Source organism: Eumetopias jubatus, unplaced genomic scaffold, assembly GCF_037043125.1.
Source record: "Eumetopias jubatus isolate StellerSeaLion01/CBP00866 unplaced genomic scaffold, mEumJub1_p1.0 scaffold_10, whole genome shotgun sequence".
NCBI classification, from domain to species: Eukaryota; Metazoa; Chordata; class Mammalia; order Carnivora; family Otariidae; genus Eumetopias; species Eumetopias jubatus.
The window spans coordinates 85,397,086-85,518,981 of NW_028274816.1; the positions used below are offsets into that span (position 1 = coordinate 85,397,086).

At 54.1% G+C, this 121,896-nt stretch overlaps 1 protein-coding gene and 1 pseudogene across 1 annotated transcript; both read right to left on the minus strand.

Annotated features, from left to right (window-relative positions):
- Positions 1-9,964: 9,964 nt before the first annotated feature.
- LOC114216249 (small ribosomal subunit protein eS1 pseudogene) lies at positions 9,965-10,804 on the minus strand (annotated as a pseudogene).
- A 22,692-nt stretch (positions 10,805-33,496) lies between these two features.
- Positions 33,497-103,243, minus strand: MGAT5B (alpha-1,6-mannosylglycoprotein 6-beta-N-acetylglucosaminyltransferase B). Its single transcript, XM_028112671.2, has 17 exons — positions 103,173-103,243; positions 99,337-99,449; positions 90,291-90,438; positions 76,474-76,589; positions 75,882-75,955; positions 74,694-74,864; positions 73,780-73,944; positions 72,877-73,046; positions 57,374-57,505; positions 55,927-56,060; positions 51,388-51,518; positions 43,718-43,873; positions 42,580-42,726; positions 42,300-42,416; positions 36,569-36,643; positions 35,131-35,387; positions 33,497-34,632 (listed from the first exon to the last, which is right to left on the minus strand). Exons 1-17 carry the CDS (start codon positions 103,238-103,240, stop codon positions 34,434-34,436), a joined length of 2,373 nt encoding a protein of 790 aa, XP_027968472.1. The 5' UTR covers positions 103,241-103,243; the 3' UTR covers positions 33,497-34,433.
- Between the last annotated feature and the right edge of the window lie 18,653 nt (positions 103,244-121,896).

Here is a 121,896-nt window from a genome sequence, read left to right on the forward strand (position 1 = left end):
GCTGAAGGAAGGGACAGGGGGTGTTACTGGGTAATGGGACAGTCTAGCATAAATTCCTTTGTGTTTTTTACTTCCTCTTCTGGTTATCCATCACTGCATAGCAAATCACCCCAAACCTTAGTGACTCAGAACAACAACCATACTTAGCATTGTCTCTCACAGTCCTGAGGGTTGACTGGGCTCAGCTAAGGGGCTCTTCCTGGGATCTTTCATATGGCTGCTGTCAGGCAGTGGCTGGAGCTGCAAGCAGCAGAAAGCTGTTCGCATGTCATGTTCGCATGTCTAGACTAGCTGCTGGCAGCTGGGGCTCCCGGGTGTCCTTATCTTTTTGTGTCCCTCCACATGGTTTCTTTCTTTCTTTTTTTTTTTCTAAGATTTTGTTTATTTGACAGAGAGCACAAGCAGGCGGAGCAGCAGGCAGAGGGAGAAGCAGGCTCCCCACTGAGCAGGGAGCCCGATGCGGGGCTTGATCCCAGGACCCTGGGATCATGATCTGAGCTGAAGGCAGATGCTTAACTGCCTGAGCCACCCAGGCGCCCCCCCTCCACATGGTTCCCACAGCATGGCACCTCTTTTTTACTTGGCAGCTCAGGGCTCCATAGGCCAATGGAGCAAGAGTGCGAGAAAGCGCCATATGTGGCTATTTCAATGAAATTCAATTAAAATTAAATAAAATTTAAAATTCAGTTGCTGGGGCACCTGGGTGGCTCAGTCGGTTAAGCGTCTGCCTTCGGCTCAGGTCATGATCCCGGGGTCCTGGGATCGAGCCCTGCGTCGGGCTCCCTGCTCATCGGGGAGCCTGCTTCTCCCTCTCCCTCTGCTGATCCCCCTGCTTGTGCTTTCTCTCTCTCTCTTTCAAATGAATAAATAAAATCTTTAAAAAAAATAAATAAAGTTCAGTTGCTGAGTCACATGAAGCCACATTCCAAGTTTTCATGGTGGCTACCATGACTGACAAAGAGTGCACCAAGCCAAGTGGGAGCCACGTAGCCTTGCATGATTTAGTCTCAGAAGTCACACAGCATCATTTTGGACGCATTCTGCCCACAGGCCTGCCCAAGTTCAAGGGGAGGGGAAATAGATCTCGTCTCCTGATGCAGGGTGGCGAGATTCTGGAAGGGCCCATGGGACTGAAAATATTGCTAGGGCCATTTTTAGGGAAAATAGGCCCATGAAGCTGGACATTGTTGGGGCCTAGAGATCACCTCTCAGTAGCTGAGAGCAGAGGCCAGACCCCTCTCTGGGTGAGGTGAACGTTTCTCTACACAGTACCTAATTCTGGGTTGTGAGGACGCAGTGAGTTAATCCTGTAGTGTTTATCATGGTGCCCGACACATGGTGAATGCTCAGTAAATGCAGCCACCATCGTGTCCCAATTTTATATATAGAAAGAATTCTATGTAGGAACTGCTGTAGACGGAATGCTTAGGTCTCTCCAAAACTCATCTGTTGAAGGCCAACCCCAAGGTGATGGCGTTTGAAGATAGGGCCTTTGAGAACTGGGTAGGTCATGAGGGTGGAACCCCCGTGAATGGGATTCGTGCCCTTAGAGAAGAGACCCCAGAGAGGTCCCTTGAACCTTCCACTGTGTGGGCCACCCCACACCCCCATCCCATTGCAGGCCTCTGGCCTGGAGCAGTCTGAGCTGGGGGAGGGGAAAGACAGCCAAGTTCAGTTGGGGGTTGTGATAATAGCATGGGCTGTGTCGGTGACCTAAAGTGGCCATGGAGCTGTCACCTGAGAGAGGTTGCCAAGAAGCCATGGCATTTGCCAGCCTTCTTGTCCCGGGGTGAGGGAAGATGGCTGAGGAGCAGAGGGAGACACAGACAAGATCATGCTGCATTGGCAAGAGTCAATGAGGACATTACGTCTAGGAGCAGGACTGGAGATATTCTCTAAAATGCTAACGGTGGTTATTCAGGTGGGGTAGGTCTGATAATTGGCTTTGCTTTATTCTGTGTGTTTTTCTCTATTTTGCAATTTTTCTCCCGGGGATCTGAATTACTTACATAATTAATGTAAGTAATAAGAAAAAAATACCTTTTCTTTTTTAAATTGTGTAAAAAGTACGCTTGCAGAATAGGGAGGTTTTCTATGCGGCCCAATTCCGGGGGTGTTGTGACCAAACAGGCTAAGCTTCTTTAGCATCCTGCCTGCTTGGAGGAGCCTCCACGGACCCATCAGGCAGCCTCCAGTTTGGGGCTCCTGCATTTTCTCCCTTTGAGCTACATTTGCTCTGACCATGGCGTCCCTCACAGGGACGGGAACCCAGTGGGAGATATTGAAGTCAAGCCCAAGATGGTGGGAGAATAGGAGAAAAAGAAAACTTCGTTGTCTCTGAGATATCTGGAGGACTCTGCGTTAATCCGGTGTCAGGAACTATGTGTGGGATCTACAAAGCTCACTCCTCCGCCATGGCCGGGGCAACTTCTGGAACGCTCCTTAATTAATATCTGCCCTTCCCTGCAGTGGTTTCTGGGTCCCTCATCAGCCAATTGAAATGTTCTCCTGGAAACAAAGACTCGTTCGGAGGTGCTGGGCTTCCAGTAATTTCTTCCCAAGATCTATTTGTCTGGAGAAGAGTTCACGGAATGGTACATCCGTAAATTCCATTTCGTGATCACAAAAACACTGCAGGGGGATGTGGTTGCTACGGTGATAGGGATGGTGCCGCACTATTAATTTGTAGGGAAGGATGGTGGACGTCACTGACCCTCGGCAGGAAGTCTCAGGTTGAAATGACCATGGTCTCTCGCATTCCCCTCCCACCATTTCAGGGTGAGGGGGAGATGGGCATGTGCAGACAGTGCAGAAAATTGCCCAGGACCTCTGGGTTCCCTGCTCGCAGGTCTCTCCAGACGCGTTTGTATGATGCATGCCGTTTCCAGCTCTCCTGGGAGGCTGCGCACATGTGTAGGCTGTGCATTTAAACAAATAAACCTCTGCCAACTCCGAACAAACTGGGGGGAACCAGCTCCCTAAGGCTGGGAGGAGGAGGGGGTGGGAGGCCTCAAAGGGATTTTCTGGCAACTGTGGAGCCTTCACAGTTATGCAAAACTGGTGGTGAATTTCTTTTGATCTGAGGAAGATGCAAAGCAGAAAGGAAAAGCAAAGCCTCAAAGGAAAGGCCAGACAAGCCTGTCTCTGTGGATCCTGAGGCAAGACTGTAGTTACAGAACCCAAAAGGGCCTTCACCTCCCACGTGGCAGTCTCCAGCACCCCCATCTCAGGACCTGGGGCTGGAGGTTCAGTCTTCCAACCTGACTGGGGCGTACAGCCCATGCCCTCCATCCCCAGAGCCCACAGAACTCAAATCACATTCAGTCCTGTTCAGGAAAGGTCTGAAAGCCAGGCTCAGGGTGTCGTCAGTAGAATAATGGCCCCCAAAGATGTCCACATCCTTTTCTTCTTCTTTTTCTTTAAGATTTTTATTTATTTGACAGAGAGAGCACAAGCAGAGGGAGAGGGAGGGGGAGAAGCAGGCTCCCCGCTGAGCAGGGAGCCCGATGCGGGGCTCGATCCCAGGACCCTGGGATCATGACCTGAGCCGAAGGCAGACGCTTAGCTACTGAGCCACCCAGGCGCCCCTCCACATCAATTTCTAACAGCTTCTCCCTCCTGCTCCCCATAAAGCGAACGGCCCGGAGCACCTCCCGACAGCACCCCATGGTTGGGGGGCACACACAGGGCAAGGAGGTGACTCCTGTTCCCCAGGGATGGCTGGTCTGGAAGCTGGTCAGACAGAGGAGCAACGAAGGACGGCCAGAGCCCTGTGGGGGCTGCCTCTATGTGCGGCCAGGGGGTGGCCGGGGGGCTTCCTAGTCAGGGGGCGACCTGAGAGAACTGGGGAGGTTTGATATCTTGGTACTTTGGGGAAGCTGCCAGACAAGGGGTGAGGCCAGACCTAGGGTAGGAGCTGGGGCTGGGAGAGGAGGCAAGAGACAGGAAATAAACACTGGAGCTTGGTACCTTCCCCAGAGCTTAGACTCAATCCCGGGGCAAAGGGAACCACTGAAGGGTTTGCCAGGCCCAGCTCTAACGTTTGGGGGGCCCCAGGACCAGAGTGTAGAGGGAGGTGCACGTACCACATGTCAGGTCTGAGCATTGACAAATTCTAAGTCAAGCTAACAAACCTTTCAATAAAATATGCTCTAGTCTTTCTATTTTCCTACCTTGATGACAGGCCTTTAGAACACCTCAAAGGCCAGATTCAAGTTCAGAATTTTCAGACTGCTGTGCTGGAACATGGTGGTACCAGGAGAGGCAGCTGGGCCTTCCCCCTTTTCTTTCCCACTCCCAGCCTCACATCCCAGCTTGGGCCATGCCGCTTGCAACAAGGGCTGTGGACACCGTAGACCTTTGTGCTGCCCACCTGCACAGGGACAGACCTGGGGGTGGGCAGAGCTTCTGGAGCCCCAAGTTCCAGAGCATGGTCTAGATGGGGGGCAGCGGCATGTCCTCTTGGTTCCATGGACTCTGTATAATCAAGAATTGTCTGGCCTTTGTCCCTGGTTCTTGGGCGGTCACCTATAAAACCTTGGAATTTTCCGAGGGATAGAAGTATCTCTGACTCATGGCTGGTCCCTCCAACTGTCCGGGATCGTCTGTGCCAACAGGATGCCTCAGGATGGAGGCTGGTCATGTCACAAGACCGATCAGAAGATTAGAGCCCAGCTTCTGGGAAGGGGAGGGGCTGGAGATGGAACTCACCCTCTGTAATGGAATTGCAATAAAAATTTTGGACCCTGAGGCACAAGTGAACTTCCCTGGCTGGCAGTGCTCCGCATCACGTCTGTCGTGTATCCCTGTGCGGGGAGGGTAACAGAAGCTTCACATTTGGGACCTCACAGACTTCACCCTAAGTGTCTCTCCCTGTGGCTGGATCCGATCTGCATCCTTTTGCTATAATTCGACAATAAACAGAAGTTCAGCGCTTTCCTGAGTTCTATAAGCCACTCTAGTGAATTATTAAACATTAGGGGGTATTGGAGCCCCTGAGTTGGCAGCCAGCTAATTAGAAGTGAAGGTGGCATGGGGGGGCGCGGGGGGGGCTCCGTCAGTTGAGCGTCTGACTCTTGGTTTGGGCTCAGGTCGTGATCTCAAGGTCATGAGATTGAGCCCCGCGTCTGGCTCCATGCTCAGTGCTCAGCGCAGAGTCTGCTGGAGTCTCTCCCTCTTCCTCTGCCCCTGCCCCCAGCACTCTCTCAGGCACTCTCTTAAATAAATCTTGAAAAAAAAAGGGGGGGGCACCTGGGTGGCTCAGTCGGTTAAGTGTCTGCCTTCAGCTCAGGTCATGATCTCGGGGTCCTGGGATTATAGCCCCGCGTCGGGCTCCCTGCTCAGCGGGGGGTCTGTTTCTCTCTCTCCATCTGCCCCTCCCCCCAAAAATAAATAAAATCTTAAAAAAAGGAAGAAGTGAAGGTGGCCTGTTGACCCCCAAAGCTGCCGCTGGTGTGTGAAGGGAGGGAGTCTTTTGGAGGACGGGTCCCTAACCTGTAAAATTTGGCACAACTCTGGGTAGGCTCCCTGCCCTAGAGGAGGGTTTCCCCAGAAGAGGATCAGAGTGGGGCCTTCTAAAATTGGGGCCCAGGGAAGGGGCCCCTCTTGCCTGGGTCTCAGTATGGTCCCGAGTTGCAAGGGATAGCTTGTTTGGGGTAACACCAGGTGGGACAGTGCCCAGACGGGACTGGGAGCGAGCGAGCTGGTCCCAGAGGCCAGGTGGGCTCTGGACAAGGGCAGTCAGGGTAGACAGGAGGGACGCTCAGGGAAGCACCGAGGCTCTGCTAAACCATCCTTCAGGGGTCACGGGGCAAAGGCCACGTCCTCAGAGTGGCCAGTTGGCTTCCGGATCTCAAAGCCCACAGTATCTTCCCCACAGAAGGTACCGTTACCTGGAGCATTCAGCTGGATCGCGACCCATCCAGGCCCCTGCTTTCCCTCACAGACACTCTTCCCAGCTCTCAACGCAGAGAAAAGCAAAAATTAGATTAAAAAAAAAAAAGAAAGGATAGACTGGAGAGGGCTTATTTGCATTATAATAATTTCTTTTTACCATGCCTAAGTTTTCTCTGTAAATAGCAAGCACCCCTGGGGCATCGAAAATTGAATTCAATTCACAAGATCCTGACTCCCTTCTGCACTGGTGGAGTCGACCTGGACTCGAAATGATTTTGGGGGGAGTGGGAGAGGGAGGTGGAAACTGTTTGTGTCTGACCCACCAGACAGCAGCCCTGACGCACGGTCCCCAGGATGACATTGTTCTGCCTAGGTTTTGTGAAACCCTTGCAATTTCAACTATTATATTAACGGATATATATTTTTGAGCATTTTCTATTTCTGCTCATGAGCTTTTATTCTTTTCAATAAAGGAGAGTTGTTAAATGCATAACAGAATGTGACTTAACGTTTATAGCTGTCTTGGCAAGGCTCCAGAGATGCGCTGTGGTTGCAGCAAGTCACGGGGGCGTGGCTAGGAGAAGGAAGGAGGCAGAGGACCTGGGAAGAGCCGAACCGGTCCCCCTCCCCCCCCCCCCCCCCCCCCGCCCCTGCCCAGGGCTGGGGAGAGAGCTGGCAAGGGGGTGGGCCAGGCGATCCAGGATTCTTTCCTCTTTTTCATTTAAATGCATTCTCAAGTAGAAGGGGGGGTGGAATCCAGGGCCATAATTTTTGGTTCAGAAAGTATAGGGATTGGGGGTTTTGTTTTTCCTGTCTGTTCTCTGCCTTCCCCAAGATGGACTTGTCTTGACTTCTCTTTACAGCCGGGATCAAACTGGTCCCACACATCTGGGATCTGAGCTGCTATTGCCCCCGAGAGCTGAATGTCCCTTAGTGACCTGATCACTGCGGGGGGCCCCATGTCCCTGCACAGTGAGGTGGCCAGTGGACCTCTTTTCCTGCCTTCTCGGGAAGGCTGTTTGCAAAAGCCTGCCTGGTGCTTCTTTACCCTGAACTGTTCCAGAAAATACCTTTTCTGACCACTGGGTTGTGAGCACGTCAGTTTAGCACACGCAAGGGGCATTCCGTCCCCCAACCGGGTTTGAGAATCACTCTCTGAAGGGCATCCAGTCGGTCTCCCAGCCCGCCCTCGGAGCGTGAAGTGCTGAGGGTAGAGCTGTGATTTCTCTCTGAGCTTGGGCTGGGGTCTCCCGAGTGGATGTGGGTGGGGGTTGGCCTCTCCCCACCCGTGCACCCCACCCAGCCCGTGTGCAGGAACACCACGCACACACTCTCCCTGCTCACACGGGCCCTGCTGTGAGCACACACACCAGCGTACACCATGTGACAAGTGTTCTGGGGACCGAGACAGACTGTTTGCAGGAAGCCCCACCTGCTGTGTGCTGTCAGACAGCCCCTGGGTGTGCCATCAGCTGGGATTCGTTGCCAACGATGAAGGCCAAATCCTCCCCCCCAGAGCCCGGTTTCCTTGTGCTGTCCTCCATCCTGAGAGGGGCCCCACACTGATTCCTCTGGGCTGACCCTGTCTGTTATTCTGTTCCAACTGCTATAACAAATTTCCATAGACTGGGTGGCTTATCCACAAAATTTATTCTCAGGGCTCTGGAGGCTGGAGGTCAGAGATCAGGGTGCCTGCTGGGCTGGGTTCTGGTGAGGACCCTCTTGCAGGTGGCAAAAGGCTTCTTTCTTGTGTCCTTGCAATGCAGAAAGAGAGGGAGCTCTTTGGCCTCCTCTTACAAGGGTGTAAATCCCATGTACAAGGCCCCACCTCCATGACCTAATGACTAACCAAAGGCCCCGCCTCCAAATACCATCACATCGGTGAGATCCCAAGAGCACCGCAGATTACCCATGCAATGCTAATCTCTGATTCAAAGTCTGCCTCCTGGGAAACCCAGCCCGTGACAGTGGGTGCCAGGAGTGGTCCAAAAACGCCCATGCTTGGTTGGATTTTGGAGCTTGGTCATCTACCGTCTGGTTGGCAACATGGCCCCCAACAGAGGTAGTAGGTGGAGCACAGACAGATCTTGGCACAGGTAACAAAACTTGTTAAAATTTTACCCATGGTGAACCAGCATAGCTGGGGTGGGGGGGGGGGAGAATGCCGCCATTCGTATACTAGATCTTCCATGTGATAACCATGGAGGAGACACTTATCAAACAGGGACAGGGGTGCTTTGGGAAAAACAGAGAAAAGCTAAGGGTAAACAATGGAGGGCCTTCTTGGGGAGACCTTAAGAGGCGCTCATCTCTTAGATGAAGACCTCAGAAAACCCAAGACTTAACCCTAAGAGTAGCAGAACTCCACAGAAGCCTAACCTCTCAATCCAGAAAGATCTGCCATGCCAAGCTCAGGGCCCTGGTTGGGAAGAATGGGACCCTGACACACAGGAAAGGCACATCTGGATTGATGTTCCCCAAAATCTTGAGTCCAAGGTTTCCTCCAAACTCTCTGAGCCTGCAGAGAGGCCCACACCTCACTGCTAAGGGCCGACACCACCATCCACCTCCACCCCTGGACTTGAAGACCATGGAGAGGCCTCTCCCCCGCAAAACGCAAAACAACACACATCTCTTTCAGCAACTACCCCCACAGCCCCTCCTGGCCACCAACAGGCAGGTCAAGTTGCGGTACAGCTCAGCTGAGGACACAGAGGAAAATGATCCCACCCCAGAGGAAGGGGGGGGTGGGGAGCAGCATGCCTGTCTCTGCAGGAGCCAGACAAGTGCACAGAGAACGGGGTGTCTGATCGAGTGGAGGGAACACACAGCTGGGGAGGGAGCACTCTTCCAGGACTTGGGAATCAGCCCCACGGCAAGGAGCCCAGGAGAGGCAAGCACTAGGGGGCGGCCCTGGAAACACGGGAAGGTGATGCGCACGCCAAGCGAGCTAGAAATGCCAGAATTCAACACAGACAAGGGAAGGAGGGGTCAAAAGGCCAGAGACGTGGGTGTGTTAGAGGAGATAACAGCCAGTGAGGACAGAAACCCAGCCGGTGAGCGTGATCCACATCGGGCCCAGAAGACACAAGGTTTCCGGGAGGAGCCAGAGGAAGGTGCTGGTAAGAGGACGCCCCCGTCCCTAGAAGGCACAGTGGTGTCTCCTCTGTGAGCCAGGGCTGGGGGTGGGAATGTAGCTGCCTCTCGGGCACAGCTGACAGCAGTGGGGTGGGGGAGAGGACCCCACCCTCCGCTCCCCATCCCAGCCCTCCCCAAAACAACAGAGGCCACGTGGCAGCACTTAACCCTCAGCATCCCAATGGATGCAATTATCCCAGGGAGCCACAAGATCACAGCGGCAGCCTGTCCAGTCCGAGCTCCAGGACGCATCTATGGAAATTAGAAACGCGTGCACCCTTGGTCAGAGCAAGGCCACTGGCACTGCCACCCACAGCTGTCCTACGTTACGAAAAATAATGAGCAACTGGGAAATGTCCTTTTGGTTCCAGCTGGGACTTTGTGTGCCACACCTACACGGGGACCAGCTAATTATACAGAATGTTTGCACCTTGATTTGACCTACTTTTTACTACTGATTAGGGTATTTTGCAACTCGGAAGGGCAGATGTCAACTTGTAGAAAACTGTTAGCTATGCAAATGATTCTTGTCTAATAACAATTCAAATGAATTTTGTCTGGGAGAGATGCAAATGATTTCTGTCCTGTAGAAAAGCTAATCCCAAAGTTTATTACCCCGGAGGATGTTAACCAGCTTTGTATCTAACACAGCTGTCTCATTCCAGATTTCTCTCCATGCCTATATGTATCCTTACCAGTCTGCTGGTTCCTTCATTAATGAGTTCAATAAGTCTTAGATACATAATCGCTTTTCTTTGCAAGATTTTATTTATTTATTTGAGAGGGAGAGAGAGAGAGCATGAGCAGGGTGAGGAGCAGAGGGAGAAGCCGACTCCCCGCTGAGCAGAGAGGGCGAAGCGGGACTCCATCCCAGGACTCCGGGATCATGACCTGAGCTGAAGGCAGACTCTTTTTTTTTTTTTTTTAAACATCACAAATATGATTTTTTATTTGTCACCATTAAATGTCTGACTTTTAAACAGATTCCTGGACTGGTGGCTCATATCCATCAGCTCGTTCAACTTTAGCACTGGTCTCATCCCCAGTAGCTTTTCCAGAACTACTACCTTCACCATGAAGCTCCATGAGCTTTCCCAGTTCCAAACTTGGGCTTCTTCAGTATTTTTACTTTTCTAACGAAGACATCATGAAGTGGATAAATAGACTGACAAGCCTTTTCTATATCTTTTCTGCTGCTGTCTGGAATCAATTTATTGACCACTTCTTTCAGGTCATTTGTTTGCACCTCTCGGGTCATGATTTCCATCATCTTTTTCCGAATTTGACGGACCTGTTGGTGCTGAGCAGAAGAGGTCATCCGAATCTGATTATTGCGTTTTTTAGTAAAACCAACACAAAATAGACAAAGCAAATAACCATCGGTAGTCTTGACATCAACATGAGCTTCAATCATGGTCTGCCATTTTTTGACTATGGAGCACATTTTGTCATGGGTAAGATCCATGCCATGGAAATTAGTCAGGCAGTTTTTGCCCTGAACATCCTCGGTAATTAGCTTGAATTTTCTAAACGCAACTTCATCATTCTGCAAAGCAGCAAGGCTCACTTCAAAAACACGACCCTTGAGGCCATCAGATGCGATTTTGGTTCCTTGAGTTCTTGTGACTAATATTTTCCCAATATTTCTTATACTGAACATAGCTGGTGCTTTCACATCATACCAATCTTTCTTAGAAAATGGATCAACCACTTTCTTCTTGGCTCCCTTTTTGCCGCCTTTCATAAGGCGCTTGTTCTTGCTGACCGCCATAGCGCTGCTCAGGGAGCCAAAAGCCTGAAGGCAGACTCTTAACTGACTGAGCCATCCAGGTGCCCCAGTACATAATCACTTTATATTGGTATAAGAATCATGCTTTTCACTTTCCAAAAATTAAACTTTGGGGCACCTGGGTGGCTTAGTCGGTTAAGCGTCTGCCTAAGGCTCAGGTCATGATCCTGGGGTCCTGGACAGAGCCCCATGCTGGACACCCTGCTCAGTGAGGAGCCTGATTCTCCCTCTCCCTTTGCCCCTCCCCCTTGCTCATGCATGTGCTGTCTCTCTCAAATAAATAAATAAAATCTTTAAAAAAAATAGCAAGGTTGCAGGAAAGCAAGTATGATATGAGCTCATTTGGGAAGAAGAAGGAAGGAAGGAAGGAAGGAAGGAAAGAAGAAAGAAAGAAAAAAGAAAGAAAGAAAGAAAAAAATGTCTATTCAGAGTTAGACATCTCTCAATATCCTCTATCTATATCTACACACACACACACACACACACACACACACACACACACACACTCTTCTAAGTGCACCTCTGGAAGCCTATGTAAGATGCTGGTAAGAAAAGAATAATGCTGTTGTTTTCTAACATCCCTCCAGAGAGGATGGGTTATGGGGAAGAAGAGGAACATGAAGACATACTTTTTACTGCACAACCTTTGGATTGTACAGTAAAATCCAACAGTACCTGTTGGATTTTGTATCAATTGCATGTATTATTTATTCCAACAAATTAATAACCCTTTACATGGACAACTAGGGAAAAGGCTGCCCAGAACAGAACACAACAATCTATGTGTCCTGGGACAGGACAAAGGGCTATAGCCCAGAGCCCCTAAGGACTGGATTCATCTAGATGTGGGACTAAATCTGTAACAACTCCTAAGACGGGTTCTTGAAGTGTAACGAAACACAGTAAAATTCACACTTTTTACACATCCTGTTCTATGAGTTTTGACAAGTATATGCAGTCACGTAGCCACTACCACCACCAAGATACAGAGCATAGTGCTTCGGAGACTCATCCACATTATTGAGCAGACAGGTGTTCTTGCTTTTTTTATTGCTGTGTAGGATTCCATTGCGTGACTATACCACGTTTTGTGGCTTCCTTCTCCACTTGATGGGCTTTGGCATTGTTTCCCGTTTTTGGTTATTACGAACAAAAGCTGCTTATAAACATTCTCATACAAGTATCTATGCCAACATAGATTTTCATTTTTCTTTATTTTTTTATTTTTTTAATTATTTTTTTAAAGATTTATTTATTTATTTATTCATGAGAGACAGAGGAGGAGAGAGAGAGAGGGAGAGAGAGAAGCAGAGGGAGAAGCAGGCTCCCAAGGAGCAGGGAGCCCGATGCGGGACTCGATCCCAGGACCCTGGGATCACGACCTGAGCCGAAGGCAGACGCTTAACCATCTGAGCCACCAGGCGCCTGATTTTCATTTTTCTTGAATAGGTACCTGGGAGTAGGATGTCAGGTTTATGCTAAACATGTGCTTAGCTCCATGAGAAATGTCCAGATGGGTGGTTTCCAGAGTAGCGTCACCTTTTTGCCCTCCCGCCACCTATGCATGGGAGTTCCTGTTGCTGCATCCTCACCAAAACCTGGTTTTGTCATTATTGTTCTAATAGGTATGTCAGGGTACCTCACCGTAGTTTTGATCTGAATTTCTGTGATGACTTATGATGTTGAGTGTTTTCATGTGCTTGTTGGCCATCTACATCTCTTCTTTGGTGAAGTGTCTGTTCAAAACTTTTGCCATTTTGTCACTGTCCAATTGATTGCTTTCTTTTTATTATGAGTTATGAGAGTTCTTTGTATATATCCTAGATAGAAGTTCTTTATCAGATATGTGCTTCACATAGATTTTCTGTTTCATGACTTCTTTGAAGACTTCACTGTCTTTCTGCAACGAACATGAGGGATTTGGCCCACCTCCTTCTCTTCCCTGTCTGTCTCTCGAAGTTTGAAAGTGATTGTTGTTGTTGTTTTATTGCTATCATCATCATTATTATTTTGGTTCTGTTGAGCACCTTCTAACTCTAACATGTGGACCTGTTTCATGTTGCATCACGGTCAACAGTATCTCTCGATCCTACTTTGTCACAAGGCTATGTGCACACCCACCCCCCCTTCTCCCCATAATCTTTCCCACTCTTTCTGACAACCACATTTTAATTTTTACAAAGTTCTTAACATCTATAATCTGTCTCTGAACTGCAACCAAGCGTTGTCTGCTTTATCCATAGTTTGACTTTAATCATGTCTGTATCATACTATAAATTCTACAGAACACCACTACCCCCAGGAAACCTCAATCTCAGAATCTATGTTCCTTGAGTGGCAATCTTGACTGACTGTCTCTGGCCTAGGGGGACCAATAATCCTGGTTTCCAGGCTTAAATGTCATAAGCCTTTTAGTGCTGAAAACAAGAAAGCTACCCAGAATGAGTTGGTCACTCTAACCTTGAAACTTCCTTTGACTCCTCTTTCAGATTGGATCCAGTTTTCTGGATCCTGTGTGTTCCTCTTTATTTATTTCCCGATTTCTCTGAATTATATCATCCAGAAACTTTTGAAGAAAGGGTATGTTGAAGATAAACTGTGTCCTTCCATGTATGAAATGTCTTTATTCTGCTCTAAGTTTTATTGACAGTTTAGCTAGGTATAGAATTCTAGGTTGGGAAAAATTTTCCCTTATAACTTAGAAGGAATGTTCCATTTTCTCCAAGTATCTGGTTTCACTGAAAGGTAGTGAGGTGCTAGTCTGACTCACCTTTCTTTACTGAGCCTGTTTCTCTTTGCTTTTATGTTCCCCACCTGTTCTGCTAGTTCTGCATTTTGTGATGATTTATTTTCTAGTGCTTCTATTAGACTTTTAATTTTAGCAAGCATATATATATATTTTTTAATCTCAAGAGCTCTCTAGTTGTTCTCTGGTCTTTTTCTCCCTAACCAATCTGAGTCCTTATTATATATAAGTAGAACATTTTCTCTAATCTCTCTGAATATTCAGCAGAGGTTTTAAATGCTATCTGCCCTCCCATGAATCATCTCTGTTTTCTCTGGCCAGTGTCTTTGTTGTTTTCTTGTGTCTCCCTTCAGGCCGGTGGCCCTCCTCAAATGCCAGATGACCCTCTGTGGCTCATCATATATAACAGAAAATGCCTAGGTGGCAAGTTGGTGTTTCCTCTGCTATTGGGTCACTGTGCCTCTCTATCCCCTCTGGAGTGAGAATTCTGTATAGGCTAGGGTAAAAGCAGGGTTTATTTTTAAAGCCCCACCACCAATTCCCAGGACTGGATGGGAGGGCTTTGCAATCTCCTCCTGGATGCCACCATCCCATTGGTGACCTTGCAGCTCAGTGGCCTTATCTTCTCCAACAGTTGTTTCAACTTCTTTATCAAGGAGGCTTCTAGGTTTGGGTTGGATGAAAGGTAGAGGAGGTGGGAGGGTCAGCTACCACTGGTGTGGTGTCTCTTAAACAGACCTCCTGTGACACCCCTGTCCCAGCAACCGAGTTCTCTTGTGTTTTACAACATCTGTCACCCTGAGCCCAGAGTCTCTGGGGGGCTCTGTCTGTGGCCAGCTGCTCCCCCATTGTTCTGCAGCTCCATCACGGTATAGTCTGGGCTGCAGTGCCTTCCACCAGCGTAGCCCAACTACATTGTCTCTGCCAGGGATTGGTGACCCCCAGCTGCCAAGGCTCTTTGCTGCTGTGGGTGAATTCCTTTAATGCTCATACATTTGCATTTCAGTGAGGACTTGGAAGATGCTCACGTGCACAGTCCTCAAAATGGAAGCCTCATCCCAAGATTGAATGGGGGCTTGACAGGAAATAGAAGCTCTCATAACACAAATGAAATTGAACATTTATTGATGCTTGCAACCCCCCAGGCACAGTTATTCATATGCTTTATGTCATTTATTTTTTGTTATTTCTCGTATCCCCACCTTACAGTTTAAAATTGAGACATAGAAAAATTAAGTAACTTGCTCCCATTCATGTGGCTGGGGAAAGGTGGAATCAGAATTCCAACTTCAGGCCCTTTCGACTTGAAAGTTCAGATGCTAACGGCTCTGCAGCCTCCCCCGGGCCTTGTAGGACCATCATCATTGGGCAACACAGCCCGGCCTTCAGACACCAGTGAAGTCCACACCAGGCTGCAGGGGAGATGGAGCACCCAGGCTCTGTGTCCTCAATCCCCACCCACGTTTGTGTTCCAGGGAAATTGTGAGCCCCGGGCTTACTCCAGGGATGTCAATGCCCTCAAAGAGGGGCTCCCAGGGAACCATCTGACTAATTCTGGGACAGCTGTGGAGAAGCAACCATCTCCTTCTTCTCTTCCTGGTCATTAATACTCCTCAATGAGAGCCTCACTTGGGGCTTTAGGAGGAAGGAGATGAGATCTCCCACAGGGTGGGTGCCTGGCTGGGGCAGGGGGAGGCGGATCCTGGGCCTAAGGCAGAGCTGTCCGCCCCCCCTCCGGCCCCATTCCCCACCCAGTCCTCAGGAAACACCGTCCGATGAGTGTCAGGGTGGTAGCTACTGTGTACTGAAGACCCACGGTGGTCACATACATTAGTTACATCATCTCTACTTTCCCAATAACCCTTTCAGGTAGGGTCAGTCATCCCCAATCTTCTCTTTTTTTTTTTTTAAGATTTTTAAAAAATTTATTTGAGAGAGAGAGAGAGAGAGAGAGAGATAGAGACAGAGCATGAGCAGAGGGAAAGGGCAGAGGGAGAGAGAGAGGCAGACTACCTCCTGAGCAGGGAGCCCGATGCAGGACTCGATCCCAGGACCCTGAGAGCATGACCTGAGCCGAAGGCAGATGCTTCACCAACTGAGCCACCCAGGCATCCCCATCCCCAATCTTCTGATGAGAAAATTGAGTCTCAGAGGTTAAGGAACTTGTCCAAGACCACCAGCTGGTAAGTGGCAGAGCCGGACTTTCACCCAGGTCTAAGAGGTGCACACGGCAGGGTGCCCTACACATGGAGATGGGATTCCCACCTCTGACACAGCCTGACTCATCCCTGAGGGGCAACCAAGCCCCAGAGGCTGAGCTCATGAGACCCCCAGCCTGGGCATTCCCAAGGCCATGGTTGTGACCCTCAGGAATTTTGGAAGGTGAATGCTGGGCACACACCTCCCTCCCCATACCCATTGTCCTGAGACACAGCCACATTGCTGTTGGTCAAGATTCTGGATCCCTCACCTGCCTGGCCCTGCTGGCTGCCTATCCCTGGCCCCAGCCAGGCGTGCAGCCTCCAGCCCCTGCAGCACCAAGCAGGGCTTAGTGCAGCATTTCATCATGTTTGCAGAGCAGGGGGTCTAGCAAATGCAGCCTTACAGTAGGTGGAAAAAACCCAAGGAAGGGAGGAAGGATGTGAAAGAAAAGGACCAAAAAGTAATGTCCAACTTTTAAAGGGACACTGTCCCTCCAAGTAGTCAGAGAGATCACTTTTGACAAGCACCTTGCTCAGTGCCCCCACCTGCCTCACTTTCCCAGCAGAGGTATGTCCCCAGTGCCCAGAAGGGGTGGTCTGGGTCAGAGGTAGCTCAAGGGGGGCCTGGGGGGAGCAGAGGGGCAGTAGGTTTAGAGGGGCTGGAGCTTCCACAGAGTCACTGGGTGGGTGGATGGCACCAGACATTAGCTCCTGCTCCAAGCCAGGCACCTCCACGCTGAGCTCATTAAACTCCCCCCAAGCCTCAGGATGGAGATCTTGTAGCTCCCACTTCACAGACAAGCAGGGAGAAGCCTTGCTCTGGGAAATTTCCATCCTCACCACCAAGGAGGGGCTCCTCTGGGAAACCTCTCGCCCTGACTCCTCCTCTCCTTACCCCACCTGGGAAGAGAGAAGAAACGGGTGGGAGTGGGCCTGGGCGCCCCAGCACAGCTCCTCATGCATAAAACCGGAGGGACCTTTTCCTCAGCTGCTAATCAAAACCTCTGAGCCCAAAGATTGCAAATGAAGGGCCCCTGTCAAGTCATTTCCCTTGCAAACGAAGTGGCTGCTCCCGTGTTTTTTCCTCATTAATATCTCATAACACAGCAGCTGGCCAGGACGCCTGGCTGCTCTGCCCGCCCTGGCCCCCCACCCCTGCAGCTAGGCCCCCCACCCCTGCAGCTATTCGGCTCATTTCAATTAGCTTGAGAGTCCCTAGTAAACAGATGAAGCCGATCCCTGACACTATGCCTCCCCTCACCGGGCCCAGGAGACTGGACTCCTGCCCCCTTGGGATAATTAGCAGCTTTCCAAGGCTGGGGGCCCCCAAGCCCAGCCCGGTTGGGGAGATTAGGCAGGGAGGTCAGTCTGTGCTAGGTCTCCAGCCTCTCCGAAGTCAAGGGACTGAGTCTTTGTGGTGGAGTTAGGGAGGCCGGGGGCTGGAGGGTGGGGTATCAGGGAGCTCAAAAGGGGCACACACACCAGATCTGAAGGCAGATCCCCGTGGGGCCCTCGTGGACGCATCTCAGCTTGCAAAGCTCAGCCCCAAATAAACCCAGAGATGAAGAGAGACCCAATTTACTCCCTCCCTCCAAGTCTCCTGATCTGTAAAATGGGATAATAAAAGTATTGCCTTTGTGACTCTTGATCTTGGGATCGTAGGTTCGAGCCCCACATTGGGTATAGAGATTACTTATAAAATAAAATATGTTTTAAAAACTATCTGCCTTGTAGGGCCGTTGAGAGGGGTAAATGACATGATCTGGGTATAGCTCTTGGCTCAGGATCTGGCACTTAGAAAGTACTCCCTAAATGTTAGCCACCATCTGTATTAATATTCGACCAGTGTTTCCCCTAGTACCCTCACACCAGCACTCCTGGGCACAGCTGTTCTGTTGTAGAATCAGCCATTTAGTAACCACAGGGCCTGGGATGAGTTACTTAACCACCTTGTGCTTCAGTTCTCATCTGTAAATATTGTACCCATTTTGTGGATTTGGCTAATAAATAACAGAGCTCAAGTATTCTTAGAGACACATAGATTGTAAAGCCAGAGTCCTACAGCCAAATCCTGGCCCCAGCTGTGTGCCCTTCTGCAAACTGCTTAACCTCTCTGTTCCTCAGGTTCTTCCCCTATAACATGAGTGATTATAATAGTAGTCATCTCAAAAACCATGAGACATGGCTAAAGGATAATTTTTAGAAAGGCAAAATCACAGCTTCATCAAATAGAAAATGAACATGTGTCAAAGATTTTCTTGAACTCATTAATTCACGAGGGAACCAAGATGTTACAACTGGTTCAAAGGAGAATTTAAAGAACATAGGTATGCAGACGGTCAGGAATATTGCAGTGAACCTTCCAACACAAGCAAAACTGGCCACGGGGCAATAATCCACTGCGTGCCACCAAACTCAGTCATGTGCATTTTTACCGACACGATGATTTGCATTCTTATCTGTTTTCTCCAATACACAGAGTTGTAAAATAGCTCAAAGATAACAAAAAAGCAGAGATGACCCCACAGCCATGCTGGACAGGACACCTCGTTATAGGGTGGGGGTTTTTTGTTGGTTGCCTTTGTTGTTCATTCCAAGATCTTTCTCTGCATGGAGTTAATCTACGCAGAGTGACTGTGTATCCAGTAAATGTTATCTAAGTTTTTCTAGAAAATAATGTGGAAATAAATGGCGACCAACCACACAAGAGCAGACAAATACTAATGATTCAGTCCGCTGGAGCCCCATCGCTTTCGTCTTGGCAAAACTCGAAGGCAGGCAGGGGAGTGGAATGCTTCCTGGTGGAACAGAAGGAAGGTCTCAGGTTTACCTGGCGGAGGCTGGCAGAGGCTGGTGGAGGCTGGTGGAGGCTGGCAGAGGCTGGCGGAGGCTGTTGGAGGCTGGCAGAGGCTGGTGGAGGCTGGTGGAGGCTGGCGGTGGGCAAGCCAGGCGCCAGGCTTCCTCTGAAATGGGTTAGAGGTGCATATTTGGCTTTCTCTGGTTGGTCCTAAGTAGGAAGGGGGCACAAAAATTAGGGAATCTGACGGTTATTAGTGAAGTCCTGGTTGTTTGGGCTGATGGTGAACAAGGGGTTTTGTTTGGCCCCTGGCTTGGTTGCTGGAGAGAGTGGTCGGGGTTCCTCCAAGGCTGACTTGTAGCGGGTAGGCAGGCTTCCTGGGCTGGTGACTGCAGACAGTGGGTTGGTGTCCTGGGCTGGTGACTGCACTTGTGGGTCAGAGTTCTGTTTTTGCATACAGTCTGGCCATGGTACATCTGTGTTTTCAGTCTTTCAATAACCACAGTGCCTGATGCATGGGAACCCTCCCCAGCGGTAATTACTATCAGCTGGTACTCGGTTACACACAATAACCAATTCCATCTGGTTTAGGCAGACTCAGGAGCTTGCTGCATTGATAGCTTGGAGCCTGTGGGGAGGCTGGAGAACCAGATGGGGGAGAAGAGAGGGGCCGGAGTGGCTGCAGGCCTATACCTTAGTTGGAAACTCTGTCTCCTGTCACTCTTGGAGATAAGGTCCTGGGACGGCCAGGGCAGGAACTTCTGATCTGCTTTGGGTCATGTGCCACCAAGAAGGCCCAGCAAGGGAGAGAGATGTCTTCCCAAGGAAAACAGGGATGTTGTTACCGCAAAAACAAAGCTTAGACACCAGGCCATCGGGAAGACGCTGGTGTCCACTCAACGACCCCAGGACGTGAGTGCCATGGAAATGGCCACATTTCCGGCCAGGGCATGGAGGCACACAGAAGGTAGGAGTCCAGCTCAGGTCTGCCCTTCTTCAGAGCCCAGCTTCCTCCCCCCACGGCACTGAGCCCTGGGTGAGCAGTGAGCCTGGTGGTCCCTCCCCTTCGGGCTCGGCAAAAATCCCAGCTGCCCTGCCCAGCACGGCCCACTGAGCTCTCTCCTGCCTCTGGACTCAGGTCTCTCTGCCTCAGTGCCCATCCATGTCCCTCACTGCTTTGTGCGTGGCCTCCTCGAGCCGGGACCAGCTCTTGGAGGTCACCTCCCTGTAAACGCCCCAGAGGCGGTGAGAATGAAGTGATAGCTCTAGACCCTCCCCTCCTGCCACAAGCTGGGGCTTGAGAACTCTTCCTGGGGCTGCAGCCTAGGCTCCATATTTGGAATTTTATCATAACTGACTTCCCTGAAGGATGGAACATTGCACAGCTATTGAAAGTAACATCAACCACTGGGGCGCCTGGGTGGCTCAGTGGGTGAAGTGTCTGACTTCAGCTCAGGTCATGATCTTGGGGTCCTGGGATCGAGTCCCACATTGGGCTCCACACTCAGGAGGGAGTCTGCTTGTCCCTCTCCCCTCCCCCCCCCACTCGTGCTCTCTCTTTCTCTCAAATAAAGAAAAATCTTTACAAAAGAAAATAACATCAACCAAGACTTTCTAAGGCAAAGTAAAATGCTTGTGATAGGCTATTAAGGAACGTATGGAAGAAAAGCCTCCTCCAGCTGGTCTCCAGCTGGGGTCTGTATGTTAGGCTGACAGAAAGCAGATTCACAAGAGGAGAACAAACCGGAGTTTATTAACTTATGGAAGTACCCAGTGAGGAATAGCTCAAAGTGGGTTGGAACTCGGGCTTATACAGCATTTTAACAAAACAACAATGAATCCATAGAGAAGTGACAAGACCAAGGACTCTAAGCGTCCAAGGGCTATAAATTGTGGGAAAGCAAATATCAGGGGGAACCAATGGAAGACAGAGGGCTGGCTTCAGCGAGGTTAGCTAGACTCCTCTGGGCGTCTCTGGACTGGTAAGGGTCTTGAGTGTCTCTGGTGATTAATTTATGTCCTTCCTGGGAGAGGGGAGGGTGGGCACCTTTACACATTCATGTCCTGCTTTTAGGCAAATAGGGAGAGAGCAGAGAGGTTTTCTTGTGTCTGCTCCTTCTCAATCGCCTTCAGTTCAAAATAATCCTTATGCCAAAGTGGCATATTTTGGAATGGCATACTCTGCTACCCTTCAGGAAGAAGGACTAGAAACAAAACCACAGAGATGAGATGTTATCAGCTATGCAAACATATCCATGCAGGCACAGAATATTTGGGAGGATGTATGCTAAAATTAACAGTAGACGGAATGTAGGTGGTTTTTACTTGTCTGTACTGGTCTAGATTTTCCAAAGTTTCTATGTGTAGTGTTGTAGACATTTGTCATTGTTTTCGGCTGCCCAGCATCTGACCCCCTCCTTAGTCTGGGAACATGCCACCGTTGGCAGAAGTGGGCAATGCCCTGGTCGATTTCCCAGACATCCTTGTAGCGGGAACTCAGGCTCCTCCTGCTGTTCCACCAATCAGAGAGGAGACTCCCCTGCAGCTCCACCAATCAGAGAGGAGAGTCCCCTGAGGCTCCACCAATCAGAGAAGGGGTCCCCTTCCTCGGGAAGAAGCAGGACCAGTGATGGGCAACAGTGGTAGTGAGTCCAAAGCAGCATCTGTTATTTGCAACTAAAAACTCTGATTTAAAAAACAAAACAAAAACAAAACTTTAAAAGGAAATCTTGAAATCCAATGGCCTGTGAGCAAGGAACTGCTCCTTACAATCACAGCAGAGAGCAAAGGACAATGAGGAAGGTGTGTGGGAGCCAGTTAGTAGGGTTGTTCATATTCTTATTGTTGAGTTTTAAGAGTTCTTTGTATATTTTGGATCACAGTCTTTTTATCACATGTGCGTTTTGCAAATATTTTCTTCCAGTCTATGACTTGTCTTCTCATACTCTTTGATACAGAAAACATTTCGCTAAATCAAGTTAAACGTTACTCCAAACCCTACTTCTGAGCAAGAAGTTTGGACTTGGTCACTTTTTTGTGCCCCCATCTTCTTAGAGGTCACACAAGAATGGGGAAGCCCCCATCTCTATCCCCACATTGTTCCCATGGAGATGCTCATCATCTAAGATCCTTGTGGTCCATTCAAAGACAGGCAGTGGTATGCCTGGACCTAAGCTTGGGTGTGGGTACTCCTTAGCCAGGGCTCCCAAGGCCAGAGCTCTGGGGATCCATCCTCACATCTGGGTGCCATCCCTTCTGGGAGCCTGTCATATGTCTGGGACCCAGGTTTCTCCACCCTTGGAATCATCCACCCCAAAGCTCTGATCCTCTTCCTTCCTGGGGAAGCCACCTCCCACGGTAGCTACTCTCCCCATTCCCCAAGCCCCGGGGCTGCCCACCCCTCAATAATTCAGTCTTCTGGACTCAACGAATACCCCCTGCTCTGTGTTGTCATCACACCAGGGTTGCATCTCTTATGATGGGACAGGAAAGTCACTCATCCATCCCTCCCTGAGGGCAGAGCTGGGTCTCATCTCCCCAGCTTCTGGCATAGCACCTGGCACAGATGGGGCACAGTGCATTCCCCATCACCCAGCCCCCAAATGAATGAGCAAACTCCAACTCAGGGTTGTTGCAGGAGGGTCCCCGCCCTTGGGAAGCTCATAGGCTGGCTGGGTTGTGGATAGGAGCTGGGGCCCTTGGCCTTTGAGTTCACCCTATTCCCTAGACTCCACTTTGTGCAAATTGCCTCTGCCTCTGTCCACCCCCGCTGGTTGGAGGCTCTTTTGAGATTCCTCTTGCATTTTCGTTAATTTCTATTGAATAATTAAAACCAGGAAATTAATACTTTCAGCCTAAACCTGAATTGCAGTGTGTGCTTTTCAAAACTGTAATTCTGCTGGGGCATTAAACATTCAAGTGAGCCCTCCTTCTCCAGAGACAGAGGGGACAAAGCTGCGTCTTGAGGGCTTAACACACAGTGCTTGGCTCTGGTTGTGCCCTCAATCATTGCTTTTTAAATAATGAAAGGATGGTTGGATGGTTGGATGGATGGTTGGATGGTTGGATGGATGGATGGATGGATGGATGGATGTGTGGTTGGATGGATGGTTGGATGGATGGTTGGGTGGTTGGATGGATGGTTGGATGGGTGGATGGATGGATGTGTGGTTGGATGGATGGATGGATGTGTGGTTGGTTGGATGGATGGTTGGATGGATGGATGGATGGATGGATGGATGGATGGATGGATGTGTGGTTGGATGGATGGTTGGGTGTTTGGATGGATGGTTGGATGGGTGGATGGATGGATGTGTGGTTGGATGGATGGTTGGATGGATGGTTGGGTGGTTGGATGGATGGTTGGATGTGTGGTTGGATGGATGGTTGGATGGGTGGATGGATGGATGTGTGGTTGGATGGATGGATGGATGTGTGGTTGGTTGGATGGATGGATGGATGGATGGATGTGTGGTTGGATGGATGGTTGGATGGATGGTTGGGTGGTTGGATGGATGGTTGGATGGGTGGATGGATGGATGTGTGGTTGGTTGGAGGGATGGTTGGATGGATGGTTGGATGGCTGGATGGATAGTAGGATGAATGGAAACAAGGATCCCAAAGGCCAAGCCAGCTGTTTGGAAGCTTCCAAAATTAGAGATGACACTTACAACTTTCTGAGCTAGAACCAACTTTGTTTCTTTTATAAAATAGTAATTGAAATTGTAGGACACCAAGAGGCTGAGAACCTGGGCAAAAAGGTTTTGCTTTTCCTTTATTTCCTGTCCAATGCCACACCACCACCAAACTGGATGTCACCTGTCCTGCTTCCAGCCTTCTCCCAGAGGTAGGATTCGTTTTTTTTTTAAGATTTTATTTATTTATTTGAGAGAGAGAGTGTGAGAAGTGGGGGGTGGGGGTGGGAGAGCAGAGAGAGAGGGACAAGTAGACTGCACTGAGCAAGGAGCCCAACTCAGGGCTCCTCTCAGGACCCTCAGATCATGACCTGAGCCAAAACCAAGAGTAAAACACTTAACCACTTAACTGACTGAGCCACCCAGGTGCCCCCAGAGGTAGGATTCTTAAAACAACAGCGCTGTCCCGGGCCCAGGAGTGTGCTTACTGATGAGGGGGAAGCAGGGAGGTTGGGTCTGCAGTCCTCAGCACAGCCCCCTTTGCGGACAGCCAAGCGACCATGCTAGCAGATGTGGAGACCTTTCTAATCCCTTTTACTACTTCTCCCACTCCTGGCAAAACTTGGGGGTCCTCAGTGTCATCCCAACAAGCTTTCATTAGCTTTATTTGGGGCTCAGAGGGATAAGCATCTCCTGACTTTAGAGAAAGAGCTACAAGGGAGCAGGGCAGCTGCAGATGGTCCACATTCTCATGGCTGATCTCTGGTGGGGGGGGGCTGGTACCCTCCTATCTCCTGTTAATTCCATCCTTTCCCCCAAGAGAAGGGAAAGGATGCAGTCATTATCCATAGTGACTCACGGCCTCATGTAGTGCGTTTTTCCAAGGGGGCCTCGACAGGAAAAGAGGCTGATGTAGCCAAGGAAACGAGCTGAGGACCGAGTTGGAGAGAGATGGAGGCAATCCCTAGGGGAAGGTCCCTCCCAGACTGACTTTGGGGGCTGCTGGAGAGATGGGAGATGCAGAGGGAAGGGTTCTCTGGGCTCCACCGTCCTTGTTCAAGCCTGGGATGCCCACATTCTTACGGTGCAGTCCCTCACCTGACCGATCATCAGAAGCCCCGGCAAGGGTTCTATTACAACATTTCTCCCTGCCATTCAAATGCCTCTCCTTGTGGTGATCAACCACCGTACCTCAAGGGTCTAGTCCAGGGCCAGCATGGGGCTGGAGTTTCGGGTGGTCTGTGGAGACAACAGTGTCTGATCACCATTCTCCCTCTCTCTGGCTCTGCTGCATCCATGCTAGTCTCTTTCCTCCATCTTGCAACTGCCTCAGAGCCTTTGCACAGGCTGTTCCTTCTACCTGGGATGCTCTTCCTTTTGGCTCACTTCCTCGAGCTTCCTGCTCAAATGTCATCCCATCGAGAGGTCTTCTTATAAACCTATAACCATCCCTCTCTCCTCCTTGCTAGAGATTTTCTCTATAACAGACTTCACTTACTTCTGGAAGGCGTCCTGGCTGCTGAGGAAGGGGAAGAAAGAGGGGAGCATTAAACCCCCCACCGCAGGCAGCATCGAGGGGGTGGGGGCTACCTGGGGGCTAGTGGGCCTGGGACGCCAGGAGCTGGGCCGGGCGTGCCATGGGGCCGAAGCTTCAACAGACAAACTGTGTTCTACCAGATGCAATAGAAGCTCCATGACATCAGGCATCTTCTTTTGTGCACAGCAGCATTCCCAGAACAGTGCTCGACACCTAGTAGGTACTCAATAAACACTTGCTCAATGAATGAATGAATCACCATCACTGGCTAGAGAAGGAACACAGGGCATTGAGTCTAAGACAGGAAAACCTCCCTTTGTCCTTAGCAGGCACACAGGGGCCAAGTGGTTTGAACTTGGCACCAGGGGCTTTGTCCTGCCCCTTCGTGGAGGGTGGCCACCTGCTTCTGGGGCCTCTGGTTCCATCCCCGCTGGTGGCCACAGCCAGCCCTCTCACACCTGAAGACCCCCTCTGATCGTTGGGGCCTCACTCCCCTGGACCCTTCCCATGCTTTCCGGCTACACCCTTACTCACGTGATGAGGACCCTCACTCCCACCTTTCCAGGCCCATCGGCAAAGTTGGGATCAGAGGGACATGTGGGGGCACCCACACTGGGCAACAGAGCCAGCTTTTTTGGTTTCAAATCAATGTTTAAAAGATGCCACTTTTAATTATGTTTAAGTGCAGTGTACCCTGAGGCTTTTTGTGGTGAATGGCTTGCGATAAACATGGTTTATTCATTAATTATTATTAATTATTTTCTTGAGCGTGGCCAGAGGGAGGCAGGGCCCTGCTTGGCCTGCAGTGGCGTATTGCCCGCCAACCCCTCGCCTGGGCCTGTGGTGGGAGAGAGAGCAGGCTGGGTGCTGCCAGGACCTCCAGACCATGGGAGGAAAGAAGGCAGAGTGGGAGTGGGGAAGGCTGGGCTGGCCAAACTGCCCCCCACCACCAGGGCGAGCCCCACTCGCAGAGAGCTGCTTCCCTGGGTAAAGTGAGGATTTCTGGCTTCGGCCAAAGGGAGAAAGAGAAGAGAATCACCACTTGCCAAACAGTGGCTGAGGTGCCTTGCATGTGGGATAAACCCACTCTCAGGAAAACAAAATGCAACTAAGACATAAAAGCTCTAATGTGTAGCACATGCTGATTTCCACACTATAAACACTCTCACCATGGCCGGTTTCAAGGTTCCAACGATTTAGCAACCTGCTTGTAAAAGTCCTGAAAATCTAACAAGCACCTCTGTAAGCCGATGGGAGCTAGCCCCAGCACCCTGGTGTGTGACGGGATTCAAACCTTCCCCACAAAAAGGTATGCTGGTTAATTGCATGTATCAACTTGCCTGGGCCACTGGGTGCCCAGGTTTTTGGCCAAACATTATTCTGGGTGTGCCTGTGAGGGTGTTTGTGGAGGAGACAATTGACATTTGAATTGGTAAATGGAGTAAAGCAAATGGCCCTCCCCCAATGCAGGTGGGCCTCGTCCAATCAGCTGAGGACCTGAACAGAACAGAAAGGCTGAGCCTTCTGTGAGTGACGGAAGAACTCCTCTGATTGACTGCCTTGAGCTGGGACACTGGCCTTTGTCTGCCTTCAGACTTGAACAGAAACATTGCCTCTTCTTGGGTCTTGAGTCTGTTGGCTTTTTTTTTTTTAAAGATTTTATTTGTTTATTTGACAGAGAGAGAGATAGCGAGAGAGGGAACACAAGCAGGCGGAGTGGGAGAGGGAGAAGCAGGCTTCCCACAGAGGAGGGAGCCCGATGCGGGGCTCGATCCCGGGATCCTGGGATCATGACCTGAGCCGAAGGCAGACGCTTAACGACTGAGCCACCCAGGCGCCCCAAGTCTGTTGGCTTTTGGACTGAAACTTACACTCATGTGGTTCTCAGGCCTTTGGACTCAGACAGACGCTACACCCTTGGCCCTCCTGGAGGTCTCCTCAACCACGGGAGCCAATTCCTGACAATATATTCATTCTCCGGCTTTTTGGACCGGAGAATTTCTCTAAAGAACCCTAATACAGAGGTAGTAATGGTCACCAGAATAATGCCCCCCTAAAGATGTCCATATCCTAATCTCTGGAACCTGTGAATATATTATGTTAGATTATATGATGATTAATTTTGTGTGTCAATTTTACTGGGCCACAGTGCCCAGACAGGTGGTCAAACATTATTCTGGATGTTTCTATGAGGCTGTTTTTGGATGAGATTAACATTTCAATACGGAGACTTTGAGGAAAGCAGATTGCCCTCCAGGATGTGGGTGGGCCTCATCCAATCAGTTGAAGGCCTGCGTAGAACAAAAGACTGTCTTCCCTGAGACAAAAAATTCTGCCCGCGGGTGGCCTTCGGGCTTGAACTATAACATCAGCTCTTCCCTGGGTCTCCAGCTGCAGATTTTTGCACAGCCTCTGCAATCATGTGAGCCAATTCTTAAAATAAATCTCTTTCTCTTTACATGTATATGTAGACATCTATATGTCAGAAAAACACACCTGTTTCTCTGGAGAACCCGGACTGATACACATGGCAGGGAAGAATGAAGGTTGCAGAATTTAAATGTTCATCAGCTGACCTGAAAATAGGGAGATCATCTTGGATTATCTGGTGGGTATGATGTAATCCCGGAGGTCCTATATGCAGAAGGAGGAGGCAGGAGGGTCAGCGTCAGAGTGATGAGATGTGAGAAAGTGTCCACTGGCCAGTGCTGGCTTTGAAGATGGAGGAAGGGGCCACAAGCCAAGGGACGCAGGTGGTCCCTAGCTGGTGGAAAAGGCAAGGACATGAACTCTCCCCCAGAGTCTCCAGAGGAGCGTGGCCCTGCTGACACCTTATTTTAGCCGTGAGACCCATTATGGACTTTGACTGAAAAATAATACATAATAATAATAAAATAATACATTAGTGTTGTTTTGTGACGCTGAGTTTGTGGGTTACTGCAATGATAGGAAATTAATACTCAGATGTATTATCTGCACTTCCCTACCTGTTGGGCTGAAGCTCAGACAGCTGACTGCTCAGGGTCACAGCTAGTGACAAGTGCCAAAGACAGGGTTTGACCCCAGGGTTGGCTGATTCCAAGGCCCAAGTTAGTGTGTGTGTGTGTGTGTGTGTGTGTGTGCATGCACGTACATTTCTTCCAGAAGAGAAGCCACTTTTTAAATGTAAGCCCCCCTTTGGAAGGTTGCCAACTTAATCCCATATCAGTCTAGGTAACTGGAAAGCTTTTTTTTTTTTTTTCCCAAAAGATTTTATTTTTAGGTAATCTCTACACCCAACGTGGGGCTTGAACTCACAACCCCAAGATCAAGAGTTGGATGCTCTTCCACTGAGCCAGCCAGGTGCCCCATGGAAAGTTCTTCTTTATAAAACACCAGAAAATAAAAGAAACGCCACAAACAGCAGGGTCCAGGTGAAGGCGGAGCTGGGCTTGCAGGAAGGAGGGGTACGCCCCAGAGGCCCAAAAGAACCCAGAGATTTGAAAGCCAGATGGTGAGTGTGTGAGTGTGGCCATGTAGGCCCCGGGACCAGGGGTTTGAATGCTGCTCCCTCCATGGGGATGAAGGGTGTGGCCTCGAGGTCGGGATGGAGAACCAAGACCCTTGCGGACTACAGCCTCGTGAAAGGAGAAAGCAGAAAACATGCAGAGTTCCTGAACAGCGAGGCAAGTGGGCTGGTCTGTTTTGGTGGAAGAGGCGAAACAGGGAGACGTGCAGGCCGAGGTGTTTCCAGAATTGCTGAACAAGAAGCATCATCAGATTCAGGAAGCCCAGTGAACCCCAGCAGGCCCAGGCTGGACACTGGTGCCCAAGACACAGGCTCTGGATGGGAAGCTTTGCACCCTCTGGGCCAAGTGTCACAGCAAACACTTGTGCTGGGGGGAATGTTTGTTGAATGAATGCGTGATGGGGAGAAGGAACAAGATGAGAAATGAGACACGGATCCAGCTGTAGATAAGGCTAGGAATTCACAACCTCTACCCGCCCCTCCACTCCTACCTTCCGAGGACCCCAGAATGAGGTGGGCACAGGTGAGGGATTCTAAGGGATCGAGGGGCCGTAGGGCAAGGGTAGGGAGCATCTGGGGGCGTCCCGTGGGCTCCCAAGGAGCCCTCACTGCCTTGCCCCAGCCTGAAACTCCAAAAGCCAAACGCCCAAGCCCATGCCAGCCCCGGGGACCCCAACAGAGAGTCTGCAAGGGGGAGGCGGCTGGTGGCCAGGCCTGGGCGGCTGGGGCCAGGGCAGGCAGCTGAGACTTGACCAGGAAACAAATGGCCTCTGTTCTGCTCACTTCACCCTCAATGTGGGAAGAACCAGCCGCACAGTTTCTCCAGCATCACGAGTCTCTTGAGCCCAATATTCAAATATGCGCAGAAGTCAGGGCTGGGCTATTTTTAGCAGAGTCAGAGGGAGATGATCTAAGGCTGAATCAGCACGAGGGTGACAGTCCCAGAATCCCCCTGGGAAGTTGGGCTCTAGGCCCGTCCCCCTCCTGCTCCCAGGGCCTGGGTGCTGTTCCCAGGGGCCCCGGGGCCCGTGTTTGGGTGTTTGTGTGTGTCTGGAGGGGAGGGTGGCATGGTCCGCACTCAGCCTGCAGCCCTGGGCCAGCCTTCTTGGAACTTTTATAGAGTGAGCACCACCATGCTCTTCTGAGAAAAGATGGTCTGGGCTGTGTTCTGGGGACCAATGGCCTGGCCGGGGGGCCATTCAGCTCATGACCCTGAGGACACTCAGCTCAGGCCTCTGGGCTGGTGGTTACCTCCCTCTTCTGTGATGATCCTTAAAGGCAGCAGAAATCTGACCCCTTCCGTATTGGTTCCTGTGGCTGTGGTAATAAATTATCACAAATTTGGGGGCTTAAAACAACAGAAATGTATTCTCTCAGTTCTGGAGGTCTGTGCTCCCTTGGAAGGCTGGGGGGAGGCTCCTTCCCGGCCCCTCCGAGTCTCTGGTCGCCCGTAGCCCGTGGGCATCAGCTGCTGTCTCACTGCATCATGCCTGTCTCTGCCTCTGTCTGCACACGGCCTTCTCCCCGGGGTGTGTCTGGGTCCAAGTGTCCCTCTCGCTCTAAGGACCCCTGTCATTGGACTCAGGGCTTACCCCAATCCAGTAGGACCTCATCTTCATTAATTACATCTGCAAAGATTCTCTTTCCCATGAAGGTCACATTCACAGGTGCTGGAGGTCAGGACTTTGACATATTTTTGGGGGGGACACTACAACCCCCACCACTTGCCATCTCATTCTTCCCAAGAAGGCCCTCCAGGCTTGGGTGTCAGAATATCTGGCGTCCGTTCTGGGCAGCTGCAGGCCTGAAGCCTGACGGTTCTCATCTGCCGGGGAGGGGTGAGGAGCTCCTTGAGCCCCGAGCACCTGGAGGCGGTCCTGAGCCTCACAGCCTAGCCGCCCCCAGCCGCTCACACCTGCTTCATCTCCCTGCTTGCACCTGGACCTGGACCTGCCCAACCTGGTTTCTTCCGCAACCCCACTGGGTCCTAGGATCATTTCCCTCACCTGATGCAGGAAGAACTGAAGTGCAGTCAGGTGGGGTCTCGCAGCAGCAGGTTGGGGTTTTGAGGGGTCTTTGGAGTTAGCCGAAGGGAAGGGGGGCAACCACGGTGCCAGGACGCAGGGAAGGCAAATCCACCAGGTTCAGCTCTGCTTCCAGCCCCGCCCGGCCCAGCCCCCGCTAGGAGGGTACCTTGGTGACCAAGAGAACAAACCAAATTGGCAATGCCTCCCAGGCCTCTGCAGAGACCAGAGGGGACCTTGTGTGGTAGGATGTGTGTCCCTGAGTGCCCACGGTTCTTGGTCGCGCGGCTTCCAAGAACGAAGAGGTAGACCGGACGAGAGTCGTGGGCAGCGAAGCAACGTGTATTGAGCAAGAGTACAAAGCTCTCGGAGAGGGAGGGAGGCCCGAGTGGGTTGCCCCCGGAGTTTCTAAGTTCAGGGGTTTTTATGAGCTCTTTTGTGGAACTTTCTTAAGCAATCAGGGTGTGCTGAGTCCTGCCAATCAGGGCTTTGGTCACGTATCTGTCTACCTATCAGGTTCATGTCCACGTGCTGATGGTCTTTTTTTGCTGACATCTGGTGGCTTAGGTCTTACCTGCTCTTTGCCCGTGACATTGACAAATGCTTTTGGGGTTCATTGTCTTATTTTAGGTCGTTTTGCAGAAGTCATTTCTGCAAAGGCTGCAAAGCAGAATGTCAGTGTAGTCCTGCCTAAGCTGCAAAACAGAATGCCAGTGCCGTTTCATCTCAGCTTTCCTGACTCCATATTTTCTTGTTGGGGACTCTGGCCCTGACTCCCTAACTGTCCAACTCACTCCTAACACCTGCCCCCTCTGCTGCCCTCCAGCCTCCCTGATTCTGGGGAAGGATGCTGGTCAATAGCCTCCCAGGGCTCTCTTCTGCTCTTGAACTTGGGACTGTCTTGGAGTCAGCTGAGGCCCGTGTGCCTTCTTTGCCCCAGGCTGGACCCGGCCTCCTCCCTTCTCACCCTGGGCCATCAAGATCGGAAGGAAGGGCAGGGTTTCAAATGCTACATGCAGGCAGGTCCTCAACCGGACCAGACCTTTTGAGAGCTGAGCTGGGAGGTGGGGGAGCAGAGAGGAGCTACCCTGTCTTAATGTCAGCCCAGTGGTTCACATCAGATGCTCAGCAGAAACACCAGGAGGAGAGCTTGTTAAAACTTCAGATGCCCACTCCTGCTCAGAGTTGTAGGTTTCATGGGATTGCAGGCAGCCTGGATGTGGGGTGGGGAGGTGGCTGACTCTCCCCAGGTGATTCCAGAGGCTGGTGAGGGACTTCATCAGACCTGTTACGTCACCTGTAAGCAGGGAGGGGTGGGGGGAGAGTGACGTCACCTGCAGGATGGTGGAGAGGCCAGCCTGGGCTTGTTATCTCCTCTGCTGTTCGGTGACGGGTGGGGGGCAGCACGCTGAAGAGGGGGGGCCTCGTGCTGGTGCAGGGCGGAGAGGGCAGAGAACCCACAGCCTCCCCCAGGCATCTGGGGTCTGCTTCTCCTTCTCTTCCTACCAGCCAGCGCCCCACACCCTCTGCCCCCACCCCACCTGAGTTCAAAGCTTGCCAGGACTCAGAAGTAGGCTCCTATGCAAGAACTCTTAAAACCCAACAATAACATTTACAACGACGTGACTGGAACTAGAGGGTATTACACTAAGCGAAATAAGTCACTCAGAGAAAGACAAGTATCATATGATCTCACTGATAAGTAGAATTTGAGAAACAAGACAGAGGATCATACGGGAAGGGAGGGGAAAATGAAATGAGATGAAACCAGAGAGGGAGACAAACCGTAAGAGACTCTTAATCTCAGCAAACAAACAGGGTTGCTGGAGTCGGGCGGGGGTAGGGGGGAGGGATGGGGTGGCTGGGTGATGGACACTGGGGAGGGTATGTGTTGCAGTGAGCACTGTGAATTGTGTAAGACTGATGAATCACAGAACTGTACCCCTGAAACAAATAATACATTATAGGTTAATAAAAAGAAAAACAAAAACAAAAAAACCCAACAATAAGAAACAATTGATTAGAACTGGGCAGAAGACCTGAAGAGATCCCTCATAGGTGTCTTGCTGATGGCAAGTAAGCCTATGAAAAGATGCTCTGCATCCGATGCCATCGGGGAATTGCAAATGAAAAATGAATTAAAAATAGATGGAACACCGAATGGTACCCGCGGGGTCGAGACCAATGGTTCACAAGGTGGGCCCTGGGCTGCAGAAGGAGCATCCCCGAGCAGAACCCCTGGCCAGAAGGAAGTCCCGGCTCACAGATCTGCAGATCACAGAACTGCAGGCAGAGCTGCAGGCGGGGCACCAGGCTGGGCTGTCACCCTTTTGGGTCATTTGATCCTCATAGCAACTTTGAAATGATTCCCCCCTTGCCCATCTCACTGCTTTTAAGCTGTGTGCCCTTGGGCAAGTTACTTAAACTCTCTGTGCCTCCGTTTTCTCAACTGTAAAGGGGAATATACGCCCAGTAAGCATTAGCTAGGATTTATCTTGATCTGGCTCAGGCTCTTATCAAAATACATTTGTGCTCTCTGACCTCACAGAGGCCAGCCTGAGGTGAAATGAAGTGGGGACAGCCCAGCTCGTCAAGCAGGGTCCCTGGAGCCATGGTGCAGGGGCTGGGGGGCCCCTGCAGGGACTGCCCTTGGGCAGCCTGACCCAGAGAGCTCCAGCCTTGCAGACCCAGGCACCCTATGTGCGCCGAATGACAATATGCAGCAGGGGCCGGGGCACCAAGATAGACACCGCCCCCCGCCCAGGGCGTCCCAGGAAAAGATGAGAAACAGCACACGCCTCCTCTGCACCTCACATCCCAATAAAATATTTATTATTTCAAGAAATAAATCTTTAAAAAAAGAGAGAGAGAAAAGAGTGTCTCTATTGCTTTCCCCCGACAGGTCAGGTCCTTGGTGACCACTGAGTTTCTGCCGCCGCAGGGGCCACCCAGGCCCGGAGAGGGGTCTTGGATGGGAGGGCCCCTGCTCAGCCCCACAAGGGCTGGCTCCCCTCTGCCAGCTCTCAGGGCCTGGGCTGCCTCCCTGGCAGGGTGGAGGGGCAGGCCTGGGGTCGGGGGGCGGGGAGTTGCCTGGTGGGTGGCGGGTGGGATTATAAAATGGGGTGGGGTGGCAGTGTCTCTGAAGGCCCTACCAGTTTAAACAGGCAGGGCTCTGGGCACGGGGAGGAGGGGAAGGGGCATCCTGGGGCTGGGGCAGGCATACCATACAGAGATGACAGTTGGGTGCAGGGGTGGTTTGAGGCTGGAGGAAGCTGGAGGTGGGGACGGGCAGCATCGAGGGGGTGGGGGCTACCTGGGAGCTAGTGGGCCTGGGACCCAGGAGCTGGGCTGGGCGTGCCATGGGGCCGAAGCTCCACCCCAAGCCTTTGCCGACACGAGATGCTGGGGGGTGGGGTTCCAGAGCCTGCTGGGCTGGGGACTGAGGCTCTGGGGACAAATCCACAGCCTGGAATCGCAGTCATGCCAAGATGAGTTTTGGGAGAAGCCCAAAGTGGAAAGAGCTGGAGCAAGCAGGAGAGGGAAACAGTTCAACCCAGGAGCCAGGTGGCCCCCCACTCCTGCTGCGCCCCCCCAAGTATAGAAGGGAGGGGGAGATGGCGAAGGCAGGAGGGGTGGGGCTGAGAGGAGGCATGAACAGGGTCCCCCAGTCCCTTGTTCCTTTTGTCCACACCCCAAACAACCACAGAGGGACAAGACCGACCCCTCACACATCACTCCCCTCTCCCTGGACCCTTCAGCGGGCCATCGGGCACACCGCCCCTGCTCCCTCCGCGTACATTCTGAGGCCCCATCCTGGGCCTAAGAAGGACCAGGGCCCTTAGTCTGGTCCAGAATTGGCCTTGCCCAAAGCAAGGGGCCTCTGACCACCTGCTCCTGCCACTGGGGCCCCTGACCAATCCCAGAGCTGCTTGGCTACGACGCTGCCATGAGCCCCGGGACGAGGTCGAGGAGCCTGCCTGGGGTGGGCACTCGGCCCGTGGATGAGTGGCCCGCCCCTAATCCTGTGCACAGGTCTGCTCTGCCCACTTCCTGGCCAAAGAAGAAGCTCCAGCGCAGGGGCGTCGAGGGGAGGGCGGGTCGCTGGAGCTCGGAATCTGCTGGTGCTTTCTCCGGCGGCAGGGAGGGCCAGACGGGTGGGCGCCCTCAAAGACAGTCCTGGCACAAGGCCACCTGGCCCTTCCGGAAGTCTCGGCAGGGACAGAGCCGGTGGTACTTGGTGCTGGAGCCTGCACAGCTGAAGAGCAGAGGCTCCTTCTGCAGGAAGCACTCGCGGCCGGGCTGGGCGAAGGCCGGGTACAGGTGGTTCATCTCTGACTCGGTGCTGTCACAGGGCACCTGCAGCCTGGACAGGCACCGCGGGCACTGGTCACGGCCCCAGCCTGGGACCGCCCCCTCCCCTCCCCGGCCCATCCCATCCCCAAGCAGGGAAGATGTCTCTAGGGGGCACCAGGCCGAACCCCGGGCCGCAGCTCCTTCTCCCGGCTGTGAGAGAGGAGGACAGGAGGGGAGCTGGGCTGAGCTGCAAGCTGACCCACTGGGAAGGACCCTAGGCCTAGAAGATGCTGGGACAGGCTCGGCAGAGGCTGAGGGAGGGGTGGGGGTGGGCGGGGATTGGCAGGGCCTGAGGCTTCACCAAGAGGGTGGCAGCCGTGACACGGACACCTGTCCAGAAGGTCCCTTCTGGGATCATCCTGACTCACGGGGGAGCATTAAACCCCCCACCGCGGGCAGGGCTGAGGGCAGGGCAGTTATGGGGTGACGAGCTGCAGGTGAGTGAGGCTGGGCCAGCCCAGGAAGGCGGGCAGGGGGGCAGGGGGGCGGGGGGGGGAGGCTCACTTACTTCTGGAAGGCGTCCTGGCTGTTGAGGAAGGGGAAGAAAGAGGGCTCACAAATCAGCCCGTGGTCCAGGCACGCGTCCGTGCAGGCCCTCCCAGCGGTGGCCAGCCAGGCCCGGAGGGAGTGTGCTGGGGGCCAGGCCCCGGGGGCGAAGCTGGCATTCTGGGTCCACTCCAGGTGGGTGGCATTGGGGGCCAGGACGAAGGGACTCAGTGGGGCCCGGGCCCCTGGTGGGGCAGGGCCTGGGGCTGCACAAAAGTCCTGGCAGGAGGAAAGCCACGTCAGCCGGGAAAGGGGACACAGATGCCACGGGTTGACACCGGGGGGGGGCGTGGCCTTGGGGAAACAGAGGCTCAGAGAGGTCACAGAACCTGCTCAGGGCCTCAAAGCTGGATGGCAGAGGCAGAATTTGAACTCAGGCCAGCCTGAGAGCCACCCGCCCTGCACGGCCTCGCAGCCCATCATACTTCAGTTAGGCGCAGTTTCTACCCTGAAGCCCATGGGCCCTAGCGGCAGAGGGGCAACGGGCCGGGGCTGACCGGCGGGGCTCTCCCTCCCTGACCGGTCAGCTCCAGGAACCACCTGTGGGGCCCAGCAAGTGTTTCTGTGAGCTTCATGATGACATCCCTGTGGCTGGCGGGGGGCTGAGATCCCGGGTTCTGGCCCTGACCCAACCCAGCCCTCCCTGCTGGGGGCCTCAGTGTTCCTGTCCATAAAGCAATGGTCTAGAGCCACTCTCCAGCCCTTAATGTTGGGGGACAAGGTGCAGACACAGGCCACAGGCTATCTGTCTGAATATCAAATGGTTAGAAAGCAACCGACACCTAGAACTGTGGCCCAGTCAGGCCCTGCCCCTCCCAGCCATCAGCCCTAGAAGCCCCGAGCCTAGAAGAGCAGCTCAGATACCCTGGCCGGGAGGGGGAGGCGGGACTCCTCCAGCGGCCCCTTCCCCTGGGTTCTCAGCACAGAGTCCTCATCTCCACCCCAGTCTCACCTGCTCATCCCTGGGGGTGCGGTGGGGAGTGGGGGCTTTCCATACCCACCAGTCACTCAACCAGTTACCAAACTTTTAAGCAACTTTTTTATCAAAATAACAGTCTTTGTGTTTCTGTGTTGTGGTACTGGGCTGGGTTCTAGAGCTGGAGACCCAGAGCCCCCCCCCCCGCCCTGCCCTGCCCCCGCCAACCCACCCAGGCCCTGGTCTCTAAGCAGGAGGAGAGCAGGACGGCCCTGCATCTCCATCCCCACACTCGTGCATCTCCAGGGGAATGGAAACAGACAGGTGCAGGAGGAGCAGGAGTTTAAGGGGCACAGAGCCCTTGCGGAGAGAGCTTCCTCAGGCACTGGAGATGGCTAAGCCCCCTCCTCTGGTCTGATGGGGTTTCGGGTAGCCCCTCCCTCCCCCCCCCGCCCCTGGAGCAGAGAGCGGAGGGCCCACCTACTTGGTGCTGGATGTAGGCATGGATTCGCTCCAGCATCCCCTCACAGGTATACTCGTAGGGCAGGTAGGGGTCTACCTGTGGGAGAGATGGGCAGACACATGGGGCAGGAGGCACCCCAGGCCCCCTTAGACCTGGCTGTTGCGGGGGGTGGAAATCTGGTGTGCCCAGGGAGTCCATCACCCTGTCTCCCCGGCCCCTCCACTCGGACCCCTGGTGCACCCTCCAGTGGCCCTGGGGGTCATCCCACTCCCTCCCGCCCTCTTCCCAGCTGCACTCCCCATCCCCTCCTGGGCTATGCTGCCTGCTCTTCCCACAGCCAACCAGATGGATTCGCCCTCCCTTAGGTGACACCTCCTCCAGGAAGCAGTCCCTGAGCCCCAGGCCACCCATTACAGGACCACTTTCTTTCGTGGCACCCGAGAATTCCTCCAGCACCTGTGTCATCATTTCTGATTTACCCCTCGTGTCTCCCGAGTTACAGGTCCCTTGAGAACTGGACTATGGCTCGTCTCGTCTACCACTGAGCCCACTGCCTGGCATAGTGCCTGGTATACAGTAGGTGCTCAGGAAATAGCATCTCCAGCTCTGCCTGTATTCTGCTCAGAACGAAGAATGTTCACGAACAAGAACACAATGGCATCTCCCTGTCAGATGAAATGAGATGAATCGGTCAGGCTTCCTGCCCAGGCCACGCACCTGGGAAGGACCTAAGACACGCGTCCCCAGCAGAGGCCAGACCGTCCGTCTAAGTAGCTAACGGTTACACGGCAGCCTGCACTGGGGGTGGCTGGGAGCAGCTGGGTGGAGGAGCTGGGGACTGAAGAGCAAGGGGAATAGGGAGAAGCGTGAAAGGGGGTGTCCACCTCCTGTAAGTCGGTACCCCACCACCTCTGCACTCTTCTTAGCTGACCAGCCTCTCCCCGTTTACCCCGCCCAGTACACAGCCACCCTGAAGGAAACCCGTGGCTGGACAGGGACATGGGGATGACCCATCCCAGACTCAGACTGGGCCTTCGCCCTCCCTTCTCCCCAGTGTGTGTGTGTGTGTACATGTGCGCACGGGTGTTGTGCGTGCGTACATGTGCGCACATGTATGTGTTGGGTGTGCAGTGTGTACATGTGTGCGCGTATGTGTGTTGGGTGTGTTGTGTGTGCGTACATGTGTGCACGTGTGTGTTGTGTGCACGTGTATGTGTTATGTGCACTGTGTACATGTGTGCGTGTGTGTTGTGTGCAGTGTGTACATGCATGTGCATGTGTTGTGTGTGCGCATATGCGCGCATGTGTGTACATGTGTGCGCTGTGTTGTGTGTGCACGTGGTACAGTGTGCGTGTGTGTACATGTGCACGTGTATGTGTTGTGTGTGCACGTGTGTGTACATGTGCTTGTGTTTGTGTGCGTGTGTACATGTGTGCACGTGTATGTGTTGTGTGTGCATGTGTACGTGGGTGCACGTGCATGTTTTGGTGCATGTGTGCACGTGTATGTGTTGTGTATGCACGTGTGTGTACATGTGTGCACGAATATGCATTGTGTGTACGTGTGTGTTGTGTGCGCACTGTGTACATGTGTGCACGTGCGTTGTGTGTACATGTGTGCACATGTATGTGTTGTGTGTGCACGTGTGTGTAGCATATTGTTTGTATGTGTGCGTGTCTGTGTGTATGTACGTGTATCTGTGTATTGTGTATGTGTGTGTGCAGACATATCTGTGTGTGTTGTATGTGCGGGGATGGGCACCCACCTGGCCCAGCCCAATTCCGACTTATGCCCTTTTCCAGCCAGCAGCCCAGGTTGTGTGATCTAACCCTCGTTCCCAGGTGGGAGTGGCCTCCCGTCCCCTCGTCAGAGCTGAGCAGCATCAGAGGCCCCCTCAGCTGTGCCGGGCGGGTCCTGCTTCCTGCAGACCCCACCTCGAAGGGCTGGAGGCCCATCCCGGGCCCTCTGCCTAGAGGCATCCCTGACCCTCAGGCTGCTGCTCCCCTTGAAATCGGTTGAGGCCACCAGAAATTTCTCGGGACGAGAGCGCACCCGGTGGCCTTTCCCCAGTTCCCACTGTGAGCGGCCATTCTTAATCTGGGGGCAGTTCCAGATCCCCAGAGAAGCCCACGTCCTGCACCGGCCACCACCACACAGCCCAGCCACCGGGCAGCCTTCCCAGCCCTGCGCTGTGCACCTCTGGGTCCTGACCTCGGCCGACAGCCACAGCGACACCGGCAACCAGCTGCTGCCCCGCGGTGCCCTGGACACCCCTGGGGTACACGACTTCCAGCCCTGGTTATAGATAACCCCCCAGAGGAGAGAGTTCCCCTCCAAACGCCACTCTGCCTGCTCCACGGTCACTCCCCCCCACGCTTTGAAGCCCATGTCACACGGTAACTTGCATCAGCCAGCCACGTCCCCCTGCCATGAGTCTCCGCCCGAGGAGCCAGCCTGCCTGGAAACGGCCCTCATTAGGCCTAGCCACAGGTGCGCACAGTAACCAGTCTTGACCGGCCGGCAGGTGCTGGTCCTGCACGGTCATGAGCGCGGGAGGGAGGGGGTGGGCAGGGGCTGGCCTGGCCTCCCCCACCCCACAGAGAGGTGCCAATGGCAAACCCACCCACCCCTGAGTGGGGCACAGCGGGTCTCTCTCAGCTCCTCCCTGTGCCTCGTCTTTCTTCTTCCCTCTCCCCGTGAAAGGCCCCAGGACTTGCAGAACAAGCTGTGTTCTCTGACGGTGGCCCTCAATCGGTTCTCTAAAATAGGATTATGAGAGCGGCCCAGGCTGCTTGCTGAAAATGCAGATGCCAAGGCCACACCTGGGCCTTTAGAATCAGAAGACAGGAAGGGGGACGCCTGGGGGGCTCAGTCGGTTGGGCGACTGCCTTCGGCTCAGGTCATGATCCCGGAGTCCTGGGATCAAGACCCACATCGGGCTCCCTGCTCAGCGGGGAGTCTGCTTCTCCCTCTGCCCCTCCCCTTCACTCATGCTCGCTCTCTCTCGGAAAAAAATCTTTAAAATCAGAAGACGGGGGGCGCCTGGGTGGCTCAGTTGGTTAAGCGACTGCCTTCGGCTCAGGTCATGATCCTGGAGTCCCGGGATCGAGTCCCGCGTCGGGCTCCCTGCTCGGCGGGGAGTCTGCTTCTCCCTCCGACCCTCTTCCCTCTCGTGCTCCCTGTCTCTCATTCTCTCTCTCTCAAATAAATAAATAAAATCTTAAAAAAAAAAATCAGAAGACGGGCCCAGGACCCACATTTTAACCACCTCCCAGGTGATTCTTGGTAAGCGGGTGAACTGCCCGGGGGGAGGGGTGGGACCCCTGAAGGGGCTGAAGGCAGCAGGGTGGTCAGGTTTGGGGCCCACCTGCAAGCCTCAGCTTGGCAGACTTGCAAAACTTTGGTTCCTTGACCCTTTTGTTATTGCCATTTTTTAATTAACTAATTAACAAAATTAAACAGATGTGCATGTAACAAATAAATCAAAAGGAAAACCAATGTAAAGTAAATTTCCTCCCACCCCAGACACCCAGGCCCGTCCCCAGGGCGGCAATTTCTCCCGTGTCCGACCAGAAAGAGCACACAAATGCATGGGCACGCTCACTTGCAGGCCCCTCGGCACCCCCGTTGTGTTCTGCAGCTGGAACGTGCTCCCCACAGGACTGGGTATCTTGCTCCTTTAGCTCAGCAACAGATCTTGCTAACATCTATTGGGCCAGACCTGAGCCCTCGGGGTGGGCAAAAGCCTTGCTGGTCTCCCTTCCACCCCCTGTCTTTGTCCCCTCTTCAGGGGGAGGGGAGAAGGAGCAGGAGGAGGGTGTGGGGTGGGGGTCGCCTCCAGGGTAGCCATCTGCCTTGCTGGGGGGCCTTCCAATGCAGCGTCCACCTGGGATGTAGAGTGCTGTGCCACCGCTTGGGGCTGGGGTTGGTCAGTTGTCGGCATTGGCTTCTTTCTTCTATACCGAGGCCACCTGGAGAGGCCCTCACCCAAGGACTGTCTTGTTCAGCCCAGCGAGGGTCCCCAGTTGCAGCCCTCAGTCAGCAATGGACGGAGCTGGGGATAAACACCCTGGGTTTACTTGATTCTCAGGTAGGACAATCTGGGGTGTGACCTACCCCATCAGTCAGAGGTCCCCGCCAGCACTGAACGCCAGGTGCCGCCGGCCGGGGTGACCTACTCCAAAACACAGCATCCTACTTTGTCACTCCAGGACCCTCCTTCCTCAGATCACGTCCCAAATAAATGGCTTGTGCCTCGGGGTCACCCTCTGGAGGAACCCAGTCTAAGCCCGTGACCTGGAGCAACTCACAGAGATTTGCTCAAGCTGATGCTTAAGGAATGGAGGGCGCCCCCCACTGCTCAGGGAGGGTCCAGGGGCTCAGCCCCTCTGCAGGTCAACATGGCCACATCCATGTCCGTCACAACTAAAGATGGGTGGAAGCTATGCCACACAACATTCTTCTGGGCACTTCACTAGACAAACACTCCCCCCAGACAGAAGGACGGAAGGCTGAGAGTATGGTCAGTGAAGGAAGGGAGGAGAGGTAAGTAGGGATTTTCTGGGGGCATCTGCAGGGGCGGGGGCCAAGGCTGGGGGTCCTGAGTGGGAGTGAGTGATAGTGAATACAGGGGGGTATTAAAAAAAAAAATGCCAGACTGCCTCAGGGTCAGGACAACCAGGCCAGAGCTCTGGGTTCAAAGCTAAGCCGGTAAGTCCCCCTGTGGGGTGTCTATCCCTGCTTGTCTCTGCCCTTGAGCCTGGCAGTGCCCCCAGATCCCCTGGGGCAGCAGACATGCCGGCCAGCTGTGGCCTCCCGGGGCGTGGCTCTCCCTCGCAGAAGGAGCCTGTCTATCACGTCACTCACTTGTGGTGGCCCCGCCGAGACCAAGGCTCTCCAGGTCTGCCCCAGACACCGATGTTCACCCTGAGTGGTACATACTCTGCCCCCAGGAGGACACATTCCGTGAACATGAGGTTGGGCAAGGAAGGGGACACCCGCAGGGCTGGTTATCTTTGTTCAGCCTCGTGTCCAAGCTACAGCAAGAGGCGGGTCCAGAGGGAACATGGCGAGCAGAGCGCCATTTGCATGGTCTGACCCCTTTCCAAAATGAAGGAACCAGAAGAGCTCGGGGGGCCATCAGAAGCCACAAAGGGGCCTGCCGAGGAGATAAGTTGCACAAGCCCCTCCTCACTCTCTCCCCACTTGCACGTGAGCGCCTGCACACGCCAATGCTCACATACCTGCTGAAGGAAACCCAGAAAGTTCTTTCCCCTTGCTACTCAAAGGGTGGCCCTAGGCCTGGCACTACCCCAGACCTGCTGAATCCAAACCTGCATTTTAACAAGATCCCCAGATGACGTGTATGCCATGTATAGTTTGAGATATGCTGTCAAAAGGCCACAGACACACACCAACAGCAGAGTTCCAAGAGCCTCCATGCACTAATCCTGGAAACAATTACTCAGCACCTAACTTGTGCTAAGAGTGCTCATGGGGCTCAGCCTCCAAAGGTGCTTAATAAATGATTCTGGATCCAGGGCTGCCATGTAAGGTTGTACAGGTGGTTCATAGCACAAAGGTATTTCCCTGCCTCTCCTTCCCCCCATCCCTATACTCAAGTTGGTAAGTGGGGTCAAGCACAACACAGGCCTGCGAGTCTGAATTCACCAAGAAGGGCATCTTTTTCCAATTAGAGCTAAGACTCCCCAGTAGTGGCTAATGAGAGTCCTGACTGGATCTGAACCTCACCTGGGTTCTCATGATGGCCTTGATGGCTGCTTCAAACTCCTCCGAGTTGTTGTAGTCGACGGTCCACACGTGGGGCTTGCCAATGAAGTTCTCTGCATAGGGATGCTGGGAGAACACCTGGCCGGGCGGAGAGAGCAGCAGCTTCTCCCTGTGCCTGCCAGGCCGGCCCGCGCTCAGGGGAGGCGCCCCCGCCCACTTGTCCTGTCCGACCCTTCACCCCCTGCCTGTCTCCCTCTTCCAGGGACTGCAGGGGCCCCCATCTCAGACCCTCCCCACTCACCTCTCTGGAGGTGGGCTTGCCTCGGAAGAACTCGTGGTTGAGTGAGCTGTGGGGCGGGCTGAAGCGGGACTGGAGGAAGACGCAGCCGTTGGCGATGGCCTCCAGGGGCGCGGGGCCCTCGTAAGGGAAGCCAAAGCCTATGAAGAGCTGAGGAAGCGAGTGGCACAACAGTCAGGGAAGGCTGGGCACTGGAGCCCCGGGAAGCCAGGGCTGGGACATTCACGGGGGTGGGGCGGCCGGGGCAGGAAAGAGCACCCAGACCGGCACGGTGCCATGGCATGCACCGCCCCTCTCTGGGCCTCAGGTTCCTGGTTGTGAAATGAGGAGGTCTGATTAGGTAATATCAGGGGTCTCTTCCTGCTCTAGCGGGCTATGATCCTGGAGGGGAAAAGAGAAGAGGATCTCAAGCTTAGAAGGCTGAACTTAAAGGACCTTTACTCATCCTAAAAACAGTTAATCGGCACCTAACTCGTGCCAGGAGTGCTCACAGGGCTGGCCCCTGGAAGGCAATCAAGAAATGATTCTGAACCCAGGGCTGCCATGTAAGGTTGCTCAGATTGCTCACTGCACAAAGCCTCTTCCCCTGCCCCAACGCACAAGGCTAGATCAGGAGAGGACCTGAACGCTGGCTGGAGGCCCTCCAGCCTCAGCTGAGCCCTCGGGGCCCAGCAGCAGAGTCATGCCCACCGTGCCAGGTGCTGCTCCAGGAATACAGCATAGGACTTCCAGAAGCAGTCCATCAGAACTAGTAGGCCCATGGAACTCCAGCCGGGACATGCCCTCAGCCTGCCCTACCATCCTTTCAGCAGCTCCGAAAGCTAGGCCTGGCCCAGGAGTCCGTGGGGCTGCCCTGGTACTGAGGGGTGAGAAGGGAAGCCCGCTTCCTCTTCCCCACTGCTGAGCCTCTCTGCTGGCCCTGCGCAGGTCCCTCCTGGGTAAGCACCCCCAGCTCTGCCACCAGCTCTGCCCCGGCCCCAGGAGGCCTGGACGTGAGGTTCAGGGTAGCAGAGCGTGCTGGGGCAGGTCTACACGTGGAAGGGGCCACCAGCCACGGTGGCAGGCCTGGGGGGCACGTAGAGTGACATCCTCGGCATCTGTGGCCAGGCTGGGGTGAGGACGGTGAGGGCGTGGGGCTCACTTTGGCCTTGCGTAGCAGCTGCTGGAACTCGGGCTGTGGCAAGAGGCCGTGGTTCTTCACGAAGGCCGGGACCTCAGGGGGCCGCTGGCTCTCATAGTACACGGTGCCATGGATCTCCATGTACTTGTTCAGGATGCCCAGGAACTTCTCCTTCCCCTGGAAGAGGAGGGGGTGCAGATGGGAGCCTCGCCCCAACTGTGGAAGGCAGAGCTGTCCGTGGAAACACCCCTGGTCTGGAAGTCAGAAAATGTGGGGCCAGTCTTAGGTTGGCCTTCAACCAGCTGTGTGACCCTGGGCAAGGCCCCTCCCCTCTCTGGTCCTCATTTTCTTCATCTGTGACTTGCAGAAGTTGGACTAGACTATTTTTAGCCATGGAACTGTTTTCTTTGCAAAGAATCCCTAACCCCTTTCCCACATTCAAACGCATCCAAATGAAGTTGCTCCGCGTCCCTGAACTGCTGGCGATCTCCAAGGCCACCTGAGGAGCTGTGGGGCCGAGATCATCTCATCCACCCATCCCTCCATCCTTCCATACATACGTCCATCCCTCCACCCCTCCATCCATCTGTCCACTCATCCCTTCTCTCTCTCCCTCCCCTTTCCTCCATCCATGTAGCACATTTTTATGAGCACTTGCTATATGCTGGCACTGAGCTCACTGCTGGGAGCACAGCTGCGACAAGACAGAGCCCTTGTCGGGGCGCCTGGGGGGCTCAGTCGTTAAGCGTCTGCCTTCGGCTCAGGTCATGATCCCGGGGTCCTGGGATTGAGCCCCGCCTCGGGCTCCCTGCTTCTCCCTCTCCCACTCCCCCTGCTGCGTTCCCTCTCTCGCTGTGTCTCTCTCTGTCAAATAAATAAATAAAATCTTAAAAAAAAAAAAAAGACAGAGCCCTTGCCTTTAAGGAGGACACCTGTGAGTGAAAACCCCCCAAACTAGCAAAGGCTCAGCCCCTCCAGACTCCAGTCCCACATCCAGGCTCTGCTTTCTGCCCAGCCCAAGGGAGCTGGAAACAGGCCCAACCTCAGGGGAAGGGGACGATGGGAGGCAGAGCACAGATGAACCGATAACAGTTCTGTCCCTGGGCACCCGTCTGACCCCACGGCCAGAGCCCTGAGCCAGGAGCTGTGGTCAGTGTAGGACCTCATTAGGGGTAAGCATGGGGTCTGCCACTGGGTTCTACTTCTTGCGGGCTTTTGAGACTCACAGAAGAGAGGAAGGGATACGCTGACAAGAAAGGAACTTCAAGATCACAGAGAAGGCTGGGGCGGGGAGCAGTTTTTTCAGGGAGGGCTAGTCCCCAGCAGGCTAACAGGTCAGAAAAAAAGAAGCCAGGTTCTCCACGTCCTGCTGGCTAGCCATGAGGTCGGACAATAAGGAGCTTTGGCCCAGGTTCAGTGTGTAAACCACAGCTCTTGAAGAATATTGTCAATGGACATCAAAATAATTAACAATTCACATTTTGAAACTCCAACGGTATACACTTTTCATAAGGAGGCCTTCTTCTTTGGGTAACGGTGTCCTGGGTAATGCACATCAGCCCTGCCTCTGAGAACAACCAGGAAAGACAGGGAAATATAAAAATTTCTGTGAAGGTAGTGAAATCTAACAGAGCATGCAGAATTAGAAGGCCAAGATCTGGAAGAAGAAGGGAAGGAGATCGTGGAGGCCAGTGCTGGGGTCAGCGTCCCCCCGCCCCGCCCGGGGGCACCGGCCGATTCCAGGGTCAGCATCAAGGAGACTGAGCAGAGCTTCTGGTCGCCTTGTACAGCCAGAGGACAAGTCAGAGTTCAGGGTCTGCCAAGGGAGGACCCTGATGGAAACTCCACACTGGGGGTTGGAACTCTGAGGAATTGCACGCTGGAAGAAAAAGGGTGGGCCAGACCTAGAGAAGCCCCTACAGAGGCTGAGTCTGTGTTTTTGTGTGTGTGTGGGAGGGGGTGTCTTTTTTTTAAATTTTATCTATTTATTTGAGAGAGAGAGTGAGTGAGAGCACAAGCAGGAGGGGCAGAGGGAGAGAGAATCTCAAGCAGACTCCGCACTGAGCACAGAGCCCGACACGGAGCTGGATCTCAGGACTCTGAGAACAGGACCTGAGCCAAAACCAAGAGACAGATGCTTGACTGATGGAGCCACCCAGTCGCCCCAGGGGCTGAATCCATTTTAAATGGTCTCAAATCCTATCATTGATTAAGGTGATCCAAGATTGCTGAAGCTCCAATCACAAGCTAAGAGTAAAAGTAAAATCCTCTCTAGAAGAAGAGGGCATCATCCCCAAACTATTTTTACAATTTTTTATATTCATTTTCCAGGACTCCAAAACAAAACAAAAAACAATGAAATCCCAATCAAAACCCCAGCAGGCTTAGAAGAAACAACTTTGAAAAAGAAGAAAGCAGACAGATTTATATTACCTGATTTCAAGACTTATGGTAAAACTACAGTAATCAAGGCGGTGTGCTATTGGCATCAAGACAGATCAATGCAATAAAACAAAGTCCAGAAATCGACCCACACACGCATGGTCAATTGATTTTTGACAAAGGTGCAAAGACATTTCGGTGGAGAAAGGATAGTTTTTTCAACAGACAGCCACGGAACATTGCATATCCACATGCGAGAAAGGGAAAGAATTAGAACTTCCATCTGTACTTCATATCATATACAAAAGTTAATTCAAAATGGACCATAGATTTAAATGTAATACTATAAAACTTACAGAAGAAAGCACAGGAGAAAAATCCTTAGTGACCTTGGGTCAGGCAAAGATTTCTTAGATACGACACCAGAAGCATAATCCATAAAACACCGGACTTCATTAAAATGAAGCACTTTGCCCTTTGAACAATGCTACTAAGAGAAAGACAAGCCACAGACAGAAAATATTTGCCAACCATGTATTTGATAATAGACTGATATTCAGAATGTGTACAAAACTCTAACAACTCAATAATAAGAAAACAACCCAATTTAAATGGGCAAACATTTTGAAAAGACACTTTACCCAATAGGGAAGACAAATAAGCACACAAAAATATCTTCGCCATCATTAGTCATAGGGAACTACAAGTTGAAACCCTTGCACATCTGTAGAATGGCTCAAATCGAAAAGATGGACCATGCAAGTATTGATGACTTTGTAATGGAACCGGAACTCTCATACACTGTTGGTAGAATCGTAAAATAGTACGACCACTTTTACTAAAATGTTAAACCTAGTTCCACCTTATGATCCAGCCATTCCATGCCTAGATATTTACCCAAGAGAAACGAAAGCATATGTCTGTACAAATGTTTGTACATGAATGTTCATAACAGCTTTATTTGTAACGGCCAAATACTGGTAACAACCCCAATGTCCACTAAGAGGTGAACAGATAAAAAAGGTGTGGTGGAATACAATGGAATTCCATGCAATGGAATAACTATTCAGCCATAAAAAGGAATCAACAATTGATACGTGCAACGACATGGATGAATCTTGAAATAATTATACTCTGAGAAAATCCAGACCAAAAAAAATGAGTATATACCATGAGTTCATTTATATAAAATTATAGAAAATGAAGACTAATCTGTGGTGACAGAAAGCAGACCATGGGCTGTCTGGCAGGGAGGAGGGGAGAGGAGGGGAAAAGGGAACCTGGGCATGGTGGATGTATCATCCTGACTGTGGAGATGGTTTCACAAGTAAATATGTACGTCAGAACTTATAAATTATATATTTGAAACATGTGTAGTATACTGCATGTCAATTATACTGCAGTAAAGCCTGTTAAAAATAGATTTTTAAAGAAAAAATTTAAACACCTTGATTTTTAGAAAAATCAGGTACATGATAATATGATTAAAACCCAAGAGACAAAGGGGTGCCTGGATGGCTCAGTTGGTTGAGTACCCGACTCTTAGTTTCTGCTCAGGTAATGATCTTGGGGTCGGGAGATTGAGCCCTACGTCAGGCTCCGCACTCAGCAGGGACTCTGCTTGTGGATTCTCTCTTCCTCTCTCTCTGCTCTTCACCCAGCTTGCTTGCACACTCTCTCAAATAAATAAATAAATCTTAAAAAAAAAAAAACACCCAAGAGACACAGACAATAAAAACAGACCCGTAGGAGATCTAGAAGATGGAATTACCAGATACAGACTTCAAGATAAATCTGCTGAATGTAGTCAAGGAAATAGAAGATAAGGGTTTGAAACCAAATGGAAGTGCTCGAAGTAAGAAATCTAGTGGCTGAAATTAAGAACTGAATGGACAGGTTTCACAGCAGATTGGACCCAGATGAAGAGAGAATTCATTTAGTGAAAGAACAAAAGAAAACATCCAGACTGAAGCACAGAGGAAGGGTGGAAATCACAGAAAAGAATGTAAGAGACAAGGGGATATGTTGGAGTCTAATGTATGCAGAAATAGAGTCCGAGAAGCACAGGAGAGAGACTGGAGCAGAAGCAATACTTAGATATTAACTGAAAATTTTCTAAGACTAATGTCAGATCAAACCACAGATTCAAAAAGATCTACAAACACCATGCAAGGTAAGTCCAGAGAAAACCACTTGGAGGCACATCATAGTAAGTCTACTGAAAACTAAACACACAGAGGTCTTTTTTTTTTTTAAGATTTTATTTATTTATTTGGCAGAGAGATACAGAGAGAGAACAAGTAGGCAGAGAGGCAGGCAGAGGGAGAGGCAGAAGCAGACTCCCCGCTGAGCAGGGAGCCCGATGCGGGGCTCGATCCCAGGACTCTGGGATTATGACCTGAGCCGAAGGCAGCCGCTTAACTGACTGAGCCACCCAGGCGCCCCTAAACACACAGAGGTCTTAAAAGTGAGCAGAGAAAGAAGACAAATTACCTTTAAAGGAACAAGGCTCCCAGAAACCAGAAGACAATAGAGTCTTTTCATAACACTGAAAGAAAGTAACAGCCAAGCTAGAATTCTGTACACAGCAAAAGTATCCACTAAGAATAAGGGTGAAGTAAGGGCATTCTCAGGAAATCAAAATAAAATGAGAGTACACGGACGCCTGGGTGGCTCAGTTGGTTAGGCGACTGCCTTCGGCTCAGGTCATGATCCTGGAGTCCCAGGATCGAGTCCCGCGTCGGGCTCCCTGCTTCTCCCTCTGACCTTCCCCCCCTCCTGCTCTCTCTCTCTTTCTCATTCTCTCTCACAAATAAATAAATAAAATCTTTTAAAAAAATGAGAGTACACAAGCTGGGGGGAGGTAATTAAAGCATTTCAGGGTTCTTTTATTGTCCAGTAAAAGGGAAAGGTATTGATTTATACGAGCCTTTGATAAGTCAAGGATGCACGGTGTCATCTTCATTGCAGCCACTACAAGACTAGGAGACAGTATAATGAGTCAGCTAACAGGGGGTGAATTTCAAAGTACACATCAGTGTGAAAGAAGGCATAAGAGGGAAAAGAACATGGAACAGGCAAGAAAAAGAGATCAGCTAGTGAAATGGTAGATTCCAAGCCAAATACATCAGAAATCACACTAAATGTAAAAGGACTACATAGCATAAAACTAAATAGGCTCACAGAAGAAAAATCAAACCGAGAAAGTAAAGTGTGGAAAGAATGCCTCCACACCCCCATCAACATCAGCTTCCTTATCCCATCAATGGAGGCAGCTGTTCAGCACCCTTTTTTTTTACCCATACACACGTACATATACATGCATGTACGTATGTGTGTAGGCATGTGTATGCATGTACATATGCACATAGGCCTGTGTCTGTGCGTACATGCATATATGTAAACTTTAAGTTTCATAAAACAATATTTACTCTCGGGGCTCCTGGCTGGCTTAGTCAGTGGAGTGTGCAACTCTCAGTCTCAGGGTTGTGAGTTCGAGCCTCATGTTGGGTACAGAGATTATGTAAGAAAAATAAAACCTTAAAACAATATTTACTCTTAATACATATAAGGTCTTCTGATATTCCTTCTGATATTCTATTTCATTTTAAAAGGCTAACTGAGACGAAGTTAGAAAAAGACAAATACGACACGATCCCACTTATGTGTGTAATCTAAAAGAGTGGGACTCACAGAAACAGAGTATAATGGTGCTCGCCAGGGGCTCGGGGTGCGAAAATGGGGAGAGGTTGGTCAAAGGGACAAACTTTCAGTTGTATGAAGAGTAAGTTCAGGGATCTAACGAGCAGCACAGTGATTGTGATTAACGGTACTGTACTGTACACTTGTAATTTGCCGAGAGAATAACAGATCTTCAGTGTTCTCACCACACACAAGTGCATGCACGCGCACACACGCAGATGATGATGTGAGGTGATGCTGTGTTAAGCAGCTTGATCATGGTGCTCAGTTCACAATATATATGTATATTGAGCCATCATGCTGTCCACCTTAAGAATATATCATTTTCCCCTGTCAACTATACCTCAGTAAAGCTGAGGAGAAAAAACCCAGAGCTCTGAGCTAGTTTCACCTGCCAAACAAAAAGCCCCCCATGTCCCCCCCAGACGGCCCTTCTGATGTCTGGCCTGTTTCCTCCAGTGGCAAGGATGGGTCTGCCTCTCTCCCATCCCCCACTCCTGCCCCCTGGGCCACACGCTCTCATAAAATAGCACCCAGTTCTGAGCCTCAAGGCCTGCTTTCTGGGGACCCAGAACAAGACAGGCCTCCTTGGCGCAAAATTCACCCAAACGCTCGCCCTGATCCCAGCTGCTGCCCCCATGAGGACCTCCGCCATCCAGCCCCTTCCCCTTCTCTGCCACCTGGTCCCCTGAACTCTGGGCTGCATCCGTCCCAGGATGCGCCCCTCAGCCTCTTCATCCGGCCACCTCCGACTTCCTCCAGTCACAAAGACCAGAGCGAAGATGTCTTTTTTTGGAAGCACTTTCTCTGAGGTCTCTTGCAGAACAGCGTTGCTTCTGGCTATCACAGAGGTGCCTGAGCTAGAGAGAAAGTCTTTCTCTTCCCAGACTTCATAACCTCTCATTCTTTCGGGGCAGTTCTTTAGCAGTGTTTTCTGGTAAAAGCAGACGCACTCCGTGCCACCCCCTTCCCCAGCGCCCTGGGCTCCCGTGGCAGCCTGCTCCTTTCGCATCACATGAGAATGACCTCCCATCCCTCCCCCTGCACCCTGCAGCCTGCGGGGTCAAGGGACCCACGAGCATCCCCGGGGACACCCTACTGAGAGCAGAGGGGAGCAGGAGGAGCGATGGTGAGCAGGCACCCTACCTGGAGCTGCCTCATTGCCAGGAGGGCACAGAGAAAAGAGGAGAAAGAACAGGTCAGTGAGCAGTGAGCACACAACCTCCCGCACGGGGACCGCTTCTCCGGGGACCCTGCCCTGAGGATGGGGTTCTAATCCTTAGCCTCTCTTGCCTTCTGCACTGCCTCCCGTGACTCAGAGGCCCCAAGTCTAGCCTAAGCCCCCTTGCCACGCTCACAGTGTTTATCGATGCGGTCCTAGGGAGGGTGGTGGGTTAGGTCACAGCCCTTGATAAAGGACATCTGGGTTTGTTGCAGAGTGGGGGGCTGCGGGGGCAGGTGAGCAGCCCCCAGGCTGGGTATTTTCAGTGGCAGTTAGGGACCTCTCTTTTCTGACCCATCATTGGGGGACATTTCAGCATCCGGAGCCAGGGGTGGTGGACAGAGCCAAATCCTGGAGGTGGGAGTCCCCAGGAGGCCGTGCTTACCTTCCAGATACTCGCTTCCTTGCCGTACACCACGGCCATGTTATTGGCCTTGCTGCCTTTGATGAGCTGCTTCTCCGTCTCGTTGAGCTCCTCGGACACGAAACCCATGAAGGAGTTGTCCGGGGTGTGAGCTACAGCCAGACCACAGGGTCAGGAAGGGGGCTGCTACCCAGCCGAGACCGCGCCCTGGGTCTACCTGGACTGGCCCCCTCAGAGGGGGCCCTGTTTGACAGGGATGGGGAAAGGGGGCTGGGAGGCACTGGGGCTGGTGGACGAGGGGGAAGAGAACCCATCAGTGTCCCGGCCCCGGGCGTCTCCTTCTCCCAAAGACTGTCACAAAGCCTGGAGCAGAGGGAAAGCCTGGAGCAGAGGGAAAGCCTGGCCCCCCTGCTTGTTTGCAAACAGGCACAGTCAGGACCCTGCTCCGGTCAGAGTCCTCCCTCCCTGGTCAGAGTCCTCCCTCCCCAGTTGGCTCCGGCCCAAGGCTTTGGCTCCTCCCCTTTTCTCTCACTGCCGACACCCAACAGCAGAGCCTGTTACCCTGGTGGGATTTCCTCCATCACGGCCGCCCCAGCCCGGGGACCACCCTCTCTGTCCTGGGCCCCTGTGACTTGCTGCCTGCCCCCATTTCTGCCATTCTCTTGGCCTTGCCTTTTCTCCAGAGCAATCCTTTAAAATTAGGTCAGACCAGATTCCTCTGCACAAAAGCCTGCAGTGGCCCCAGAAGCCAACAGTCTACAGGATCTGCCCCCACTGCCCCTTTGACAGCTTCTCTTACTCCCTCCTGAGACCGCGCTGGGTACAACCCCTCTGCGGACAAGCGTTGCTTCCAGGGTCCTGCCAAGAGGTCCTCCCTGGCCCTGGTCACTCTCTGTCCCTTACCTGCACTCACTGACCAGACACGATATTACATATCTAATTGATCGTTTATTGGTGTCAGAATATAAGCCCCATGAGGGCAGGGCCTCTGATTCGCTCACTTCTGTCTCCCCAGCACCTGGGAGAGCCGGGCGCACTGGCTCATGAATGCGTGGACACATCCTTCCTTTCCCGCCTCCAAGTTTTTGCCCCTGCTGTTCCCTCTGCCTGGAGTGCTCTCCTCCCTTTCCTTGGATGAGAAAATTCTCTGCGTGGGGTCCGGTGCCCTCCCTCTGTGGTTCCACCCCTGTGGTTCTGTCTCTGCTACAGTGCAGCCCACACTGGCTAGATGGGGAAGCAGGTCTGCTCATGAATTCCTTCCTGGACTTGGTCTATCGTTAAAACTGGCAAGACCTACTCAATTGTCCCCAGAACCCAGCGCACGGGGAGCAGGGAATGTGTCTTAGCTCGTCCTCCTATTCCTCGGCCATGCTAAGTAGCTCTGTCTGCCACCATGCACCTGCTGTAGGTTTGCAAGGCACAGGGTCCCTCCCATCTGTGTACAGGACCTTGAATAGAATGTTTGTTGAACCCAGTGAAATCTACTCTGCCCTCCTCAGCCGTGGAGGCTGTGCTGAGTAGGCTGGCAGAGGCCACATGTCCTTGATTTCCCAGAAGAACCCTGATGCCAAATACCCAATTCCTTATTTCAGACTCATGTTTTCACATTTTAGCATTTCTGAACTTGAGATGTATATACCTCGATCAAATGCATAGATTTAACATAGTATTTCCACCCACAAAAAGTCATCATCAATGTCTGGAACATCGTAGGAGAAATGAAGGTTTCCTGCCTAAGTACCCCAGGAAGCGCACGGATTCTTGGGTCTGAAAGTCCAACTGTCAGGATGGGCCTTTGCTGACCGCACAACAAAATGATCTTTCTTCTAGAGCTTCAAGAGCATAAGGAAGGCCTGGAGACCTGGAGTTACTTCTGATTGTCAGAGTGTGGGCAGCTCTCCTGCTTCAGGAGGCTCTGCCCAGGCTGGGGAGTGGCCCCGGGGGGGGGCAGACCAGACCCTCCCTCACCTGTTTGCCTGCCCAGCCCCCTTCTCTCCTTCCCTGCTGGCTCCGGCTAGGGCTGCCACCCAGGCTTCTCTCCTGCTTGCCAAGGCCTCCCTGTTCACCAAGCTAAAGAATCCCTCATTCTACCAACTCTGCCCAGTTAACTAAACTAGTGGGCATGGAACAGGGAAATATCCAATCAATTAAAATAACAGGGACCATCAAGGAAAGAGCTCCCAACTCTCTGGGCAAAGGTGAGGCTGGAAGAGGCAGCCATCCTACCACTTAGCTCACTGGGGAAACCACCCGGCTAGATGGGGAAACAGGTCTGCTCGTAAATTCCTTCCTGGACTTGATACATCATTAAAACTGGCAAGCCTCTCTCTTCCTTTTTTGTTTTCAGTTTCTTTAATTTATTCAATCAATTAACATTTTCTGAGGACCTTGACAGGCTCCAGGGAGATAAGGATAAATCAATCAGTGGCCCCCCTTTTGAGTGGTTCATAATCTATCAGGGAGGAATAAATGTATAAGCGAATAACTCTAATATACTTCAACATACACTTTTATAGAATTGGATTTAAAAGGTATAAAAATAGCGGTGAAGGAGCAACAGCAGATGAGGGAATTGGTGAAAGTGGCAGTAAATAAAAGAGATATTTGGGTTGGGGTTTTAGAGGATGAGCAGGGGTTTGCCAGGTTTGGAACTCCACATCCAGTGGGCCCTACCCCATGGGAGGCTCATTTCCTCAGTGCAGATTATTGCGGAAGCCTCTTACCCCCTCTCTTGCTTCTCCCTCCTCTACCGCTGCCCCTTTGGCCATCTGCAATCTCCCAGAATAATGTGCTTCAGAAACCTTTCTCTTGGGGTGCCTGGGTGGCTCAGTTGGTTGGGCATCCGACTCTTGATTTCGGCTCGGGTTGTGATCTTGGGGTCGTGAGATCGAGTCCCACGTCGGGTTCCACGCTCAGCATGGAGTCTCTTTGTCCCTCTCCCTCTGCTCACCCCCGCCCGCCTCTCAAATAGATACATAAAATCTTAAAAAACAAACAAATGAAAAAAAACCTTTTTCTCCATGACGTTCCCAGGCTCAGGAATCTACAGCGATTCTTGAATTACGGTATGTGGCATAAATTCAGCAACAGGTGCTAGAAGACGCCCCCACTGCCCCCAGATCCTCCATGTCCCTCCTGCCAGCCTCAGAGCTTTGATGCTTCCCTTGCAAGTGAGCTAACTGCCCAAGCTCTGTGCCCACCCCTGCTCCCTGCTATCACGTAGGCTGCTTCCGCAGCCTGGAGCATCCCCACCACGACCCCCACCTCCTTCCCTCCGCAGTCTGGTTCCCAGAGAGCCATGTGACCTCAGTCCTCTGGGCCTCAGTTCCCTCCTCTGGGCTCCGAAGAACCTGCCCACCTCCCCAACCTTCTGGAATCCAATCAAGCCATTACTTATGTGTCTAGAAATTGCATCTGCCTCTAATACTTCCTAGAACCTGGAGAGTAAGACAAAAAAGGACCCTAAGCGTCCCAAAGAGGTGCATTAATTTGACAGGCTAAATAAAGACCAGATACTTTACTTCTGAGCAAGTTCCTCGGGACCCTGCTCAGTTGGCTCTTAGTTTAGATACATCCTAACAAAAGGTGTTTATCTGGCTTTCTGACCCAGAGCCTTCAAAGAGCTACAAATTCGATGGGCAAGACGCTGCTGGAGGCAGATATACTGACGACAATTAGATGTGACAGCTGATAGCCTCCCAACGAGGAGAAAAAGCACCACATCAAACAGTGACAGGAGAAGGGGCCATTTAGCAAGGGCACCTGGCTTCGCACACCTCTGCTGTCCCCAAAGGGCAGGCTCGTGCACCACAGAGAGAGTGAGAATTGACCCTCAGTTGTCAAGAAAGGATTAAATTATTTTCAGCACACTGCATGTAAGGGGGCAAGTCAGTGAATGTATATATTTTAGATTCTCATTAAAAATAGCTAAAGCTCCGCTCTGAATGGCATTCCTTGCCTGACGCCCATCGTCAGAAGGTTTCCACAGGGGCTCTGGCCCCCAGCCTCATTTCCCATTATCCCCAATGTTGGAGCCTACTGGACCTCATGCATTTCCAGAACCTTCCAGTTTTCTTCCCGCACCTGTCTTCACTTCATCTGTTCCCTCCACTGAGAAGAGGCTGCCCGTCCTGCCCCTTTGTCAACCCCTAAAGTTCTCCAGTGTACTTCTGGCCTCTCTTTCTACAAGGTCACCGAACCCTCTGTGTTCTGGAATGTGCGCGCAGCAGCTCTCTGAGAGCGGCGTGTGATGCTGGAGGCAAAGGCCACGTCCTCCGTGTTGGAAAGGTCGCCACATTTCTCCTAAGCCAGGCTGGAAGCCCCACCCAGTCTGCTCCCCAGACACCACAAGAGACTTCCTCTCTGGCTCATACATTCGCGAAGGGCAAACCAGGTTTTCCTGGAGCGGGCAGGTGCCTGGGCCTGCCCCACTGCCACACCAGCCCGGAAAGGAAAGCCCCGGAGGGACGAGACCCTGCCTCCTCGCATGCACCCCTGCGAACCATGAGGAGGCCCCATCTGCCCCTGACCCCACCCATGCCCTGCAGCTGGGACACTCACGGAACATGGTCATGAACTGCTTGGGGTTGAGGTTCCAGTAGCCCCAGTTGGTCCGGTAGCCGTGCAGCGTGGCGTACTCCTCATGGTTGTATGCGGGTTCTGTCCCGAAGGTGTCAATGACCCGGATTCGGCACCTGCTCCCCGCCCCGGAGGTGGGGGTACAAGGAACCAGGGTCAGCAACCTCTCGTGTCTCCCTGGGCTGGGTTGCCCCAGCGTGGGTGCTGGCACCAACCACTGGCCAGGTACTGCAATGTGTGGTCAGAGCTGGGGCCCAGACATTACCTAGCTGTGTGACCACAGGCAAGTGCCTTAACCTCTCTGGGTCAGCTTCACCATCTGTTGACAACAGCCCAGGTGTCTCCGGGTTGTGTGGCTATGCCTGAACCATGGGCCACTTGCTCAGAAACTTAGTTATTATGGGGGCCCCAAGGGAGCCTAGGAGGGGGGCACTGCCTGGAGTGGGGGTCCCTCTCCCTGTAGGATTTGCACTTTCCTGAGCAGGCAACAGCAGTAATTTGTGTTCACAGCCCCCCGGACACCCCCAGGATGCCGCTGGCCTATCTGGGCTTCCTTTGGGAAGGCAGTGCTTTGAAGTGTCCTCTGCAAAGCAAGCTTGGCCACCTTAGATGCACCTCCCAGCTGGGCAGAGGCTCTGTCGCTGCCCCAAAACCTCCCCCTCCATCCGTCCCACCCCCCGGGGTGTGGGCACCTGAAGGAAACGGTGGAGACCCAGACAGCGCCCCCCCAAGGAGCTCCCTCCTCACCCCACATCCTTCCCGGGGACCCAGAATTATCCACAGACTGCTGAGGTCACCACTATTCCCCCAGAGAAGGGGCAGGGGGCGGGAGGTGGAGGCACCGAGTGCGTGAAGAACCCGCATTAATAATAAAAGCAATAACGCCGCCTGTCACTTTTTTTTTCCTAATAAAATTATGTGGGATATTCAACGGGACTGGAGCAAATGTAATAAATAGCAGGGCTCTCTGTGCTAAATTAAACCCCGTATCCTGCTGGCTGCAGAGGCTGGGAGAGATGGCACTGGCCTTCCTTCGGACTCAGGGGGTGGAGCGGAGGGAGGGAGGGGGCAGGGTGCTGAGCCCCCCCACGCTGAGGTCACACCCCAGGTGAGTTTCCCATTCCTTTCCCCTCTGTCATTCCCCTGCACCCCCCCCCCACCGCATCCAGATGACCTCTGAGCCCCACCCCGGGCTGCCCCGCAGCAGAGAGGCACTGAAGTGACTCCCACTCTGAGCTGGGAGGCAGAGCTCCTTGGGGCAGGACAGTAATGGGGGAGGGGGAAAGAGAGGAAGAGCGAGCCTCCCCCTCCCCCCTCCACAGGACCCGGGACAAGGCGGTTCCCCCACCCTGGGGACTAGCCGGCAGGGGGCGAGGGGAAGGCTCCTCCGGGGCCTGGGGTGGGGCACCGCCCGCCTCTACCCTTGTACCGGTATTTCTTGAAGGACAGTCCCATGTGCTGCTTCATCTGCTGCAGGCCGTGGTAGTCAGTGTAGATGAGGTCGAAAGGCAGGGGCATGGTGAGCGGACAGTTCCCCCGGCCTGGCGGCACCCCTAAGTTACTGAGAGAAGAGTCCTTCAGAGTCTGAGCCCCAAGAGGGACCCACAGGCACCAGAAACCCACCTTCCCAACCAGCCTTGCATCTGGGGCACCTGGAGCCACCTCAGTTCTTATAGCCCAGGATAAACATGGGGGAGGGGCCCTGTAAAGGAACGCGAGGTTGGCACATGAGCGCTGGCAGACTTGGAAAGCAAGTGAACGGGGTGGCCATGTCCGGTTGTGTAGGATTTTCACTGCACAAGAGACTCCAATGAGAGGAAGTACAACTGAGATCCAGCCTGGGCTAGCTTGCCAAGCTGTGCCCCTGGCCTGGGCTACCCGCCAGGTAGAAGGAACACCTTTTGTTAATTTGCACAAATGTGCTCCCTGCAGGGCTGTGTCCACCCAGAGGGGGCATCTTTATCTAGCGTTCACAAATTGCCATAAATGCTCGCTATTGTCCTTAGTGCAGCTTCAGTGTTTGGAGCAGAAAGCCCTGCCTCAGAAGACATAATTCTGCTCTGCTGACCGGCTCGTGGCCCACGGAGATGCCCAGCCCTGCCCCACAAGGTCAGCCTACCTGCCAGATCATGTACACACGGTTTTCCTCTGGTGACCCAGTGCCAGAGACTTTGGGTCATGTCTCTGGAGCCTAGCGGACCTGGTCTCAGCTGCCAGGGTAAATTCCTTTGCCTGGGACGCCCCTGCCCACCATCCAGGAGCCCCGGCTTGGCCTGACAACCCACCCCTCTGAGGGGATGAGGAGGCATTTAGCTTGCCCATTCGGTAAGTCTGTCCTGAGCCCCTGAGCCAGGCAGGGAGTAGAAAAGCGCCCCTTTCTTTGGGAGCCACCCACCTCCCCTGAATTCCCATCTCCCTGGGATTCGTGGTCCAGACGGCTGCACTGGAAGGGGTCCAGGAGACCTCCAAGTGAGCCCCTTCAGGATCCATGTGAAGAGCAGACTCAGACAGGGCAGGTGAGGAGCTCTGACAAGGTCACTGGCTCATCAACGGCAAAGGGCCATGATGGATGAGCTCCCTGGGTCACATCTCGGGCTCCTAGAGCCCGCTCAAGCAGGTGGAAAAGTACCAGCCTGGACGTCTTTGCACGCTGTTTGCTCATGTTCTGCACGTCACCATCAGAAGCTGGGGAGGAGGGCGCTGCGTGCACTGTCCCCTGAGCACACGGCCAGAAGTTTATGGTAACCAGATGACAAGGCCATGATGGAAAGATGTCAGGGGAGGCCGCGGGTGACGTGTGATGGGGATGGAGGCATCAGGGGTCGGCCGTGCCCTGCAGAGAAGGGCCGCAGGAGGGGAGGGGCTGTCCCTGTGCCTGCTCCCCACTCGCCAGTGCACCCCAGCTTCACCCAGCTCCCCCCGCCAGGTTAGAACCTTGGCTGCTAAGTGCTAAGAGGAGAATGCAAAAACCTAATAACCAGTGTCTCGTATGTCTAATCTACATAGGGGACAGTGGCCAAGGGCTGCCTCCCCCACTCGCCCAGCTCCCACACGTCCCCTCTGTCCAACCAGACGACCACACGGGATGCTCAAAAACAGGACATTGAAGGCAGGGGAGGCTTCGTGAGCCTTTTTCTGTGGAAATACCCAGAAAGCAAACGAGAATGAGCACAGACCGCAGGGGTCTGGAGCCATCACAGGAAACGGCTCCCACAGCCTGGAGACCTCATGAAATATTTGGTGGTATTTTTAAGCGTGGAGCAGATTTTGCCTTCTACTCTGTAGGACGTCCCCACATCCCTCTTCAAGCCTGGGCTTTCTCTCACCCCCACAGACTCCTCCGGTAAGACAGATGCCCCCCCAAAGAAGCAACATTTTTGCTCCGGGCCACAGAAGCTCCAGGGACAGACAGACACAACCCTCCTCCCCCACCTTCCTCGCTCAGTGCAGAGCCACGGGAAGAAGGACAAAATGATGATCCCGACGTCACTTCCTTGCAGAAACCAGGAAGGCGGTGGCTGCCCCTCCCACAGGGAACTGGGGTCTGGGAAAATTAACTGACAATCCTGAAAGCATCAACTGTAGGTGGGTCCCCTTGCTGCCACCTGTACAGCAACAGGACTACTTTCCCACGTTACATTTCTGGTTGGTTTCCAGGCAACGTGTCCCTCTGTGGCCAGGCGTGGTGCCAACAAAGTCATGCAGGCTTCCTTCCATTGCCCCATTACGGCCCACAGCCCTGGCCTCTGCCCCAAACCCCAGGACCACCGAGAGGCCAGATGAGCAGCTCTCCCTGGGAGGAAGACTCCGCCCTGCCATCATCTGTGTCATCCCAGGGGCTAAAATGTTGAACACAGGAACCATTCTACAGGCTTTTGGTTTATTAATTCACTCAATGCTTTCATCTGGGCAACCACCCTACGAGAGCAGACCCATTCTTCTCCTGCTCTCCTCTTTAGAGATGAGGAAGCAGGGAGGGTTGGTAATTGACCCAGGATTGCACAGCCAGGAAGCCGTGGAGCTGGGACTGGAACCTGGGCAGTCGGACTCCGGAGCCCACATTGCCACCCGCTAAGCTCTCCTGGCCTCCCCGGGCCGGCCAGGTGGCAGACAGTAGGACGGTGGATGGTGGGACCTCAGGGCCATCCCCGAAATCCGAGCCCCCGCTGCCAGCAGCGATTGGGCTCCGGTCCCAGTTCCCCGGGGTTAGGAGGACTCATAAACCTCCTGGAGTTTCATCTTTCTTCTCAGCAACAAATAAAAACGGCTCTGTCACAGAGCTCCCAGTAGGATTGACTGAGGCGAGGCGAGTGAAAGTCCCCCTAATTATCATTTCCTCTCGTCATCCGTTCTGCCTTCTGAACTTCTGGGCCCAGCCACTCCTTCCTGACCCCCAGATGCCACCTGCGCACACCCCGCCCCACTTAAGGCCCTGTCATTTCTCACCTTGAATCTTGAGATAATATCCTCTCTGCCCTGTGCCCCTCCAGTCTTGTCTCTTTTCCAGAGAGATCTTTCCACAATGTAAACCTGATTCTAATCCCTCCCAGAAGACTTCTCACCTCCTGGTCCTTGCCTCCTCCTCCTCCTCCAGGAAGCCCTCCTCGGACCCCTGGACGGAGAGATGCGCAGCCCCTGTGCTCCCCCACCGCTTGCTACAAACCCCTCTCCTGCACCATCCACAGTCACCTCCTCACCACCGGGGTCCATGCAGACAGGGGCCAGGGCATCTTTGAACACCCAGAGCCGGGACGGGACCTGGGCCAACAAGCACCTGCTGTGTTCAGGAACAAATGAGCAAACCAGGGAGTCAGGTGAACCCCCTTAGGAAGAACTGGTTTAAAGGTTGAAGATGTGGCCAAGGAAAGCATATCCGGAGAGAGACGGTGGGTGGGGGATGCTCAAGGCTGATGGGCGTCTTGGCTCTTGGCTCTTCGCGGGGGTGGGGGGGGATCTCCTGGACACCTCGGGACACGGACACCAGTGGCCCCATGTGCCCTACAAAGCCATCCCGCAGGAAGGAGAGGAGGAGACAGAAACTGGCCCAAAGACTGCGGTACCTCTCCCAGGGGGAGCTAACGAGGGGCCGTCCGGGGTTCCCAGCCCTAGAAAACAAGGGTTTTCCATTTAAAGCAACTTCAGTGGAGAGAAGTGTCTGCAGCTGCCTCATCCCTCCGGTCACAGGGCCTCGGAGCCCACCCGGAGGACAGCGGAGAGGGGCGGCCACGGGGAAGGGGCTGTGCTTCCATCGCCTGTAATTTCAGGTCGCTTTTACGGGCAATTTTACGCTAAGTGGTTGGTCGGAGCAGCGACAGGAGCTGAAAAACGCCGTCTCCAGACGACCTTCAGCCAAAGGTGCCCACAGAGCTTCCGCTGTACACACCCACCTTCCGTGCTCACACCTCAAAGGCCCCTGTCTAGACGGTTTCTTCTTTCCACTGCCAAGTTCCTCGTTCCCCTTCAGACTCTTCGCCCAGGGCTGTGTCAGGGGAAGAGGGGACATCGCGGAGCCTCTGCGGCCCCAGCGCACCGTGGGGCCACAGGATGGGTGAGTCTGGTCGGGAGAGACAGCAGCTCCCGGGGCAGGGGCCTCCCACGCATCCACCCAGCGCCGCCGGCTACCCTACACCACGCTTGGGAAGGACGGGGGAGTCTACATGGCATTGCCAAGCTGGGTGGCTGGAATGTATCTCTCAACGTCCCCAGGCCCCCTACATGGGAGCCTGAATTCAGGACGAAAGGGGTGGGGGAAGGGGGTGACCTCAGGAAGCCGTGCTTCTCTACAGCTCGCCTGGCTATCATGGGGCCCCCACACTCAACCCAAATTAATCCACCTGTAAGAGCCACCCTGTGGCGGGGGGCAATGGGGAGTTAGTGTTTAATGGGGGCAGAGTTCCAGTTTGGGAGGATGAGAATGTCCTGGAGAGGGATGGCAGAGCGATGGCTGTATAACCTCGTGAATGTCCTTAACACCACTGAACCGTACACTTAAAAAGGGTCAGGGGAGTAAATCTTGTTATGTGTATTTGACTATAAATGTTTTAAAAAGCCAAACTGTTCACACGCAGGGGCCTGTGCCCAGCCCCACAAGGATATGCCGTGTCGCCGTCTTCTCTAGCACCCCTGGACTCCCAGCGGGCCATAATGTAGGGGCACAGCACGTATCCAGAGAAGGGGAGACTCAGTTACTCTTTGCTAAAAGATCACAAGGTAGGATGTGGAGATGGGACAAGGAGGCAGGGAGAACAAGTCTACGATCAATTAAAAAAAAAAAATCCTCAGGGCGCCTGGGTGGCTCAGTGGTTGAACGTCCGACTCTTGATTTCGGCTCAGGTCATGATCTCAGGGTCATGGGATGGAGCCCTGCAATGGGCTCTGCACTCAGTGGGGGAGTCTGCTGGAGATTCTCTCCTTCTGCCCCTCCCCCTGCTCTCTCTCTCTCTCTCTAAGATAAATCTTTAAAAAAAAAAAAAATCCTCAGCTGGGAATCAAAATGCTGAGTTCTGGCACAATGAAAATCACTCCTGGGCTCCAGCACGAACTTGCTGGGTGGCCTTGCCCAGACGTCAGATTGTTCTGGTGTCCGCCTCCACTCCCATAATATGACGCTCGGACGGATCTCCATGGTCCCTTCCGGGCTAAAAATTCTCTGGTTTTATTTCTCCCTGTGCCTTTGGTCTGTGGCTGGAAATAATCTCTCCAGGTAGTGCTCAAATTCTGGAACAAATTATTCTCTCTCTCTCCCTCCCTCTCTTCTCTGTGTGGGAAGGACCTAATTAAACAGGATTCTCACAAAGGGCTCAGAGATGCTTGGCTCCAGGTGCTAAGTGCACGCAGGGAACTTCTGCTTTTCTAGACCCATCTCATTGCTGGGAGCACACTGGCTGGGGCAGCCCAGGACTTTTTGGCCTGATATCCCTCTGACCCCATCCAGTACCCGTCTCCTGAGCACTGTGAAATTGCCCCTGTCTCTCTCCCGTGGCCTATTTCTGGAGCAGGCCACTGCCTCTGCCCAAGGTCAAAGGGGGCAGAAAGAAAGGGCCCCAGAGACTTAACCAGGCATCTAAGGAACCGCTCTGGAAGGGAAGCCAGGATCACCAAAGAGAAAGGAGTTCTATTGTCCTGCAGTATTTTCTTCTCTTGCCCAGGATGCACCCTCACTCTCGAGCAGCCAGGCAGCCAGACTGTGCGCCTTAGTCCAAGGGCAAAAAGAAGCAGGGCCGGAGGCTTCGAAAAGAGAAACGCAGGGAGCAGCATCCCTCCCACCCTGCGCAGCCTGCCCTGGGACCAGTGTCCAAAGCTGACACTTTCTTCCCCAGCATTCCTTCCTACGATGCAAACTCGGGGCTAAGAATAGGGCCAGGGCTCCTGGGAGAGCTAGGTGAAAGCACAGACTCCCTCCAGCTCCCAGCGCCACGAGGATGTGGTCAGAGGAATAGGAACACATCCCTTTGGCTGTTCCCTGCCTCCTTCCTTGCAGACAGGCCCCGATTTACATAACGAATGTCCAGTGAAGGCTGAGCACAAAGCAAGCTTTTCTCATCTAAGCTATGCCTCAAAGGTTATATAAACCGTACAGGTGATAATCGAGATAGCTGATGGCTCCCGATGCCCAGGCCGGCCCGGAGGTGCTGCCTCGTCCCTCCCCGCTGTGGGAGACGTGGGTTGAAGGAGAGACGCAGCCCTGGGGTGCTGGACGCGTACTTCGGGGGACCTGGGGTCCACAGGGGGAAAGCTGAGGAAAGATAGGTCTGGCTCCCAGGAAAAGGCCTCCTTTTCACCAAAGCCCCTTTAGGAGTTCAGAGAAGGCCAGAAGGAGGCCTGGGGGTCGTGTGCACCACCCTGTGCTTCTGCCAGCTTCCCCGGGAATAAACAAACCTCAGGCCAGCTCATCTGGGGCTGAGCAGCAGGGCTTTGCCCATTCGGGGGGGGCTTCGGGCTCCAGGAAGCCCGTCCCACTGTCCACCTACCTGTTCTCCAGCCGCTGCCTGACAAGATCTCCCCTTTCTCTGTCCTTGGTGGGAAGAGAACACTGGACCCCACTTCCCTTTGTGAGAACCCATAGCCCCCAGGCCTTGAAGAGAGGCTCATGCTTCTTCCCGTAAACAAATCCTGCCTCGTTACCCTTCCCTCAAGAGCCTCAGAAGGCAGCCTGCACCTCATTTCTTACCTCATTCCCCGTGGCCCTCCCCTCCCCCCCCCGGGGTCTCCTTTAAATGTCTCTCCCTCTGCAGCCCTCCGGCCCCGGTGCGGACCAGGTCAGAGCTGGGCAAGGTGACTCGGCCACTGCATCGGTGCGGTCATGTTTGTTGGCCAATGTCAAGGCTTGGTCAGACTTGTAAGAAACAGATTCCCACTCCCTGTGGCTCAGCACCACAAGGAGTGCGAGGCGAGGGGGGCCCTGGCAAGGACACATCTCTCCTGGACTCTGAGGGGGGATGAAGGGCCGGGGCCGCCACGGCTCAGGGCCCCACAGCAGAGGTTCCCCACCTTCCATGGTGTTCAGCCACGCAGACCCCAATCCCACTACACAGGAGATTAAAATGCCTCCTTGGAATCCAAGGAAGGAGAAGGACAAAGGAGGGGGGACAGAGGTTTTTTCAGCATAAATTAAGCATTTGCTTCTCATGCCGCTGCTTGGAATGTGTGGCCGGAATGTGGAGAAATAGCCGATATTTACGGGAGGCCTGCTAAGTGCCAAAAATGCTAGATGGGCTGGTCCTCCCTTTTTCTCATCTATGTATTTTATATGTTATAAAATGTTTCAAGCATCCAGCAAATTTTAGAGAGTAATATAATGATACAATGAATACCCTGCATTCCCACTTCCCAGCCTTGTCAAGTCTTAACATTTTGCCGTATTTGCTTCAAATCTGTTTTTTCCCCCCAAGGGATAACACACTACAGATCTGGGTGGAGCCCTGGGGTGTGTCTGTCTTGTCCACTGTTCTGTTCCCCACCCTCCACCTCACTCCCTGCAGATGCTGGGCACCCCCGCCCCATGGGGCTCTCTCCCCCATCCTCCTGGGGCTGCCTTCTGGGGCCGCCATCCCCCTCCCGTATCTTCAGCTGCTCTCTCCTCGGGCTCCTTGGCACGAGCACGTAAACATGCCTGCACTCTCCCACCTTGAAAGGTAAACAAGCATACCTTCTGCTACGGGGTGAACTGTGTTCCCCCAAAGGTGTTGAAGTCCTAACCCCAGTACCTGGGAGTGTGACCTCCTTTGGAAAGAAGGTCTTTGCAGATGGTGCGGTTAGGATGAGGTCATTTAGGGTGGGTCCTGATCCAGTATGGGGGTGTCCCTATGAGAGGGGAATTGGACACAGAGACAGACACACACGGGGGGCAGGCGGCGTGAAGGCACAGGAGAAGGTAGCCACCTACGGCCACCAGAAGCTAGGAGAGGCGTGGTGCTCGCAGGTTCCCCTCACAGCCACTGGAGCAGCCAGCCCACCCACGCAGCAAGGCGGGCGTCTGGCATCCACAGCCCTGAGGCAATAAACCACCTGACTTTTCGCACTTTGTTTGGCAGCCCCAGGAAACTCACGCCCCTCCCTGCGCTTCTGCTGTCGCCTGCCTCCGGGGCTCTGCGCCCCTCACAGCCGGGCTCCCCAAAGAGGCCAAGGCCTCTCATCGCCCTTGCTGCTAACTCACCAGCCTTCCCCTCAGCCTACAACCCACCCATCTCTGGCGTGTGTCCCCACAACTCAACCAAGATGGGTCTTTCTAGGGTCAACAATGACTTCCACGTGGCCAAATTCGTTGGGCAATTTTCAGTCCCCTTCTTACTTCTGGTGAGCAATTGACATCACTGGCCACACCCTCCTTCTAGAAGCATCTTCTCCATTGATGCCCATGGCTCCAAGCCCTCCTGGCCACTCCTGAGTCTCCTCTGCTGGCACCCCTTTCTCCAAGAGGCCTTTCGCTGTTGCCCTTCCTTAAGGCTTTGCTCTCAGGCCTTCCCATCGCTTGGCAAATTAATGATACTCGTGTTCAGTGACGCCACCTGCCAACGCGCTGTCTCCATTCTGAGCAGCGGGCCCCTCGCCAGCTAATTCGGCGGCTGCCTGAACACACGAATTCCAGGTCTCCCCTGGGTGCTGTTCTCAGAATGGCACCGCTGTCCGCCATCCGCTGGTGACTGCTTTGAGCCAGCTAGCTTGACCTGGTTCAGGCCAGTCCGAGCCAGTCCAAGCCAGTGGCACCGTGAGGCCTGCCCGCCTGGCTCTCAGAGGGTTGGGCTGCGCACAGGGACAGGGACGTGGTCCCTGCCTCCCTCCCTCGTTCTCCCGGGACCCTCCCCAGTATTTCCCTGGGACAAACAACAACATTGATCAAATCAAAAGGCCAGAAGACTGATTTCTACCGGGTCGCCCGTGTTGACGGCCAAGAGTCTTCCCTCCTCGTCCTCCTATTTAAACATTCTCCTCTCAAGCTTTCATTTGCCAGTTAAGTCAACTAATTTTCTACTAAACCCAATTTCACTCATGGATGGAGGAAGAGCTCAGTAATTTTTCCTCATGCCATGTACTACTAATGGTGCTTGAAATTATGCAAATAAAATTAATGAGCACCACAGATTCTGGCCAGGCAGGAAGGGAAAGGCTTAATTTAAAATGCCCACTGTGGATGGGGCATTCACCAGGACGGAGTAGGGGTGCAGCCCACAGGGGTTCTGGCCCCGCCTCCCCTTCCCACGCCCCCTGCAGCCCCGCCCCCTTGCAGTCCTGTCGCGGAGCACACTGTTCTCGCCCCGGAAACATCCTGCCACAAAGCCAGATGTGGACTCTGTGCATTGCCCAAACATCACTCCAGTGAGCTTGTTAATTAAAACACCAAAACACGAGGAACAGAGAAAAGTGGCTCATCTGTCTGGACTTGTTGCTTAGTCAGTGGCCAAGACATCTGCCGTGAACATCTGTGACAAATCACAGCACACATCCGAGCGGCAGCATCTCTGTCCCGCTGCCTTCCCCTGAACAGGTCATTTAGCCAGACCAGTGTCACAGAAGCCACGCTGTGCCTCCGAATTGGGCTCGCCTTCACATCTCATTGACCTACCTTCCAGTTAACCTGGTGCTGCCCGCATGGAACAGCTCCCTAAGGCTGGGAGGTGAGGCTCCCGGATGATTCTCTTCCTCCTGCAGAGCCCACAGCAACGCCATGAGTGTGTTCAATGGGATCTCTGCCCGTGACCCCTTTGCAGGTTCAGAAGGTCACCATCTTCTGTGAGTTGCATCGTGTCCCCCCAGAATTCATGTTGGAGTCCTAAACCCTAGTATCTCAGAATGTGGCTTTATCTAGAGACAGAGCTGTTAAAGGGGTAATCAAACTGAAATAAGGTCATTAGGATGTGTCCCGATCCAATATGACCGGCATTCTTATAGGAGGGGGAGAGTCGGATATGCTCATACACAGAAAGAAGGCCCTGTGAAGACAAAGGCAGAGATCGGGACGATGCTTCACAAGCCAGCGAACGCCAAAGATCACCAGCAAACCACCAGAAGCCGGGGAAGAGTCCCTGACAGATTCTCCCTCACGGCCTCCGGAGGCACAACCCTGCTGACACCTTGCTCTTGGACCTCTGGCCCTCAGATTGTGAGACAACACATTTCTGTTGTCTAAGCACCCAGTGTGTGGGTGCTGTTAGAGCAGCCCTAGTTAACTGATACACATCCGTGTTGAAATCTCCACTGGAAGGAAAGGCCTGCTTTTTTTAGGTAGCGTTGGGGTGGTCCGAGCAGAAGGAGCTTGAGGAGCTCACAGCCCTGGCCTACATCTGTCCCAGGGGAGAAGGAAAGCCAAGAAAGGGCAGGGAACAAAGCACATTCCAGGTCAGCAAGTTCCCACCTGATGCCCGGGGTGAGGCGTGAGAGGCCCCACTATCTGGGCCACTTCCAAGGGTGCCTCCTCAGCCCACCCCCTGCAACCGAGGGTATCGTGGGGGCTTTCAGGTATGCACATGTGGGCTTGGGAGGAATCCACATATGCTTTCTACCAGTCTTCTAGGGACCTGAGCCTGAACTCCAGGCCCTAATCCTGCCCTCAGGACCAGTACTGGGAACACAGAGGACAACTCTTGTGAACAAGCCATGAAGGCCAGTGTCCCAATCCCACAGCAGCCCAGACGCTCGGGTGGGGGATCCCAGGGGAGGCTTAGAAAAACCACAGCCCCAAATTTTCCACTTGTCAACCTTCACTGCTCATTAGAGCACCTGGGGATCTTTGAGAACTTGATACTGGGGCCCCCACTCCAGACCAATGAAATAGAGACACCAAGAGTGGGGCCCAAATGTCGGTATATTTTCTAAGGCTGCTCTGCAGCTGGAGGGGTGGGGGCAGGGGTAAGAATCCCCACCTGAAATGTATTCCAACCACAGCTGATGCTGTTAATTTTGTAGACATAACTGTATTACAACTCCGGGGGAAGGTGGCTTTCTTTTTTTCTGTTTTTATTCTTTTAGTTGTCTTGAAATTGTTTCTGAGAACAGATTTAGAAAGCCCCTTCATGAGGCTGTTCCCTGAGGTGTCTGGGCTGTTTACAACAACTCTGCCCTGTCTGAGCAAGAGCATTCACCCACACCTACACCCCACTGGGGACCAAGGACAGAGCTGTCCGGGCACAGCGCCGGGCCTGCCTATGTAACAAACTGCAAATCAGAGATGAGGTAACCTCTCCCTGGAGCCCCTGCTTCTGGGAATTTCAGATCCACATGAGCTTGGCATGAAGTGATGGGTTGGCAGGAAGACATGGAGTCTCTGTGGGCTGTGTGACTGTGTGTGTGTGTGTGTGTGCGCGCGCAGCACGCTGCATGTTGTGCACGGGGGTGTGTGTTGGCCTATGCGTGGTGATGTGGGCCTATACAAAGGGATGCACGTCTGTGTGATGGGTATGCATATGTGGTTGTACACTGGGGCATGCACGTGTGTGCACATGTGTGTATATGTGGGTACATGTGTGTAGTTAAAGAAAAGCAGCAGGAGGTATTTCAGATCTTGGCACTTTACACTAGGGCCTCACCTTCAAGACCTCGTGGGTGCAGTGACCCCCATCTTCACTGCTCTGGCCCCCTTATGAGCAATGGCAGCCTCAGTAAACGCAGGCTCAGTGCCACGCCCCAGAAGTGGCCAGAGGAGGAAGTGAAGTTCCCATCGTTTAAGGAGACTTGTCGAATATCTGCTCTCTCACAGAGGGATGGTTCCCTCAGTGTGGTTGTTGGGCTGTCACAAATGGGTGAAGCCTTCCCTCAGGCAGCAGTAAAGGAAGGAAGTTCTCCCCTCTCTGGCCCCAGAAGATACACGGCCAGAAGGGAAGAATCAAGCTGAATGCCACTTGATAAACATGAATTCATCTAGCAAGTCAAGGGATCAGCAATGCTGACAGGATGCTCCACACTCACAGGGGACTTTGTGTGTGGCAGAGCCTGGGATGAGTAGTCCAGACAGCCCTCACCCCCAGGGGTCTTCCTACTGCATCTTGGGGGCTCTGGTGACCTAGGGGACAAGGGCCCTCAGACCCTTGCTTGCTGCTCTGCCCTAGACAGGTCTGGCTCGTGGCTACCCACAGCCCCTGACCACGCCATCCACAAACTGCCCAAGACTTCTTTGACTTCCCAGACACTGGGTCCCTTTTCTCTTTCCTCCTCCTCACCCCCACCCTATTTGACTTTCCTGTAGGAAGCTTCAAGGCCAGGCAAAGATGCTTCTTTTCATTATTTGCAAACATTAGCAGCATTCTGTTTCACAGTGTTGATGCATCTGTGTCCTCTGTTCAGAGGGAGCAGGGGGTGAGCAGCAGTGTGTGCTGGTGGGCGGCGGGCGGTGAGTGGGCACACTCAGCTCTGAAGTGGCCTGCACAATGTGAACAGCTTGGTCTGACGACAAAATGCCACCAGGGTGAAAGCCAGAATGAGGGACCATGCTGGTTCCCTCTCCCAGCTCTGAGTAGCTCATCGACAAGTTCAGCACCAGCACACGGGGACAGCTCCCTGCCCAGTTCCTTCCCACTCAGGATATTCAGCCAGATTGGGGGGGGGGGGGAAGGGGGAATACTATTCCAAGATATCACCTCTTCCCCAGAACCTGCTGCCCCCAACCTGGGATTGTGCTTCCCAACACTGCCACAATCATGCAGCCCCCTCATTAGTCCTTGTCACCTTCTCCCCCTTCAAAGTGGATTCTCTACATATACTGTTCCTCTCTGAAGACACTTTTCAACTTTCCTAGGCCTACTGGAGAAGTGCGTCGGCCTAAAAGAATTACTCCAGTGGTGTGAACTGCAAGCCATGGGAATAAAAACCTTCAAACCACTAGGTCATTTAGTGGCCTCCCCCTATGCAATACAGCCGGTCCTAGTACTGCCCTCCGATTGAGCTCATGAGAAGCGCTACTGAAGTTACTGGCAGACTCCAAGTTGCAGGTGAAAAACTGCAGAGGCTGAGTAGCTGCCCAAGACCATGCTGACCTAAGACTGTCAATGGCTTTGTGCCCATCAGCATCCTCCTCTCTCCAACACTCCTGTGCTAAAGAACATCAGCATTCATGGCCAGGACAAAATGCTGATCAGAGAGAGACATCTAGAACAAATAGACCATCAAGATGATGGGCAGGTTCTGGACAAGAATCATTTTAGCTTGAAAACCATCCTCAGAATAAGTTAATGGACTGATGAAGAAAAGTCGATTTGTAGGCAACACCTCTGGGGCCTTCTTTAGTCATGCCCTATAAGAAAGAAGAATAGGAAACCACAAAGCACAAACCCCTAACCATAAAGAAAAAGAAAAAGATCGATGACTTTGATTACATTAAATTAAGGCCTTCTGTTCCTTGGGAGAAAGGGAAGGAGAGGGAGAGGGAGAGAGGGAGAGAGGGAGAGAGAGAGAGAAAGAAAGAAAGAAAAAGAAAGAAAGAAAGAAAAAGAAAGAAAAAGAAAGAAAGAAAGAAAGAAAGAAAGAAAGAAAGAAAGAAAGAAAGAAAGAAAAAGAAAGAAAGAAAGAAAGAAAGAAAGAAAGAAAGAAAGAAAGAAAGAAAGAAAGAAAGAAAAATTACAAAGACAAGCCACAAATTAGGAGATTTTTCAACAGATATAATAAGTTGAATGGGATTTATACCCATCGTATATAAAGAACACCTACAACTCAATAAGGAAAACATAAACAACCCAGCAGAAAGGTGGGCAAATGACATGAATGGGCATTTCATCAAGAGGAAAGAAGGACAAGCATATGACAGAATGCTCAGCCTCGTTAGCTGTCAGGGAAATGCAAGTTAAGAACATAACAAGATATCATGACACCACTAGACATCCTCAATTAGGAAGTGTAATAACCCTACATGTGGGTGACAACATGACCACTGGGAACCTCCAAGTGGTGGGGCTGAATTGGTGCCATCACTTAGGAAAACAATTAGCATTATCTTATAAAGCTGAATTTTCACACACCATTAGTCCCAGCAATTGTGCACCTGAGTCTATACTGAAGAAAAACTCAGTCTCTACCCAAGAGAAACTGTGACACAGGTACCTCAGGTACAGGCATGTCTACCACAGCATCACTCAGAATAACTTACAAAAGCAGGGGGAAAATGTCCACAGTCAGGAAAAACTGCAAAATAATGATGGACCATCCACATAATGAAATCTCATACAGCAGTGAAAATGAATAAAACAGAGTTACATGGAACAACATGAATGAATCTTTGAAACATAATAATGGGTGAAGAAAGCATGTCTCCAACATTACATACAGCAGATGCCATTTATACAAAGCTCAAAGCAAACAAAAATAAAACTAAACCATATACTGTTTATGGATACCTGAGTATGTAAAACACACACACACACACACACACACCCCAATTTCTTATTTAAAAGCAAAGAAATGGGGGCGCCTGGGTGGCTCAGTCGTTAAGCGTCTGCCTTGGGCTCAGGTCATGATCCCAGGGTGCTGGGATCGAGCCCTGCCTTGGGCTCCCGGCTCGGCGGGAAGCCTGCTTCTCCCTCTCCCACTCCCCCTGCTTGTGCGCACTCTCTTGCTGTCTCTCTCTCTCTCTCTCTCTCTCTGTCAAATAAATAAATAAAATCTTTCAAAATAAATAAATAAATAAAAGCAAAGAAATGATAAACACAAAATCCAAGTTGCAAGTTTCCTCTAGGGGGAGGCAGAGGGATTGACGAGAGGACACCAGGTGGGCACAGGAGTCCTGGGAATATTCTTTCTTTAAATTGGACGACAGAATCGTGGGAGAACACCCTATTCTTGCACTTCCTAATAACATGTTACAGACATTCTTGTATGTATTGAATATCATACAATAAACATCAATAAATAAACGAAGGAAAACCGTCTGTACTTCTACAACCCGCAAATGCAGCAGTTAAAACTAACCAGACTTGAATACAGGTGCGCACAAACACAAACACACATAATCCTCCCCCTTCTCATCACCACCTCCCACCTCCAAGAACATCGGGGGGACTCTGGAAAGGCAAGCACTGGGGAAGGGACAGGCATCACAGGCTCACCTCACCACCCTCCAGGTCTTACCAGCTCCCAGAATAGGTCTAGGAAGGAGCCCAATTCCAGAAGAAAAATCCCAAGGCCGCACCACGCCCACCAAAGACAAGCAGAGAGGACGCCGTCAGAGAGGACCTGGCTCAATTCCACAGGCCAGTATTTGTCAGCCCCTGAGTGCGAACACTGGGGCACCTATTAGCCCAAGATGGAGAAAAGGACCTTTGAACAACACTATGCAAATATGCTTCCTTGGTGCATCCCAAACGTGACCAGGCATCAACATGGAGGAAGAGGAGGCAATGAGGAATGTCACTATCCACAGTATACCAGGAAGCCTCCCAGGGACCAGCAGCTAGAGCAGGGGCTCCTGGGGGACAGGTTCCCCTTCCTCTCCTCCCCTCCCCCGGCACTCACCTCTGCAGCTCCTTCAGGGACACTGTGATCCGCAGGCCATGGCCCAGGATGTAGAGAGTGGCCAAGATGTCTGCCCACTGCACCATCTCACCCAGAGGCCCGCCCTTTAGCACTCTCGGGCTGAACACGTCACCAGACTCCTCCGTCAGGAAGCCGATGTGAACAAGAATCTGGGGAGGACACAGAGTCAGCGTGGAGGAGGAGCAGCATTGCCCTGCCACCCCCAGGGGGACCCAACCAGCAGCAGCCACTGTCCCCAGGCTGTGCCTGGGCAGGTGCTCTCTGGCACCAGCAAGGGAACCAAGAGGCAGAGTGACCACACTGGGCACTGAGGATCAAAGTGAACAAGATGGTCACATCCCGCCCTCAAGGCGTTTACGTTCCAGATGGAAGAGGTAGACAACAGTAAACACAGACAAGAGATAATTTCATGAAATGATAGGGACTCTGAAAGAAATAAACAGGGTGATGTGAGAGTCAGGTAAATATTTATTGGATGGATAAACGTGGATGGATAGATGGATGGATGGATGGATGGGTGGACGAATGGGTGGATGGATGGGTGGATGGACCTACAAACCTCCCCAAAACAGGCTATATTATTCCCAATACTCCAGGCAAATGCCATGACCTTTCTGCCTGAAAAGAACGAGATGTCTACAGAATGCAGAACCCCTACATGGTGGAGGGGAGGGTCTGTCAGTCTACTCCAAGCGTAAAAAGGGCCAGGGGCCACCACATGCATCTGTTCTGACTCTGCCTCCCTCACCCCAACTGAAATTCAAATAAACTCAATAAAACCTTTTCAAGGGCAGACCTGGTGCCCTGTTGAAGGCCTGGGGCCCTGAGCTCGTTTCCTAAGCTCTCTGAGCGCAGCGCCCTGAATGCACAGAGAAGCAGTACCTGCTTCTGGTCCCTCCGGACGCTTCCCAGCTTCCGTGCCAGCCGCTGGGCAGCCAGCGTCCACTGGGCCGTGAGCCGCTTGGTCCGTTTCTTCATGAAGATTAGAGACTCCTTCCCACTGCCCATCAGCTCCAGGAGGTGGGACAGGTTGCTCCGGAAAACTGCCTGGAGGGGGGCCCAGACCTGGGTTCTCTGGCCCTCAGCCCCACAGCCGTGCCACCACGATCACCTGCTGCCCTGGGAACAGGGCCTGGCACCCTCCCTGGGAGGCGGGGGCCTGCTCTAACTTCTCTTGCCATTTATAAAGGCCCACCGGCCCCCGCCGTCGGGGAGCCCTGCTCTCACCCACCAACACTAACCCCCAGCCAAGCTGGTCTGTCCCAGCCCAGCTCCAGTCATCCTTCTGTCCCGAGCCCTTTGGGGGTGGTCAGCGATGACAGTCCCCAGGAGTCTGGCAGCTACACCGAGGCAGGGAGGGCGGCGGTCAGAGCTGGTGCTCGGATGGCAGGGAGGCCAGGCCCCCTTTCAGTGGAGCTGGAGTAACTGGACACCTTGAACAAATTAACCGCACTCCCTAGACCTCAGACTTGCCATCTGTTCAGTGTGGTCGCATAAGGGACTGCTGGGAGGTTTAAGTACAAATAAAGTATCTGGAAGCCTTCCAGGAGCGACAGCTATGGTTACTATTATTCTAGTCCATTTAGGGGGTGCCTCCAGGGCCCCAGCTTGCCCCTCAACTAGGCCAAGCTTTGCAGCATCCCCAGAAGGCTGGCAGGCTGGGACGCGCCCCCCGCCAGGCACAGCGGGCTGGCCTCAAAGGGCTCCTCCTGCTGTCCCTTAAGGACGCCCCACCCGAGGAGGCCAGCTGACCTGTCCACCAGCCCCTCACGGACCCACCCACTTCCCAGGCCTACCTGGACTTTGGGGAGGGGCTTGGGGGCCATGTGGGCGGCCGTCTGGTTCCTCCAGGGCAGTGGGGGACAGAACCACTCAACCTCACTGAGGTAGATGAGGAAGGAACACTCGGTGCCGTCCACTCCGAAGAAGGCGTAGCAGGGGTCCGAGGTCCAGCGGGCACGCATCCACTGTGGAGAGGGCCAGCCTAGGCCAGGGTGCTGGCACCAGCCCCACCCATACCCTTGGCAGGCTCTCTGCAGGCATGTCCTTGGGGACCCGAGGTCCCTCAGGCCAGGACCTCTGGGGCACACACTTAGAGATGCAGCAAGGGCCAGGAGCAGAGAAGAGAGAGGCTAGACCAGAGCCCCATGACCCAGCCTTCTGTCCTGGACACTGAGAACCTCGGGAAGGGCTGAGCAGGACCACTGTGCCCCAGGTCCAGAAGGAGGAGGACCCCGGCAGAACAAGGCCAGGTCACAGCACACTCAGGGAAAGCTCTGGGGCAGACAGCGGGAAATGCAGCAGCTTGGGGCCTGGCTGGTCTCCCCCAGGAGCAGGATCCGGTTGAGGCCAAGGTCAGGAGCAGGCTCCAAGAACACAAGGGCTGGAGCCAGAGTGGGCCCCACCCACAGTGATCCCCACATGTCACCGAGGAAGGGGCCCACAGGGCCACTGCTCCACCCTCTTAGGGAGTTAAGAACCAGACAGGAGCCAGCTTTTATGCCGTAGCCTGCATTCCCAGAGGGACAGACTTCATGAAGCCATGGGCCCCGGGAAGTGAGCCCCCAGAGCAGGGGCCGGGGGGCTTTTAGTCCAGCTGGTTGCAAGGGTGGGGAGGGATGAGGAGACAGGCCCACTCAAGAGATCCAGCGTGGGTCTGAATTTTTGGGGATGCAGGCTGCTGGAGGTGTTATTAACAGTTTGTCTGCTGTAAGAAAGTACTGAAAACCCTGAAACGTGATCATCTCAGGCAATGTGGGCTGGTGGGCCAGGCAGACGGCCCAAGCAGAGGGGCCGTCTCCCTGAGGCTGGCCTCTGCCAGCGGGTACCAGGGTCAGGGGCTGGGGGCTGGGCGGAGAAGTCCTCACCAGCAGACATCCCTGCCAGGAGCAGAATCTCAGAGCTAGTGTGGGGGCAGAGTCCCCAAAGAGGAGCCTGCCCCTCCCCCGGTCACCTCTACCCCCATCCTCAGCCCCGGGCCTCACCTCCACCTTCCCTGAGCAATCAGGGAACTTGGGGTCACTGGGCGCCTCACACTGGTCCCGCCGGCCTTCAGACACTGCAGGGGGAGAAGGTCAGCTTGCTGAGGGCCGGGGTCTAGGGAGGAGCCCCGTGAAGTGTGAGGAAGGCCTGGTCTGTGGGGGAGGGGTTAGCTCGGGAGCACACCCTGCCCTCCCTCCCCTGAGTTTTCTCACCTAAAAAGCCACCCGCCAGGGGGTCCCCAAGCCTGGGTTTCCCCCTCTGCCACAGGCCCTCACCCACTATATGGGCTTTGGAACCAGTGAGGAGCCAGCTTGAATGGCTATGGACCAGTGTCTGGATAGGCAGACCTCATGCACCCACCCAAATGTAACCCTCTTAGGGGGGCCCCCAGCCTGCTGCTCCCCACATCAAGAAAAATGAAGGCGGCCCCCCGGGGACTCCAGGACCTCTGTTCTCACACCAGGTCACAGTGGGGCGAACCCCAAGTCACCCCACTCAGAGCCTGAGGCCGGAGCCGGGAGCGCTGCCGTGGGGACTGGTCAGGGCCACCCAGTACACTGGCCTCCTGGGGGCAGAGGGTGCCCTGGGCCCCACCCTTGCTGTGCAGGAGCAGGCTGTGGCGCAGGATCTGGTCCACCTTCACGGCGATGTCGGACACGTTCTGGGCGATGGCCTGGATCCGCTCCATGAGGCCGGCCCCAGGGGGAAACCTAGTGAGAGAAGCCAGGGGTGAACCCGCACAGCCCACCTCGGGGGTCTTCCTGGGAGGGACGAGCGAGGGCAGCCGGTGTGAGTGCTCCAGGCGCCCGGACACCACCCTGCCCCGAATCGAGACCCAGCGATGCACAGCGCTGGGCCTGGAGGTGGAGGCGTGTGCCCCCGCTCCCTGCTGGAAGGGCTCTCTGACCACCCACTGCACACGCACATGTGCGTGTCCCAGGCACGTCTGCACATTCATCCGCACGTGCATGCGCTCCGCGTGCTGAGGGGCAGCGACTGAAGCTAAAGCAGGGCGAGGGATTCTACTGGAGAGCCGGGGCAGGATTGGGCCCAGGACCCCCCGCGACGGAGGCCTTTCCTGGGCATGGCCGGCTGCCCTGAGCCTGTTTCTCCGTTTCCTCTCAGAGGGGCTACATCGTGCCAAAATAAATTCCACCCAAAGCAGCCTGGGGACTTGCCAACTATTAAGCCTCTAGTAAATTATTGCTGAGCTCCTGAGCCTGAATTCTTCCCAGGATCTTAAACGCATTTACTGCCACAAACATCACAGCCCTCCACCCACCACCAATACTCGCATTGCCTTTATTTTTGGAGAAATTATTTCCCGGTGTTGATTACTACTCAACTCCCAGAGAAGTTTATAAGACATCATATGCAGGATTTATCTCATTGCGAAGGCCTGTGTCGAGATGGACCCCACTCTGCCGGTGCGTGGGCTTTCTCCAGAAGTTGCCTACTCGCTCCCACACGTTAATTCTGTTCCTTTGATTCACACTTCACCCTCTGGCTCTGCGCCCCTTGTTTAAGCTCCATCTATCCCTTTATAAGGACGGGGGCTCTTCTGCCGCACAAAATGGGAATTACAGGAGGGAGGACTCCTCTCAGGTGATCTGTCCTCCAGAGGACAATGGTGACGGCTGCCTGCCCCCTCGGGCCGCCCTCCCCTCCCACCGCTGCCTTCCTCGAGGAGAGGACGAGCAGTGGCCCCATCCACAGCGGGTGCGGGAGACGGGGGCAAGGCAGACATGGCGTGGGGTGGCCACAGAAGGAAGAAGGTGGCAGGAAGGGGCACACGAGCCCTCGACGACACACACACACATGCGTGTCCATGCACACATACACACACACACACACACACACACACACACACACACACACAATCCCATCAACCCTCTCAAAATCAAACAAAAACCTAATGGAAGGCGGCATGCCTTGGCCACGGTAACACACTACCACACATTTGTTCCCTCGCAGTCCTGGAGGCCAGGAGTCCGAAATCAAGATGTCAGCAGGGTGGTTTCCTTCTGGGACGAAGGGAGGGAGGGAGACTCTCCCCAGCTTCAGGTGGGGCTAGCCGTGGCTAGTGGGGCACATCACCCAGCCTCTGCCTCTGCCATCACTTGGCCTTCTGTGTGTGTCCAAACTCCCTCGTTTTACAGGAACCCCGTCACTGGATGAAGGCCCCCCGATCCAGTGTGACCTCATTCTAATTTGATCACATCGGCCAAGGCCCACTTCCAAGTAAGATCAGGTTCATAGACACCGGGGATCCAGATGTCGACGTATCTTTTTGGAGGGCACAATTCAGCCACAGCAGCGTTCTATGAGACTACAAATAAGAAGACGACTCAAGATGATGCTTCTTTTGCCCAGAAAGTCCTCAGACAGGAGGAAGTAGGGAGAGTTCCCCTTGGCCTTCAGATGGCCGAGGAAGGCCGTGGGGAAGAGAGAGGTCAGCATCTCTCCAGTTTACGGTAAAACAGAAGAGCTGAAGATCTGCCTCTTAGGAGCAGTGTGACCCCAGGCAAGTCACTTAGCCTCTCTGTGCCTCAGCGTCCTCCTCTTTAAAAATGAAGGCCCGCACTGGCAGGCCACCACCGTCAGCCTTGTGGTGAGGCTGAAGCTGCAGCCCAAGGGGTTTGGGCCAGCCCGGAGCTGCTTCTCTACCTCTCCTCATTACCGCCCCCGGAGGAGCCTTTGTAGACACATTCGCCCCCACTTACCTCCTCCACAAAAAGTTAGAACCAGGGACGTGCCGCTGCTCTGTTTATTTTTTTTTTTTTAAGATTTTATTTATTTATTTGAGAGATAGAGAGCACAAGAGGGAGGAGGGTCAGAGGGAGAAGCAGACTCCCCGCTGAGCAGGGAGCCCGATGTGGGACTCGATCCCGGGACTCCAGGATCGTGACCTGAGCCGAAGGCAGTCGCTTAACCAACTGAGCCACCCAGGCGCCCTGCCGCTGCTCTGTTTACACACCGTGGTCTGTGAGGGCCACAGGCTGCTGTGACGTCGCAGATAACTTCCTCCTCAAGAACGAGACTTCACCCTTGGGGGTGATATGTACCCGTGGAGGATGCTCCTGACGTCTGTGGGGCTCTGCAGTCAGTTCCGAGCGAGTGTTCTGGAGCTGGATGGATACTCCTCTGCCTGGAAGAAACATTCCGCTGACCACAGGAGGTGGGCACCGCGCGGAAGGCCAGAAGCTCGCGGCTGCTAGGTCAGGGTTGGTGCTGAGCACAGGCGGCCGAGGAGCACAGGGGGTGCTCCCGGGCAGGGAAGGACCTGGTACCCCTCCCAACTTCTAACCAGAGACCCCAGAGCACAAACAACCCTTGTCAGGGATGAGTGGGGGTCCTGCCAGGTCCCTGGAGACTTTGGAAGGGACCCCACTTCAAGCCTTCCTGAAGGTGCCTCTCCCTCGAGGCTCTGCTCCATCCACCGTTCAGGAGCAAGATCACTTCTCCGAGTCCCCCGACAATGCTGGGATGTGCTTGTGAGTGGCCAGCTTGAAACCCCCAGTGGAGTCCTGGGGCACCTGGCTGGCTCAGTCTGTGAAGCATGTGACTCTTGATCTTGGGGTTGTAGGTGTGAGCCTTATGTTGGGTGTAGAGATTACTTTTAAAAAATCTTTTTTTTTTTAAGATTTTATTTATTTGAGAGGGTGCGAGAGAGAGAGAGAGAGAAAGAGAGAGAATACGCGAGCAGGGGCAGCGGGAGACGGAGAAGCAGGCTCCCTGCTGAGCAAGGAGTCCGATGCAGGGCTTGATCCCAGGACCCCAGGATCACGACCCAAGCCAAAGACAGACACTTAACTGAGACACCCAGGCATCCCAAAAATAAAATCTTTAAAAAAAAAAAAAAGGAAAGGAAAGAAACCCCCAGTGGAGTCCTGAGTCCTCAAGGACAGGAACATGCTTTCGGATGGAGCCTGGCACCGCCTGGCATGGGCCACGTGCCCAGAGCTCCATCCCTGTGCAGGGCTGAGTAGAGTTCCCCTCCCCCCAGATTCACATCTACCCAGAACCACAAAAAAATGTGACCTTATTTGGAAATAGGGTCTTTGCAAATGTAATTAGTTGAGATGAGGTCACGCTTGAATCAGGTTGGGCCTCAGGTCCCTTCCCGGTGTCCTTATGAGAAGGCCACGTGAAGACGCGCTGGGGACAGCCGCCACGGGACAGCAGAGACAGACTGCAGGGACGTGTCCACAAGCCAGGGGCCACCTCAGCCACCAGAAACCGGAAGAGGCAGGGAAGGATCCTCCCCTGGAGGCTTCGGAAGGAACAAGGCCTTGCTGATACCTGGCTTTCAGACTTCAGCCCCCAGAACCAAGAAAGGAAATCATTTTTATTGTTTTAAACCATCCAGTTTGTGGTCCTTCTTTATGGCAGCCCAAGGAAAGTAATGCACCACCGAGGGAAAACAGTTTTTAGTCCATCACAAAAGGAGAGTCCGTGCCTGGGTGGCTCAGTGGGTTAAGCGTCTGCCTTCAGCTCAGGTCATGATCCCAGGGTCCTGGGATCGAGTCCCACATCGGGCTCCTTGCTCCGCGGGAAGTCTGCTTCTCCCTCTCCCTCTGTGCTCTCTCTCTCTCTCAAGTAAATAAATCAAATCTTAAAAAAAAAAAAAAAAAGAAAGGAGAGTCCAGGTTCTCCTGGACCCCTGCTGTCTGAAACTTCTCTCCAACCCATGCTCCGCTTGCTGAAGCCCAAGCATCACCTGCAGCTACTTTCTCCGGAGACAAAGAACAGCTGAAGATGCCCTTGACGTCTCAAGTCCCAGGCGGGTGACTCTCCACATTACTCAGAGATTGGGAAGAGCGAGGATCTCAGAGTCAGAGGTCCTGGATTCAAATCCAGCCTCCACCAGACAGCTGTGTGACCTTGAGCAGGTTACCTAACCTCTCTGAACTCAGGGGTCAGCTCCTGTAACAGCTGAATGATCTCAACTCCCTCACAGAGTGACTCCAAGGATTAGACCCAAGGCCGAGTATCACGTGCTCAGCGTCTAGTAGACGCTCCATAAACGCTCGAGATGCGTTCATTCCCTATCTACAGCAGTCACCCCATCCCCAAAAGGAAGTTTTGTGTGTCTAACTACAGAACAAAGCACTTCCCTTTTTGAGGATTTTCATACGATAAGCGTTTCCCGGGGAACATCACTAAGAGGGACTCTAAATAGTGCAGGTGGCATCTGTCTGATTTCACAAGCTCAGCTTGTTCAAAACGGAATGACTTGGCCTCGCTGTTATTAAACTGGACTTAGCATTTGGGCAGTGCTTTCTATTGTCAAATAATCTATGATTAGTCCTCTCTCCCTGGGATGCTCTTCAAAAACTGACAGTGAAAGCAGATGCCTCGAGACCGCAGACCACAGCAGGGCCGTGGCCTGGGAAGCACGAAGAAGGGGAACAGACTAGGAAGTCGGGGCACAGCTGTCTCCAGCCAATGGGGCCCCAGGCAATTCTCTCGACAACATCCTGGTTCTTTCTAATGGCCCCACTGTACAGACGGGAAACCAAGGCACAGCAAGGCTGAATTACTTGCTCAGGGCCGTACAGCCATTACGTGGAAAAATCATCAGGGTACCAGTTCGCCTGCAAAGGGTCTGTGCCTAAGGGTGAGCACAGGGGCAGGACAGCAGGACCAAGGCCTTGATCTAGGGGGCAACATCATGGGGGTGGGGCCCTCAGTAACCCCGACGGGTGGCGAAGGCTGAAAGGGCTCCAGCAGAAGGCACCTCCCTGTCAGCAACACTCCAAACCCTGTAGGGCCTGCTACCAGGGTACATACCTGGAATCGTCATCTGCTAGGCAAGGGGGCCGCGGGGACGACGCATCCAGTGTTCCCCCTGCTGGTGCAGTGACCAAGGTCATCCGTTCTACTTGTTGCTTATTTTTATTCCTTTCCTGTTTTATCGCTGGTGCGTGCATTTGGTGGGTAAGCCAGATGAGCCTGAACGCGTGGGCTCGAGAGGGGGCGGCCTGAGTGTGAGTAGCTGAGAACCAGGGCCATGTCAGGGAGGGGTGGGAAGAGGGCCAGCTGGAGATTTCAGAGAGGCCCCAGAAGGAGGCGCCTTGGCCAAGTCACCCCGTAACCGGCCTGGCAGCTCCCCACAGCGTGGTCAGCAAGAGGAGAGTGAGGTTCTCGGCCCCAACCTGTAAGCTGTGGGTGCTAGGCAGGGGCAGAAAAGATGGGGGCCTTCTGCATTCTCGAAGCTCTTAGGGCCTGTGGGGCGTTGGGTCAAATGGGTCCCACCATCCCCGCCCCCCAGCTGGGCAGACACTCCACGAAGAATCCCGGGACCTTTTCACACTCCACTCCCAACAAACATGGTCACCCTGTGGTTGCTGAGGTTCTTGAGACCACAGGGCTGTGCAGCCCCTGCGGGCCGGGCACCAACCCCTCCAGGTCTACGATCTGGGCCAGGCCTTTCTTTGTCTGAGCCTCGTTCCCTCATCTGTGCATCACAGGCCTGGCTAGGACCTTCCTCACTGGGCCACTGGTCAAGGTCAAAGTACATAATCAGTCCCCAATAGACAGGGGCTGCTTTTATTATTTATGATCGTCATGAATTATTAGTACTGCTGCTTCAGCCAGCCCTGCAACACAGTCCCCTGGAAGCCAGGACCCAGCCCTCAGGGCTGGGGGCCACCCAAGGCGTGGTGCTGGCTGGAAGAGGCCCTGCCCTCTCTCTCCCAGCAAACGTGCCCGAGCCGAAATGAGACACAAAGTCTGCAAAGAGCAGATAGGACAGAGGTGGGAAGAGGGAGAGCCAAGTCCCGGGATCCACTGGCACCTCCTAAGGACACCACCACTGCCCTTGCCCCACGGGAAAAGGGCTAACAGGTGCCCCCCACACCAGGGGCTCTTATGTGCCCTGCCTGGAGGGAGCCACCCCCTCAGTGTGCCCAAACCCATCACGTCGCCTTACGGGGGCATGGTGGCCCTGAAAACGGCCTGGGTTTGGGGATTGGCACACCTCGGAGCCCTGCCAGGCCCTCCTCTTACCATATGGAGAGGAAAAGACCAAATGACGTCAGTGACATCCTTGAGGTCACGTGTGGGCTAGGGACAGGGCAGGGACTCAGACCCTGATCCCCTGCGCCGGGCCTTGCTCCTTCCTGCGGCATTTGCCAAGTAGGGAGGCACACCAGAGCTCGAGACATGGGCCTGTGATTTCTGCACACCTGTTAAGCACCAGGCACCCCACCAAGCCAGGCCTCTGGGCACCCCTCGGGAGCTACCCGGAGAGTACTCTAGTATCCATGGCATTCAAAGTTCTCCTGCCCAAGCGTCCCTTACCTTGCGCCCACAGACGGACCACCAGCCCCTCCTGCCTGAGCACAGGTGGCCTCCTGGAGCCGGCTGCCCCCCAAGGCCGTGCCTGCTGCAGCCAGCCTCGGGCCATTGCCCCAGGGCCCCCCAAAGAGGCAGCCAACACCACAGTCAGTCACAAGACGCTCCGCAACCCAGGGCCGGGGCCCAGCGGCTCCTTCCCTTTGGGCCCAGCTCCAGTCACCCCCTCGTGTCAGGCCAGGCCCCCAAGAGGCCCCTGGAGGCCCCAGCCCCTCCTCTCAGCCCGTGAGGCAACCACCCCCTTGGCCCTCATTCCCGGGCCCCCTGAACAAGCTCCCCTGGATGCCTGGGGAAGGAGGTTGAATTTCGTGTTCCTCCCATGATTTATGAGGGTTGCATTCAATTAACAGAGTATCGATTTCCAGCAGCTGGCCAGCTCGCTGGCTGGGAGTTGTTATTTTATTATGAAACCGGTCACTTTCCTTTTAAAACATGGAGCCTCCGCACACAGGTGCCCACAGACACGCTTACCGGAGACACGGACACGAGCACCGTGGACAGGAGACGTGTTCTCTCCGTGACCGTCTCTCCGTCCGTCCCCCTCTCTCTTCCACACCACACAGGACGTAAGAAACCCCAGCCCCAGTGTCCAGGCTTCCCTGCAACTTCGGGCTCTCCTCCTCGCCTCTTCGGCCCCCTCCACCCCCAGCCGGAGCCCCGGATGCTGTGGGGGGTCTCCAAACGCGACTGAGGATCTGCCAGCCCCTCCCCACCTCTCTCCAAGCAAGAGCAGAGAGCACTTCTTTCTCGTGCACCGAGAAATGCATATACACATCCATACGTACACATTTATATTAGACAAACAGGCAGGCAGACGGATGGATAATCTCCTCTCTACCTCACCCCACGGGGCGAAGCCGGGCTGTTGAAGCTAGGCTGGGGGACACAGGAGCCAGACACCAGCCCCCACATCCCAGGGCTGGGCTTTCCCCGGAGGATTTTTTTTTTTTAAATACCTCATATGTATATTTTATTTGAGACACGTTGAGATCCTACCGTATATATGTACCCCGCCTGCCTTACAAACGGCAAATAGCTGGATGTTGAGAATCTTTGCCTTTGTTAGGACGTTTAACCCATTCAAACTTGCCCTCATGTTTGCTAGGTTTCCACCCTGGAGGACTGACTGACCTTGTCACCCAGCTACCCCCTTCCCTCCCCACCAGTCTGGCCTTTCTCCAGTGCTGGGGCCAGGCTAGCGCCCCGACCTCCACCTGGAGGCTGTCCTGTTAGGAAGGGACCCCCACACAGGGTGTGACATAATTGAGGCAAGCCTTTGAAAGCAGCCCCCAAAGCTGCCTTCCCAGGTTACGTGTCCCCTGCCCCGCCCCCCACACTCACACGCAGACCCCAGAGGCTCTTCGCTCAGGCCACAGGTGGCCAAGAATGTCTAGAAGCATTTTTGAGTTTTTGGTTAAAAATTGGAAAAACCCTCATCTCATTCCCCACAGACAAGAATCTTGATCTGCTGCACTGTTGTTACTTTATTACTGAGTTCTGCGCACTTGTAATCCAACTCTGTTCATAATTACATAACTGCTCTTTACATCGTCACTTATCACTAAAATCCCCGAGTGTCCCTGTCAACATCCTATTCGATGGCGGCATAAGCCGCGTCCAGCAGAGGAGCCACGGTCTGCATGCTGTTTCCTTGCTGGTGGACATTTAAATTGTTGCTCCAACTTTGTGGGGTTTTTTAAGATTTTATTTTAAGTCATTTCTACACCCAACACGGGGCTTGAACTTACAGCCCCGAGATCAAGAGTTGCACGCTCCACCAACAGAGCCAGCCTGGTGCCCTGTGGCTCAAATTTGTTGACACTATAAAAAAGGCATCCATGACCAAGATGTTCATAAACCTGTTTCTAAGTTAAGATTCTTTTCCTAAGACAGATGCCCAGCATGAAACGACCAGGTCATTACAAGCCATGCGGCAGAAACCGGGACTCGCAGATGGGCCGACCTCCTCAGCTTCCACAACAGGAACTCGTCCGGGACGGTGGTGGCCAGAACACACCTGGCTTCTGTCTCGCTGTCCTGCCGTGCATGGGGGCACAGGCACAACCCCCCAAGAGCACCCAAGGGCATGCACAGCGCCTCTCTTCCCTTCCTTCCTCCAACAAGCCCTTATTGAACTCTGGGATCCAGAAGTGAGGCAGGCCAAAATCTCCGCCGCCCTCACAGAACATCCGGTCCGGCTCGGGAGACAGTGAACAAGCAAATCGTGAAAATACACAGGGTGAGGTGGTGATGAACGAAAGGGATGGGGAATCTGGGAGAGGGGGTACAAATTGAAATAGGTCCTCTGGGAAGGACTTGTTGGTGACATTTGAGAAAAACGGGAGGAAGGGGAGGGAGAAAACCATGGGAGGAAGAAAAAGGATTCTTTCACCTGGCCAGATCTGAGGAAAGAGCTTTCCAGGCAGAGGCCACAGCCTGTGCAAAGGCCCTGTGGCCAGAGGGAGACCACTGTGCTGCAGGAACAGGGGGGCTGGTGGGCTGAAGCCCAGGGAGCAAGTGGGAGGATAGCAGGGGAGGAGCCAGACAGACAACAGGGCTGGGTGCATTTGGGGAGCTATGGGAGAGGCTGGGGCTTGATGGGGAGCTATGGGGGAGGTGGGGGACACAGGAGGCTCCTGACCAAACTTGTATTCTAAAACAATCTCTCCGGCTGCTGAGTTGGGAATCAGTGGGAGGAGGGCAGTGAGGGAGGGTGGGATTCCGGGCACATTCTGCAGACGGGGACAATTTGCTGCTGAACGAGATACAAGCGAGAGACAGAAGGGTCGAGGCTGACTCCAAGGTTGGGGGTCCAGGCAATGGAAGTGGTAAGACTGGCATGGCCTGGGGCGGGAGGGCTGGGGAGGAATGGGGCTCGGGCATGTCCAGAGGACACTGCATCTGGGTTGTTCCCGGGACACCCAGCTGGGTGGGCATGCGGACATTTGGGACTGAAGACACAAACGGAGGAGCCTAGAGTCTGTGGATGGTTTTCACAGCCCTCGAGTTTGGGGCTCGCTCCCCCTCACTCACCAGGTCCTCCAGCCCCTCGTCCCACATCTGAGCTTTACGGGTGGTTTTGCTCACTGCCTCTGTCTGGAACACCTGGCTCGTTCTACTTTGTTAAAATGCCCCCTCCCCCACTTCCAGCAGGCTCACCCCAAACTCCCTCTCCTCCCCGGGGGTTCTAGGCCCTCCCAAACGCGGTCAGCTCGCCCCTTCTCTCTCAGCTCACCCAGCGGAGAAGGAAGTGAAACCACAGGGCTGGGGCAGAGCGGGCGGCTGGCGGGGGCGGCAGGGTCTCCCCTCTCCTCCGTGCTATCTCTCACCGGCAGGTGAGGACAGTGGGGCTCAGAGAAGTCACATGACCTGCTGCCGGCCACCCGAGTCTGCCCCTCGCTGCGGTGAGCGACGGACACTCCAACACAGCCCTGCTGTCCCGACTCTCTCTCTGTGCACACAGCCGGGTGCCAGCTGCCCCTCCCCAGCAGGGTCCCCCTGAAAACAGGGCTCCAGAAACCCCGGCCCGGACTCCACACACAGAAGCGTCCAGCAGTTACGGACTCATATTTGACTCCGATGAAAACAGCCTGAAATGTTGGTTGTTTTTGCTACTGCAGAGAAGCCTTATGGGAAATTCAGAGATCATTACTGTTTGGCTTTAGGATACATAATATGATGCCATTTGCAGCAAATCTGCAAATAACCCCTAATTAGGTTTTCCTAGGCTAAAAAAGCAAATTTGCTTTCCCCGAGGGCATACCAACCAGGGGTAGGAGGCAATAGTCCAGAAGCTTCCAGCAAGGCAGGGGAAGGACTGTGGGGGTTGCTTAGGCCACGGATCACTGCGAAGTGAGGAATCCAAGTGCAGGTGAAAAGAGTTTGCTGGAAACACAGCAGCACGCGCGTCTGCAGGACTCCCGCCTGACTAGCCCAGGTAGGTCATTCCAGGGGGTTAAAATGGGGCAGGGGCTGGAGTGTCTGCACACAGGTGAGATGTGAGCGAGCAGCACCCCCCCCCAACGTGCCCTGGACACACCCACCATTTCTCTCCCTGAAACCAGAAGCAACAATGTCCCTGAAATTTATGGCTTTGCCTATGGGGTTTGATGGGCTCTGCTGGTCTTGATGGATTGTTGCTATTTCCCGGGATGGAGCTAGGAGGTGGCACGGACTCCCCTCCGAAGGAGATGAAGGGCAGGGCAGGGGAGGGAGGGAGAGGCCAGGACTGGAAGAAACCAGAGAGGCAGTTGAACGAGCTAACAGTAGGTCCCCCCGCCCAAAAAGGCAGGCCACCTGACCCTCAGCTCTGCCGCCCACAGCAGGATGCTCCGCGGAGGGAGAGCGGGCCGGTGTTCTGCCCTCACCCTGGTGAGCAGCCCTGTGGACAGAGGCTGGGTCAGCAGCCCAGAGAGGTGGCAGCCAGCTGGGGGCAGGCAGGAGAGGGCAAAGGATGCTATGAGGGTGAGGGGCTGGATTAGAGGGACACGGGCAGCAGAGAGGATGATGGACTCTGCACACAGAGGAGAAAATGACCTCATGCCCCAGAGGGAACCCCAGGGGAGCCCAATCCTTCTACCTCCCTCTCCCCATTTCTGCCACCAGCCCCCCTGCTTCCCTTCTTCACAGAGCAGTTGGAGCGATCTTTTAAAAAAAGAAGCCAGGTCCTATCGCTCCCTGGTCGTAAGCCCCCTGGCAAACCCCCACACCTCTCCGAAGAGTGTCCCAAGTCCTCGCCACAGCCGACAAAGCCTATGTCACCTGCCCTGTTGGCCTCTCCTGTCCCTCACCGCACTCTGCCATGTCGGCTTTCACAGTGGCTCTTTTCCTCCAACATACCAAGCTTACTCCTACCCCAGGGCCTTTGCACCTGTTGCTCGCTCTACTTCAAATTCTCTACTCCTAGCTCCTCGTGTGGCTGACTCCCTCTCGTGATTCAGAATGGAGCTTAAGTATCACCAGCTCAGAAAGGGCTTCCTGGAGTGCCCCGCGTGACTAGTTCCTTCCTCGGCACCCGCCCCTAACCCTCCAGAGCAGGCATCAGTATCTGATCTTGTCTCACTTATTTCTGTTTCTCGGTGACTGCCCGTCTTCTCCACAGGAGTGAGGACAAGGATCATCGCTGGGCCCCTAATACCACTGGCCGTGCCTGGCACTAAGTAGGTCCAAGACATATTTCACGAGTGGATCGGTTTAGTTTGCTCTGTCAGATACTCATCCTGGGATGGTGAGAGAGCATCCAGCCAGCGCACGGCCCCGCAGCCCACTCAGGAGCCAAGCACTGGGAGAGGCTCCTGACACTAGCATCACGTGTCACCCCAGGCTCCACGACTACCATTTCAGTGCCTACGTTTTCCAAACCAAGAAAATCAAGGTAAGGAGCTAATGAAGGGTATTTTCGCCCTGAGCTGTGAATTCACTGATCTGAGAAGTCTTGCGAAGGAATAAAAACTAACGCGCACATAACCGCATGTTTAGTGAATGGCTACCAAGAGCACAGTGGTTAGAAACATGGGCTCTGGAGTTGCTGGCCTAGGCACGGAGCCAGGCCCAGCCCCTTAGCAGCTGTGCAACTTTGGGTGAGTTCCCAAACTTCTCTGGGCCTCAGTTCCCTCCTTGATGTGGCAGAGATGGAAGCACCCATAAAGCGGGTGTGGGACTGACGACACCATTGAGGTAACGCAGTCAGGATGATGCTGGGCCCTCGGTGAGCTTCTGGTAAGTGCCACCTAGTATGACGGTAGTCACGCCGACATCCGGTGACCCAGCTGGGCCTCCAGGACATTCGATCAGCAGGGCCAATGTGAGATGGGTGCCACGGCCAGCAGCCCAGCCTAGACAGGCTCCGGGGCAAAGGACCACCCCCCGCCAGTCCAAAGGAGGGGTCCGTCACACACACACACCCTTCCTCAGGCCAGCAGAGTCCCACCATGACCAGGACTGGCCGCCAACACTTTAACCTTGATTCTGCCAAACTCCAAACAGGAAATGCCTGGAGACTTGGCTTTTCCATCACACATATTGGCTGAGCTACAGCTTTCCTACAAATTGTCTGGAAGTGTGGATTTCAACTATATTTTTCAGCAGCAGAACACTTTTAGCAAGTCACACCGGCCAAGGTATAGCTTTTCCTAAATCGTGTGAAGTGTGGGTTTCAAACTTACTTTTTAGCAGTTAGAACACATGGAGCAAACCCACCTCACAAAGATCCCTGATACTGAAAAGAGGCCATGTGGAGCCCACCTCCCTGGGGTGGGTGGGCAGCAAGCCCCTCCCTCCGCAGCTGAGCCTAGGGCCAAGACTCCCCATTGGGATGGCCCTGACTTCACAGGTCCTCCTTCCCCGGGGTTCCAGATCACTCACACACCCAAGACACACGATTTGGTTTCACACCGTGGACTCCAGGTCCACTCTAGGAGATTTTTGGACATTCGAGACTCGGTGGGGGAATATTTAGAATGAATAAACCAAGAAACTCTTTTTGGCAAAAATGGCCTGGGCCCACCGGCATCGGACAGACAACCGCTGGGCCATCGCATCCATATGCACATCCCACATGTGACTGTCAAAGTGGACAGAGCTCAAAACTGTCGTGTCGAGTGGAAAACGCAGGTGCAGGAAATGCACTGTGGGATACCACTCACATGCAGCCCATGAACACCCCACACTGTGTTTATGGTGTGTGTGCACGCCAACGGTTACTGCCGACTGGAAGAATGGACACCTAACTCAGGAAGGCACTTATCTCCCCGGGGAAGCAGGGAAAGGGCCCTCCAGCTTTTGTCTGTGATTTTTATTAAAAAGGAAAAAAGGACGTCGGGCCACCAACATGGACAAAATGTTAAGAGCTGTTAAGTATGGCGGTGGAAAAGTGCTCTGGGTTGTATCACTGTGTGGCTTCTGTATTCTTAAAAGTGTTTGCCGGGTTAGCAAAAAGGGGGCTGACCGATAGTGCCACCCCCCCAGCTCTGGAGTGCATTTTGAGGCTGCCCAGCACACGGCGTGGTGCCCCCTCCCCCCCGAATCCCCCTCCCCCTCCCTGTACCCCTTACCTGTCCACAGCAAAGTGCTGGTCCCCAGCAGCCCGGTGCAGCTCACTGCCGTTCTCCAGCCGGGCCAGCGTGTCCATGCGCTTCACCATCAGCTCCAGCAGATCGCTCATCTTGCGCAGGACGCCGCGGGACTCCGGCCCTCCCAGCACTGCGGACAGAGCGTGGGCAGTCAGCCTCGGCCGCAGCCACCCGGTGGCTCTCAGACTCCAGCCCCACTGCCACTTTCCCAGGCAAAGGAGGGGTCAGGAGAATGAGCCCACCCCACCCCTCACCCCTGCAGCACAGGGAATCCCCCACTTTGCTGTGTTGGGGTACAGAGCCCCGGGCCAACCCTGCTCCCTACCAGCTGGGTGACACTGAGGTCATCTTAACGTCTCTGCGCCTCTGTTTTGTCGCCTGCAAAATGGAGCTTTAGACCTGATCTCAAGTCTGCGAGAAGACAGGGAAGGGCGGGGGTGGGGGACAGGAACCCCAGGGCCCCCAGCACCGAGGTCCAGACAGGACTTCTGGATCAGGGCTTCCAAAAGTGCACTCACCCATCCACTCTGCACCTGAGTCTCCTGGCCAGGCTGTTAAAATCCAGATTCTCAGGCCCTAGACTCGATCTGCAGATTCCCATCTCTAGGGCCCGGGGCCCAGGACCCTGCACTCTGCTTGCCAACCCCCCCCCCCCCCGCCATGGTGTGCATGCACAGAAGAGGCTGTGAGCCCATGTTCACGGGGCTCAGGGCCCTGTTATTCTCCTGCCAGCCTCTGGGCCCACCAGACCCCTTCCCCACTCCACTCTCCCAGACCCCCCCAATAGAAAACCATTGTGAATTTGTCCAGACTTTCAGCTGGCCTTCAGGTTCCCAAAGATCAACTCCTGGGCTGAGGGGCAAGGGAGACCTTGTGAAGAATAAAATTAAATGAAAACAAGGGCTTCAACAAAGATCCCATTAACCAGCCGAGATTCCCTATGATTTCCTTTCTAGTCGTTCCTGATCATTGGAGCCACACACACCAGGGTGGGGGAGCGGTCCCTGCCTTTCTTTTCAATCAAATCATGTGAAGGGTTTTTTTTTTCCCCTTTTTTTAAAAGATTTTATTTATTTATTTTTGCGAGAGAGAGAGCATGAGCGGGGGGGAGGGAAGAGGGAGAAGCAGACTCTCCGCTGAGTAGGGAGCCCCACATGGGGCTCGATCCCAGCACCCTGGGATCATGACCTGAGCTGAAGGCAGACACTTAACCGACTGAGCCACCCGGGCGCCCTCATGTGAAGGTTTTAACAGTCCCTCCAAACAGCCCACAGATGCTCAGGTCCGGGCACCGCAATCCCCATCTCGGCTCCCCGCAACCCCCAAGGGCCAGCTCTGAACCTCTCACGGCAAAGGAACCAAGTCATGGAGACCTGAATGCTTCCAGGGGCTCCCGGGGGCAGGAGGGCCTGAGGTTGGGTTCCCCAGAAGCAAACCCCCAGACAAGGGTTTGAGGGCAAGTCATGAATTTGAGAGGTAAAGGAAACCCCGGTGAGGGGGTGAGGAGGTGACACAGGGAGGGGGCGGCAGCCCAGAGAGGGCGAGTCACCAAACTGGGGCAACCAGCAGGTGCGGAGTCTGCCCCGCAGTTCTCCGCCTGGGGGCGAGAGGGCCATGTGCACACCGTCTCCTGACGGTCACTGCTTGGGGGCGGCTCCGGAGACAGCCAACGCCTGCTACTTCCCACCAGCCGTGGGGTGGCCAGCCAGCTGCAGTGGCTAAGAAGCCCTCGGCAAGGAACCACCATCACCAGCAGCCGCAAGTTGGCCGTGTGCGTGGGAAGCGCGGGGGCCAAGGGCTCGGGCACCAGCAGCATACGCTTCTCTGGAAAGAAAGGGCCAGGGCCCAGTGAGCTAAGAGAGGCTCTCGCCTGCCTCTGTCACCCCCCCTCAGTGGGACTCTGTGGCCCAGGGACAATCATGGCAACACTATCAGCCTCTGGGTCCCCAACTCAAGTCAACAATACCAGGTCCTGTCTGCCTACCATTGTCACCATGCCAGGAGAGGGCAGAAGGGAGCATGGCAGGTCCCAAGGACCCAGGGGCAGAGGTGGGGAGAAGAGAGGAGTCCGAGGGGCTGGTCTCCCCTGCTCCACGCTTAGGACTGAGCTGAAGAGGGGGGCCAAGACAGGCTTCATGTCACCAAGGCTGCTTGTGACATTTCTGCCTCGCTTGTCTCCCAGACCGCCTGGCTCTGGGCCTGAGCTGGCCCAGTGGCTACTGCCACTTTCTCTCATTGACTAAGTCACCTCCTGGCTCAGTTCCCCTGCTGACTCAGTCCACCTGAGGTCAGAAGGGAGGCCACCAGGAGCCGGGGAGGGTTCCTGCACATGCCATGGAATCCGGAGCATTGGGGAGCTGCAGTTTCCTTACAAAAGCTAGGATCCCTGGCTCCAAAACACACACACACACACACACACACACACACACACACACACACACAGTTGTCCAAGAATGAGAAAGGGTGGGGTCAGGTGTTGGTGAAAAATGCACATCTAGAGGAAGGAAGGAAACACCATCTCTACCCCATCTCCACACCAGTAGCTGAAATAACTAGCAGTCTTCCCACTTTCCCTTCTCAGAAAACTGGGTGGATTTTTAACAAACCAGTTGAGATTGGAAAATTTCACCACCGTGTTAAGTGAAGCAAGTTTCTCCCACTGTTCTGCCCCACCCCACTCGCTCAGGACTCAACCAGTTAGTCAATCAATCCAAGAAGATATGAATAGCTCCCTCTCTTTCAACTCCACAGAGTTGGGGGTGAAGGTTAGTCTTTCAAATCATTCTCATCCCTGAGACCCCCACCCAAGCCCATCATCCATCCAAACGTAATACCTGGCTTTCAACTAGTGCTTGGAGCATAGAGTAAAACAAAGGTGGGGGGGTGCATCATCTCAGCTAGAAAAATAGGGGAACATCAGATGATCTGACCTGGCCGCTACTGGGTACCACTCCTGGAGTTGCACAGTGCACAGCCTGGCCGGCCTCCCTGGGCAACCCTGGTGAGCCAGTGCTCACAGCTCAGGCTGGGGTGGTCCCTTCCCCAAAGGCATGGCATGAAAAAAGGAGAGTGAGACCAGAACTGGAGACATCCTAAGTCAGAGGCTGTTAACCAAGGCCCCCCAACCATGACCTGGCCAGAGTACCCAGGCCCAGCTGGACCACAGAGCCTGGGCAGCAGCTCACTCCTGCAGATGTGGCACCCCGGGGATGCTGAGCCCACATCACTGCTTCTAGAGCAGCGCTATGCTCTCCAGGATGTCTCAAGCCTGGCACCCTACCCTGTCTCACTGCTGTCCCTCTGTCCAAGCTCATCTTGAGCTTCCTTGGTTCCTCCTCACTGTCTGAGCCCCTCCCTGGAACCTCACTGACACAGCCCCCCCACACACAGGCTGCAAAATAGCTGCTGGGGCAAATGACTGCCCCACCTGGCCAAGAGCTGCAGGACCCCAGAAGCCAGGCAAAGCCGGGGCAGCACCGTGGCGGGGGACAGGCTGGGGTGGGAGTGACAAAGCCTGCACTCCACCTGCTGTCACCGGTCGCATGGGTGCGGGATGGATGGACATGCCACTTCCCTTCTCTGGGCCTCAGTTTCTCCTCCTGCAAAATGAGGGCGTTGGATTTACTGAACCCTGAGGTTCTATGGGCCGGGACTCCTGTTTCGGCTCTCGCCCCAGTTGCCTCTCTCGAGATTAGGGTAACAGGAGATGAAAGAACTTTTCCTATAAAAGCTGGCAGAATCCCCTTAGGGAGAGAGCTCAGTTGTGTTTTACTAAACCCTGGGTGGGCCAGAGCAGAGTCTAGGAGTCTAGATGCCCAGAGCAGTGAGACAAAGAGAAAGCGAAATGACTCTGCATATTCAAGTCGGAAGACTGGAGATTCCTGGTTCAGTCTGGGAGAGGAGGAGAGAGAACAAGGCACAGGGGCTCAGGGCCAGGGCGGCGGGGCAGCCAAAGAGGCCATGCGGGATGGGAGTGGGGGTCTCCAGCTGCAGGGATGCAAGAGGGAACGGTCATCTGCTTGCTGTGCTGAGCAGTGGTCCCAGCCCCCATGCCATCATCCCCACTCCGTGCCAGGAATTGGGGGAAAGGGTACCCTTCCCGCTAGCTCAGTGTCAGGGACAAAAGGGGACACAAGAGGGGAGAAACTCGGCAGGATAATTCACAGAAGCAGGAGCTCAGAGCAAGAGGTGGCCAGGGGCACATAAGCCCCCCAGAGAATCCTTGAAGATATGTGGGGCTCTGGATCGCCCCTCCTAGGAGGGATTAAGCCAATTCCCTGAAAATGTCAACAGAAAGAATGACCCCAGAAGACCCAAGGGCTTAGGGATGCGGCTAAGAAGACACACTGTCCCTCTCAGATGGGTCTGTAAGGACACCTGCATCAGACTGGACCAAGACCACGAGACCCTCCCCAGCCCCCGGGGCGCAGGGCAGCCCCTGCCATCTGCAGATGGCACAGACTGGAAGCTGCCCACCCGGGGGGCTTCCCACAGGACACGCAGGACACGCTCCCTGCGGCCACCGCCCACCCCCGACTGTCAGCGGAGCAAGCTCGCCACGGCTTGCCCTGAGTCACCTCAGGGCTCCCACTGCTCCTGGCTAAATTGAAATGTATTTAATGTGAAGCCCCAGCGACACATCTCAAGACTCACAAGCATTCCCTCCATATTTCCATATAAATAAGGAAAGCCGGGGTGCGAGGAGATGGAGATGGCTCCTCACCGGTTACAGACAAAGGTGCTTTATTACCCCCCCAGGCCCTCCCCTCCCCCCTCCCCCCTCCCCTCGGCTCCCCTCCCCCCTCCCCTCCCCTCCCCTCCCCTCCAGACAGGGACAGGCTTGTCTGTGTCTCTCCAATCTTCCCTTGTCCCCTGCCTTGTCCTCCTTTCTTGTCCCCACCCCAACCCTTTCTTGCTGGTTCCTAGAAACTGAAGGAGACCCCACCTCGCCTGATAAAAGAGACCTCCCTGGCCCTTGAGACAGGGGCTGTGACTTGGTGTTTGCCCAGCTGGAGAAATGAGCACATCTGTCCGTCCGCACACAGCCACAACAGAAGCCAGCTGAGGCCACTGGGGTTCGGGGCTCGGGGCCCGGGGCAGCGGAGGAGACAAGGACAGGCCCTGGATCCACCACCAGCCTCTGAGGGGAAGAGCTCCCTAGCACGGAGGCCCAAGGCCAGAGCCAGCCACGGAGCAAGGAAATATTTTTCTGATATTCCCCAGGCTCGAATCCCAGCTGGGGGGCTGGAAGGTCTGGCAGGGCCAGGCCCCAGGGTAACCTCAGGGCAGCCACGTGCGGCTGAACCCAGGCCCTCCCGCCTGCGGTCCTCTCCCCCAGAGACAGCCTCTGACCTCTACTCCTTCCAGATAAGATAGAGAGCCCATAACAGCCGGGCGCACAGGCTCGGGGAACCTGCAGCAACAGCCGGAGAGAGGCCTCACACACAACTTCACATCCCACCCCTGTCCCTAAGAGGGAAGCAAGTTCCTCCTTAGGACAAGAGAGGGGACGTGGAGCCGGGAGGCAGGGAGGAGGGACTGGGGTCTGGTGAGGGGGCAAGCAAAAAAACCCCTCCCCATCTGGGAGAGGAAACCCTCCCCCAAGGCCCAAGTCAGGCCCACCTGCAGCAAGAGGGAATGAGGTTAGACTTCTCCGAGTCATGCTTCCTGTCAGCCTCCTTCCCCCCTGAATCTTAAGATGAGTGTGCAGAATATAGAAGGAGATGTCTATCACATTTTTATCCCCAAACTAGAGAACTTTATCACAAAACATAAACTGGCCTCGAGGGGAATCCAGAGCCGCCTCCGGGAGACCACAGTCCACAGAGGCTCTAGTAGGGCCCTCCTCCTTTTAGAGAACACCCTTCTTCTCCCCACACAGCCTCGTCCGGGGGGGAACCCCTTCCCTCACAGGCTTGATAGGCCAGGACACGACAGACTGTTTCCCCCATTTGTGCTCAGATGGTTTTGTTGACCAATGCAAGGATCTTGTTCTGTTTTGGTTTCCTAAATGGCAGTGCCTTCCTGAGTTTCCTTCTCCTGATTCTGCCCTGTGGCTGCACAGACGCCGGGGAACTAAAGCAATGCAACAACCCAGCCCTCACCCATGACCTCCAGGCTCCCTCCCTAAGCCCCTTCCACCTGCCCCCCTTCCAGCCCCAGTCCTTCGCTCAGGTGGCTCCCAGGCAGAAATGCTGGCCCCTCCCAGGTCTCCTGCAGGGCTGCTCCAGGCACAGTGTGGGGGTGTCTTTGAGGAGGCCTGTTTTGCAGGATCAGGATGTTAAACCCACAATGTAAACTTGGGGCTCTTCCAAGTCCCTGCTTTGGGCCTCTCCAAAAAAACCCGACTTAATCCAAGAGCATGAAAAAAACCAGGGGAACAAAGACAACCGGATGTGGACCGAGTCCGGGCCAGTTCTCTGGAAGTCTCAGGCCTCCCTCCCTGTCCGTCTCCCCCTCCCCACCTTCAGTTCCACATTCTAGGCACTTAGCTTCCAGCCCAGGGACTGGGAAATGCGAAAAGGCTTTGGGTGGCTGAACCGGCTCCGAGAACGGATGTCACAACAGACCGGAGACCCAGCCACTTCACTCTTCTGCGCACGCAACAGAAATGCCTGTGTGTGTCCGCCAGAAGACAGGTACCAGAATGTTCCCAGCAGCACTAGCCACACAGCCCCAGACTGGAAACACCAAATGTCCACCACCAGCCGAGTGGGTAAACATCACTCGGTGCATTCACACAATGGAATTCACACAACAGCAGTGAAGACAAATGTCTACAACCACACAGCACAACTCAGATGACTCTCACAAATGTAATAACGAGAGGGGGAAAAACGGCACACACAAAAGAAAGGCCACTATGTGATTCCATTCTCATAAAATCTGAAAAACAGGCAAAGCTCTGGGCTGTGAGAAGTCAGGGTCCTGACATCCCTGGGGAAGTAATGAGTGGGAGGAGCCATGAGGGCACCTCTGGGGGCTGATCACGCTCTGTTTCTCGGTCTAGGTTGCTGGTTGCATGATGCGTTCAGTTTGTGGATATTCTGCAAAATAGCGTAAGCTCCAATGGAAAGCTGGAGCATGTACACGGGAGCGTGTGAGCACACGTGCACACACACACACACGCCTCTAATCTAATTGCGTGACCCTGGGGAAGTCCTCTCCCCTCCAGGGCTCTGCCCACCCTAAGACATAGATCTGGTTGGAGTTGGGACTCCTACCTCCTCTACCAGGCAAAACTGCACAGTGCACGGCTCGGCAGGGCTCCCACAAGCCCCTTGTACTTTGGGGCACTGGCCCCATCCCCTGCCAGGGAGATGAGCAGAAGAACCAGAGCCCAGCCATACACCTCTCCTCCCCCAGCCCCCAATTCCCATCTCTTGGATCCTTGACATTTCTGGAGGTCCAGGTTCCTCAAGCCCCCTGTAGCAGCCACCCAGGCAGACACGCCCCCTCTCCAGAAGTGACTTGAGCATCACTCCTTACGCCCCATCTCCTCACAGTCCATGTCCCCCATCATCCACCCCCACGCCCATGACCTCCAGTACCCCTCCCCAAGCTGCCCCTCAAGTGTGCTTTCACAACCGCCCCCCGCCCTTCAGCCTCAATTCACGCCTATCTCCTATGCAGAAATCCCAGCATCTCCTCGGCCCTTTTCCCTAAACAACCTTTTCTGCAGTGTCCCCATCTCAGATTGAACACATCCAATAAATATCGATGGAGCTTGTACTATTTGCCAGATGCTGCTCAAGCCCCTTCCTATGTGTTATCTTAACATGACTCATGACAATCCTGGGCACACAGGTATCGTCCCCATTTATCAGAGGAGAAAACTGGAGCTCAGAGAGACTGACGCATCTCTGAGAGTCAGAGGTGGGATACGTTAATTTATATTCAGGCCTGAATGACTAATAAATGTGAAATTCCTGCCAGGAGCTTTGCAAGTTTAAAGAAGTACATGGTAAACCAAAGGAATGGATCTAATGATGAGACGCCAGATGGCATAACAAGTGCCCCTCGGAGCACCCACCCTAGACAACAGCCCATGCTCCTTGAGGGTATATTTGCCACTGGGAACAGGGAAGCCACACAGCTGGGCCTTAAGGGTTTGAGAAAGTGGACTTCAACCAGAGACGTCCCCAGAGTAGCAGGGGAGAGCCCACCGAGCCAGCCCACTGAAGAGTTCCAGAAACCCTATTTGCCCCAGCTGCCCCATCACCCTGTGTCCCTCCTTCCCATGGTGACAAGAAGAGCCCCCGTGACCCACTAAGCAGGACTCTGCACTGCTTGCCGTTCTTCACTGAGTAGAAAGAGAAGGGAGGAGGGCCCATCTTCAGGAGGTCCCCCAGGTCCGGACCCCATCACACCCCCATGACGTGAGCTCATTCAATCCCACCACTTTCCTTCCCTGTAGGTGAGTTAAGTGACTTGGCCAATGACACACAGCTGGTACATAATGAAACAGGGTACAAACCAGGTCCATCGGGTCCCCAAAGCCCGTGCTCTGAACCCCTGTTCCACCGCCTCACAAGGAGCCACAAAGGTCTGGACTGTGTCCCAAGAGCTCAGGGATAAGACATGTGAGCCCATGGCCAGGCCGCCCTCTGCCTCTCCCACCCCCACCCCCTCGGCTGTGGCCACTGCCTGGGTCAAAAGCAGACTATGTGAGTCTCAAAGGGACAAGTGTCATTCAGAAACACTCCCCTCCACAAACACGCTAAAGAAGCAACTCAAGCAGCCTCTTCTGATGCCTGGGAAGCCCTAACTCAAAGCCCCATCCCTGGCCGGAGAGTCTGAGCCAGAAGAAGCCCGATGATCACAGCCGCGACCAAAGCCAAAACAGTGTGCAGGGGTCACATAGCCTGAGCCAAGGCCCCTCTCCATTCCCACGTCCATAGATGTGGTGGCCTGGATCCCTGGGACAGAGCCCCAGGGAGTCCCTTGAGTTGCTAGGTTCAAGGGCCTCCTTCCCCTCAACCCACAAACACCTGCACCCATTTCGGACTCCCCTTTCCCAACAAGATACCTTCTGTGCGGATGGTGAAGGGGGAGTCCCCCAGGCGCCGGGCAGAGAACTGGCCTCCCAGAGACGTCATCAGGAAGCAGAGTGAGAAGAAGCCGATGCCCAGGACAAAGAGCCTGCAGAGAGCAACAGGGCAGGTCAGAAACAAGTCAGTGGAATGCACCCCTATCCAGCAAAGGCTCTGTACAAATGAGTGGGTGAGGGAGTGAGGATGGAACAGATGGATGGAGGAACAAAAGATCCAGGGCTGAGCCTGGAATAAAGAGAGCTCGACTACAAGGAGCTGGCCATGAGGCTCACACAAAACCCCAAGGGACAATGATACAGGCATAGCTCAGGCAAGTTCCAGCCTCCAGATAGAGCCTGGCTCATTAGCAGAGGTCCTCAATGTGTGCTCCCCAGACCAGCAGCACCCATCACCTTGGGATTGTTAGAAATGCAAAATCTTGGGCTTCAGTCCAAGGCTTACCAAATCAGACACTCTGGGGGTGGTGCAAGCAATGTGTTTTAACAAGCTCTCCAGGCAATCCTGATACATGCTAAAGTTTGAGAACCACTGGTATAGATGGAAACAGCAGGCGCTGATGCCAGCCAGAGGGCAAGTAATTGGTCCAGACGAAACCCACCCGGATCCCATCAATCACCTGGGCCCAGCTCAGCGCTGTGCACACAGGTCTTGCCACAGCGCTCGCTTGAACACCTCCTTATCATGTTCGAGGGGGGTGGCGTGTGCCCCCATCCCTACCAGAGGGTAAGATCTACAAGGGCAGGGCCCAGAGTCTCCCTAACCCACATCTTTACCAGGCAGACACATATAGTGGTTGTCCGCACTGGACTGGGCAGAGTGAGTGGACACCAGTGCATGGGGGGTCATCCGGGGCACGGGTCAGGAGAGCCGGGCAAAACAGGACTCTTGTTCATTCCTTCAACACACAGTTGAGTATTTCCCAGGTGCCGGGCACTGGGGTAGCCCCAGGGGGACAGCAGGGAACCCCAGCCTCCTGCTGCTTCCTCACCATGTGCTGGGTCCCAAACAGGAGAACTGAGCTAACCAACGTGGGGGAGGCCAGAGGTGGCATTGTTCTGGGACCTTGAATGTATCAGAGGACTTGCAAACCTGGCAGAGCTGAAAGGGGACTCCCCCACCCTGGTCAGGATGAGGAACCCCACCCCATGTGGAGCCAGGCTCACCACAGGGAGCCCCCACAAATCACGCTAGAGGCCTCCAGCCCTCTCACCTCCACCTGCCACCCTCAACCCTACATTCGTTTGTATCTCCAGGCAAGACCTGCCTTATGCATTTTAATCTTCATTATTTGAAGCTGGCAGAGCAGTATTTAATTAAAACTTGGCCCATTAAAGAAAACACACAATTGCAGAAGAAAATAAAAGCACAACAAAATTCCCACCCCATATTTAAATGAAGCTGTTAGAGATTAAATCAGAGAGGGTGCAGAACCCCCAAAGCAGAGAAAGCATTGAGGGCTTCCCCCGGGAGAGGACAGGAAGGACACGTGAGACAGCACAGGAGACACTGCTCCCTCACCTCTGAGGGCCCCCTCACTGAATTCCACAAACACTAGGGGATGGGGCCCTGGGACCCCAAGATGCAGCCAGGCTGCTCTCAGCACAGTAGCCAGAGAAACAGTGCACACCCAGGAAGATCCTGAGGGCATCAGCTATTCGTCCTCCAGCCTGAGGACAAGGACGGATTCCTCAAGTTTACTGTCCCTCACTTCCCCAAACCCCCTCCACAACTATGGGGACTGTTTTTAGAGCTAGGGACCTGGGCTGCAGTGTCCAAACACCTGCCATGAGAAAGGGGTCTAAACTTTTAGCCCAGAATCTGAAGTCCCCAACACACCTCGTCTGCATCTCTCTCTGCCGGACCTCAATACTAGGGCCATTTACGGTAGATTCAAGTTAAAATGGTTTCATCCACCCACGTATCTATTCAAGCAACATTCCAGGAGCAACTACAGAATAAGGTTCCTGCCAGAGGGAAAACAGGGGGAACAGGGCCCCCAGTCTGCCCTTAAAAACTAAGAAGTAGAGGTGACGTGGTGGGAGCCCAGCCCCCCTCCATCTGAAGGGGGTACAAAGACTCCGCTGGTGGCTGTGGGTCTCTGGGCAGCCTAGGGAGACACTAGGTGAAGACACACAACTTGAGGGGAGGGAAACCTATGCAATCCCACCTCTGAATCCTGCCTTCAGATAAGAGCCTGAAAGAGTCAGGACCCCAGAGGGAAGGAGCGCGGGGGAGCGGGCGCTGTCCGTGGTGCTGGCTCCCGCGGCTGCCTCCAATTGCACCAGAAAATGTCCAGTCAAAGCTGGACACCCAGTTGGCTGGGCCTCCCATGACTTGGAAGGCGGGGTCGACATGGGGCGGCAGACTCGGGAAGAGGACCCTGTAAATGGTCAGCGTCAGCTGGGGATTTGAGGATTTCCCTGGAGGAGTAAGGCCCTTTCCAGAGTCGCCCGCTTCCCGCCCTGCTTCCGTGTGAACCTTCTGTCGGGGCTCTTTTGGGGCTCCAGCCACCTCCCTGTCTCCTGCCCAAGGCCATAGCCTCAACACCGCCAGCTCTACGATCCTCCCCTCCCGCATGCTCCAGATGGTGGTGGTCCATCATGACCCCTGCCCTCACGAAAGCTGTCTCCTCAGCTCCACACAACAGGCCCAGCACACCCAGGAGGTGTTGGGGAGGCCAGAGACACCTGAGCCACGGTCTCCCCACCAGGGGCTGAGAGGGAGACCAGCGGGGGCCTGGCAGGGGCAGGGGATCAAAACCCACCCCTCCCGCAGCCCAAACCTCTGGAGCCTCTGCCTGCCCACTTCCTGCCCCAGCAGAGTGGACTGCACCCGCACCCACCCACCCCCCCGTGGCCACGTAGGGAGTGCAACCCCCACCCCTCCCTAGGTGCCCTATGCTGCCCAGTCTCCTGGGCAAGGTGGCTCTCCCATCCCGCTGGGCACCCATCGCTTAGCATCTCCTCCCTGACCTAGGCCGCAGGCCAGCTCCGCAGGCTCCAGGGAGAGGAGAGAGCTGCCCCAGCCCTACCCGGCTCTGGAGCCCCTGGGATGGGTTCAACAGAGACCAGCCAGCCCCACGTGGCCCCAGCCCTTGCCTAGCCTTGGCCGCCTGAGATTGGGGTGGGGGGGATCGATCTTCGCCTCCATCCTGCCCTCAGAGGTTCCCAGAGGTCCCGGCTCCTGCTGCCCTGGCGCTCCACAGCGCCGCCCCTGCCACCAACCCTCCATGGCCAGCGATCCAGGGTCGAATTCCCAGCAGAAGGGCTGGGAGCGGTCCTTGCTCCAATCTCAAGGACCTTCCCGTTGGAGACAAGCCCGCACCCCGCAGCGAGAAGGGGAGTGCGAGCAGAAGGCGGGGGCAAAGGGGTGGCACAGGTGGAGGACTCAACCTAGGGCTCGAGGCGCACGCTAGGTGGGGGTGCCGCCCTGCACAGCGTACTAACTTCGCCACCGGGTGGGGCCGTCTACAAAGTGGGAAGGACCCCAAAGGGCAGGAAAGGGGCGCCCGGGGCTGAGGCCCAGGACCACAACCTGGGTGTTTTCTGCACCCATTCCCACCCTCGCATCCCGAGTCTTCTCCAACCTAGACCAACTCGAGACCCGTCTCGGATTGCCCACCCCTCCCCACCGGAACCCGAACCTCAGCTCCATCCCTTTCACAGCCCCACTGGCCATCACAGGGGTTAAAGCACGAACCGCCCCCTCTGCCACTGGGACAGGCACCCTCTCAGGAACGACCTCGCCCACCCCTACCCGGCGACCCCTCGGAGAAAAAGACCTCCCCGCGCCAACCGAGAAAGAACTTTACCGAAACGGTCTCAGGGTGACCAGGCATCTTCTGACCATTATCTTCCCATCGGGGTTGACTGTGATCATTGTTCAAACTTGTCTGGGCGAGGAGCCGCGGGCGAGGCCAGACGCACCGTCCCGGGCCCTGCTCCCGCCGCGTCCCGTCAGCGAACCCGCTGCGGGCCAAAGCCGGGTCCGAGCGAGGCGGGGGGGCGCGGGAACTCGGCGGCTTCGCTGCTCTGGCCGCGGCCGGCGGGGTCGGCGCGGCCTCCGCGGGCGGGGAAGGGGAGCGGCGCGGCTGCCGGAGGGCGGCGAGGGCGCCCAGCCGGGCCGTCTCTGCGTCTCCGCCCTCCCCGCTTCACATATTTGGGGCCGGGAGGCGGCGCGCCCCCCGACCGCCGGCCGCGCGTCTGCCTGCTCGGGCTCGCTCGCTGGGCGGGACGGCGCCGCGGCGTGCAGACGGGCTCCCCGCCGCGGGCGCCCTCATCCCCCGGCCCGCGCCCTCGGTGCCGGCTAGAGGCGGCCCCGGGCCCGCGCCCCGGCCCCCCGCGCCTCCGGGCCGCGCCGCTCCCCGGCCCGGCACCGCGCCGCGCCCATGGCTCTCGGCGAGGGCGCCCCGCGCCCGCTCTGCCGCCCGCTCGGTCGGCTGCCCGCGCTCGGGTGTCGGGTGTCCGGCGCCCGGCCCCGCGCCGCGCTACGCGGGGAGGCGCCGCATTGTTTCCTCGGAGGAGGCGGCCGAGCGGCTGCTGGGGCGGCTCAGAAGCGGCCGCCGCGCTTCCTCGGCGCGCCGGCGCCACCTCGTGGCTGCAGCTCGGCAGCGCGCCCTCCCGGCCCGGGTTCCGGGGGGGTGGGGGGGTTCCCTGCACCTCCCTCCCGCTGTGTAACGTCCCCAACCCCGCTTTCGGCTCCTGCGGAGCACAGAAAAGGTCGGCGCTGGGCGAAGACCGCCCCCCCCACTTCCTCCGGTCGCTGCCTCTGCCCCCCGCCCCGTGGGCTTCTGCCCTGGTTCCTTCACACCAGCTCTGATGTCGCTCTGCAGCCCTCACCCATCCTCTGGCCCTGTCTGGAAGAAATTGCCGTGGCTCCCCTTTACTTACTGAGCTGAGTTCAAACTCCGCCTCTTGCGCTGTTCGGGATCTTCCACTGAGCCCAGCAACCAGACCTCGCTGTGTAGACCGGGGTTCTAGACTCAGATCGTTCCATTAACCAGTGGCTGACGCCTACAAGTCAGGGAGATTCCAGAGCCTTGGTTTCTCCACTAGGAAACGAGAGTGACCTGAAGTTGGCTAAGGCTCTTTCCAACTCTATAAAGCATTTACATGCCCTCCACCTCAACTTCCTCCACTTCTTGACTTTGGCGATGCGTCTTCCACTGCAGCGGTGGGTCAGCGGCTTCTCCCAGTGCATCAAGCCAGGGCAGCTACCAGAGCCAGGCCCTCATCTGAGAAAGCACTCAGGCAGAAACAGCACTTGCCCGACCAGACCTTGACCAAGCACAGACATGGAGGCACCTTGCTAGGAAAAGCCCAGGCTTCAGGCCACGTGTAAAAGGACGTAGATGACCCTGAGGGTCCTTCCATCCCTGGCAATGATACTGCAGCCTGCCTTGAAGAGGAGAAAACCTTTATTTTCATCCACCCAGCCCTGGTCCCGTCCCGCTGGGGCCCTCACCGCCGCCCCCCCTGCTAGCCCCCCTCCCGGCCCCATCTGAGCCATTTCTCACCAGCGATGACCCGTGCTCCTGCTTTTCCTGTTCCTTCATCAGAATTCATCTGTCCCGTGTTCCATCACCTCGCCTTGCTCTCTGCTAACATGAAAACAGACGATGAATTGGTGTTGGCAGATTAATGTTACTCCAGCTAGGTAACAAATCTGCATTGAACAAGGACATGCCGACCGTGCCTCGGTGCAGAGGAGTGGCAAATGGTGGCGGGAGACGGGCATCATGGCAGGCTGGCCCAGGAGCTATCTGAGGGCAGGGGTCTCTGCCCGGCCCACACCGGCCACACACCCAGGCACTAATTTAAACCCTGATGTCAAGAGGAACGCCATATCTACACTCAGGAATGAAATGGCCCTTGCAATTGTGTGTCTCTCGTGTAAACTGGGGGCGGAGGGGGGACATTCATGCTTTTGGCACTTTAGGCCAGAGGTGGAGAGGCACAGCCATGTCTGGTTGGGCTCAGAAGGCAGGAGTGGGTCTTCTCCATCCCCTCTGGGCCTTGCTCTCTCGCACGTGGGCTTTTAGGTAGGCAGGAGAAGGTGCCCGCTGCCATTTGCCAGCAGGCTGTGGCCAGGCAGGGAGGTGTGGGGTAGACAGTAGAAGATAACTCTGCGAGCCAGACCAGCCGGCCGCCTCCTTTCAGACCATTCCTGTCTTGTCAGCCTCTTGTCTAAAGATCAGGGTAAATGGTCCTGCGTGCTGTCTGTTGTAGATATTAGGAGGACGTTTGTGAATCCTTAGTCATGCAACCTCGGGTACGCTCTCTTCGTGCCTCAGTTTCATTGGCCATCGGTCGGGCTCTTTAGAGCCTGCCTCCCAGGGGGACATGAAAATGCACCGGCTGGTGCATGTCAGCACCCCGCTGCCTGGCGCCTGTGAGCCCTCGCGTTCGGCAGTTATGATTTTTCCTGCTACTATCTCCCTGCGTGGATGCTGTCAGTGCCCCACCCTTTCCCTGGGCATGCACCTCTGCAGGCCAAAAGGCAGATTACGGCAGAAGATACATGCAACACTGCCTGAGGCTTTGTTTCTGGTTGTGGGAATATGCTCAAACGTGCAAGAGCAAGACGGAAGCGTCAGGGCCCTAATGCCCCGGAAGCAGCCCTCAAGGAACGGACAGATACCCATTTCCCCCTCCCTCGGGTGGGATGCTCCCGCACGTTCCACATCGGCTCCCAGAGTTCCACAGTGAGACTGTGCTCCAGCTGCCCCGGGTGGTGGCCGGCTCTGCGGCACACGTGCTGGCTTTCTTCCCCTCCTCGCCTCATCCCCTACTCGTCTGTCCACACTCCCAGGGTTACCTCCAAAATAAACCACGGGCACTTGCATCCTTGTCTGAGAACCTACTTCCGGGGAACCCAAGCCAACACCCTGCCCTCCAGGCCAGAGGTTCTCAGCCCAGACTCAGCAGAATCCCCTGCAGAACCTAACAGAACAGAATCTCCCTACCTTGATTCCATACCAAAGATGGGGCCTGGGTACATTTGTTTTCTTAATGCCATGGGTTATGCCAACATAACTGGCCAGGATGGGGAACCATGGTTCTAGATAAATAGCCACGGCCTTCTGAGAAGGAACCAGAGCCTCCCTAAGCCAACTAGAAGAGATTAGAGGAGCAGGAATTGGGGGGCACAGGTCGTACCAGATCCCAAAAACATCCCCTTTTCACTCTTTCTCTCTTGAGGCTACAAACAGAACCACAGGCTAGCCCATCGTGGGCGTCAGGGCGTAGACTGCATCAGCCTGGGCACTCAGAATATAGCGCTTCCTGGCTCTCCCCCGCAGCCCTCCATGTGGGCCTGAGGCCTGGCTGGAGGGTCAGAAGTCCGGAGCGGCAGGAGGCCCTGGGGGGCTAGAGGGCCTCTGTCCAGAAACGGGGAGCAAGACTCTGGGGAAGGGATTTGGGGGAAGTGGGTGATTCATACTGTGCAGGGGTATCGTACTCAAGATCCCTAGGGGTAGGCCAGGCAAAGAAGGGAAGGAGCTCTAGTCGTCCCCTAGGCCCACGATAACAAACTAGCATGGGGGGCGGGGCTTAAAATAAGAGGAATCCATTCTCTCAAGGTTCTGGCAGCCAGAAGTCCTAAATCAAGGGTTTGGCAGAGTCGGTTCCTTGTGGAGGCCCTGAGGGAGAGTCTGGCCCATGCCTCTCTGCTGGCGTCCAGTGGGGGCCAGAGATCTTTGGCGTTCCTTGGCTGGCAGCTGCATTCCCCAATCTCTCCTCCATCATCACAAGGCCTTCTCTCCACGTGTGTCTCTCTGTGTCCTCTCCTCTTCTTAGAAGGACACCAGTCTTTGGATTAGGGCCCACCCTACTCCAGTATGACCTCATCTTAACGAATTACATTCTGCACAGATCCTCTTTCTAAACAAGATTGTGTTCCTAGGTTCCAGGTGAACCTGAATTTGGGGCGGGGGGCACACTGTTTGGCCTACTACAGGGACCTAGTGGGAAGCGGCCACAGTGGTTAGGCAGTGCTAAGGACCAGAGCTCCCCAAAGGGGACATGCACCGTTGCTTTGTGTGGGCCCAGTTATTTCAAGAGTCAGAAATCTGGACTTCCCATGTGCAATCGCATAATTGTAAAATGCGGACTCAATATTTTTAGAACATTATGTGAGACCAGTAAAATTCACTGGAGGTCTGCCATCTGGGTCCCCTGGGGTGTCAGCAGAGGGCAAAGCAGGGAGCCCACCAGCCCTGCCCAGCCAGCCAGCGCAGCTTCTCCGGGGCCAGCCCCCACTGCAATGTCCCTCGCTGCCCCCGGAGGAAGGTCAACACTCCTGGGTGCACTCAAGGGTTCCCCGCAGGCCCCCTCCCCCGTCGCTGGCCCCCTGGAAGCCTCTTGGGCATCAGAGCCTTGACTGCCACCTCCACCTTCTCAGGTTCCAAGGATGCTTCTGAAGCTCCCAGACAGGGCCTGGGCTGGAAGAGGAAAGAAGGAAACAAACAGTTTACTACGGTGTCTGAAATCCTCACTTAATGCGCCTCGACTGCAGCCGCAGACAGCACATTAAGAGGCAATAGGCCATTGTCCTTCGCCAGAGTGCGGAGCATTAATAATGTCATAACAGCATTTCTTGACACTGTGCACAAATCATCAACAGCCTCACCGTGTGAGCAGCCCCACACAGACGCCAGCCGCCTGGAGCCAGGCAAGGAAGCCCAGGAGTGGGGAGAGCTCTTTCTCCAATGCATATTTCATGCTTTCTGTTTCACAACATTTAGGCTAATCCTCTGATTGAAAAGAAGCGTCTGGGATTTATTTTTATTTATGCCAGAAGGCCATTCTGCCACACAGCTTGTGGGATCTGGAAGCAGAGCTATAGGACTTTCCCTGTTCTGCAGGGAAGTTAGCTGCTATGCCTGCGCCTGCGTCTGTGGTTTGCACGCGTGTGTGCGCGCACCCATGGGGGCTGGCAGGCAGAGAAGCCGGGGACAGATGAGACAGGGGACCCTCCCACGGGGGCCCCATCCCAGCACTGGACACACAGGTGAGCCCTTCATTGAACATAATCATGAGCTCTCATTTACTGAACACCTACTATGTGCCAGGAAATGACTCAGAGATTTTGAATGTGTTACCATGTGTACACCACTATTTTACTTAAATTTGTTTCACAGGGCAGCTTGAAAAAACAATGACCCCCTTTCTTTCTGGACAGTTCCTTCTGCACCACAGATCAGTGGAGCAGCCATGCAGGGTCAGCAGGATCACAGTCGTCTTCCAAAGATGGTCACACCCTGATCCCCGGAATCTGGGATTACGGCACATAACATGGCAAAAGGGGATTTAGGTTGCAGATGGAACTGAGGTTGTTGGGGGCGCCTGGATGGCTCAGTCGGTTAAGCGTCTGCCTTTGGCTCAGGTCATGATCCCAGGGTCCTGGGATGGAGCCCTGCATTGGGCTGAGCAAGGAGCCTGTTTCTCCCTCTCCCTCTGTCCCTCCCCCTGCTTGTGTGCACGTGCTCGCTCTCTCTCTCTCTCTTGCTCTCCCAAATAAATAAAATCTTTTTCAAAAAAAAAAAAAGTTGCTAATCAGCTGACCATAAAATAGGGAGATCATCCTGGATTATCTGCGTGGACCTAACGTAATGAAAAGGGTCCCTAAATATGGAAGGGGAGAGGCAGTCGGAGTCAGTGTCAGAGTGATGAGATGTGAGAAAAACTGCACTGGCCATTGCTGGTTTTGAAGATGGAGGAAGGGACCACGAGCCAAGGAATGCAGGTGGCTTCTAGAAGCTGAAAAAAAGGAAGGAAATGGACTCTCCCCAGAGCCTCCACAAAAAAATGCATCCCTGTCCCAGGATGTCCTGAGAGTACCTCTGTCCTTGGCCAAGAGGTTGGAGTCAACAGGATCGTGGGCCCCAGGGCTCTAGGGCTGTCTCTCCCCTGAACAGCTAGAACCTAAACCTGGATGGCAGGAAACCTTCTTGCAGCCAGCAGGGTCTGCCCACCTGGCACTGATGCCCCCAATCTCCTAACCTGATCAATTTATCAACCAGGTTCAACATAGTCCTCCAGCCTCACCCATGGAGATGAATATACTCTTTCTTCCTGTCTCTTAGAGAAAGGACGGACCTGAGGTAGGCTCAGACTTGCAGTGGGCTCCTTGAGCAATGCTGGCACCACCCTCATACAATCCATCTGCAAGCCACCCAGCCTGAAGATGGTGCAAGCCTGAGGTTAATGACAGACCTTGCCATTTCCTTGCACATTTTGAAAATAGTTACTTGTAGGGCATTGTTGAGTTTGGCCCTCACTGCTATTTTGGTTGACCGTGGTGTACCGCTACATTTAACTTGCACAGTAGAAGCGTCCTGTTGACATACCCCCACCTCGCCTCTGGAACCCGGGAAAGCCAGATGCCCAATGCACAACGAGCGGAGATGTTGGACAGCAGTGTGCACTCGGCCCGGGAACCCAGGACTCCTGTCCCTTCAGAACCCACAGAATATGGACCGAGCCCCTCCTGCTGAGCTGGATCTTTCTGGTTTATGTTCCCTTCTTTTTGAAATCAAAGTGACATTCACATAATATAAAATTAGCCACCTATAATTTTATCAAATATACAATCCAGTGGCATTTAGTACATGAACTTTGTTGTGCAAACACCAACTCTGTCTCATTCCCAAACACTTCATCACCCTAAAAGGAAAGCTAACTAACATTTTCCTAACAAATACCTTCAGAACAGGTCTTTGCTTTGGAGGCTTGGAGTCTTTCTTGAGGGAGGTTCTAGCCCGTGAGAGAATGACTGTTTTCTGGCTGAATACCTCTTCCAGATGCCTTCCCCAAGCCTGGGGGTCCCCAAAGTGACTAAGCAGTCACTTTCCATTCTCTCCTCCCCCAGCCCTTGGGAAACCCTCATCTGCTTTCTGTCTCCATGGATTTGCCTATTCTGGATATTTTATACATGCAGACTCATACAATATGTGGTCTTTTGTGACTGGCTTCTTCCACTTAGCATATTTTCAAGGTCCATCCATACTGTAGCATGTATCAAAATTCCATCCCTTTTTATGGCTGAATAATATTGCATTGTATGGATGGACCACATTTTGCTTATCCAGTCATTTGTTGATGGACACTTGGGAATAGTGCTGCCCTTCCTCTTCTTCTTCTTCTTTTTTTTAAGGTTTTAGTTATTTGTCAGAGAGAGAGAGCACGCACAAGCAGGGGAGAGGCAGAGGGAGAAGCAGGCTCCCCGCTGAGCAAGGGGCCTGATGTGGGGCTCCATCCCAGACCTTGGATTATGACCTGAGCCGAAGGCAGAACAGTTAACCAACTGAAGCCACCCAGGCACCCCCCCTCCTCTCCCCTCCTCCTCCTCCTCCTTCCCCTCCTCCCCCTCCCCTCCTCCTCCACCTCCTCCCCCACCCCTCCTCCCCTCCTCCCCCTCCTCCTCCCCCACCTCCTCCTCCCCCACCTCCTCCTCCCCTCCTCCCCCTCCTCCTCCCTCCACCTCCATCCTCCCCTCCCCTCTCCAACCCTCCCCCTCCCCTTCCCCCCCTCCCCCTCCCTCCTCCTCCACCCCCCCACCTCCTCCCCACCCTCCTCCTCCCCCTCCTCCCTCCCTCCCCTCCTCCTCCACCTCCTCCTCCTCCCCCTCCTTCCTCCCTCCTCCTCCTCCACCTCCTCCTCCCCTCCCCTCTCCACCCTCCCCTCCCCTTCCCCTCCCCTCCCCCCTCCCCTCCTCCTCCTCCCCCTCCTCCCCACCTCCTCCTCCTCCACCTCCTCCTCCCCCTCCCCTCCCCTCTCCACCCTCCCCTCCCCTTCCCCCTCCCCTCCCCCTCCTCCTCCTCCTTCTCCTTCCCTCCTCCCCTCCTCCTCCTCCACCACCTCCTCCCCCACCTCCTCCTCCCCCTCCTCCTCCCCCTCCCCTCCCCTCTCCACCCTCCCCCTCCCCTTCCCCCTCCCCTCCCCCCTCCTCCTCCTTCTCCTTCCCTCCTCCCCCTCCTCCTCCTCCACCACCTCCTCCCCACCTCCTCCTCCCCCTCCTCCCCCTCCTCCTCCTCCACTACCTCCTCCTCCTCCTCCTCCACCTCCCCCTCCCCCTCCCCCTTCCCCCTCCCCTCCCCCCTCCCCCCTCCTCCTCCCCTCCCCTCCCCTCCCCCTCCCCCCTCCTTCCCCTCCCTCCCCTCCCCCTCCCCTCCTCCTCCTCTTCCCCTCCCCCTCCTCTTCCCCTCCCCCTCCCCATCCTCCTCCTCCCCCTCCCCTCCTCCTTCTCTTCCTCCTCCCTCTACCTTCTACTTCTTCCTCCTCTTCCTCCCCCCTCCTCCCACCCTCCCCCTCCTCCCCCCTCCCCCTCCCCTCCCCCTCCTCCTTCTCCTCCTCTTTCCCTCCTCCTCTTCCTCTTATTTGTTACAGTTAAAGTTTTGTTTGGGAAAGTAGTATTTGCATATGGTACAAAATTTAAAGGATCTCAAGGGGTATACAGTACATTGTCTCCCTTCCACCCTGCGCCCCAGCCATCCCGTACCTTCCATGGAGACAACTCACAGCACCAGTTTCCTGTGTGTCCTTCCATTCTGCACACTGTGAATCACAGCAACAGGTAACTATCACAGGCACCTACAGCTCCGTCACCTGAAGGCTTGGCGAAGGCATCTGGAAGAGGTATTCAGCCAGAAAGCAGTCATTCTCTCACAGGCTAGAACCTCCCTCAAGAAAGACTCCAAGCCTCCAAAGCAAAGACCTGTTCTGGAGGTATTTGTTAGGAAATGTATCCAGTGTGGTAGAAATGGTGTGGATACAGCTGTAAATTAACAGCCGGCAGTGAAGACAGAAGAATAACTAGGAGAGGGGGAACTTTTCGAGGCAGATTCTGCAATCCCCATTCAACAGCTGTGTCTAAAGTACGATGGAAGTTTCCATGGCAGAGAGCAGGGCAGCCGGGGTCAGGGCTGGTGGAAGAAGAGAGGGAGCTGAGGTTCGGTCAGTTGTTGTTAGGAAAAGAAGACTAGGGCAAGAGAGATTAGCCACCGAGAGGCCTGACTAGGTCCTGGCTGCTACCTCTGGAAGGTCCTGTTTGCAAAGTTGGTGTGGACCTGGCGTCTGGGCACTTTGCACTTGAACCATGCCCTCCCTTCCCTAACCAATAAGGACAGTTTACTGTGCCTACACTGTTCAAGCAATATGGTTTACGAGGAACACCTGCTTTGCTTAAAGGAGTCTGGAATTTGGGCAGTTGCTGAGCAGAGATGCCTGCATGACCAGCCCCCAGTAAGAACCTTGGGAGCTGAGTCTCCAGTGGGAATCCCTGGGCAGACACATCACATTCATTACTGCGTTGTTCGTGGCTCTTGTGCCCCCTCTCAGGAACAAGGCAGCATCAGAAGCCCGCGCTCACATTTCTCCGCGCTCGGCCTGGGCCTTTTTCCCTCTGCTGATGTGCTATGTGTTCTTTTGCTGTAATAAACCTTAGCCATGCGTACAACTACATGCGGAGTCTTGGGAGTCCTTCTAGGGAGTCGCCAAATGTGGGGGCAGTCTCAGGGACCCCAAACCCCAGGGGGGCCCAGGAGAAAGAAAGAGACTAAATGGGAATCCAATAAAAACTGTCTGGATCCAAAACAGGAATCGGTTTGTGCTATATTTATGGGTTGCCTTGGCTGCCAATGGTCTGAAAACTTAGAACCCCTTTAGCAGAACAGTCATGGAAGACTGGAAGGGGCTGTCCAGGTGAGGGCTGCAGTGGCAGAATGCAGAAGGGCATCTCAGAAGGGCATCGTAGGGAATCAAGCCCTCACAGAACTGCTCAACATCCCAGTGAGTAATCGGGCAGTAATAAGTCAGTGTCCTCTTTGGGGGCTGCCCAGCCATTCTCCACCGTTAGGACGGGAGTGCCCCAGGGCAAAAATCGTGCTCCCTTCGCATGGGAACTGCGGGCAGCTCCAGGCCATGGGGCCTGGTCACACCCGTTCTCTTTAGGCCTTCCCTGCTCACGCCATCACCCTCTTCCAGGTCTTCCTGGTGACTTGTCTCCGCATCCACACCCCCTCCCGCCTCTGTCATACATTCCGCGGCCCACGATTCCTCTTGGGGGTGACTTCACCAGGGAGTGCACTGTCAAGGGCTAGACTCTCCTCCTCTCCTCTTGACCCCCCATGCACATAGAGCATCACAATTTGGCAGTGACCTCCAGAAGGTCTCCAACAATGACAGTACCAGGCAGACACGACTGTGCCCGTGGGGAACGGTGGCAACAGTATGACTCCGAGTCCCAGAGAGCACCTGGCCTGCCGGGTGCTGGGACTCATCCCTCAGCTCTACGCAATCTCTGCTCCTCATTCTCTCATCACAGAACAGACTGTCTGGGATGGTCACATTCAAGGAAAAACAGGGAACGCCAGCCGAGCTCGGCCACTGCTGCCCTGACCAGACACCGACTGATTTTCTGACATCCTTGTAGAAAGGCACGCTGTGAAAACAAAGGCAGCAAAAGCAAAAATAAGCAAGGGCGACAAGAACGACCACAGCAATTGAAACAGCTTCTGGATGGTGAAGGAAACCGTCAACACAGGGAAAAGACAACCTACAGAATGGGAGAGAATAGTTGCAAACCACATATCCAATGAGGGGTTAATAGCCAAGATGCACAGGGAACTCCTACAACTCGATAGTGAAAAAGAAAATGTTTCAATTCAATTTAAAAATAACACAATTCAAAAATGGGCCAAAAGCCCCAAATAGACATTTTCCCAAAGAAGACACACAAATGGCCAACAGGTACATGAAAAGGTGCTCAGCATCCCTCATCATCAGAGAAATGAAAATCAAAACCACAAGGAGACATTGCCTCAGGCCTGTTAGGATGGCCCTCATGAACAAGACAAGAGACAACAAACACTGGCCAAGATGTAGAGAAAAGGAACCCTCGTGCACCACTGGGGGGGATGCCAACTGTGGAAAACAGTACAAGAGTCCTCAAGAAATTAAACATTTCTACCATATGACCCAGCAATCCCACTTCTGCGTATATATCCAAAGGGAACGAAATCACTATAGCTCTACTCCCATGTTCATTGCAATGCTAATCACAAGAGCCAAGGTATGTCATTGGATGAATGGAAAGAAACTGGTCTATCTATATACACATACACACACAGTGGAATATCATTCAGCCTTTAAAAAAGAAGGAAATCTGGCCTTTCGCACCAATATGGATGCACCTACAGGGCATGACGCTAAGTGACATAAGCAGACGGAGAAAGACACACACTGCATAGTATCATTTATATGTAGCATCTAAAAAAGAAGGAAGAAGTCGAATTTTTTTTAAAGATTTTATTTATTTATTTGAGAGAGAGAGAATGAGAGATAGAGAGCATGAGAGGGGAGAGGGTCAGAGGGAGAAGCAAGACTCCCTGCTGAGCAGGGAGCCCGATGCGGGACTCGATCCCGGGACTCCAGGATCATGACCTGAGCCGAAGGCAGTCGCTTAACCGACTGAGCCACCCAGGTGCCCAGAAGTTGAATTTATAGACACAGGGAGTAGATAGATGGATCCCAGAGCCTGGGGGCGGGGGGTGGAACAGGGAGAGGTTGGTAAAAGGTACAAACTTCCAGTTATAAGATGAATAAGGTCATAAGGTCTGAGGATCTAATGTATAACATGGTGACTCTAATTGATAATACCGTCTCATATGGTTGAAATTGGCTGAGAACGTAAGAACTTCAGTGTTCTTACACAAAAATGGTAAACATGTGAGGGGATGAATTTGTTAATTAACAAATTGGGAAGTCTTTCACAACGTACATACATCAGATCACTATACCACACACTCCAAAAATATAATTTTATTTGCCAATTTTACCTCAATAAGGATGGAAAAAATATATCTTGATTATGGTGTCGGTGACAAGGTGACTGCATTGATTGACACGATAACTTGTGCATGTTCATTTTGAAAGCTATACTTCAATAAAGTTGATTTTGTTTTTTAAGAAGGAAAGCAAGGGCGCCCTGCGTGCTCCGTGGGGTGGAGGCAGGGAATTTGGTCTTAACGCTACGCTTGACTGGTCTTTCCCATTTGTATACACGCCAACACAAGACACACAAAGGAACAGAACACTGTACGTGCACTCTCGTGGGCATACCTCACCCCTGCATGCATGGACCAGCAGGGATGCATAACTGAACCTCTCGCCCAGATGGCACTTTGAGGTCAGGCCAGAAGAGAAGGCCCAGCTCCATCTGACCAACTGGCCACAGGGGGGTCCTAAAGCCTGGTCCCTCCTGGGTGACCTTCCTCAGAAGGAGGAAGCTTCTCAGGCAGTGGCCTCTGGTGCTGGATTGGTCTCCTAGGGCCACCATAACAAAGGACTGCAGACAGGGTGGCTTAAAAACCAGAAATCTATTTTCTCACAGTTCTGGAAGCCAGAAGTCTGAAATCAAGGTGTGGCAGGGTTGGCTTCTTCTGGGGCTTCTGTCCTTGGTTTGTAGGACACTCACATGGTCTGCCCTCTGTGTCCCTCTTTGTCCTAATTTTTCTTCTTACTAGGGTAATAGTCATATTGGATTTGACTCTCATTTTAACTTAATCTCCTCTTTAAAAACCCATCTCCAAATACAGTCACACTGTGAAGTGCTGGGGCTTAGGGCTTCGATATGTGAGTCCAGGGTGGGAGAAATGATTCATCCCATAACAGGTGGCCCCCAGCAGCAAAGGGGTTAAAGTTAGAAGCCAAGGATGGGGGCTGGGGAGGGGGTAGTGTGTGCCTGCATTAAGCAGATTAAAGGGGAAATACTGCTCAGAGGTTCAGCTATAATTAGAGAAATTAAAGTCAGGGCTGATGAGAGCAGGCATTCTCCTGCCTTATAATTAGGGTAGGACTGTGCTTGCAGAGAAGTTTGGGTTTACCCCTTAGGGGCTCTGTAATGAGGGGAAGGGGCAGCAGAAGTAGGCAGACTCCAGCCAAAGTCCTCACATTTGGCTCCGAACAGACCTGGGTCTGAAGCCCCAGATGCTCCCTGATCAAAGCACACCCGCTCCACCTCTAACAGAGGAGAGCTGGCCACCAGCTCCAACCTGGTCAGGGCAGGTCAGCCCTGCTCCCCAAGAACTGCTGAATTTGCTCCCTGAGCTATAAGAGGAGGTGTCTGAAACCTAAAGATAGCAAAGGACTAATCCAGGCACCCTGGACCCACTGGGGTCTAACAGAAAATACTCCCAAGGACACTCCTGGTAGGGGTAGGGCCAAGCCAAGTAATCGAGCAGAGCAGGACCCCCTTGCAGGACCCAGCATGAGCAGCAAGTCCCAACTTCAGCTTGGGTCCGATGATGTGATACAACTTCTCTCGCTCAGGAATCTCAGCCTCCCCCCTTCCTTCTACCCTCTGCCCAAAAGAGGGAAACCAAGGAGGAACGGGAAAGCGTCCCAGGGCAGTGAGAGCAGAGCCAAGCCCGCAGGGGTGCAGAGAGGAAGACAGAGTGGGAATTGGACCAAGGGCCACTCAAGTATTTTTACTGGGAGCCCAAAGATGAGCCAGACAGAGCTCAGTTTAGTTTCCCCGAGGGCAGCCAGGCACACGTCCCATCTCAGGGCCTGTGTGCGCTCTACAGAAGGCCACAGGCTATGTTTGGGGAACAAGACCTTCCTGAGGACATGAACTCGGACCACACAAAGGTGGGGAGGAGGGTCCTGAGCAGCAGGAGTCCTGGCCGTGAGGCTGGCCCAGAGAAAGGCCACAGCACCCAAGGGGGCAGTAAAAGGAAGCAGGGGTGGGCTGAGAAGCAGGCAGACCAGATCCCAGGGGGCTTGTAGGCCGTGGTCCGAAGGTGGACCTTTCCGGTGCCTTTGGAGTTGCGGGAGCGAGGGGCTAGGGTTCATGCTCTAGACGGATGGCTCAGGCTGCTGGGTGGAGGAGGGGCGCAGGAGAGTTGGGGAGACAGGGAGGCCAGCTGAGGTGGACGGAAGTGTTGGTTGAGGATATGTCTGGAGGGAAGAGCCCATCTCAGGGCTGAAATGTTAAGAGCAAGAGAAAGAAGGAGGTGGATACGCCTCCTGAGCGTGGAGGTAAGCGGTGTGGTGCTTGGGGTGGCTTATTAGCCCGTGTGCCTGCCAGGCACCCTGCCAGGAAGGCAGCCTGAGACGGTGCTGGAGCCCAGGGCAGGCGTCGGGGCAGGGAGTGGAGATCCGGAAGACAACAGCAGATGTTTAAAGACCCCTAGGGTAGCACTGTCCTTTGCTATCTTTAGGTTTCATATACCTCCTGTGAGGGGAGCCACAGCCTCTGTGGCTAGTTACATTTTAAATTAACTCAAATGAAGTGGGAAGGAAACCTCAGTTGCGGCCACTCGCAAGCGTACACGTGGCTCGGGGCTCCCGTATGCACCGTGGGGAGAGAAGACATCTCCCCGCTGCATCGCAGAAAGCTCCATGGGGCAGTGCTGGGGGGCAGAGGGGACAGCCAGGGGCCAGGTCTGGGGCAGCCAACACTGGGGACCACGGAAGGAGGGCATGGCCAGTAAGGAAACCCAGAAAACGTGGTGCTCTAGGAGTCCACGTGTGCGACGGCGCTGACAGGGCAGCCACTGAAGGCTGAAGCCCATTGGAGCGGGTTGAGGAGAGAATGGGAGGCGCGGAAGCGCAGACCACAGGGGGGAAGAAACGGGCAGTAGCTCTACGCAGTAACCAGGAGGCAGGAAGGACGCTCGAGTCAATGTGGTCGTTAAGGAGGCAGGACCAGGAGCCAGGGACAATGCCCAGCAGCCCCTTAGCAGGCGGCCTGACTGTGCCTTTTCCCAGGTGTCCCAGAGGCTGGGGGTCAGCAAGGGGAGGGGGCACCCTATCCCTCCCCCCACACACATACCCTCCCACCCTGGGCTGGCTGCCTGGACTGAGGGAGAGCGGCACCCTGCTTTCTACGGATTCCAGATCCAGGTCCTACTGGCGCTGGCCCACTTCCAAGGGCGGCTGAACTCTTCAGTGGGAACAGAACTGCTCTCAGGGGTCTGGGCCAGCAGGGCCGTTTGTGCAGGGGCAGAGCTTTCTCCCTGGGGAGCACCGGTCCCAGGCCCTGTGCCTGGAAGGCTCTGAGCTGCTTCGTGGCACCTTGAGCTCAGGGCAAAGGTGGTGGCCCCAGCCCGAAGCAGGCTGAGCAGAGCACAGGGGTGGGCCCCAGCAGGGGTTCTAAGGCCGGGCCCTGCTACTTCTTGTGACATCATAGCCATCACCCCACAGATCCCCCATAGGGAAACAGCCCCGGTCAGCCAAGGGTCCCACCCCACCCGTCGCTCTGTTCCCACAGAGGGGATCAGACCCAAGATGTTCTTTTGCTGGGGCTGCCACACAAAGTACCGCAGACGGGGGGGGGGGGGGGGGGGGACGGTGGCACTAACCAGACATTTACTCTCTCTCGCTCCTGGAGTCTACAAGCGCAGCGTCCCGGCGTGGGCGGGGTGGCTCCCTCCCAAGGCCTCTGACCCTGGTGTGCAGGTGCCGCCTTCTCGCCGCGTCTTCTCAGGGTCCTTCCTGTGAGCATGAGCACCCCTCACGTCTCCCAGATTCACCTCCTGTAAGGACACCAGTCAGACGGCAGGAGGGCACCCCCCACGGGCCTCCTTTTAGCGCGGTCACCTCCTCGAGACCCCGTCACCAGATACAGTCACAGTCCGAGGTCCTGAGGGGCTGGGGCTTCCACATACAAATCTACAAGCTCAGCCTGTAACACAGTCTATGGGTCCTGTTCCTGGGCACTCCGGAGACAAGAGGAGGCACAGCAAGACGCCCCTTCCTCACAAGGAACCACCCTCTGCCGCCACCAGGAGACACAACTCAGCCTGTTGCTGAGACCCAGCTCTGGGTTCAAATCCTCCACCCACTGTAATGATCCAAACTATGAAAATTAAGTTTGGGGACAAAGGAAATATTCCAAAATATTGAATGGTAGACTTATAAGTGGGTTCAATTTTTTCATTTCCCAATTTTTTTTTTTTACAGTTAGTATGTATTAACTGTTGTCTTTAATGAATTTTTTTTTCAAATCCCAGTTCAGCCACTTACTCTGAAACCATGAGCGAATACCTTGTCAGGCGCTTCACTTTTCCATCTGTGGAATCAGGATAATACTGCTTCCCAGATAAGTGGCTGGATAATTAGATAATAGTACTTACCCCCACAGTTCTCAAACACTTTGTCCCAGAATCCCTTTTACCTTCTTAAAATTACTGAAGGTCCCAAAGAGCTTTTGCTGACATGCATGGTATTGATCCGTATTTACTGTTATTAGAAAATAAAATGGAGAAATTGTGAATTTTTGTTTAACTCACTTCAAAATAATAAATGCAATAATAAACTATTGCATGTTACACTAAGTCACATTTTTTAGTGAAAAGAATTCTAGTTTCCAAAACCACACAATTTTAGTGAAACAAAAGGTATTGTTCTACATTCGTGACAGGCTTATTCGAAGCAAGCTGGATTCTGGTGTCTTTGCATTTGGTCAGTTTCGACCAAAGTGTGCGAAGAACTCCTGGAGCCTCATGGGGCCCTAGGTTGAGAAGGGCTGGTGCGTGCTCACTCTGGCGCCCAGGGTCCAGCACGAACAGGAGCTGTGCATTGGGCTGGGCGGGTGGGTACGCCTGGTTTGGCCCCCCCCAGGGGCACTGTCAGGAGCCCAGGGGTGGCCTTATACCAGGTCCCAGAGATAAAGAGAAGTGATAAGATGAGAGACAACAGGTCAGGAGGTTGATGGGAGAGGATAGAATCCACCCAGAAAGGCAAACTTTGATTTGCTAAAAATATCCATCAGTTAGGCAGCTGCCCCCAACCCCTGCAACTGCCCCTCCCGATTCAAATCCACAGAAAGCCAAACGCAAGGTGCCCCGCCAGGATTGAGATAGTGCAATTAGACCTTTTAAGACAAGCTTTCAAAGCTCAGCCTCCCAGACATCTCAGACACACAAGAAAATGTGTGCTCCGTGGACACAATGAGAAAAAAAATCCTTTCCCTTTTTTTGTTGCCCTTCCCTGTCCCTGCTCAGAGGCCAGCGAAGGGAAAAAATAAGCATAATTCAGCACAGATAAGACAAAAGTTTGACAACAAAGAGAACATCTTTCAGGGAGATGATTCAGCCACATGCGGGTAGGGAACAGCATTCCCCTGGGAACAGCATGCTGGGGTGCTTTCTGGCCCCTGAGTCCACAGAGGCCATGGGATGACAGGGGCCAGGTTGTGGGGGGGGGGGGCGGACCTGAAGGTAACCAACCACTCTCCAGTGGGGGAGGTCCTTGCTGAAGCTGCAGGGATTGGTGGGGGCAGCACCCCCAAGGCTGGAGAGGACCTCTTTTCAATCAGGGATGGGTGACTATCCTCCCTGACTAAGCCTCCAAGAGGCCCTCAGGGTCTCCCCAGGAACAGAATTTGCACTTGGCTATTAGAAGAACATAGTCCCATCACTCTGCCCAAATACACTTAGATTTGCCCTGGCTCAGAAGGGACCAGGTGCCTTGCTCTCAATCGGAAGAGGCCACCAAATGTCAATCAGTTACTGACACTCCACCACCTCCAACCTCTGCTGAACAAGCCAACTTCTTCCTAAGAAGGGTGCTTCTCAGGGCACCTAAGTGGCTCAGTCGATTAAGCATCTGCCTTGGGCTCAGGTCATGATCGCAGGTCCTGGGATCGAGTCCCCCATTGGGCTCCCTGCTCAGCGGGGAGCCTGCTTCTCCCTCTCCCTCTGCCTGCCGCTCCCCCTGCTTGTGCGCTTGCTCTCTCTCTCTCTCTCTCTCTCTCTGTCAAATAAATAAATAAATAAATAAAATCTTTAAAAAACAACAAAAAAAGAAGTGTGCTTCTCTTCCATCCAAGGGTTCTGGGCCCCAGCCTCCAGCAGAAAGGGACATCCTATAACTACACTGGATGGTAGCTCCCACCATAAAAGACAGAAGCTTCCAGGACAGTTTGGAAGGCTCTCTGCTCAGCTATCATAACGAAACACCACACACTGTGTGGCTTAAACAGAAATTTATTGTCTCACAATTCTGGAGGCTGGAAGTCTGAGACCAGGGTACCAGCATGGTCAGGTTCTGATGAGAGTCCTCGCCCTGGCTTCTCGCTGACCTCCCATGGTACAGACAGAAAGCAAGCGCTCTGGGATCTCCTTTACAAGGACATTAATCCTACCATGGGGGGGCTCCGTCATCATGACCTCATCTAACCTGATTACCTCCCAAAGCCCCATCTCCAAATACCATCACATTGGGGGTTAGCACTTCCCTATAAATTTGGGGGACACAAACAGTCCATATCACTCTGTAAGGCTCCTTCTCTGCTCTCCCCCCACAAGGGGCCAGGGAGGCTGCTCTGCCATAAAACTCACTGCAGAGAAATGGACCAGGGCTGCCCCTGGGGAGGGGGCTCCATCAGTGCAGTAGGCCCCCTGCAACAGGAGGTCCTGAGCATCCATAGCATCACCATTTACAGAGAGATGCTCCTGGAATAAAATGCTAAGCAGAGGGACTTTGTTTTGGGGGGATGGGGAAAAGAGAGGAGAGAATTGATTATTTCAT

Bases quoted from the DNA above. Each gene is read 5' to 3' on its own strand.
- MGAT5B (XM_028112671.2), bottom strand. From the start codon at position 103,240: ATGATCACAGTCAACCCCGATGGGAAGATAATGGTCAGAAGATGCCTG. The intron at 76,590-90,290 runs GTAAGGGGTACA...TTCTCTCACTAG, and splicing joins CAGCACTTTGCTGTGGACAG to GTTTCCCCCTGGGGCCGGCC. The intron at 57,506-72,876 runs GTGAGTGCCGGG...CTCTTCTCTCAG, and splicing joins TCCCTGAAGGAGCTGCAGAG to TAACTTAGGGGTGCCGCCAG.